We start from the raw sequence: 116,949 nt of genomic DNA on the forward strand, positions 1-116,949 counted from the left end.
CCGTTCGTGCTGTGTCTCTCTCTGTCTCAAAAATAAACAAGCGTTAAAAAAAAAAAAAATCCAGGGATTCCTGTGGGCCACTCTCAGGCTGTGGGCCCCAAGGGCAGAGCTGGACGGGTGGGTGGAAGTCACAGAAAGGCAGGTTTTCGCTCGCTCTGTGGAGGAATTGGTAGGAAACATTCAAACCCTGAGGGCCCACCAGCAGATGAACGGATAAACAAAATGTGGTCCACACGTACAAAGGAATATTACTCAGCCTTGAAAAGGAAGGGAATTCTGACACACGCCACAACACGGGTAAACCTTGAAGACATTACGGTAAGTGAAATAAGCCAGTCACAAAGGACAGAAGGATTCCCCCCATTCGAGATATCTCCGGTAGTCAAAAACCACACAGACCGGAAGAACAGGGCTCAAGGGGACAGGAGCCAGAGGAGTTATCGTCTAAGGAGCACAGAATTTCCGTTTGGGATGATGAGAAATTCTGGAGCCAGTGGGCAGGCTGCACAACACAGTGAATATACTTACTGCACTTAAGTGTACTTAATGGTTACTTTGATGTTCTATAAATTTCACCACAACAAAAACAATTAAATTAAAAAACAAACAAGGAGACAACGAGACATTGAGCCTCCACCACTGGCAGTGAATAAGCAGCGGCTAGCTATTGAAATGTATTGTCAAATTGGTTTCCATACAACACCCAGTGCTCATCCCAAAAGATGCCCTCTTCAATGCCCATCACCTCCCCTCCCTTCCCTCCCACCCCCCATCAACCCTCAGTTTGTTCTCAGTTAAATGTTGATTTATTTTTGGGAGAGAGAGAGAGAGAGAGCGCACATGCGTGGGGGAGGAGCAGAAAGAGAGGGAGACAGAGGATCCAAAGCAGGCTCTGCACTGAAGCCCGATGCGGGCCTTGAACTCATTAACCATGAGATCATGACCTGAGCCGAAGCTGGACACTCAACCAACAGAGCCGACCAGGCACCCCAAGGGGCTTTCTTGAGTTTGGGTGGGAGTTGGGCTGGAGAGCCCTTACAATCCCTCGGTCCTTCAGTTCTTGTCTGTTTGCTCTAACATTTATGGGGCACTTGCTGTGCATGGATTAGCTTATGGATGCTACACCACTCCATAAGGCATGACTACCGTAGTCTGCACCTTACAAGTGAGGAAACTGAGGCCAAGAGACCTCCAGTCACTTGCTCAAGGCTTCCCATGTGCTAAGCATAAGGAAGAAGGGCAGGAATTCCAGAGCCGGCACGTGCTACGGCACATTGACTGCACCACACGTAGGAGGAAACCTAGAGGGTTTCATGACTTCTCATGCTATCTCAGGCTCTTCCAGTAACTCCATGCTGCCTCGCGCTCTTTCCTGCTCTGCCCTGGACCTCAAATGTCCGACGTGGGCATCCCCAGTCAGTCACAGAGGGCACGAAGCTGCCCGCAGGAAGGCACAACCTCGAACGGATTCTGAGGGTGTTGCTATGGCCAGGATGTCTTATGACAGACAGAAAGCTTGGCCCGGCATTGGCTGTACCATTATTGCCCTTGAAGGGTCACTTTTCCTGGGAAATGAGCAAGTGACCTTCTTATTTCCCTCCCAATTTCTCATGCCACAACTTCCACCTTCCCTTACTTGAAAGCTGATTGTAAATGAGGGTTTGAGAACAAAAGCTCTTGCATAGACTCAAAGCCCATTTTAGTTTTATGAGCGTTGTGCTTTATACTTGCTACAGTCTTTAAATGCTTTGAAGCAGTGTCTAGACCAGCAGGGCCCAATAAAAATGCAACGCATGCCGCATATGTAATTTCAAATTTTCTGGTAGCCACATTAAGAATGTAAAAAGAGGAGGGACGCCTGGGTGGCTCAGTCGGTTAAGCGTCCAACTTCGGATCCGGTCATGATCTGGTGGCTCACGAGTTCAAGCGCTGCGTCTGTGCCGACAGCTCAGAGCCTGGAGCCTGTTTCAGAAACTGTGTCTCCTTCTCTCTCTGCCCCTCTCCTGCTCACACTCTGACGGTCTCTCAAAAAACAAATAAACATTAAAAAAATTTTAAAAAGAGGGTCGCCTGGGTGGCTCAGTCGGTTAAGCGTCTGACTCTTTGATTTCGGCTCAGGTCATGATCTCACAGTTGTGAGATCGAGCCCCGCTGGGTGTGGAGCCTGCTGAAGAGTCTCTTCCACTCTGCCCCTGCCCGCAAAAATTTAAAAAATCTAATCTTGAAAAAAAAATTAAAAAGAGAATGTAAAAAGAAACAGTTGAAACTAATGTTCATAATATGTTTTATTCATCTCAATTTATCCAAAATCATTATTGATGAGATATTTGACATTCTTTCTCATATTGTCTTTGAAATCGCTGTATGTTTTGTACTCCAAGCACATCTCGATTCAGGCTAGGCACCTTTCAAGTGCTTAACAGTTACATGGAGCTGGTGATGACCATTGAGCAGTACAGGTCTAGGCTCTGCTTTTCAAGGGGTTTGATGGTGAAGAGGAAAGAAGGCGTGTTTTAAGGGGAGCTGGACCTAGTGAGAGTGTTACTTATTACAGAATTCGTGATCACGTATGTTGATTGTGGGGGAGAGAGAAAGAAACTTAACATGGAAGCAAAACATCATGGTGCCTCATCCAGGAAAATGCTGCGTGAAACTGGGAATGGAGGAGAGAGCTCAAGGGGCGGTGGGATCAAGGCCCGAAGACAGGGGCAAGCTTTGAGGTTGTTGCTGGTTGGGTTCTTCTGTGATTACTTAAAACCGTTTTAGGGGTCCCTGCGTGGCTCAGTCGGTTAAGCGTCCAACTCTTGATTTCCATTCAGGTCTTGATCTCAGTTCGTGGGATTGAGGCCTGCCTCGGCTCTGCACTGAGAGCACGGAGCCTGCTTGGGATTCATTCTCTCTCCCTCTCTCTCTCCGTCTCTCCCTCTGCCCTACTCTCGCTCTCTCCTCTCTCTCAAAATAAACATTAAAATCATTTTACTCTTTTTATGGTCCCTAAGTGTCACCCTTATTCCCTTCCCACCACCCCCTGCTGCTGTTGATTTATCCAGTTGCCACTGTTGTGATATCACAAATGCAGAGCTGAGACTCAAACCCCTACTCTGCCCCAGGTGCCAGGGCTCTGCTGTGGCACTTGGAACCAATCAGCATTTCCTGCCCCCTTCAGTTTCCTCCTTTCTAAAAGGAGCTGGCTGGACTACTCAAGAATTCATTCAGCCAGTCAGTCAACAAATATCCAATAAGTCAACAAGTACCCAATAAGTGCTGATCACTGATCACTGTTCTAGGTGCTTTCTGATCATTGCTTCCTTTTTTTTTTTTTTAATGCTTATTTATTTTTAAGAGAGAAAGCACAAGCAGGGGAGGGGCAGAGAGAGAGAGGGAGACACAGAATCCGAAGCAGGCTCCAGGCTCTGGGCTGTCAGCACAGAGCCCCACATGGGGCTCGAACTCACGAACTGTGAGATCGTGACCTGAGCCAAAGTCGGACGCTTAACCGACTGAGCCACCCAGGCGCCCCCAGCTTCCTTCTGACTCTAGTTTTTTGTGCCCCGTGATTTTTGGGTGCTGCTTTGTCTGTCACCATGAGGTAGATTTCACAGCCCGAAAATGTCCATTCCCAAGTGACAGCGGAGACTCCTCAGGCTGGTCAGAGAGTCCCCAGAGAAAGGGAGAGAAAGTGGCAGGGGGGTGGTGGGGAATGTTCACTAACAGGGTGGGTCAAATCTGTGCCCACTACACTCTTCCACTCTGAGCCCCTACTGAGAGGGATTTCCTCAGCATCAGTGGCCTCCTTAGCTGACATTGGAGGTTCTCACCAACATCTACCTAAGCCCTTGGTACTATACAGCACAGCACTGAGAGGGTCAGGGAGAAGGTAAAACAAAACTCCCTAACCTGATCTATCTAGAAGCCTGATTTACGGCGGCCGTCAGTACCTGGGAGCTTGGTGATCCTCAAGGCTTTGGCAACGAGGGACAGTTCGCTTTCTTCTGAGTGCTAAACTTGAAAATCTACACACAATACGCAGGAGGTGTGCAGTCATTTGAAAGAGAGAAGAGGTTGCTCGGGTCTATACAATCTGACTGATCATTGGTTGAAAATAGCAATATTTCAATTAAAGAAAAAAAGGGGGCGCCTGGGTGGCTCAGTCGGTTAAACATCAGACTCTCAATTTTTGGCTCAGTGCTGAGTGTGGACCCTGCTTGGAATCCCCACCCCCACCCCCGCACCCAAAACGCTCTCTCTCTTTCTCTGTCTCTCTGCCCCTCCCCAACTCAGGCTCGTGCTTTCTCCCTCTCTCAAAAATAAATAAATAAAGTTGAAAAAAAAAAAAAAAAAAGAAAAAGGAATGGACCTTGAGGCCATTATGCTCAGTGAAGTGAGTCAGACACAGGAAGACAAATCCTGTGTGATCTCACTTATAAGCAGAATTCACAGAAAAAGAGATTCGATTTGTGGTTCCCAGAGGCCAGGGTAGGGGGTGGGGAGATTGGAGGAAGATGGTCTCAAGGTACAGGCTTGCAGTTATGAGAGAAATAGGTACTCAGGCTGTCGTCCGCAACGCGATGGCCATAATAACCGCCGCGTGGTCTATTTGAAAGTTGCTAGTAGAGGGGCGCCTGGGTGGCGCAGTCGGTTAAGCGTCCGACTTCAGCCAGGTCACGATCTCGCGGTCCCTGAGTTCGAGCCCCGCGTCAGGCTCTGGGCTGATGGCTCAGAGCCTGGAGCCTGTTTCCGATTCTGTGTCTCCCTCTCTCTCTGCCCCTCCCCCGTTCATGCTCTGTCTCTCTCTGTCCCAAAAATAAATAAACGTTGAAAAAAAAAAATTAAAAAAAAAAAGAAAGTTGCTAGTAGAGTAAATCCCAAATGGAAGACACACATTATTTGTAACTATGTGAAATGATGGCTGTTAACTTCTTGTGGTAAACGTTTCATAATATATGTTTGCCAGTCGCTATCTGTATGCCCTAAACTTATACAAGGCCGCGTATCAGTGATAACTCAATAAAGCTAAGGGGGAAAGGAATGGGTTAATCAGAAAGGGTTGTTAAAGTCTAGAAGTAAAAGCAGACTCACAGATGGAAACGTCAGCGGCACTTGTCTGGACAGAGATGAAGACAAGAAAGAGGGAACAACCTTCAGTGTCCCATCCTTTGCCAGCCTCTCTGATGCCAGGACCTGCAGGGCCGTGAACGCCGACGGCACACCGGTATTTCTGCCTTTGGTGGGATGGTTCTGTAAAGGCCTGAAACCTATTATGAGGTCAAAAAATGTCTGATTCATCTAAATGCCCTGGTTCTGGCTCTGTGCTCAGCAGGTCACCATCCGGGTCATCTTTGGGTTTCCACAGGGATTGCCTACGGAGTTGGAACGTGCAAGGCCCCCGCGCATTTATTTCTCAGTGTGTAAATTCACGGGTAACCTGGCATCCTCATTCCACACATTAATCTCGAGTGTTTGATAAATATAGAAACGCCTGAGGAGTCAGAGTACCCTTGGGGCACCAACAAAAGCGGGTTTCTGAGCCTGGGATTCTGTGTCCCACACCCTGGACTGTGCGGTCAGTCACCACCACCTTAGTGAGTATCACCCAGCAGGAAGTGGCCGTTGGCTTATGCATTTGACACATCATCTTTGGACACCTTCTTAGTGCTAGGCATGAACGGAGTGTTGGGGACACCGGACCCCTGCGCTCTTGGAGCCGCTGGCATATTTTCTACTGCAGCTTTCGGAGAAGTTAAAACCAACAGCCCTTCCTACCTTTTCTCAAGCCAAAACGCTAACTTTCAAAAAATATAATATAAATGCAGACTGCAGGAAACTTCTGCAGGCCTGTCCTGTCCTGCCACACCCTTAGGTACTGCTGACATGAGGTTTGTCTTTTAATGAGTGGTTTCCCCTCATGGGCCCCTTCTTGAAACCTGGCTCTGTCTTTGCTGCGTGCTACCTGGACGGGCAAGCAGGAGAGAGCAGCCAAGGCTGTCTGGAGTCGGGGGGTGGGGTGGGGAAGGGTGGGGAGAGACCTGCTGGGAGACAGACAAGGAGCAGTCAGGTGTATGGGCACCCAAGGAAAATCTTCCCTAAGGTTCAAGCCATTACAGAGTACCCAGGGATCCAGCTGGGTCCCACAGCCTTTCTGCGTGATTATGTCTGGAAGTGTAAAAACAGCAGGGAAGTTGTACACGGTGCCCTTGGTGGGCCCTCAGTGGAAGCTGCTGGCCTGCCCATCACTTCTTCGCATTCCATTTTCAACCTCCCAAGGGGCTCCTACAGGGGAGATCTCAGCTGTATTTATCGCCCGTGGACCTGCCAGGTCCTTTTTGGTTGATTAGGAGAGGGATGGGTTCAGCCCATCAGAAACCATCTGCTGTCAGGCCAGAGACACATGTGTGAAGCCAGATGTCTCCGAGAGGTGGTGGGTATGCTAAGATAAGCCGGGAGGACCTGCCAAGGCGGGCACACCCGTCCCAGGACCCGGGAGAAGAAAGGCTCTTAAATGCGCCACATGAGGTCTGTGTGTTTCCCGAGTTGCTTTGATTGTTCAGAACATTCCACTGTGTGATTGTGGCTTAAAGGACACAAAGCTAACTGTCACACACGGTGGCTAATTGAGGGCACGGCTTTGTCCAGTGACCCCTAGCAGTACGTGTCCTTTTTGTGTTCTCTCGGAGGCCATTTATAAATGGTAGCTACTCTACATAGATCATTTAGAAGCAACACTTCAAGGTGTTGTTGAAACAAAGCAGGACTGCCTAGGAATCGCTTGGTGCTACCATGCAGATTCCCAGGTCCCACTCTCGGAGATTCTGAATTCAGTGGGTCTCAGGTAGGACCCAGGAATCTCTCAGCAACTCTCCTCTCTACACCCACCATCTCTCCTGTGCCCTCATTTATACACGGGGTGATTTGGACAAGAAATCTCAGAGGACTCCACTTTGAGAAAGTCTGCGAAAAAGACACCGGGCTCATAAAGTGAAGGCCTGGATGTAGGAGTAGCTGTGTAACCTTGCAGAAGTCCCTTCACCTCTCTGTGCCTCCACTGCTGTCTGTAGAATGAGGGAACTGATCTTTCGGGTCCTTTCCAGGGCCAGTATTCCACAAATTTAAGCATGCTCACCGTGGCCTCCCAAGGCTGTGGGTGTTCCAAAGCTAGAATGGGCAACCCTCAGGCTGAGCTTTACCCTGAAGAGGACCGGTGAGCAAACCACAGAGCTTTGTCCCGACTTCCCACTCGGGATTAGACCTTTGAGGATACTCCCCTGAACACAATACTCCCCCCAAACACCATCCCCTTCCTCCTCGCGTAATTCTGAGCATGTCCACAGGCGTGATTTATTTGCACCTTTCGGGAAGCTAGACTTGAGGCAGGGCAACAGGTGAAGCTCCACTTTGATTGAAGGAAGATTGAGGCACAGAGAGAGGAAGAAGCCGGGAGACCCTGGCGGCCCGTCTGTCCCAGGCTCCCATGCCTTGTCCCGGGGCCACCATCCTCAGCGTACACGCAGTGCAACCACACTGGCAAACGGCAAGGGCCAGAGATGAACATCGCAGCGCCCGGATGTGACTTGGGAACAGGCCGTCTCCTTGTGGTAGGATTTCTGTGAGTTTCCGTGGGACGGACACATCGCAGGGGCAACGTGCACAGCCCTGCGCTCTTCTGAGTGACAGCGCTCCTGAAAGGCACCGGGCACTTTCTCTTACGTGGTTTTATTAGATCTGCTCACCACCAGTGCAGTTAACATCTAACGAGCCATAACTGCCTGCACTCAGAGGGTCGGGATCTAGTGATCCCGGGATCTAGTGATCCAGCCCTCTGGGTCACAGCAGCATAAAGAAGAAAGAGCAAAGCGCAGAGACCCACACGTTAAGAAAGGTCTCGATCTGTGACACTTGAGCGTGGCGGCCCTGCTTTATGTTCTCTCACCTTCCCCCTGCCAATTTTGCCCAAAGGAGGCCTGAGATTATAGTTCTGCCTCAGCACCACCTCCCAGCTCCCAGTTTTCTCGGCTGCTTCAGGTTGTTTCTGACAAAGACGTCATTAATGATCACTTGCTGTATCTTGGGAAATTCTTGCACCAACCACAGACTCTTACAGCAGATGCTGTGTGACTCCGGTTTCGGTCTCAGTGTAGGGCTTTTTAGACATTTCATCTTTTGGCCTCTCATTTCTGTGGCAAGAACCCTGTGCCAATAGCAAAACCTTTGCCCTTGATGGAGATCACCCTGGCAATGAGTGACGCTGTTCTTTTCTCTCCACCTGTCCCACCTTCGAGACTTAAGCCATCACTTGAGAACACCACTGAAAACCAGAAGGAAGTAAAAAACAAAATAAGATAAAATAAAATAAAACTAAAATTAATTTCAGTTAAAAAGATGGCATAAAGTTGGTGCATTCTTTTATTTTAGGGAATCCTCTTAGCGTGAGCCTCTTAGGCTGATTATTTTACAAAGAACTCCAAGAAGTTAACTTCTAAATTCACGGCGGATGAGAAGGAAAGAGGGTGCTATAGACAGAAGACTGACGGGCTAACTCGCAGCAGTCTTGGGAAATGGCAACACTGGGAAAGCTATAACTAGATGTTCTGTGTTCTATTTAAAAAGGCAGAGAGGTAGATAAAATATTCTAGAAACAGTTCTACTCCAACTCATTACAATACGAAAAAAATGTAAAAGACATTAAAAGGATATGCCCTCAGCCATCTGAGAAAACTCACTCCCAGAAAGTAGCTACGTTTAACTGTAGTTAAATATTTATTGCCAGTAAGTTGTAAGTCAAGTCAAGTCCTTGCAGTGTGCTGGGTAACAGAACATTGGTGAGTAGAATGCAAGAGCCATTTGCCTAGAATCTCTTGAACCAGGCTTGGCTAAATGAATCCTAGAACCTTTTGCTATACTTCCAAACTTTGGGATTTTTCTAATTTTGTGATAAAACCTGCCATCCTTCCCAAACACAGTGCTGTGTGTCTAAGTCCGGGGGAGGAGGTTTATATTTAAAGGTAACCTGGGGCGCCTGGGTGGCTCAGTCAGTTAAGCGTCCGACTTCGGTTCAGGTCATGATCTCACAGTCCATGAGTTCGAGCCCCGAGTCGGGCTCTGTGCTGACCGCTCAGAGCCTGGAGCCTGCTTCGGATTCTGTGTCTCCCTCTCTCTCTGCCCCTCCCCCGCTCACACTCTGTCTGTCTCTTTCACAAATAAACATTAAAAAATTTAAAAAAAAATACAGGTAACCTAAAACTAACTTTTTAAGAATTTTTGAAACTTTCATCAATCTTTGAAAAAAGTTACTGTATTTGGGGTGCCTGGCTGGCTCAGTTGGTAGAGCATGTGACTCTTGACCTTGGGGTTGTGAGTTTGAGCCCCACGTTGGATATAGAGATTACTTAATTTTTTTTTTTGTAAAAATAAAAAAGGACTGTATTCTTATCACAAATGTGATACATCAACATTGTGGAAATTTTAGAAAATACAGATAAGAAAAAAAAAGAAGTAAAAATCACTTATAGCTTCATTCTAAGAGTTAGGACTGCAACATGAATCCTTCCAATCTTTTAATTTAATTTAATTTAATCTTTATTTTTTTTTGAGAGAGAGAGAGAGGGGGAAGGCACAGAGGGAAAGGGAGAGAGAGGGGATCATAAGAAGTCTTCATGCCCAGCTAGGAGCCCGAAGCATGGCTCGATCTCACAACTGTGAGATCATGACCTGAGCTGAAATCAGGAGTCTGTCATCTAACTGACTGAGCCACCCAGGCAACCCCCCCCCCAATCTTTTATTTTTAATTGAACAAGAGATACATAAATACAGGCATCTTTTAAAGAGATACATAAATACAGGCATCTTTTAAAGAAAACCAGAATATCATATATTAAACCAAATCATCCATTGACCACATCTCATAATCCCAGGCCCTTCTCTCTATCTAAGTGACCAGCCACTTTTGCGAGTTTGGTGTGTTTCCTTCCAGAGTTTTATAATTGTATATAACATATTTTGTGGATTATTTTTACATAAGAGGCATCATACTGTGCAACTTAGCAATCATCTATTGCAACTTATCAATGTTTTGGAAATCTAACCGCGTTAATTTATGAACCAAACTAATTTCTTTCAACTGCTGAGTGGTATTCCATTGTATGGATATACCATATTTAATCATCCTCTCCGCTTTTAGTGGACCCTTAGGATTGTTAACAACTTTTCACTACCTCAAACAATGTTGCAATAAATGTCTTATATATTTTTTCCCACGTCTCTCTATTTTAAATTTCTACAAGGGGAAATTCTGGATCTGAGACTATGCCCACGTTGCCTCCAAAGTGGCTGTGGGTCATATGAAGTGTCTCAGCAGTCTCAGTGACCCTTTGCCCTCCAGACCTGTCAATGTGGCCAGTTGTAGTAGGCATAAACCACTGTCTCTCCACTGTTTTAATTAGTATTTGCCTGACAAAAACTGTTTGAGTGTCGTATAGGTTTGTAGCTATTCATATTTCCTCTTATGTGAATTGTGTATTCATATCCTTTGCTTATCTTTCTAAAGGTTGGGGTTTTTTTTTATATATCTGTTATACTCATTCTTTGTTGCATGTATTGCAAATTTTCTCAGTCTCTGGCTTGCCTTTAATATTGTTTGGGGTATCTTTTGTTATAGTGGAGCTTTGAACAACTCAGGGCTTAGGAGTGAGGACTTCCTCCATCCCCAGTGGAAAATCTGCATATAATCGGAATCCCCCAAAACTTAACTACTGATAAATAGCCTGTGGGTGACCAGAAGTCTTGCTGATAATGTAAACAGCTAATTAACACATATTTTACGTTTTATTGTTACTACATTCTTACAATAAAGTAAGCTAGGGAGAAGAGAGAAAATGTTAGGAAAAATCACAAGAATAAGAAAATACAGGGCCACCTGGGTGGCTCAGTCAGTAAAGCATCCAACTCTTGATTTCAGCTCAGGTCATGATCTCAAGCGTGGCATTGGGCTCTGTGCTGACAGCACAAAGCTTGCTTGGGGCTCTCTCTCTCTCTCAGCTCCTTCCCCTCGCTCATGCTGTCTCTCTCTCTCTCTCTCAAAATAAATAAACATTAAAAAAAAAAAGAAAAAGAAAATACACATATAGTGCTGTACTGTAAGACATCATGTATGAGGGGACCCATGCCGTTCAAATCTGTGTTGTTTAGGGGCCAAGTGCACAGTTCTTTTTCTCATTTACAAGTTAGGTAACATTTACTCAAGAACTTAAGTTGTTTAGCGTTTTACTGTTTGAGTTTTGCTTTCCATGGCCTCTTCAAGGTCTCCCTTTTCCTTGGAGTATAATGATATTTCCCCTTACTTGTTTCCCCTACTACTTTAAAACTTTCATTTCGAGGGTTTAGGTTTTTAATTCATCTAGAGTATAATTTTGTGCATCATCTAAGGTAGAGACTTGCCTTCATTTATTTTGTCTACATATAAATACTGATTTGATACCATTCATTAAATAGTTTACTTTTCCCCACCGACTTGGAGTGTTGTATCATACACCAACTTGCTGCATTGTTCCTAGATTCTTTTCTAAATCATGTTTTATTGACCTAGTTCTATTCGAGTCTTACCGAAAAATGATACTGATTTACTTACTCTGCCGCGTGTATGTTTGTTTTACGCCCTGCCTTTTTTTTTTTTACAACCTACTTTTGTTGTACAGCCTGCTTTTTTTACAAAAAAAATTGCAGCAGGAGAATGGATAAGTTCTGATAATCATACCATGGAATAGTATATAGCAATTTATAGAAACTAAAGCTACACATATCAACATGGATACATTTCCCAAACATGTTGAATTAAAAAAAAAAAAACAAGTAAAAAACAGGTTTCCACACAAATACCATAGAGAATATCATTTATAGATAGCTCAAAAATGTGTAAAAGGAAACTTGATATCGTTTAGGAGTACATATGTAACAAAAACAGGAAACTCATGGAAATGATGGAAACCGAAATCAAGATTAAAGGTGCATCTACCACAAAGCTTGTGAAGGTTAAGCCCCTCACTTACATGGACTCCTTTTGAAGTCCCATAGTGAAATTTTATTTCATAATTTTGTGCTTTTTTTTTTTCTTAAAGAGGCTGGCCTTTCCCAAATCGTGTTAGCTTCAAGCCTATCCTCGGAGTGGGGGAGGGAAGGGGAAGGAGGTAGGAAGGGAAGGGGAGGGAGGAGGAAACAGAGTCTCTCCCAAAAGCCTGCTGGCTCCTGGGCGCCTGCCGTTCTGCCACCACCGGCTGGCTTTGGGGCCCCTGGGCCTGGAGGCGTATTTACTGTAAACCAGGTGGTAATTGGATGGGATCTGATGTGCTGTTCAGTGCCTTGCGCAGGGCTCCAGGCCTGGAGACACCTAGCAGCAGCCAGCTGACAGCCAACAGTTCCCAGGAGTCCTGCCCGCTGCCACACCTCACGGATGGGTCCATTTCTTCCAGAGAGAAGCTCTCCAGGCCAGAGGCTGTGTGCTTGAGGCTGTGTCCCGGAGGACGATTTGAGACCCCAAAGCACCCTCGAGCTGCAATTCTGCGCCAGGGCTTGAAGCTTCCAGACTAAGTCTTGCTTCTTGTTCAATTAAAAAAAACAAACCGGGGCGCCTGGGTGGCTCAGTCGGTTAAGTGTCCGACTTCAGCCCGGGTCATGATCTCGCGGCGAGTTCGAGCCCCATGTCGGGCTCTGTGCTGACAGCTCGGAGCCTGGACCCTGCTTCGGATTCTGTGTCTCCCTCTCTTTCTGCCCCTCCCCTACTCATGCTCTGTCTGTCTCTGTCTCAGAAATAAATAAACATTAAAAAAAGTTTTTTTTTTAAAAACCGACTAGAACAAAATAAATTTACGGCAGTTATTTCAACAACAGCAACAGAAATACACACTCTGGACATCTTTCCACATGGTGAAATACTCTTCAACAACATCTTTCATGGCTACACAGGACATGTCGTTTATTATTAGATCACTTATTGTTAGATGTTTAGATCATTTCCAGTTTCTGCTCAGGGTTGGAACAAATGTTCCTACAGCTCACCCCTGGTGTACAGCCTTAATTATGTCTTCAGAAAAAACTCCCATAACTACACTCCCTTGGCCAAGAGTCTGATTATTTTCAAGGCTTTTGAGATATAGTGCCAACTAGACTTCCAAAAATGTTGCATCAATTCACCCACACGTCAGGATAGGACAGTTTCCTTGGCAGATTGAAACCAATGCTAATTATTTACCTTAAAAAAATTGTTCAGGGCACCTGGGTGGCTCAGTTGGCTGAGTGTCAGACTTTGGCTCAGGTCACGATCTCACAGTTGGGTTCGTGAGTTCAAGCCCCACTTCGGCTCGCTGTGTCAGCATAGAGGCCATTCCAGATCTTCTGTCTCCCTCTCTCTGCCCTTCCCTCTCTTGCACTCTCTCTCAAAAAAAAAAAAAAAAAATTGTTGTTCATTGGACAGACAAAAAATGGAACCTCATAGCTTTAATTCGCCATCAGTTACTAGGCTCAGTTGCCTTATGACCATTAGATACTGTTTCTTCTGGGTTGATTGACTACTCATGTGCTTTGTTCTGTCTTCTATTAGGGCACTCCCCTTTTTCTTACTGATTACAGAGAGCTTCTTATTTATTATGATATTGACTCTTTTTCATGTGTGTTTTTAACTCTTTTCTGTTCCGTCATTTGCCTTTATATTTTCTTATTGTAAGTTTTCTGACATGGGTATTTTTAATTAAATATATTAATTTTCTACTTCAGATTCTATCTTTAGTTTTGTTGTGTTTTTTTTTTTTGTAAGAAAGTCTTTCCCCCCAAATTATGTAAATGTTCACCTATATTTTCCCCCAGTGCTTCCCTAGCTTTATTTGGGGAATTTTTCCTAGTCTGAAGGATGAGATGGGACTCTCTTCCCCCCGCAAAGAGTTAATCATTTCATTAATAAGTCCTCTTTTTCTTACTGATTTTCAATGGGACTTTAATTATATAAAGAATTGAGTCTGTTTCTGGACTGTCTTCTGTTTTAATTGATAGGTATGTTTCTGGGGCGCCTGAGTGGCTCAGTCGGCTGAGCGTCTGGCTCTGGCTCAGGTCATGATCTCACAGTTTGTGGGTTCGAGCCCCGCATTAGGCTCTGTGCTGACAGCTCGGAGCCTGGAGCCAGCTTGGGATTCTGTGTCTCCTTCTCTCTCTGCCCCTCCCCCGCTCATGGTCTGTCTCTGTCTCTCTCTCTCTTTCTCTCAAAAACAAATGAACATTAAAAAAATTAAAAAATTGATATGTATGCTTTTGCCAGCACTTATGTGAATTATTGTAATTATTGGATATGTCATTTCTAGTATTATGGAAACTCTTCATTTCTTTCTTTTCTTTGTTTCAACATTAGTGTGGTTGTACGTGCCTGTGTATTCCTCCAGAATTAGGGCAGTTCTGCTTCTTTTCCCTTTTCTTATAATATTAAGAGTATTAATGCTTTTTCTTAAACTCAGTCAAGGTTATGACCAGAAGATGTGGTTGGAAAAGAGAGGGAAGTTTAAAGAGACACTTACCAGTCCAGATGAGACATTATAGATTTTTTGCTCTAATCATTTCACAAATAACCAGACCTCAAACTCTTCCAGAATGTTCCAGAGCCCTGCCACTTATGGCATAAATGAAAACCTTCTGGGTAAAAGGGAGCCATAGAGAAAATAAAATGACGTATGGGTAGAAGTAAAAGAAAGAAAACAGGACCTGAAATTGAGAGGAACATAAAGGCACGTGACATCAAAATGCTGGATGTAACCAAAAACATTATCCATGGTTTCCATTTGTTCCTCTTCATTCATTTTTCATTTCTGGAAAAGGAAAAAAAAAAGTCTAGAAGTTTCTAAGCAGCTACTGAAAATTTTTCATATTATCTCCATCTCTAATTCATGAAGTATTGAACTTGCATTTCGGACAGTTACAGAAGAACAGAATCTTTGAGTTAATCTGCCCAATGCAGGAATCCCCCTGCAGCACTTCTAGGAGGAGTGGCTGTTCAGCCTCTGCTTGGCTACTGCCTGACCAGGTCCTGACTCACTGCCTCATTGAGCTCTTTCCATGTTTAAAAAGCCTAATTCTTTGAAGGCTCTTGCTGTTATAAACTCAAAGCCTGTCTCCCGGTATTCCCTCTTCCTTCACCTCGGTTCTGCCTTTTCAAGCCAACAGAGGCCTCGCTGCTTTGAAGGTGCCTCTCCTTCAGTTTATCTTTCACAGCCTTGTCATTCCTGATTCCTCAAACTAGTCCTTTTAGGACATGGTTCTAGATCTCTCAACATCTTGGTCTCTCCTCTGGAAATGTTGTAAAATAGCCAGCATTTCTTTTACAGGTAAAACACAGGAGTTAACATAATTCTCCAGATTCCATCTGGCCTGTGCAGCAAATTGGGAGCAGCTCATTCTTGACTTGACCTTTTTCTTTTTTCTTTTCTTTTCTTTTCTTTTTTTTTTTTTTTAATGAATGCACCTAAGTTACATTCAGGCCTGAGATCACAGACTCAGGCTGGAGCTATTTGGCCTTGTCATCATGAAAATAGCTTAGGCCCTTTGCACATAAGCAAGTGAGCAAATCTCACAGGCAAAACTGACCCCCTAACAGACTTTGGTGAAATTTGGGAGAGCCAAGAGAAAGGAAAGGCATTGCCATGGAAAAACGGAAGAGTCCAGGTGGTGGAATTGTGGGTTCTGTGCCCAGGGAAGATGGGTGCCTGCTGGCCCATGAAGAAGCCCCTGGATGAGTCCCTGTTCCAGGCACAGACCTGTGTGCTGTCAGACGAGCACTGCATGACTGAGGTTTTGCACTTTTCAGTCTTGCTCCCTGCTGCTCAAGATTGGTTGGGAGCAGGGCGGGCTTACCTTTCCATCTTGTCCGTGGCAGTGCGTGCACTGGGCCTGACCATGCAAAGTGGAAATTAATACTCAGGACCCCAGTTACCCTGTGTCTAGTCCCCTCCGGATCCAGGAGGGCTTCAGTCAGGCTTCCCAGCAGCTTCTCTCTAACCCAAGGAGCACCTAACTCCAGGGATGCCCCTCCTCCCACTGGCCTTTCCGTCCCCAAGAAGACAAGGCCATCAGCGCCCCAGGAGGGCTGGCAGGCATGGGCAGGAGGGTGCGGTGACTCCACCATTGAGCTGTGACCCTGGGGTATGCCACATCTGGGGGGGCGGGGGGCAGATCAAGGAACTGGGGGCCTATCTAGCTGCGCAGATTGGCCCTCTGTTGTTGCCTCCAGATCGGAAAAATCAGGCATATTCACAGATGGGCCCTGCCTGAAATCCAGGAGCGGTCTAATTACAGAGCTACGGCTCTCGGTTTTCTCTGTTACCCTAAATCCTGGCATAAACCATAGTGAGTAAGTCAGGAACTAAATAAACACTAGCTTTCAAGCGAGGGAGGCGGCGGTGGAGGACGAGGAGGGTGGGGGAGGGTGGAAGCTCACCGAGCTTCTATTGGTAGAGGAGGATCACGTGATCTGAGGTGCACTAGGATCTTTCTGAGCACACAGAAGTTTCTTCCACTCGCTCATTGTCGGTGGGACCAGCCTCCCTCACCTTTTTGGGTCTTTGTTTCCTATTAACCTGCCTCTTATCATGTCAAATCCATTCGGGAGTAGGTTGCATATATCGTCTTACACTACTATTCTTCCTGGCCAATTAAGTCACCAAGGAAATACAAAGCAGCCTGGTTTGTCTTCACTTTTGCCACCCGATGAGGCACCCTATGAGGCCCTGGGCTCACCCTATGTTATTCGGAGGTGTTGATGTACAGGTGCTTTCTGTCTCTTTGGTTCAGCCAGCTGGAAAGTACGTCTCCCTTTGCAAAGTGGAGCCCAGGGCCAGTGGTTATAAAATAGAGGGGAGTAGAAAAGCTGACAGCATCCCACATGCGCCCTCTGCCCCAGGCTCGGCCATGAGCCCCAGGCTCGGCCATGAGCCCCAGGCCCCTTGGACGTGAAGAGAGTGACTGGGGACAAAGAGACGCCCTCTTGGGCTCCCCAGTCCGTGCACCCTTCCTCCCCACCTGCAAACTCTAAGCCCTGGGCGGAGGCATACCACACATGGCCGCCTCTCTGACCCACTGAGCTTCCTGTAAGGTTTGGGGCGTTTGCTGAACTGTTACCTTGTGTCAACTTTTTTATTTGTATATCACATCTCTGAAACTCAGCTATACCCCTCACGGCTCATCTCTGGGCTCGAGATGAAAAATAACACCTCCTGAATGAATGAATAAACCCGTAATGGTCACTCCCCTGGTCCACAAGGAGGAGCTGGGCCCTTAGGGGATGTTTCCATGGACTGATCAACACTGGGGAAGCTTTTCAGAAAGCTGCAGTCAAGAGGTGAGTTTATCTTTATGTTCGACTCTGAATCTTTACACTCTGGGTTGGAATATCCCGCAAAGGTCATTTGTGAACAGTCCAATGATTTGAGATTTATTTTTATTTTTATTTTTTTTATGAAATTTGTTGTCAAGATGGTTTCCATTAATTTGAGATTTAAAAAAAAAAAATGTTTTCCTATGACAACTTTCAAGCCAATGCAAGAGTAGAGACAGTTCCCGTGTATCTACCGCTTAGCTTTAACAAAGTCAACTCTTGGCTGATTTTGTATCACTTATCCCCTGTCTGGTCTGTTCCTTACGCCCCCTCCTCAACCAGGATGATAAACAAAACACCCCAAACCAACAAAACACATCATGTCATTTTGTTCCTAACTATGCAGTGCATATGTCTAGAAGATAACTTTTGTTTGAAATAATCACTTCTGTGCTATCATCAAAGTGCTCTGACCTTTGAGGCAGAGCCTAAAGGCTGATGAGCCCCTTCCCATAAGCCCCTGTGAAGCCCCTATTTACTAGCACATGGGACATCATGAGTGCACCAAAATCTTACATGTTTCTGTCCACCCTGCCACTCCTCCTCTTTTCCCAATCACCCGCTGTCAGGAGGACTGGCTTCTTACAAGAGGTTTACATGTATGGATTTGGGAGCAAGTCTGGCTTAGAATCCCAGCTCCACCATTTCCTTGCTCTGTGACCTTTGACAAAATACTTAACCTTTCTGTGCCTCAATTTCCTCATCTGAAGGCGAAGCCAGTTCATTGTATGTGCATACTTGGTAGAGTTGTAAGGATGAAATATACTAAAGCTAACGTGAAGCTCTTAGAACAGCACCTGGTGCATAGAAAGTACCATGTGTTTGCTTTTATTATTATCCTTCGCTTAGTACATGCATCGTCTCCACCAACACCGCCTACATCCTGAATTAACTGACAAAAGCAATAACGCGTCGTATTTATTTCTCAAGGTATTTTCGTACGTTTCGTCAGGTGCCGTCCTGCCATAATCTAGGATGGTTCAGGGAATTCGGAGATGTTATTGCAGAACAGGGGAGGGCAAAGATTCAGCCACAATTGGCCCTGTTCATGATGAGGAGAAATTAGAACCAAACAAAGGGCTAACAAAGAGAAAGCTCGTTAAAAAAAAATAAAGCATATTTGTTATAGTCTATCATCATACATGAAAAAGAACATTTAATGACATAAAAATTATTCATGCCGTGTAAAGCAAAAAAGGAGGGGCACCTGGGTGGCTCAGTCAGTTAGGCTTCTGACTCTTGTTTTCGGCTCAGTCATGATCTCACAGCTCGTGAAATTGAGCCCCGCGTCAGGCTCTGCACTAACAGAATGGAGCCTGCTTGGGATTCTCTCTCTCCTTCTCTCTCTGCCTGTCCCCTGTGCTCACTCGCGCGCGCTCTCTCTCTCCCTCTCTCAAAATAAATAAACTTTTTTTTTTTAAAAAAGGAAAAAACTAAAGTGAAAAAGAAAAGCTACAAAACGGCATGTAAACTATGAATCCACTATGCTTTTTTTCCCTTCAGGTATATTAGGCTTGTTTAAAAGACTGGAAAAATATACATCAACATAAATGTTATTTCTCAGTGGAGTAACAAAAAGTCATTTCTCTTTTCTTGGGTTTGAAATTTCTTTTTTTAAATAAACAGATAACCTTTTTTATTATATTGGTAGCATTTACATTTCTTCATGGCATCTAATAATAATAATAATAATAGATTGTGTTTGAAATTTCTGAATGCTACATAACGAATATGTATTACATTTACAATAAAGAAAGGTTACCATTTAAAAACAGGATAAGTAATTGTACCTGCAACATGGTTCAGTTACGTAGAAGATCTATGAGAACAGCAATGTTAATGGGAGAATTGTGGATAATTTTTTCTTTATATTTTTCAGGTTTCTCCAAAAATTTTATTCTGAGAGCACGATGTTGCTTTTAAGTAGATGGTTCATATAGGGAAACTGAGGCACAGTAGGTGGGCAGGAAGTCTCTCTGGCTTCATACCAGAGCAGGTGTTCAGTCATTCCCAGAGATGCTCCCTTTTGGGTCTATTCCTGACCTGTGACTTAAGGTCAAGGCTATGACTGTCACATAATAATGGTCTTTAAGCCTCTCCTCTCAGAAGAAATGGACTGCAGGGCCCTGTGTGTTTGGGGTGAGGGTGGGGAGGCTCAGCACCCCTGAAGCATCACCCTGGCCATCTGTAGGGGCAGGAAGCCAGCCCTTAGCTGGGCCACATGGCAGCTGTGTGTCTCCAGATTCTGAGGCCGCAGCCATCTCCCCGCTCCAGATGCCAGCTGTTAGGGAGGAGTAAGCCTCGCAGGCACATGTGTCCATATGTGATAGCAGCCCACCCAGTCCAAATATTTGGGGGCCTCCCTGATCTACCTCCCCGACAAGTGTGTCTAAACCAACACAAAATAGGAATAAAAACAAATAGAGGTGGGGAAAGAAGAAAAAAATGGGAAAATGAGAGAGAAGTATTTTTCAGATAAAGCAGTTGGATCTGATAACAACCCAGGAAACAGGCAGAAGGGAGGGTGGTGTGACCCAAAGGGCAAAGGTGTGGGCTAGAAGTCACTGACCAAGAGTGTCTTTCACCCTCTGCCTACCTGTATGGCCCAAGGCATGTCCCCTACCTGGCGGAGTGCCTCTTCTGCAAGAGGCAGATGTCACTAAAGGGTAAGAAGGGTTCCTTGCTCCTGGAAGGGGCACCCCAAGTGCACGTTTGGCCAAATACCCAGAGGAAGAGTGGTTGGTTCACGGTCTTCCCACACATGCCTGTTAGGATTTAGTTGTCATTGCCGGACTCACTGCTTCCAGATGCATAGGTGAGGAATCAGCCGATGGCACCCTGGGGAGGCTCCCGCTGGGCTAGCAGGCAGCCCCTGGCCCCTATGTCACAGACAGCAGCAGGTCTGGACCATCTTCAGGGCAGTCGACTCGAAGTGGCTCAGTGGCCCATGGCTGTCCTCCAGCAGGCCCACGCTGCCCAGGAGGACATTCACACACCTGTCCGTTGGCCTCAGAGTAAAGTAGTCTTTTGGGCTCCCCACCCCGCCCCAGCCAAGTGGAATGGAAGGGGGAAAAAAAAGTAGCAATGGTCTATTGCCATTAAGATGTTATTTACAGTTCTGGCCGTTCTAAAGATGCCCCTGGGTCACTTACCTGTCTTTGGACAAGAAGAGACTCCAGCAGTGATTTCAAGGCAAGGAAATATGGAAAGAGAGCAACGTTGAAAATGTGGGTAGTAGGAAAGAATCATTCCTCCTTACTCCCTAGCTTCCTAAATTTTCCTTTAAAATCCCGCCCCCCCCCCAACCCTCCCACTGGCATCCATTTGGCTTTGCAGACTGATTCAGGTTCTAGGACTGGGCATGAGTTGAAGGAGGCTACAACGAAAGAAGACTTGATCCCAGTGATGTCATTCCAGAGGGGGTGACAAAAGCCACTTGGCAGGGTCTTCACTAGAATAGGTCAGACAACAGGTTCTGAACTGAAATATGTTGATATAGTCTATGAGCACGCTCATTCTGAATGAACACCAACCCCCAACAAAACATATAGACAGAATCCTAAAATGGACCCCTGTGGGTAGCAGCCTGTGCCGTTAATGAAGGTGCTGTAGGGGTGGTCCTGTGCCTTAGGATACAGAAGCTATAGGATGACCACTCAGCGTCATGTCTGGACATTAAGGTTTGTTAATGTCCATCTCCAAGCAACAGCAGCTAGGCTGTTTCAAAATAAAAGTATCTGGCAGTGTTTGTATATGTCCTACCCTGAGGATAACACAGAGGGAGAGAAGATAGTTACTGGGACCCCAAATTCACTTCAATAGCGTGCAAGCTGCTTCTGGCAGGGTGCACCTGCAAGTCTCAGATAAACCCCCCGGGTCCACCCCGCATCTGCTGGGTGTATCCTTTTGATTGACTTAAGACTTCTTTCTCTCTTTTAAAGGTCCAGTTTGAGCCTCATATCTCCCCCTCCTTCTCGGTGACGTCTCCAATTGCTCTTACAATTCCAAGTCAGTATCATTCGGGTCAAACTAGTTCATGATTGATTAATATTTTGTGTTTCGTATTTATGTTTCTGTTGCAGTTCCAGAGAGTGTAGCCGATGACACTTCTGTCAGCCCCCCCCACCCCCCGTGGGGCCTACCCGGAGCTGTCACCAGGAAAATAGTGGCAGACACCGCTCTAAGTATCTAGAGTTTGTCTGTGTTCTGCTGTTTAACTCACTGTAAGTGAGCCCCCGTGCACATCCGCTTAGCTGCTTCGGAAAGCGGGTGGGTCACACCTAATGATAACCATGACTCTCACCGTAGCCTACGCCAATTCGATGTTTGAATCACATCGTTCAAGTTCATGTTCATCAGCCAAAGGGTTACAATGAAAACCATCATTATTACAAATAGTCATTTGTGCAGTCAGTGGTAACTGCACAAGATACGTGTGACAAACAACATCTCTGTGAATAACAATTACACAAGAACACAAACACATCCACAAACATGAGGCTGAAATCCACATGCTAGCTCCTTCTGGGAGAAGGAGACGCAAACTGTGACTTTTCTTTATATTTACACACTGGTTCCAAAGCTAATGGTTAATATGTTTGCCTCGTATCATGCATAGGAAATTGATAAATTACATTATGTGCCAAAAAGCTACATATTTCTATGTAGACACCTCTGTTTCAAACGGAAATGTATAACTGAACAAATAATTCTTCACCAGAATGGAAGTTAACGCATAGGCAAGAGCAGTTAACTTGCTAAGTCTTTCCTCCGTGCTAAGAGTATTAGTCTTTGTTTCTTGCGTCCTTAGTATACTTCCTTCCTAGGTACATTGAGGGGAGGTCAGTGTGAATTAGAAGTCTGATACAGAGCTTTTAAAACTTTCCTTCAAATACATAAACAAAAGTCCCATACCGCCAATATTAAATTAGGCCTTGTTGAGCCCAGGCCAGTACAGTTTTGCCTTTTACTACTAACTTAAAATGATTTTTAATTCAGGGGCGCCTGGGTGGCTCAGTCAGTTAAGCATCTGACTTCAGTTCAGGTCATGATCTCGCGGTTTGTGAGTTCGAGCCCCGGATCGGGCTCTGTGCTGACAGCTCAGAGCCCGGAGCCTGCTTCAGATTCTGTGTCTCCCTCTCTCTGCCCCCACCCCTCCCTCCACCCCTCCACCCCCACCCCACTCCCTCATGCTCTGTCTGTCTCTTTTTGTCTCTCAAAAATAAACATTAAAAAAAAATGTTTTTTAATGATTTTTAATTCAAATATCCAAGAGCCAGTCTTGGCTTTGGCATACAATGAATTGCTGTAGATCATTTACATATAAAAGGACACTTTTTAAAGGCTTTAGGTATTCTCGTAAGTTGGGTAAGTAGTACTAGTATCAGTTTCCTCTGGATGCTCTAACAAAGGACCACAAAATGGAAGCTTAAAAGAACAAACCGTGTCTTACTGGAGTTCTGGAGGCCAGAAGTCTGAAGTCAGTTTCACTGGACAAGGTGTCAACCTGGAGGGGTCCTTCTGGAGGCTTTCGGGGTGAATGTTTCCTTGCCTTTTCTAGCTTCTGCAGGTGACCCGTGTTCCTTTGTCTCCTAGCCCCTTCCCCCTCACTTCACCCTCTTGCTTCCCCCCTCACCTCTCCTCCTTCCTCGTCTACCTTCTCACCTCCCCCTGGAAGGACCTTGGGATTACAAGGGTCCACCTGGATAAGTCAGACTGATCTCCCCACCTCAGGGCCCTTTATCCATCACTCTTGCAATTCCCTGTTACCATATAAAGTCCCAGAGATTGGGACACGGACAGCTTTTGGGGTGGCCTTGTTCTCAGGGCATTTACAGTGAGATGGACCAAGGATACACTTCAAACTGTGGAGCCATATGACATCTGAGCCCCACGTCCTGGAATCAGAGGTGGTGCTGGATTGGCAGTGGGGAGATCTGCCACGGCCACAGAAGGGTAGCTGGGGAACAGATGGGTCTGCTTTGAAATCCTGGGTCTGACTTACGAACCGGGTGACCTTGGGCAAGTTGCTTAACCAATCTGAAGAGTAACCACAGCTCCCGGGCAGGGCTGTCCCGGAAAAGAAATGAGTTACTGTACGTGAAGTACCTGGCAGAGGAGGTGTTTGGGAAATAGCTGCCCTCCCTTTTAAACCCTGTTTGGCCTTCCTACCATATCCTCAGTGATGAAATTACGCCTGTGATTTTTTTTTTTTTAATTTCTAAAAATTAAAAGCACCTCGCAAATATAGATTCATATGATTATAATAGACAAAGCAAGGTAAGCCTACCCTCTGATCGTCTCTCTCCTAAACTGAGAGCCCAGTGAGGGCATAGAAAGCAATGGCTTTCCATGTCATTAGTTGGAGGGGTGAGTGAAGTCCATGTATAGAAGAGCTCTGGGTATAAAGGGGGCAAAGGGATGAATGAGAAGAGAAAAGAAATATGAGAGAGTGTGGGTTCGCAGGCTCTGAGAAGATAGAAAAGACCATTTGAGCCCACCTTGCCGTGGATATCACACTGGATGATTTAAGCACATCGGTTCCTTGAATTTCAGTGTCCCCACCTGTAAAGCGAGCATTATGAAGAGTATCCCACCTCGCTCTAATTATATACCAATAATAATTCACATACAGATTGAGAAAATGTGTGCACGGTGTCATATAAATGGCGTTTTGGCCCACAAATCTAAAGTGGCCTCATACCCCATTGTTACAAGATATGGTCAGGAGGGGCAAAAACTGTCACCCAGGTTCAAAATGTGCCTTCCATGTCAGCATGGGAAAAACAGGCAACACAACTAAGAAAGAAACTTTGCAACAAAATCTGTCAACAAGCCACTTATCCCCTTCCTCCATAACCAATGCCAACACCTCCTTCTCTAGGACACACCGTGAGCCGTGGACGTTTATACCCAGATGCCTCGCAAGGAAGGCAGCCTGCCAACTGGGCCCCTCCCTTCTAAGGAAAATGGCTTCTAAATGACAGATCTAGAGGCTGACTGCTCTCAGGACACCCTGTAGTACAGGTAGAAGCAAAAGGATTAGAAGCAAGCAGCTTACTTTCCCGTCAGTGCCCAAGAACTAAGGGGAAACCCACATCAGCATGAAGCTCTCTGGTCTTTGTCAGCTACAGAAGCACCCGGAAGCAGTGAGCCTCCTCCCTATACAGGGCCTCCACTGGGTTCATTCTTGGGTGTTAGTCCTATTCTTAGTAACCAGGCAGTTTTCTTCTAAGGATCAAATCTCATGGTTTTCTTTTCTGGCTTTGCTCTAGCTATTTTCCTGGGGACAGTCCTAATCCCTGGGCCCCACTATCCCCACCTTCTCATTAGGTGGGCTGTGCTTAGTTGATCACAGATAAGTAGGATTTTGTACTTGCGATCTCCTAGTACAACCAGGTCATTTTGCAGAGAAGAAAAGTGAGGCCCCGAGAGAGGAAGTGACTTGGCAAAGGTGGCAAAGAGGTTGGATGTGAATTTCTGGTCTTTGCCTTGTCTCCTTAGCCAGCCCCTCTGGAACACAGGGGCAGGGGCTATGGCTTCCTGCTTTTTGAGTCCCTCCAGGTGCCCAGGCCCATAGGTGGGTTGGGGGTAGGGGCGGTTGGAATCTGTAGACACGTATCGGTTGGTGGACCTAATTGATGGAACACAGGACTGGTGTATTGAGTTGGGGAGAAATTGCCAAGAGTGATCCAGACTGTGAAGCAAGTCCACATGGTTCTGAACAGCCACTTACCAGCTAGGTGACCTTGGTCAAGTTTCTTGACTTCTCTACATCTCCATATCTTCAACTATAAGATGGCGGTGACCATACCTACTCTGCATGGTTTGAAGATTTACTAAGGCTGATATGCTCAGTAGATAGGAGTTGATTTTTGTTGTGGTTCTTATTATTGTGTGATTACAGTAGGGGCAAGCACAGGGTCACTATGGGAGGTGGGGAAATAGCAAAAATGTCAGGGAGAGATGTCGGGAAAGCACAAGAAAACCAGTCCCTTGCCACCGCTCCCGAAGTCAGGGAGCACTGCCGGCCTACAGGAAATTCCGCTGATTCTGGTGGACGGAGAATGCGAGGCAGGGGGGAAACGAAGTGACTCCCATTCCTAGTGCACAGAAGACCTTCGGCTCATCCACCCACAGGGATCCTGGGAGCCCCACCACATCACCAGAATGGGTGGGGCGTCCCCTCCGTGTTTCCACTCACGGCCTGAGCGGTAGGTGACCCTTTATAGACAGTTGCCGTCCACCTGGCTTCCCCTGTGACCGGAGGGGCATAATCCAGGCCAGGGCCCACACTCGATGTGACTTCTCCTCCTAGAAATGGCTCCTCCAGCAAAGCGCTCGGGAGGATGGCAGGCACGCGGAGCTCCAGCTGGGCGGGCCACTCAGCTACACGGAAACGGACAGGATGCAGACACAGCTGTGGGGGCAGAATTCCGCTGTCACCCTGGAAGGAAATGGTGGCAGAGAGATGGCTTCCTAAGGAATTGAGGAAATCTCACCTCGGGGGGCAACACAAAGGTACTAATGCCTGGGTTGGCTCATTTCTGGCAGAATGGCCCTGGCTGACAGGTGTGGTTTGGCATGTATGCGTGGCTCTTCCAGCCCCTGGAGTGAGGCCCTCCCCCAGAGGTCAGTCCTGTGGGCGGTCACAACGTGATCATGTTCTCAGTAAACCTCTGCTTGTCATTGCAAAAGTGTTACTGACAATTAAGCAGCAAGATAATGACCAAACCGGAGGGATCTGCCATTTTTTGTTTTAAGTTTTTATTGATTTTGAGATAGGGTAGATCAGGGGAGGTGCAGAGAAAGAGGAAGAGAGAGAATCCCAAGCAGGCTCCACACTGTCCTTGCAGAGCCCAACGTGGGGCTCGAACTCACGAACTGCGGGATCATGACCTGAGCGGAAACCAAGAGTCAGACGCTTAACCAACTGAGCCACCCAGGCGCCCCGGGGTCTGCCATTTTAATGGGGGCAGAGCAAAGAGGGAAACCAGTAAGATGAAGGAAAGTGGCTCTGGAATCCAGAAGACTTGGGTGTGAGCTCCACCTGCACCACTGCCTTACACAAGCTGTGCTGCTTTGCCGGAACTCAGTTTTCTCATCTGTGACATGGGAATCATAATCTTTCTCATCTGCTGTGGTTGTGGTGAGGTCCGAGTGAGATATTTCTCTGTAAAGGTACTTGGTTAACGGTAAATGCTATACTCTTGTAGTAGGACGTTATTGCTAGCTGTCCCTCTCGAAGTTTATCTCAAGGAGTTTTAAAGTTGGGAAGGGAATTCTCAGCTGTACCTCAGATGACAGAGCTTGGGACAGCCCCGCACCCACCGTGTCGCTTTGGGAGAGTAGGTGCGTCCTCCAGTCTCGGGCCAGGGTAGCCCTTCGGAACTGAACAGCTGTGTGCTTGCTTGAAACCTGAAACCTTCCAACCTGATGGAAATAAAGCCTTTCCATTGAATCAGAGCAAGCCTGCTAAAAACTGCCCCTTTCAGAAGGCAAGGAAGTAACACCTCTGATGGTTGGGTCCTGGGCTGGCCACTGAGCCACTGAGTCATTCCAAAGGTTTCGAGCGGACCCTTTTCCCCCCTGGGTGGCCCGGAGCCTTCAGGACTTCCTGAGTGTGGGAGCAAAATAAGATAATGACTCTACTAGCTTCTTGAGGCTGCCGTGTTGGCATGGCGGTGAGTGTGGCTGAAGGGGAAATGTGTGTGCACGTGCACGCATGTGTGCAGGTGGGGGAGAGAGGGCAGGCAAGAGAAGGGAGGAGGGGGATGAGGCTCATTCGGTCTTCCATTTAAAAGTGCTGTTTGGCAGTTGACCGTACATAGGTTCTGTGGCGGATAAGGAAGATGGGGCGAGAGAGAGGGGACATGAGTGGGGGTGGGGGGGGAGGGGGAGGAAAAAGAGCTCAAAAAGGAGGTTATTTGATAGAATATTCTGAGCCGTAGACTCCTGGGCAAGCGGGCAGGCAGGAGGGCCTTCCCCCAGAGAAATCCTGTCAGGGTCTGTGTGGGAAACCTCTCCTGTCAGGTCATTTTACCCTCCTGGGTTTCTTCAACCAAAGATGAACGTACAAGGCAATTAAAAGAGCTCTTGCCTGAAAAGTAGCAGCAGCCCATTCTGATTCCTGACCCTTCGCAGGTGCTCAGCAAACAGAAATGGAAGGCCAGGCATCAGTCCTCCAGGGGAAGCTGAGTCTGGCTTGGAGCCAGTTTCAGAATCCTGAAGCCCAACTCAGAGGCCTGGGACTAACTCTCAAGCGGGAACCCCTTCTACAGATTCAGGAAGGCACTTTGCACACGGACTCTGCAGTGAGGAGGCAGATAGCACGATCCATTTCAGTAATTTCACAGCAAAATGTCCTTCTCTGAGACGTGTGCAGGGCGTGCATTAGGCCTTGCTTCACCCATTCTCAGACCCCTACTAGGAGCCTGGGGGGATTCAGCTCCACCCAAATGACCTTTATTGACAGTACATCCTGTCTACGGGTAATGCAGTGAGGGCTAGACATACACAAGGAATACAGTCCGTTCCCTGCCCTTCAAGAACAGCTCTCAACTCAAAGGAGAGGGGAAACCCTACCTATTGACAGATGACGAAACTGAAGCTACATGTGATACCATTAAAACGTTCATTAGTTACTTCCTTCATTCATTTATTCAAACAACTTCTGTGGAGTCCACTTGAGGTGCCAGGCCCTGTCCTGGATGCTGGAGGCTGACACAGAGAACAGTCAGGCACATCCTGCCCCGTTGTGGGGCAGACCCCCATTGTCACAGACCATGACAAATAAGTGGAATGCTTCGGAATTTAGATTCTGGTGGTGCCCTGGACCCCTGTGACTTGTATCTGTGTGGCTTCAGTTTCATCATATGTACATGCCATTCAGAAATGGCATGTAATGGGAAGGTGCCGGGTGCGTGTGTGTGTCTGTGTGTGTGTGCACAAAACCTCCTGAAATTGCTGCCTCAGATCTCAGGGAGTTCGGGGGAGAAGGATGACTGGAGAATGGTGTGAGAAAAGGCAGCCCCGGCCAGTTTAAGTGATGAAGTGGTACCTGCAAGGAAGAGGTTGGCGGGCGGGGGGGACGGTATAGCTGAGAGCATGAGCTGGACATTCAACCTGCATCAAGACAGTGGTCAAGAGCATGGACCAGGGACAGTCAATTAGATCTGGCACTTACTAGCTGTGCAATCTTGAGGAAATGGCCTAATCCCTTTAAATCTCAGCTTTCTGACCTATAAAATGAAGATAACTATGCATATCTCTCAAGGGTGTACAGGCATCATTGTGGGGATTCACTGAAATACTCTCTGATATCAGTGGCGCCTTCTAGGAATTCAGTGAGCTATTGTCATTCGTCAGCATCATCATCGTTATCAAAAGTGTCCCACTGGGAAGGAGTAGCATAAGGTGACAATGAGTGTACAAGGGGACTTTCCTGGTCAGGGCAGGCCTGAGTGGATCGAAGGCCCCCTCCCTATCTCTCTGGGGATTTCAAGCACCCGTGGGAGAAAACGATATCGTGGACTAGACCTTCAGGGCCCAGGCTGCATCAGACTGGGAGGGAGTATGCTGCACCTGACAGTGAGTGGCTGGGGCCCCAGAGCCCCTGCTCTGGGTGGGGTGGGGCTCTGGGGCCTTTGAAGAAGGACAGTTTATCGGTCTTGTCTCCCCACAACCCCACAAGTAGGTTCCTCAGAAAGAGATAAGCTCAACCCACCAGTCTCCTTCCCAGAGAGCAGGTACTTTTGAGTTTTAAATAACCACATTTTTTTTTTCCTATTTACACAAATGCTTATATTTGCAAAGTGTAGAAACGTTAAATAACATTTTATAATGATCCTGAGCCTCACCACCCAAAACAATCACTCTTCTGTAATCCAGATATTTTTAGTGCTTTATTTTTTGGTTTTTTTTAAAGGTAAAGTTATAATCAGAATACAATTCTATTCTACTTTCTCACTTAACATTACTTTGTAAGATTTTGCTATGACAGACTTTACCTACAAAATTTTAAGTCTGCCTTTGGTTTTAAATAGATGATGTGTTTTTATCTAGTCATTCCTGCACTTTTAGACTGTTTCCAATTTTATACTTTTTAAATAACATCACATTAACATCTTTGGATGCAGCATATTCTGTAACTTGAATTATTTACTTAGATTAAGTCCTCAGAATAGAGTTCATACAGTTAAAGGGCATAAACATTTATAAAGCTTTTAATGTTTTAGGCATCTCAAAATGTCTTCCAGGTTTTTTTTAATGTTTATTTATTTTTGAGAGAGAGAGAGAGACAGACAGACAGACAGAATATGAGTGGGGGAGGGGCAGAGAGAGGGAGAGACACAGAATCCGAAGCAGGCTGCAGGCTCCAGGCTCCAAGCTATCAGCACAGAGCTGGACAAGGGGCTCAAACTCACAAACCATGAGATCATGACCTGAGCCAAAGTCAGATGCTGAACCAACTGAGCCAACCAGGCATCCCATGTTTTCCAGTTTTTTAATGGTATATGTAACATTAAAATGTTAAAACATAAAGATAAATAAAGTGAATGGAAAAAATGGGATGGTACCTGGGTGGTTCCAGTTGGTCGGGCATGTTTAGTCTTGATTTCAGCTCAGGTCATGATCTTGTGGTTCCTGAGATAGAACCCCATGTCGCTGACAGCGCGGAGCCTGCTTGGGATTCTCTTTCTCCCTCTCTCTCTGCCCCTCCCCCGCTTGCACACGCTCTCTCTCAAAATAAATAAATAAACAAATAAATAAACTAAAAAAAAATAAAATGAATGGAAAAATGATGCATAATCCTACCACCCCAAAATAACCACTGTTCACACTTTCATATACTTCCTTCCACATTGCTCAGGGGTCATTTTTTATATAAAGTCATTATTTTCCCCCCAAAAATCATTATTTTCACTTATTTCTCCACATCTTTAAGATTCTGTCTACCACATAATTACTGCACAATGGCCCTTTATGTGTGCATGTCATAATTTATATCTTATTGGTGGTTAACGGGATTTTACCCTAATGACTACCTATTGTAAACAACACTAATGCAGATGAAAAAGACCACAGCATTCATGAGGAGGACCCTATCTGGAGGGAGTCATGGAATTATAACCTCAAGCACTCATACATCTCAAGAGATTCACTCATTCAGCACTCTGCAACTAGATTCAAAACCATTTCGATACTGGTTTCACAGATGGGAGTATACTGCACTATAGAGCATTGGAGTGACCCGTGCAAGTTCATAGATCTAGTAAGTCTCAGAGATGAGAATTGAAACCTAACGTGTTGGGTCCAATGCTCCTTCCATACACGATTCAATTTGGTCATTTTTGTTCCGAAACATTTTTGTGTTTTGAGCAATTTGAGAGCAAGGTGTGCATAAGGTGGCAATGTGCTAAGGGGGAGCCTGAGGGAAGCTCTCTATTGGTGTGTCACATATCTCTGTCCTTGACTTTATGCTGTTCAGCATTTTAATGAAGATGGATAAAGGAGGCTTACCCAAATTTCAAGTAACATATCACCAAGGTGCTGAGAGACAAGAGCAAGATACAAACTCAGTGGACCTGAAGGGAGGACCCAAACTCTTCCTATTAGAAAGAAGTATATGGGGCGCCTGGGTGGCTCAGTCGGTTAAGCGTCTGACTTCGGCTCAGGTCACGATCTCACTGTCTGTGAGTTCGAGCCCCGCGTCGGGCTCTGTGCTGACTGCTCAGAGCCTGGAGCCTGTTTCAGATTCTGTGTCTCCCTCTCTCTCTGACCCTCCCCTGTTCATGCTTTGTCTCCCTCTGTCTCAAAAATAAATAAACGTTAAAAAAAATTTAAAAAAAAGAAAGAAGTATAAATATTTATTTTCTTTCCAAAAAGTGGGGAGTAGGGGTGGAGGAGAGGAGACTATATACAGCAAGGGGGAAAACTGACCTTATAGCATGTCTATTAAAAATATTTGAACCTGGGGGCTCCCGGGTGGCTCAGTCAGTTAAGTGTCCAACTTTGGCTCAGGTCATGATCTCACAGTTTGTGGGTTTGAGCCCCGCGTTGGGCTCTGTGCTGTCAGCTCAGAGCCTGGAGCCTGTTTGGGATTCTGTGTCTCCCTCTCTCTTTGCCCTTCCCCTGTCCATACTCTGTCTCTGTGTGTGTGTGTGTGTGTGTGTGTGTGTGTGTCTCAAAAATGAATAAACATTAAAAAAACATTTTTTTAATGTTTGAAAATATATTTAACTCCCCCTGCTTAGTGCAGTGTAATGTGGGAGCCACCAAGTTGCATAATCCAGGGGGCCCCATTTACATGTACGTCAATGAGACAGCCTTGGATATGGTTGCCAAAAAGCTGCAGTGAATTTAGGCTGCCTTAATAGAACTGCTGGGTCATTAAAGAAATCTTCATGATACTTGTTAAAGACTATAAGGTCAGACTTATTCAGTAGGGACTTCTACAATGGCGTTTTGTAGTAGGGGAGAGAGCTTGGGCTCAACTCCAAATACAACAAGGACAAGTGAAGATTTATAGCCAAGGAGCAGAGGCAGTGGATGGAAAGTTACTAAGATGAAACATGGCGGGTAGAGGGGATTCTGGCTAAACAAACTTGACAGGATTATTGCTGAAGGCAAGCTGGAGTGGTAAGATACTGGTGGTTGGGGGGTGGGGGGGTGGGGATAAGGAATTTGCCCAGAAATCAAGGGTAGCGAGTTTTCCCTCAACTGATCCAGCAGAATTCTTGCTAAAAAAAGAAGCAGAGGTGAACACAGAAGCCCAAGTCAGGGCCTCATGAGAAGAGAGTTCAAAGGTGATGATAAAAGGTCTGAGAAACATGTCATGTTTATCTTTCAGAAGACATTGATTGAATACCTACTATGCACCAGTTAAATAGTACAGGCAACAAAACTAAATTCCTGGCCCAAAGAACTTTATGTTCTGCTGTCAGTATAGGGAGAGACTAAAAATAAGCTGGTATATGAAAATAAACAAGATAATTACAGTATGGTAAATACTATGAAGGAAATAAAGGAAGGAAAATTGTATAGAGTGGGATATCATCTCTAGAGCAATTAGTGAGGCAGAGGAAAATGAAGTTTGGGGTGTCAGAGACACAGAGGCAACTCAGAAAATGAGGGAGAGGCTGATTGTGTTGAGTGCCGCGGGGAGCACACAGAGCAGAACAGAGGAGTACCCAAAGAATTTGGCAACATGGAAGTCATCTGTGGCATAACCCAAGAGCAGCTTTGGCTGGGATACGGAAAATGGAGGCCCAGTTGGGTGGGTTGAAGAAAGAATGGGAGGTGAGGAAGTAAAAACAATCTTTTCTAGAAGTTTTGCTCTGAGTGAGGAAAACAGAATGGGGTGTGGCTAGTGGAGGCTATAGAGTCAAGGAAGGATATAGAGTCAAGGAAGGATGTACTTTAAAAGATGGAAGGTATTAGCCCACAATTGTGTACAGATGGGAAGGCTCTAGTAGAGGAAGGGAAAGTGACGATCAGTAGAGAGGGAGGAGAGACACATAATCTTTGAGATGGCAAGTGGAGATGGGTCCAGCATGTAGGCGGAGGACTCGGCCTTTAATAGAGGCAGGGAGACAGAATGCTTACTACAGAGGAAGCGTTGTAACTGGAAAGAAAATGGAAAATATGAGGTCAGCTGCCAGTAGGCTTGTAGGCTTGGTGGTAGGAAGGTGTTAACCACTTCCATTTTCTGAATGAAAAATGAGCCTGATATTGAGTGGAGCAGAATGCAGGTTTGAGAAATAGGGAAAGCTATGAAGTGAGTGCCTTGGGAAGTGAGAGTCCATACTGATGGGAAACTTAGCAGGACTGCTGGGTGGAATGGAGCATCCATCTGAGGTTCACGCAAGCCTCAGATATTGACTCTGGCTAGCTTGAGCAACAAATCTGTTGGAAGAATGGAGACAGTTCACGTGGTCATAGGAAAATCTGAAGGACCAGGGACTCATGGACAGCAGCTGTTGGGATGAGTGGATTCCATCCCTTCACATTCAGATTCCAAGGAGAGAGCAATGGCCAGATTGAGGCGAAGAACGATGATTTTATTGTAAATCTCACCAAGACTGTGCTTAGTGGGAGGGGGAGGGATACTTCATCCAGCAAAACTGTGGTCTTATTACCTAAGGAAGAGGGAAAGGATTCTGGATAGACAAAACCAGATGACTTTACTATGTAGTCATGAATTAAAAATAACTAGTTAGGGGTGCCTGGGCGGTTCAGTCAATTAAACCTCTGACTCTTGATTTTGGCTCAGGTCATGATCTCAAAATTTGTGAGTTCCAGCCCCAAATCAGGCTCTGCGCTGACAGTGCGGGGCCTGTTTGGGATTCTCTCTCTCTCTCTCCTTCTCTCTCTGCACCTCCCTTGCTCTTGCTCTCTCCCTCCCTCTCAAAAAAATAAACTTAAAAAAAAAAAAAATGTAAGTAGTTAGTAGGATTGTGTGTTTTCCCCAGCAGTACTTTTCTCTGGGGCAAGCTCAAAGAAAGTGTGTCATTGGGATTGAACTAAGTAAGCTTTCTGGAATAAGGAGCTTATTATAGTAATTAGACCTTACACAATCGTGGGAGGAGCTGGGCAAGTAAAAGTCCAAATTTGGAGCTGAAGAATCAGAAAAAAGCCACGATCCAGCCCTGGCACTGGAGAATGAGTAGGCACGTGTAGGAATTCTGGAAGCTAGCCATATCCAGCTGCTGCAGTAGGACCACAAAGGGGGCTGGTGTGGAAGTCCAGGGATGGTTGTTGGTTCGCCACTGTTACTGCATCTGTGAGTTCACACCCAAGTGTCTGGGCTGGGTCTGGTGTCACTGTTGGCCAGCACTGCCAGAAAGTGGGAAGAGAGATCCCGAAAGGGAAAAGTAAGTACAACCCTCAGCGTGTAATGGCTGCTATTTCACTCTGCTTCCCAAATCTTGTACAACCTCATTTTTGACCAACTCTAACCTTGAACCATTCGGCAAAAGGGATTCTGGGAAGCAGATCCCAGTGTAAATAAGTCATCAATTAAAAAAAATACAACACGGGGGGCGCCTGGGTGGCTCAGTTGGCTAAGCGACCGACTTTGGCTCAGGTCATGATCTCGCAGTTTGTGAGTTTGAACCCCACGTTGGGCTCTGTGCTGACAGCTCAGAGCCTGGAGCCTACTTCAGATTCTAGGTCTCCCCCTCTCTCTACCCCTCCCCTGCTCATGCTCTGTCTCTCTCTCTCAATAATAAATAAACATTAAAAAAAAAAACCATGGTGGGGTGACTCAGTCGGTTGAGCATCTGACTCTTGATTTCAGCTCAGGTCATGATCTCAGAGTTCGTGGGTTCAAGCCCCATGTGGGGCTCTGTGCTGACCGTGCGGAACCTGCTTGGGATTCTCCCTCTCCCTGTCCCTCTGCCCCTCCCCTGCTTTCATGCTCTCTCTCAAAAATGAGTAAATTAAAAACAAACAAACAAACACGGTGAATGTTAACAGAAGAAAAGACAGGGGCACTTGGGTGGCTTAGTCGGTTAAGCGGCCGACTTCGGCTCAGGTCACGATCTCATGGTTTGTGGGTTGGAGCCCCGTGTTTGGCTCTGTGCTAACAGCTCAGAGTCTGGAACCTGCTTCGGATTCTGTGTCTCCCTCTTTCTGCCCCTCCCCCACTCATGCTCTATCTCTCTGTGTCTCTCAAAAACTGAATAAATGTTTTTAAAAAATTTTTTAATAAAAAGAAAGAAGAAAAGACAGACCAGGATTTAGGTTTTCTTCTGGGGAATGATTGTAATGATGGACTGTAGGGTCCAGAACACGGGGTTCGTGTAAATTGGCAGTCTGAAGGTCAAAGGGTATGCTAGTTAGGTGAGCTGTAAGGATGAAAGATGATAGGAAGCGGGATATGAATTTGAGGCTTTGGACGTGTTATAGTTGCTGGTGATGAGGAGGTCAAGGGCGACCAAGGTGATGAAGACCCGTGTGTTGGAAGAATCATTCACGAGTCTGTTGAAGTGGCTGAGAATGGAGCCTGGAAGGGCCAGAGGGAAAGAAAGTCAAGGAGACAAGGGCCGAAGTCATCAGCAAGCAGTTAGGACAGGTGGACACTGAGGTTGAGAGAAGCTGGAGAATTTGAAGTAGAAGGAAGAGAAGTGGTTTTTAAATGGCGATAGAGAACAAGAAGGGCTCCTACCCACTTCCTGGCCTTGAGGCACATGAAGTGTAGGGGAAAAAAATCAACCTGTCTTCTGAGAGAGCTGCAGGGGAAGCAGTGTCCTGAAGGGAGCGCCAGATTTCACTTAATGAAAGGAGGTGGGAAGGGCATTCACAGGAGAGGGGAGAACATACGAGGGAACAGGGCAAGCTCTCACCGTGTCATCCAAGAGGCGCAATGCAATGTCCCCCAGGAGGGGAGGGGTGGGACGGTGAGTCAGATTAGAAATTATATTAGGACTTGTCAGTTTGAAATGTCAGAAATCCAGCTCAAACTTAATTAAGCAAAAGAAAAGAGAATTTATTTTGCTCACATGCCTGAAGGCCAGTGGGACTGCTGGCTTTCGTCTCAGAGGCATCGGGGACCCAAACATGTCCCCAGGGTGCTCTCCTCTGCGTTGGCTCTGTTCTCAGGCAGCTTCTCCCCACAGAGCAGTGGATGGCTGTCCAACGGGTAGACTCAGTCTTCAGCCACCGCCTCTTCCCTTATCACACCAGTGAAATCCCGACCCTAACCGTCCGCTGTAGCTAGTGTGGAGGCATCTCTGATTGGCCAGGCCTGGGTCCGCTGCCCACTTACGGTGGACAGAACTCACCAGAACCGCATGTTGGCAAGTAAGGGAATGGTTCTTCAAAGGAAAACTGCAATGCAGTCATCGAGAGAAGGAGGGCAGGGTACTGGACAGGCAAAACGTGAGATGTCCATATCAGATACGTAAAGAGCAGGAGGGGGACGATGTGTCAGGGTGATAGTGAATCACTGCAGAGGCTGGGATTTGGACTTCTGGTGGTCACTGAGGAAAACGGATATGAGGCAAGATGGGGTCAGCACCGATAACTTCTTAGGGGAAGAAGGCAAACTTTACATTAGTCCTAGAGCTCCAGAATGGGGCCTTGGGCATAGCACCATCTAGCTGTGCGTCATGGCACAGCCAGGAAGCCAGGGCACAAGAGGGTCTCCGGATGATGGATTGTTCACTGGCTCAGCTCCAGATAGTTTGTGGTCTAGGAGAGGCGAGGAGTCCTTTGAAAACGTCTGAAGGTAGTGGAGAGGTTGGGGGAGAAAAAGTTGAGAAAGTAGTGATTGTGACAGCAGCTCTTGTCAATTTGAAGAACCGACCTGTGAAAGAGGGAGGAAACTTAAGTGGCTCCAGAGTAGAATCAGAACCAATGTGTAGAAGTGAGGCAATAGTCTCGATCTAATAATTACAATTAGAACTGTCTAAAAAGAAGGGGACCTTCTTCTGAGGTGGCGAATTCCTTGTCCCTAAATGTGTTTAAGCAGTGATTTGAATGCCTCTAGTCAGCGATATTATATAAAGGCTCCTGTTGTTGGTATGAGATCAAACCAGAACACTTTTGGGGTGCGTGGGTGGCTCAGTTGGTTAGGTGTCTGGCTCTTGATTTCAACTCAGGCCATGATCTCATGGTTCGTGAGTTCGAGCCCCATGTCGCTGACAACGTGGGGCCTGCTTGGGATTCTCTGTCTCTGTCTCTCTCTCTCTCTGCCCTCCCCCATGCTCGCTGTCTCGCAAAATAAATAAATAAACATTTTTAAAAAATCAGAGCACTTTTTAGAAAAATTTTTAATGTTTATTTATTTTTGAGAGAGAGAGGGACAGAGTGTGAGTGGGGCACGGGCAGAGAGAGACACACACATAGAATCCGAAGCAGGCTCCAGGCTCTGAGGTCCCTCTCTCTCTCTGCCCCTTCCCCGCTCACGCTCTGCCTCCATCTCTCTTAAAAATAAATAAACATTAAAAATTAAAAAAAGAAATTAAGTTGAGTAAGCTCTATTCGTGAGCTAGTTTGTTCATTCGCTCAAAATCCATGCAGAGGACTACCCGCATGCCAGGCACCATGGGAGCTGAGAGGGTACACAGGTGAGTGGGTCAGAGCTCCTGCTCCGTCTGGGGAAGAAGTGAGACAGAAGATCACCTCCCAAGCGCCAGGCACGGGGCTGGACACGTTGCATCATTTTTATGTCTTCCTCTTTGACAATGCCATCAGGCAAGGATGATTCGTTTTTAGAAGAAAACTGAGGCGCAGAAAGGACTGTCCAGAAGATGAGAGCCAAAGCTCAAACCCAAGTCTGTCCGGCCCCATGTTGCCTATGAACAAGTAAGCAAAATACAATCACAAAACAAAACTGTTTTCATAGGTTTTTCACATTTTCTTTCAGGAGCCCCAGGAACAAAAGGATCATTTTTTTTTTTTTTTTAAGCCTATGATCAGATGCAGAGAATGAAGCAAAAACCGCCTTGTTTGGTCCTAGTTTAGTCCTGGTGGATACCCAAATGGAAGTCAGCAAAACCAGGTACAGGAGTGGCCGAGGAGCGACCCCGTCCAGCCCTGTGAGGGGGTCAGTCCCACAGCCCGGGACAAGTTTCTGGCCGCCTTGCCGTGCTGCGGGAGAGAGCCACGGCACAGGTGCCATCTAGTGGTGAGTCCAAAGCCTCGTTGCAAGGCTGGAGAAAAGTTCTGCATCCAACATGCTTTCAGGATAGGCAAGGACCTAAGACTCAGTCCGCTGTAACGGGTGAGTCCTGAATCCCAGGCTCAGAGCCCATCGTCGCATCCCCAAAGAAATCAATCTTATAAAGAAATCAATGCCCATGTTGTCATCAGATCCATATCTCTGAACTCAGTGGCCTCTGTCAGCCCATTCCTTCACCTTCCAGGCTTTCCAGAAAGAAATACGAATGCCCTTCTATACTCTCCTTTGTACTTACAGTCAAGTTAGTCACAAGTAAAAAAAAAAAACAGGACTCAGTTAATCTACTCTTGCAGCTCCAAACACACACGTGTGCGTGCGCGCGTGTACACACACACACACACACACACACACACCCAGGGTCATTCATCAGAGAGCCTCTCCAAGAGAGCCTAAACACAAGATCCAGGTGGGAAAAAAAAAAAAAACAAAACAGCAGCACGAGAAGGCCAAGGCACAAAGACCACCAAGGAAGAAAATGCTGTTCTTGCAAAAGGAACGCCCATAAACAGAACCTAGCAAACAGCAGCTCTCTATTGAGGTACCAGGCTACCTTCAGGGCCTCCCTCCTGCTCTCCTGTCCCCTCACTTTGCCTGATATGCCACATTTCAGCTCTGGCCCCACCTTCCACAAGGCAGGCAGTTGTGCAGAGCCTGGGCCCAGACAGGAGGGGAGACTGGCAGTTTCAATGGTCCAGACATGTGGGCTTGGCTTTGGTATAAGAGGTGCTGAAGAATCTACATGACATTCTGGAGGATTTTCTCTGAATACAACTGGGTGATGTAGCGTTCTCTACTCTCATACTGACTTTCGTACCTGATTCACCCAATTTAGTCATTCGTTATAGAAATGGATCATATTATATGTTCCGGTGAATGCATATATTTTAATTAAAAAACATATTTCCATTTTAGGTCTTCTGGTAGGCAAAATAATCCCTCCCTCCAAAAATGTTCACATCTTCATCCCCAGGGCCTATGAATACATTACTTCGCATGGCCAAAGAGACTTTGCATATGCGATTAAGGTTAAGGACCTTGAGATGGGGAGATTATCTTGGATTATCTAGGTGGACCCAATCTAATCACATTAGCCCTTTAAAAGCAGAAAACCTTTCCAGGATATGGTCAGGGAGGGAGGGAGGGGGAGAGAGAGAGAGAGAGAGAGAGAACTGCAGATGAGTCTGAAAGATTTGATATTGCAGGCTTTGAACACAGAGAAAGAGGGCCACGTATGAACCAGAGATTGTGGGCAGCCTCTAGAACCTGGAACAGACAAGGACACGGATCCTTCCCGGAGTCTCTGGAAAGGAATGCAGCCCTGTGGATGTCTTGCTTTTAGCCCAGCAAGAGCGTGCCAGACTTCTGCAGACCTGTCAGATAATTTCCATCGTCGTTAGCCGCTAAGTTGTGGCAACTTGTTAGAGGAGCCATACAAGCTAACACAGGTCTCCTTGGGATTTGAGATCTCAGAGTCTCATTCAGCATCAAAGGCAGAACTGCCTGAAGCCATGCTAGTCTCAGAGACTTTGCTCTGATGGGGGCCATGGTTTTTGGATTTTATTTTAGGACCTGAGGGAAAGGCATCATTTCTGTTAATAATCTATTTTGTTATTCAGAAACCAAAAGCTCTGCTTAGCCCCATGTAGTAAGCTTCCAATAAATGTTTTCAGACTCTTCAAAGAGTTCTGAATTAGGGGGCTCTTGGGGATGGCGTCTATGGCCCTCATTATTGACTTGGACACCCTCGAGAAATAGACATGTGAATACGTAGCAGAGCACAGGCATAAAAGGACTGTCCCCACCAGGAACTATTGGCTCCTTAAGAAATCTTTATTGAATCATAAAGCTGTCCAAACCCCCTTTACACAGTAATTCCATTCTTGGGGATTATTTTTATTTGAAACAGATTCCAAAAAAGCTAAATAAAATGGGCATAAAAATTGTATGACAAGATTATCTATAACAGTAAAAGCAACAACAACAAAGCAAACAGAATTCCAACATAAGGAAACCTTTAATAAATTGCTGTTTGGTGCTATTGGGGAACCATGAAAGGTTGCAATTAGTCATGCTATAGAAACAGGGGAATGTTCTTATGACCTTAAATGGAAGCAGCATAATATAAAATAGTAGTCGTTCAATAATCCCTTATTGACCACATGCTATATATCAGGGATTCTACCAAGAGCCGAACAATTAAGTGGGGCCAAAGGAGATAATACTCGTGGCCCTTATCGACTCAGATATGCCATGATTGCAAATGTGTAAAATGATCGATACACGGGGAAGGAGATGTGCCAGAAAATGAAGCAAGGTGTTATGTTAGGGCATGGTAAATATTCTACTTAAATTCTCAAATGATCTTTCAGTCATAATCATTCGATTAAAGGACAGGACAGGAAGAAACGTAAACCACTGGACCTAAGTCCCAATGCAGAGCACCTTGCTGAGGAAGTGGGGTCTGAATACAACCCTTTAAAAAATACAAGAAACAGCAAGCTGGCAGGACAGGAGGCCAGGCTCCTTCCTACCTGGGGGAGCAGGAATCCAGATGAACACACAGGTGCTTCCCAATGGGGTCAGCTCTGGGAGGCTACATTTGAGCCTGTCTGTTCTGTGTACTTGGGAAACTTACGCCGCACCAGGAGGCCCTGAGGGACAGCAGCACCTGTCTCTACCTGTCCCCCCCGGCAGCCGAGAGGTTAACTGTAAAAGCAGATGCTGCATTACCAGTGTCTGTATCTGGCAAGCCACATGCACTGGGCCTACCTCAGTTTCCCAGGGTGAACAAGGAAGGTCAGGGCTTTTTAATTTCTTTAAAAAAAATTTTTTTTTAATGTTTATTTTTGAGAGAGAGACAGGTTGTGAGCGGGAGAGGGGCAGAGAGAGGAGGAGACACAGAATCTGAAGCAGGATCCAGGCTCTGAATTATCAGCATGGAGCCCCACGCGGGGCTCTAACACACCAACTGCAAGATCATGACCTGGGTCCAAGTCAGATGCCTAACCAATGGAGCCACTCAGGTACTCCGTTCATTTTCAAACCGCCTTCTAGGGATGCCTGGGTGGCTCAGTCAGTGAAGTGTCCGACTCCTGATTTTGGCTCAGGCCATGATCTCACGGTTCGTGAGATCAAGCCCGACAGCAGGCTCTTTGCTGACAGCTCGGAACCTACTTGCAATTCTCTCTCTCCTTCTCTCTCTCTCTGCCCCTCCCTCCACTCCCATTCTCTCTCTCCACCTCCCCCTCAAAATACATAAATAAAAATAAATAAATAAAGTGCTTTCTAAGGCTGTGGCTGTGGGAGCTCTGCCAGGCTCTAGGGCAAGTGAGATGGGCCCTAAGTAGGCACAGCCCTGACCATTAGCTTATAATCCGAAGTCACTGTTATGACGGTACAGATATGAAGAGCATTTAGGTGACTGAATGACTACAGAGCTCACGACAAAAGGGGAAAGAGACTTGTCAGCAATGAACATTAATTGCACAACATGGATGTGTAAGGTAGGGTGTGGTTAGGAAAGGTATTTATAGAGACCTCATCTTCTGACTTACCTTCCCCTGTCAAGCCCCAAGTTGCTTTTAAATAAAATTCACGGCAGAGTTTTATCAACTCATCCTACAGCCAGGCACTGTGCTTAGTGCTTCCCTTGGATTATTTCATTAACTCCTCATAGCAACCCAAATAGGTGGTAATATGATCTCCATGTTACCTTTGAGAAAATAGGAGTTTAAACAAATAACTTGCCCAAGGTCGCATAACTAATCGATGTTCTGGGGCTTGGACCAGTCTTGAGGAGACGCACCCATGCCTCGCCACCGCGACTGGAACTCTCTGTCTGTTTAATTCGACCCCTTCTTCCAAATCTAGTAAATAAGACAGGCTTCCCTGCCCTCCCCACTGTCCTACCTCCGACCAGTTGCCCAACCTCCTGTGTTTTGTGTCTCTCTGGGCCGCAATTGCTGTCCAGCTGACATCCCCGACCCCTGTTTCCTTCCATCAGGATCTCATTTCAAACACATTTCTGTTCTAGTCCTTCTCTGCTTCATGTTAGTCATCTGCTGGCCCTTTATACTGTTCCTTGGGGTACAGCATGCAAACTTGAGCCTGCATCCAAGTCACCTGGAGAGGGCTTGTTATAAAATAGCCATTCATGGGCAGAGTTTCTGATGCAGTGGGTATGGGTTGGGGCAGTGAATACCAGGATTCCAGATGAGCCGGGTGCCCTCACTTCTGCTGTCATCCTTTGAGAACTCCTGTTCTGGGGAGCCTGCATCCTGCCGCACTTTCCTGTATTGCTGATCTCCTTAAACAAAGATTTCCCAGCGCCCTATATAAGGAACCCTGGTTTTCCTTGGAAGGCACTTCACCCAGGGTACTTTTTTTCCTAGATCCCTAATCACAAGATGAGAAGGAGTGGTTCCCATGGGCACTTGCAACACCTTCTCGATTCTCCCAACTCCGATAATCGTTTCCACCCCAGCTGCTCCTGGCAGGCAGGGCGCCGTCACAAACAGGAAAAGATTTCCAGTCACCCATCTAGATAACCCCACGAGTCTTTTTTGCTCCTTCCTGACTCCTTGGCTGCTGGAGACACCAGGATCAGGTTCATCAGGTATTCAAGCCTCCTGACCTCAGATGGAGCCTCACCACTGCTCAGTTGTTTTTGTAATCACCCCTGATTGATTCACTTGTTACCTCCCTGCTGGCTCCTGTTTGAACCTCTGCCAGTCCCCTCCAGCCCCTCCCCGCTCCATACCTTCCTCTCTGGGCTTATGACTCTGCCATCAAGGCAGCTGACAAAATGGAGATTGGCTAGGAGTGTCTTTCTTAATCACTTCAAAATAGCTCTGCCTCTCACTCACCTTCCCGTCCTCCCCTCTGTTTCGAAAGGAGTCTTTATTATTTTTTTTTAATTTTTTTTTCAACGTTTATTTATTTTTGGGACAGAGAGAGACAGAGCATGAACGGGGGAGGGGCAGAGAGAGAGGGAGACACAGAATCGGAAACAGGCTCCAGGCTCTGAGCCATCAGCCCAGAGTCCGACGCGGGGCTCGAACTCACGGACCGCGAGATCGTGACCTGGCTGAAGTCAGACGCTTAACCGACTGCGCCACCCAGGCGCCCCTCGAAAGGAGTCTTTAAAACCACAGGGAGATACCACCTCATCAAGATGGCTACCCTCAAAGCTCTTTTCTCAAAGGAAAAGAAACAAACAGCAAATAACAAGTGTTGGTGAGGATGCGGAGAAACCGGGACGCTTGTGCGCTGTAGGTGGGAATGCAAATTGGTGCAGCCCTTATGGAAAACAGTACGGAGGTTCCTTAAAAAATGAAAGATAGAATTACCGTATGATCTGGCAATCCGGCTTCTGAGACTATATACAAAAGGAACGAAAGCAGTCTCAAAGAGATATCTGTACCCTCATGTTCACTGAAGCATTATTCACAATAGCTAAAATGTGGAAGCAACTCAGGTGTCCTGTCAATAGATGAACGGAGAAACTAACTGTGTATATCCACAAGGAATGTTATTCAGCCTTAAGCAACGAAGGAAATTCTGACACATGCCACAACAAGGCTGAACGTGGAGGACATCATGCTAAGTGAAATAAACCAATCACAAAAGAAAAATTAGGTACGATTCCACTTCTATGAGGCATCTAGTGTAGTTAAATTCACAGAAACAGAACGTAGAATGGTGGTTTCCAGGGCTGAGGGGAGGTGGGACTAGGGGGTTGTTTTTGAAGGGGTATAGAGTTTCAGTTTTGCAAGACAAAAATGTCCTGGAGATCGGTTACACAACAATGCAAAGATATTTAACCCTACTGAAAAGGGGTTAAGATGGCCAATTTTATGTCGTGTGTATTTTACCGGTGGTAATTTTTAAAAAGAAGTCTTTCCTCTCCACGGTAATTGTTCCCTTTGTGTCCTCAACCCTATCTCATGCCACTTTTTCCAGGAGGCTATTTCTTCTGTTTTCTCACTTCTAGAATGGACACAAACATTTGTAGGACTGGCAGTAGGAGTACGTGCATATATTCCGAGATGCGTAAGATTATATATCCAGAGTGAATAGAGTTTGTTCACAGAGTGAACAAAGAGCCCGGTATTTTCAGTTTGCATTAAGTCTGCATATTACGCAGCCAGTCCTAGGTAGCCACACTCCTGGGAGAATTCCAAACCTCAGCCTTAGGATGCGGACAGTAGGGTGTGTGTGTTGGGGGGGGGGGGAGACATTCCCCGAGTCCTCAGTTCCTTCCTGTCCACTCCTCCCACCAAGCCTAGAGGTAGTAGATGCTTTTGGCTGCATTTTCTTCTTCTGGACCATTTTATGGAAATCTCTCTCTCTCTTTTTTTAAACTTCTTTTAGTAGTTAAGCATGTCCTACTAGGTAACAATTCTTTATATTGAAGTGTTCCTGTTGAAATAACATATGTGGTTTCTGGTATGCCTGGGTGGCTCAGATGGTGAATCGTCTGACTCTAGATTTCAGCTCAGGTCGTGATCTCACGGTTTGTGGGATCAAGCCCCCTATCAGGCCCTGTGTTGACAGCGAGGAGCCTGCTTGAGAGTCTCTTTCTCTCCTTCTGCCCCTCCCCTACTCATGTGTGTGCATGCACGTGCTCTGTCTCTCTCTCTCTCTCTCACACACACAACATAAATAAACATGAAAAAAAAAACATATGATTTCTGCTGCCTGACTGATAGGGGAAGACAAACAGGAAACTAACAAAAGAAGAAAATATATGGTATTTCAGACAGTGATATGAGCTACAGAGAAAGAGAAAAGCATGGATGGGCATAGAGTGTGCTGTCGAAGGGCGACAGCTTGCGATTTCACACAGAAGGCAGAGAAGGCATCACAGAGAAAGATGCTGTACTGAGAATACACAACTGACTCTTCGTCCCCACTTCCCACTGAAACGATGAGATGATGTAAAAATAGAGTTCGACCTGCATCGTTGAAGTGGAAAATTCTCCATCCAACTACAAAAACTCTAAAGAATTTCCTGTTAGGCACCACAAGGCAGGTACATTCGGAATATAGTGTAGAAAGATAAAGCTTATCTCTGGATCACCCACTGCTTTCTCTCCCTTTTCTGTCCCCTCACTTCAGTGACTTTGAAGGGTGGTGAGCGGAGAAGTGACTTATCTCGCCGAGCTCTGTCTGTAAGGAAAGTAATATCATTCCTTCCTTCATTCATTCACTAGTCACTTAGCAAACATGTTTGGAGCACCTCCTACGTATCTAGCACTGTCCTAAACACTCTGGAAGGTATGAATTAGAAGACACGATACCCGACTCCAAAGGGATTACAGTCTAGCAGGGGAGGATATGGGAACTAAGACATGTATGCAAATAGGTATGATTCAAGCTAAGAAGGGTAATGAGAAAGTTGGTTAATAAAATATGAATTCCAAAGATTCTGACAGATGGAACTATTAGCCTGACTTGAACAAGATGAAACATCCAATTCCGTTCAAGTCAACATTACCTGACATTACAGCTACTCTAAAAAATACAGCATGCATTTGAAATGGGGATGAATTTGGAGACCAGGCAAAGTAGAATCATGGCAGCAGAAGACGGGTGAAATCTATTTCTGGTGTGGAAGGCAAGGTAGCCAGAGCCTTAGTTCTGCAGGGCATGGGAGGAGCACAGCCCGACCACCCAAAATGTACTTGCTGAATTGGACTCATACACGCTCCAGTCTAAGGATACTCAGAGGAATAAGCTAGTAGCAAGGACCAACAGCAGTTATAGCAAGTGATGGTGCTGACGGATAAAGGAGAGAGACTTTCTTGCCTGGAGGTCAGGAACAACTTGACAATAACACAGCTTCAGAGGGGCAAACTGAAGGGTGAATAGATTTTTTTTTTCCTAGGCAGTCAGGAAAGAGGAAATCATTCCGGTCATAGGAAATGTGTGTAAAGACACAGAGGCATGAAAATAAAGAACGCGCTGGGAACAAGCAAGCAGTTAAGCATGTGAGAACCAGGGGATATGTGAAGTGTTAGGACTTGGGGCTTAAAACCCTGGAGGGGCCTCAGTCGTGACCTTGGGGCGTGAGGCCAACCTACCAATAACATCTAATCACCTGTTGATTCCCAGAGCTGATCCGCTATGAATTTCAACTCTAACCTTGAGGTGATAAAGACTGAATGAAGGATGCTTGGGATAATGGTATGTTAGCTCAAGTGAGGGAGGAACACAGAAGTGGCAAGATTCAAGGGGCCTGATAAATAACCTACTGCTCCCTGTCCAAGGCTGAAAGGTTTGCGAAATGGAACAAAATCTGTATGGAAACCAGAATATCATCCTTTCTGCAGATGAAGTTGATATTGAAGAATGTGGCTTATATTGATCAGAATAGAATGATTCATGTGCCAATCACAGTGGTCAGGGAACGAAATTACTCTGCCGAACTAGGCCAGGGTCATGTTCTGACCTCAATGGACTGAGTGTGAGACAGGTATATTCTTTTAGAAATCTGAGATACTGTTACCAAAAACAGAAGAATGGGTCCTAAGCAGCAATCATGTCCACTCCGTACGTGTGTGTGTGCCTGTGTGTGTGCATGCGTGTGTGTATGTCTGTGTGATGACCCATATCCCACATGATCCCTTTCGGGTACAGTTGATCATGCTGCTGTGATGAGAAAAAGTCGAAGCAAACTCTGAATTCTGATACTGCTTTAAACAAGTCACTGGCTCTTTCTGGATCTCAAGCGCTTCCTCTCCATTAAAGAATACCATAAAATAAGAATTCTCTCGGCCCATTCCCTGCCTTAGGAATGCTGGGCTTATAAATGAGGTCATGTCTGTCAAGTGTTACGATCTCCTTGAAGACAAATTCTGTACAAGTATATAGGATTATTAGCCAAGTTGCTCAACAACCAGTCTGTGCATGAATGACTTAGGGAGGCAAACAGCACCAGGGGAGAACAATAGGACCCACCATGTCCAAGGGCCACTTGATTCCTGTGTTTCTGTGACATCCACAGCACCTCACAGGTACCTGCTCTGAACATCCACAGTGCTGGGAGGGACAGTTTAGCCAGTTTGGTTAACACATCTAGAGAGCAAAGCCAGCAGGATGTCAAGCAATTGCCATGTGAGAGGATTTTTTCAAGAAGAGAATTTAAGAGAAATCCTGTTTGGGTTTTAAAGACTGATGGTTAAATACTGAGCCATTCATCAGGGTTCCCATAAGCACAATTGGAAAGCAATCCAGAGTTCAATGAGAAAAGGAAAGGGCTCTTTTATGTTTGACTCCATAAGGAGGAGGATGAGGAGGAGGACCTTGTTTCTAGTCTTCTCTTTTGCCTCTTAGAAATTATGGATTTGGGACCTGAAAAGGACCTTAGACACCTCCCATCTACCTTTTTAAAAAAACGTACAGATGGTGAGGACCAGTGAGGTAAACTAAATTTTCTGAGCTTACACAGTCAATTGGCAGCATAGCAGGGACTAGGGCTCAAGTGCCTACCTCCCAGTTTGGTATTCTTCACATTCAAGTCTCTTGTTTCCCAGTCTTAGGAGCTTGTGGGAGCCGCTTTGCCTCTGGGAGCCTAGCTATCTCATCTGTAAAATGTAAATAGACTTTAAACTGACAAAGTAAGGCAGCTGGGAGATAGGACCTCTTGAGGGCCCTCCTAGTTTTCAATCAACCAGTCCACAAATCTTTTTAAAGACCTAACAGTAGGTAATGGGGTATCCAGCCCGAACGAATTTAAACAAATAGGGGCTTTAGTTTCCTCTCCTTACAGGAAATCAGGAGGTAGATCCTGTGGCTGGTGTTAGTTCGGTGGTTTCAGGATGCCATGACAATCCCAAGCAACTCTTCCTATCTGTTTCATCATATTTAGTATGGCCTTCTCATCCACATTACTGTTGCCTCGTGGTTGCAAGATGGCTTCTGCAGTCCAGATGTCACGCTCTTTTTCAAACTTTCACTTAATACTTTTAAAATACCAAGCAGGTAATGAGATACTTTGTTTTCATGGCCATGTTAGCTATAGTTCTTTTATAGATACCCTATCAAACTGAGGAAAGATCATTCCCTTTACAGATGATGAGAGCTTTTTGGTTTAAATCATGAATGAGTGTTCAATGTTGTTAAATATTTTTTCTACATTGATTAAGATCATGTGAATCATATGCAGTCTCCTTTACACTGTTTATGTAGTGGATTGCATTGACTGATTTTAAAATGTTGAACCAACCTTGCATTTCTTGAAGAAATTCCACTTGGTTGAACTATTTGACTCTTTCCAGATATTACTGGATTTAATTTGCCAATGTTCTGTTAGAGTGATTGCATCTGTGTTCATAAAGGATATTGATGTGTAACTTTCTTTCCTTTTTATTTCTTGGCATCAAGATCATTTTGACCCTCCTCCTCTATTTCTCTGACTTTATGTAAGATTGGTATAATTGCTTTTTCTTTCTTTCTTTTTTCTTTCAAGTAGACTTCAGGCCCAGTGCAAAGCCCAATGTGGGACCTGAATTCACGACCCTGAGATCAAGACGTGAGCTGAGATCAAGAGTCAGACACTCAACTGACTGAGCCACCGAGGCACCCTGGTATAATTCCTTTCTTAAAAGGTTGATAAAATTTGCTTTTCTTGCCCTAACTCCTTTTCTTTTTTAAGATTTATTTTTGAGAGACAGAGAACACAAGTGGGGAAGGGGCACAGAGAGGGGGGACAGATCAGAAGCTGGCTCTGCGCTGACAGCAGTGAGCTCAACGCGGGGCTCAAAATCACACGCCGCGATATCATGATCTGAGCCAAAGTCGGACCCTCGACCAACTGAACCACCCAGGTGCCCCTTCTTACCCTAACTTCTTAAGGTGGAGCCTTAGATAATGGATGTCAAGTTTTTTCATTACTAAAACAAGCATTTCAAGGAATAAATTTCTCGGAGGGTGCTACTTCAGCTGCATTCCATGAATTTTGATGTAGTTTCAGTATCATTCTATTTCAAGTGTTTTCTAATGAACTAGAACCGTGCCTAGAATAAAGTACTCAGTGTTATCTCCAATTAGCTTAGTTTTTTGTTTCTTTTGTTAATAAGTGAGAATAGATTGATGGATCACTCCGACAGTTGTGTTCCTTCCTCCTTCAGAGCCTCTTTGCTGGTTCCACTGTACGACCTCTTCATGTAGACCCAGATTTCACCCGTCTTCTTGTTAATACCAATTCATCTTGCAGGTGTGACCTCAGACGCCACTTCCTTGAAGAGGCCTTCCTTGACAACCTAGACTGGGATGGTCCTCTCATATACTGGCTAAACAGTGTCTCCCAAAAGTTCACGTCCACCCAGAATCTGTGAATGTGACCTTCTTCGGAAATAGAGTCTCTACAGATATAATTACGTTAAGAAGACATCATATTGGGTTACGTTGGGCCCTAAATCCATTATGACTGGTGTCCTTTAAAGCAGAGGGATATTTGGACACAGACACATGGGAGAACACCATGTGATGACAGAGACAGAAATCTGAGTGATGCATCTACTAATTGAGAAATGCCAAAGATTGCTGGCAAGTATCAGAAGCTAAAAAGAGGCAAGGAAAGATCCTCCCCTAGAGTCTTTGGAGACAGCATGGCTCTCCCAACACCTTGATTTCAGAACTTTAGCCTCTAGAACTGTGAGAAAATAAATTTCTGTCATTTTTTTAAAGTTTATTTATTTGAGAGAGAGCACACGTGCCCACACACGGCCAGAGGAGGGGCAGAGAGAGAGGGAGAGCAAGAGAATCCCAAGCAGGCCCCACACCTCCTGTTCAGAGCCCGACATAGGGCTCAAACCCACAAACTGTGAGAACATGACCTGAGCTGAAGTCAAGAGCTGGACGCTTAACTGACTGAGCCACCCGGGCACCCCATAAATTTCTGTCATTTGAAGCACCCAGTGTGAGGTAATTTGTTAGGGCAGTTCTAGGAAATGAATACCCCATGTTCCATGTTTTCATACCTTCTTTATACTTGTCTTTCCTAGCTTTTATCAGATAATTATCACATATAAATTATCAAGAAATGCTAATGGTGTAGTAATACTAGTCTGGCATTTTAGTGGGGGCTATAAGGGAGACTACCATAATCCAAACCAATCTCTCTGATGGTGAGGGCTTTGAAGGGCACATAATTTTGAGGGAGAATGGCCATAAAATCACAGCATGTCAGTGGCCAACTACTTAAGCTTCTAAAAGCAACCTTAAGTACATGTTACAGAAGTTTTTAATGTGTAAGCTAGCCAAGCTGGTCATTTTTAAAATAGAAACAGATTGCCATAAAAAAAGTAGATTGCCATAAAAGGGCACTGAAGTAGGAATCAGAACCATCGGTACAGCTTCCCCCTTTGTGTCCAGATCTTGGGTGAGTCACTCAACCTCTCTGGGTCCAGGTTCCTCAGCAGCCCAAGGAGGTAGTTTGAAAGAATGTCTACGGTCTCTTGGGCTGGAACATTCTATGGCTGTATGATTCTAATGTGGAGCAGTCGTAAAAAAGACAGCATTTACTTCTAAAGCACAAGGCTCCCTGGTCACTGCTAGCTTTCTTTCATGAACAGTATCAGAATCCAGGGATGAAACATTACCCCAAAGGATGATCCAGGCTGGTGCTAGACCAAGAAGGATTCTGCTTGAAATATGTAACTACTAGTTCTTTCCAAGTTTGTTTTACTTGAAAAGGGAATAGTGTAGATTTTTCCAGGGCTCTCATTTAAAAAAAAAACATTTTAAAGTGTCTAGGCTGGCTGGTCACTTCCAATCCTTGGATAGCAGTGTATTCACCTGTTTAAAAAAAAAAAAAAAAAAAGAGGAAAAGGGGAACAGGACCTGTGATTCTCAATGACTCTTCCAGGTCTGTGACTTCAAAGTAGTTTTTTGTCAAGCTAGAGAGAGTGGCCTTGAGCTAAGTGCAAGGCCATGGGTCAATCTCAGGAACTGGTGTTCACCCTACTATTTCTTCTCAGAACCATTGTGTATGGGTGAGATCCGTCTCCCGAGAACAGGCTCTACCACCTAACTTTTGGCAAGGATGAAATCCTGGACCTTGAGAGAATCACTGGATGAGTTTGAGCCTTAGTTTCCCCATCTGTAAAACAGGGATAGCTACTTATTTCACTTAGCATCACACGCTCTAGCTCCATCCACTCTGTTGCAAGTGGCAACATTTCATTCTTCTTTTGTGGCCGAGTAATATTCCATTGTATATATACCACATCCTCCTTATCCATTTATCAGTCAACAGACACTTGGGCTGTTTCCAGAGTTTGGCTAGTGTCGATAATGCTGCTATAGCAGTGTTAAAAACACTGGGGTGCATGTATCCCTTTGAATTAGAATTTTGTATTCTTTGGGCAAATACCTAGTAGTGCAATTGTCAGATCAGGGTGGTTCTATTTTTAACTTTTTGAGAAACCTCCACACTGTTTTCTTTTCTTTTTTTTTTTTTTAATTTTTTTTTTCAACGTTTATTTATTTTTGGGACAGAGAGAGACAGAGCATGAACGGGGGAGGGGCAGAGAGAGAGGGAGACACAGAATCGGAAACAGGCTCCAGGCTCTGAGCCATCAGCCCAGAGCCCGACGCGGGGCTTGAACTCACGGACCGGGAGATCGTGACCTGGCTGAAGTCGGACGCTTAACCGACTGCGCCACCCAGGCGCCCCAAGAAACCTCCACACTGTTTTCCAGAGTGGCTGCACAGTTTACATTCCCACCAACAGTGCACAAGGGTTCCTTTTCCTCCACATCCTCACCAACACCTGTTGTTTCTTGTGTTGTTGATTTTAGCCATTCTGACAGGGGTGAGGTGGTCTCCCACGGTGGTTTTGATTTGTATTCCCCTGATGGTGAGTGATGTTGAACATCTTTTCATGTGTCTGTTGGCCATCTGGATGTCTTCTTTAGAAAAATGTCTGGGGCACCTGGGTGACTCAGTCGGTTAAGCGTCCGACTTCGGCTCAGGTCATGATCTCATGGTATGGGAGTTCAAACCCCGCATCAGGCTCTGTGCTGACAGCTCAGAGCCTGGAACCTGCTTCCGAGTCTGTGTTTCCCTCTCTCTCTCTCTCTCTCTCTGCCCCTCCCCTCCTCATTCTCTCTGTTTGTCTCTCTCTCTCTCTCTCAAAAATAAACATTAAAAAATTTTAAAAAGAAAAGAAAAATGTCTATTCATGTCTTATGCCCATTTTAATTGGATTATTCATTTGGGGGGTATCATATTTTACAAGTTCTTGATAGATTTTGGATACTAACCCTTTATCAGATATGCATTTTCAAATATCTTCTCCCATTCCATAGGTTGCTTTTTGGTTTTGTTTATTATGTCCTTAGCTGTGCAGAAATTTTTATTTTGATAAAGTGCCAAAAGTTTACTTTTGCTTTTATTTCCCTTGCCACAGGAGACATATCTAGTAAGAAGTTGCTATGGCTTATGTCAAAGAGGTTAGGTCCTGTCTTCTCTCCTGGGATTTTAATAGTTGTAGCACTAAATGGTACACCAGAAACTAATATTACACTGTATGTTAACCAACTGGAGTTTATATAAAAACTTAAAAATAAAAACAGGTATAGCTACTGAAAGAATTGTAAACATATCAAGAGTTGAGCGAAAATGCCTAGACTTTGTCAGATTTTCAAGTGTTATTTTCCTTAATCCTTGGGGCACCAAGGAAAGATCACCTGGTTATCACAAGCACATTGCAGCTTGCTGACTACCAGACTGGCTACGACCGACAGGCGGTAGCCAAGCCAGACTTACCTTTACTTCTGTGACACCGCTGTCACCTTCGGCACTCTCAGAGGCGAGCTGCCCGCCGGTCATTACCCTGGGAAGAGCTCTGCACTCCACGCCAATCATCGGGGCACAGGCCCCGCCCCTGGCGCAGCCCCACCCCCCGCGCCGCGCTTCTCTCCCCTCCGCCCCCACGGCGTGCGCGCCCCGGGAGCGGGCGGTGACGCGCACGGGCTAGAGCCGGGTGGCGGTGCGGCTCCCGGAAAGGAACGGATCCTCCAGGAAGCCGGGTCCGTGTGGCTGCCGCTGCCGCTGCCGCTGCCGCCGCGCTGCGGTGGCCGTGATGCGTTCCGCTTGCAGCTTCCCGCTGCCAGGAGCCCCGGCCGCCAAGTCGGGCGCTGCGAGCAGGTGAGGCGGCCTTCCCGGCGCTGACGAGGGAAGGGCGAGGAAGCGGCCGGCGGGGCTGGGACGGTTGGAGCGTGGGACGCGGCGGAGCGGCGAGGGCCGCGGACGAGCTCTTGTGCCCCGAGAGCCCTCCCCGCGCCTGCTGGCGGTCTTCACGTCCGCGCCGCCCCCGCCGCCTTGGCCGCGCGGCCACATCCGGGCTCCCCGGCCGTCAGCCCCCGTGACCCCGGGCGGCAGGTGCTCTCCCCCAGCCCCTGGCAAGAGAAAGCTGGCAGCCGTGCTGTCGCGCCGGCTTCGGTGACCACGCTGGATTTTCCCTCTCGCACACGTAGTGTGGGCGGATCTGGCCCCCACTGGCGGGGGACCTGGCCAGGGAGAGAGGATGCTGCACGACTGGTTTTTGCTTGTCGCCTTTCCTAACATTGGTACTTTTCAGCCTCGGTTTTGCCTTGCTCTGTTTTTACTTTTATGCTTTAGATTGCTCCTTGGAAAAATGGAACTAATCGGGCAATAAAGTGACAGTGAGAGCAGTGTTTCTCAAACTTGAGTAATGCGTGGACGCCTTTTAAAGGGACAGTTCTCATTCTCTAGAATATGTCCCAGAACTCACAGGGAAACCCAGACCCCAGTTAGGTGAACAGCGGTGCTCTCAGAGAACATTGATCACTATTGGGAAAGAGAAGAAATGCGTTACAGTTCGGGAACTTCCGTGCTAGAAGATAAACTAGAAGTTACTGAAGAATTCTAAATTAGAGACTCAAATCCCTGGTTTAATTTTACATTGCAGCGTTTACTGTGCCCTTCTTTGTGTAATGAACATTTTCCAACCTTGGAGAGGCCTTCAAAGAATCCTGTTTTTTGTGTTATCTTGTATTTGATGTTATTTTGTCTTTGTACCAGGTTTTTTCAGTTTGACACAGTAGCAGAATTACAGGACGTAGTACTAATTTGTATTAGTGGTTGAATTATTTCTCTCTGTGTTTATGTTAACATTGACTAATCACTTGTGTTTGTTACATATTGAATCCATGGCCTACATTCTTCCACATCCAATGGCAATGCCTGATCTCAACCTTTGTGCCTATAGTCTACAGAGAAGAAACAAGAATAAAAGTGGATCTAAGGATGTATATTCTGTACATATTTGTTCAACATGTTTACTTAAACTACACTTGGGTGCCTGGCTAGCTCATTCGGTAGAGCTTGTGACTCTTGATCTTGGGGTCGTGAGTTCAAGCCCTCTGTTGGGTGTGAAGCCTACTAAAAAATAAATAAAAATAAACCAGCCTACGCTTGAATAAAAAGATTTCAGAGTGTGGGAAAATGTGAGAAAGTAAAACAGGTTAGATCTTGGCAAAGAACAATACTGACTTGTGCTTTGAAAGAAGTGTAGTATTGAAAGCAGGACATACTAGAAGAAGGGATATTAGTAAAGGCCAGAGGCAAGAATGAGAAGAGTGTGTGTGGGCAATAAGAGACCCACCTTTCTAGAACAGAGAGATGTTCTCTGGGGCCGAGGAGAGAACAAGTTGATAAAATAAGATGGGCCTAGTCGATGGTTGTTACGGTTTCAGATGCCACCCAAGCAAGTTGGTGTTGACCCGTAGGCTCCAGAAGTTTCTTGAGCTGATCATATTTTGAATGTAGCATTTTACACAGAGGTGTTTCTGAAGTGCGGTGTTCATAGTAAAGCCGAAGGTAGGGGACCTGCCTAGAATCTGTCTTGTGGTAGTAATGTCTGCTGTGGTCATTTTAGATGTGTGGACTAAATGTGATGTTTGAAAAAGAATTGACAGGCCCCAATAAATGGTGTAATAGGTAGACCCACAGATAAGTAGGCTTCAGAGTTAAGAACCAGGTAGCTCCAGTCACAGTGATCCCCCTCTTAGGCCTGGAGAATTTGGAAGGTGGTATTAGTTTCTGCCAAGAGATCGTGACCCCAGCCTTGGACTGAGTGAGTTGCAGTAGCAGGGTGGCAGTAAGCTCAGGATGTGGAATTGGAACTTGAGGAAAATCAGAGTTGCAGATTTCAGAAACTGCAGAAGTAATGCCGGAAGAGTGTGACTAGAAAAAAAGTCATTTAAAATAGGGACCAGGGGCACCTGGGTGGCTCAGTTAAGCATCTGACTCTTGGTTTTGGCTCAGGTCACGATCTCATGGTTCCTGGGTGTGAGTTCCACCCGGTCAGCTGCTGTCATCGAGGAGCGTGCCTGGGATTCTCTCTCTCCTTCTCTCTCTGCTCCTCCTCCCCCCGACTTCTCTCTCTCTCTCTCTCTCTCTCTCAAAATAAATCAATAAACATTAAAAACAAATAGTTTGGGGTCCCTGGGTGGCTCAGTTGGTTAAGCATCCAACTTCAGCTCAGGTCATGATCTCACACTTTGTGGATTCGAGCCCAGCATTGGGCTCTGTGCTGACAGCTTAGAGCCTGGGACCTGCTTCAGATTCTGTGTCTCCCTCTCTCTGCCCCTCCCCTACTCAGGCTCTCTCTCTCTCCCTCTCTCTCAAAAATAAACAAACATTGAAAAAATTTTTTAAAAAGAAAAATTTTTTAAAATAGATGTTGAATAAAATGTAGATCATAAATGCAACTATGCATTCTTAAAACAAAAAAAAAATGAATTAAGTTATTTTGCTGTCTTTTTCCCCACAAATGAGTGAGGCACAGAGTGCTTCACTTTGGCTGCTCACTCTCCCAAGACCGTTGTTTCCTACAAGTTCTGCATAAGTGTTTGTGGGCCCCTTTGATTGTTCAAGGTCCTCTTGTAATCCTGTGATATTCATATATTCTTTCCATCATGTCTTCTTACCTTTTCTTACTCACAGGCCTAGCTCTTCCAGAGTCTCATTTGCCTGTGATTTTGTTTGCCTGTGATTTGAGAATTTGCTAATGTCTGTTATGTTGCATGCTGCATTTTTCACCAGGGAGCCATTTCACTCTGCAATTGATTAATATTGTTTTCACTGTTTTCCTTAGGACTGACAGTGAGAAACTGACATTGAACCATGACCCCATGAGCTTCACTCCACTAAAGAATGTTCAACTAAGGAGGGCCCCACTAACTGAAATCATGAGTTAATGGATCTCTCTGGTGGTAGGTCTAACACAATTTGGGCCTTTTAAAAACGCGGCAGTTTTATGTAATATTAGAGTTTGCCTTGCTAAACTCAGGTGCCAAGGTTCTTAGCTACAAATACAATTGGAGTTTACATTTTGAGATCAAATTACCATATTGCTGACTGCTGGATAGTATTTGGCCATACTTTTGTCCTAAATAAAAGTAATTACTTCAGCAGTTTATAAGCTGTTCTATTTTCTTCTGTCTTTAAGCACAGTTTTGTCAGTTACAGAAATATCTGTTTATCCTTTTTGTCAAAATCCTCACATATCTCAAGACAAAGTTCCAAGGCAAACATCAGATTAAATAACGTTTACTAAGTTTGCTATAATCATTCTACTTTTTTTTTAATGTTTATTTTTTGAGAGAGAGAGACAGAGAGTGCAAGTAGGGGAGGAACAGAGAGAGAGAGAGAGAGAGGGAGACAGAATCTGAAGCAGTCTCCACGCTCTGAGCTGTCAGCACAGAGCCCAGCGCGGGGCTCGAACTCACAAGCAGTGAGATCATGACCCGAGCCGAAGTTGGATGCTTAACCAACTGAGCCATCCAGGCGCCCCAGATGTGCTATGATCATTCTAAACAGTGCACCTTCTGCTTTGAAATGTGTTCTCTTTTCTCATCTCCCATCGAAAGTATACCTCTCACCTCCAGGTATCTTTTCTGGTTCCCTAGCCTCCAGTGTGCTCTTCTCTGAACTATTACAGGAAGAGTCGGGATAATTTAACATTGCCTTCTGTTACTCTCTTGATTATTTTCTGGGTATTAGAATTTTCTCTGTAACCAGTGTGCAAACTCCTCGAAATCTGGAGCCAGGTTTGTTACTTCTCTGTGCCCTTTGTATGCCCTCCTAGTTCTCATCATTGAATCATTAAAGCTCTTTCTTCCCCCTAGGACCTTGACTTTAAGCTATTAACTAGAATATTCTTTTCTTTTGTTCTTAGTTCAGCTATCACATAATTATCGATTTCAAAAAATGTCCAGATTGGAATTCCTATGTCACGGTTTTTAAGGTAGGCTTTCTTGATAATGTACAGAAGAGGATTTGATGCTGAAAACTGGAGAGATCAGTGGAAGGTAGCTTGGTAGAAATAGTTCCGTTGTCTTTTCTGATGGTACAATTAATATATGCCCTTTAAGAAATAAAGGCAAGCCTAGGGAAGAATAGGCTAGAAATAGATGATCTATTATCTCACTACTTAGCAATAACCAACCACTGTTAACATTTTGGTTTCTGTTCTATCCCCGTCTTCCTGGGCATGCGTGATGCGGTTTTTTTTTCCTTAATATATCATGGGGATCTTTCCATGTCAATAAATACAGATCTGCATCATCACTTTTATAATAGTCTCATCATGTTCCACTGCCTAAATGGACCACGTGTAATGTAACCCACCCACTGCAATGCACATTAGTAGCAGTGTTTTGCTGTTGCACACAATACTGTCACGAACTTCTTTACACATATTTCAGTGAATTTACCCTATAATTTCCTAAGGTTGAATTTCTGTAAGTGTGATAGAGCAGAGGGTAAGTCTGTTTAAAATTTTCATATGTGTTACCCATATGCCCCCAGAAGGTTAGACCTATTCAGATTCTCCCCAACAGTGTTCTCCTTTGTTAGCAAAGTATTGTCAGACTTTAGTCTCCACTAATCTGATAATTGTGAAGTCTTGTTTTTATTTATGTTTCTTTAAATACTAACGAAGTTACATTATATCAGCCATTTGTATTTCTTATTTGGTTAATTTCCAATTATCCTTCTTTTTCTAATGCATTATCTCTCTTATTTAGAAGAACCTTTTATATATAAGGGATATTTACCTTTTTCATGTATGTCACAAGTAATTTTCCCAAGCTTTGTCTATTTGGGAAGGGATTTTTTTTTAAGCACTCATAAGTCTTAAACTCATATGATGTATTTTCTTACATTTATGGTTTAAGACATTGATGTCAATTGTAGAAAAGCTTTACACATTCTGAGATTGGGTACATTTCCATCTTAACATTTTAATGCATATTTTTAACATTTAAATTTTTGATGGAGTGCCTGGGTGGCTCAGTTGGTTGAGCCTCCAGCTCTTGGTTTCTGCTCAGTTCATGATCTCATGGTTCATGAGTTCGAGCCCCATGTTGGGCTCCACACTGGCAGCAGGGATCCTGCTTGGGATCCTGCTTGGGATCCTCTCCCTCCTTCTCTCTGTGCCCTTCCCCTGCTCACTTGCTCTCTCTCTCTCTCTCAAAATAGAGAGATAAACTTTAAATTTTTGAACCATTGGAATTCTCTTAAATGTTGTGATGCAGTTATCTTACCATATTCAAATGCTAAAAGGCAGCTACTTTATAAAAACGCATCAGAATTCATTTAAACATGTCAGTAACTGGGGCGCCTGGGTGGCGCAGTCGGTTAAGCGTCCGACTTCAGCCAGGTCACGATCTCGCAGTCTGTGAGTTCGAGCCCCGCGTCGGGCTCTGGGCTGATGGCTCAGAGCCTGGAGCCTGTTTCTGATTCTGTGTCTCCCTCTCTCTGCCCCTCCCCCGTTCATGCTCTGTCTCTCTCTGTCCCAAAAATAAATAAACGTTGAAAAAAAAAAAAATTTAAACATGTCAGTAATTGATATATTTTTTCTTTTTTGTGTAAACTGTTAAGTCAAATATTGTTTGTCTCAAACTTGGGGTACATGGTACAATATGGATGCCATATTGAAACCTGAACTAGTTAAAGTGATTCTCCCCCTTTGTCAAGTAGGCATTATTACTACTTATCACCCTATAATACCTTTGTGTGTGTGCGGGTGGGTGTGTGTGTGTATGTGTGTGCACGCGCACGCACGTGCATGCACGCAGTAACCCCTCTACTGTGTTATAAATCCTTTCAGGGCTGGGTCCATATCTGATTCATCTTCATATCTCCCATCCCAGCCAGCCATGAAGCAGACAGTGCTTGCTCATCACTTGTGTGACAGGCACTGGTCACTGGGGAAACAGAAGAATAAGAGGCTGTCCCTGCCAATGAGAGGCCTGCCGTGTAATGAGAAAGTCAACCACAAGTGTAATACTGTAGCTCACTACTGTCAGGAGCAAATGCTCTGGAGATAGGAGGAGGGCTAGGGAAGTTCTCACAGGGAACTCACGCCCGACTCGTGCAGCAAGCAGTATTTAGGAATACCAACAGATGAACCTGTGGAGAGAGGCATTCCAAAAAGAGGAATGGGCATTTCAGTGACCCGCTGTTTGTGTTTAGCATGGCTAAAGCATAGGGTATGTATCTGTCTAGCCTGTCGGGATAAGACTAGAAAGACAGGGACGAGATCAGTGCAGTCTAATGCAGAAGCTCCGTGTGGCTGTTGAGCACTTGAAATGTGGCCAGTGCAACTGAGAAGCTGCATGTTTCATTCTAATTACTTCAGCCACACATGGCAATGGCTACTGTGTTGAACAGCACGGGGCTAGATCATGAGAGCCCTCCTTTACCATCCTAAGGAGTTAGGACTTCTTCCTGAGTGGGAGAGAAAAGTCGGGAGGTGGGAAGGTGTCAAGATTCCTGGTTGTTTTGGAAAGATCACTCAAGTGTGTCAGTTCTCAACCTCTTTGGCCTCCAGAACTCAGAAACTTGACTTTTTGCCAGACACTTTCCTAGGGTCTGTGATGTTGGGAACGCAGCAGTCAACCAAGCAGACAGAAATCTGGCCCCCCGTGGAGCTTGACACCCGAGCACGAGAAAAATGCAATCACACAGTACGTTGGGGGATGAGGATAAGAGCATGGGTTCTCCTGCTGGAACCTCAGCCGTTTTGCATATGATCATCTTTTGTTGGCAGTGTGACCTTAGGCAAGTTACTTAGCCCCTCTGCCTCAGCTGTAAAATGGTATACAAATAGTGGCTACCTGTGGGTCATTAAGAAGAGTAATTTGATATTTGTAAATAAGCAGGGCCCAGCACATAATAAGTTCTGTATAACTAATAAATAAGTAAACGCTAAGGAGAAAAACTAAGTCAAAGGAAAGAGATGGGGGGAGGGGACAGCTTGCAATGATGGTTTGGGTGGCCAGGGAAGGCCTCCTTGAGAAGGTGACATTGAGTAAAAAGTGAGAAAGTGAGTTGCATGGATGGTTTCTAAGCAGAGGGAGTAGCACGTTCAGAGGCCTAGAGACAAGGAACATAGTACCTTGCATGGTACTTTGTGCATAAGAGGGATCTAACGGTCATTTATCAAGTGAATGGGTATTTCAGGTTCCCGTTCAGTTTAATCATTTTGCCTATCGCCTACCTCCAACCCCCACCCCTAATCTTCCTTAATTCAGTACCTGTTTGGTGACCTGGTATTTTGGGTCACTGATTGGCTTTTAGGTAGAGAGTGACGAACTAGTGCTAGACTATTCCCATCTCTTTTTTGATTTTTTTTAAATTTAAATTCAAGTTAGTTAACATATAGTGTAGTCTTGGCTTCAGAAGTAGAACCCAGTGATTCATCTCTCTGTCAGTCAGAGAAAGACAGATTTCATATGATTTCACTCATATGTGGAATTTGAGAAACTCAACAGATGAAAATAGGAGAAAGGAAGGAAAAATAAGATAAAAACAGAGAGGGAGGCAAACCATAAGAGACTCTTAAATAGAACAAACTGAGGGCTGCTGGGGTGGGGGGAGATGGCTCATATTACCATCTCTTTTGATTTAGGCTTGTATCTCTGACAGCATGAAATTGACTAAGAAGTGTGTTGCTCTCAGTGAGCTCTTCTAACGGCTTCAGTGCAAGGATCACGTACCAGATCGCGTGTGGTTGGATTCAAACACGTACTTGGTAAAACAGCATTCATGTCTTCTTGGATTGTGCCGTCTTTGTGATTTTTCTCGCTTTCTGGAACAGGAATGCTCTAACTCCAGGAGGACCCCATCGTTTCTGTAGTGGTGTGTGAGGACTGACTCCTAGAACATTGCCCGGTCTCTGACCCATCAGCATGGGGAGGTAAGTGACGGTGTCTAATCACTGACACTCTAAAACCCGAGATTTTCGTGCCACAGAGACAGGTCTCGAGAGGGGAAAAAAAAAAAAAATCTAAATTCCAAGTGCAAAGTGTTCAAAGTTACGCTACACTTGTGTTTTAACACCTTTGTCCTTCCAGGCCTTGTTGGGGTGCTTGTCACAGGAAGAAAGTGGTCTTGCCAGGTGGATTTTCTAGGGGTTAATGTAGCTTACTGTAAAGGGCATGCGTGTTGGAATCTGTGAGGAGTGCATTAAGCACAGGGTAACTGTAAGCCTTGAGGTGTGGGCAGGGACGACAAACTCCATGGAGTGGCCCAGGGACCCACAGGGAGACTAGAAACTGTAAGTGGAAAACTCCATTGGGTTAGCAGGCTATCCCCCCTCTGTGAGATATTTTAGTCCAAGAAGCACTCTTTACAGGGAAGAGTGTAGAAATTAACCACAGAACAGTAACATTTATTCTAAAGGTTGCAAGGTTTTTTAAAATTTTTTTAATGTTCATTTAATTTTGAGAGAGAGCAAAAGACAGAGCAGGAGTTGGGCGGTGGGGGGTTGCCGAGAGAGAGGGAGACACAGAATCTGAAGCAGGCTCCAGGCTCTGAGCTGTCAGCACAGAGCCCAGTGTGGGGCTCAAACCCACGAACTGTGAGATCATGACCTGAGCTGAAGTCGGCTGCTTAACCAACTGAGCCACCCTGGTGCCCCGAGGTAGCAAGTTTATTTTAAGTCCAATAATAATCTCTCATTCCTGACATAAACTAAGAAGAAAAGTAGGGTTTTTTGTTTTGTTTTGTTTTGCAAAAATGTCTCAGAAATATTTCTAAAAACACAGGACATACAAAACTCATTTACTTTGTTATGAACATGTCGTTAAAGATGCTATTTTTGTCCCATTTTCTCACGCAATCATCAGGGAGAAATTTGCCTTGGAATTCAGTGTTAAGAAAAGCTTACTTCTCCTGAGCTGTTTGTATGTTTCTAATTTAATGGGCAAGGTTTTGGCCACTACGATGCTGAGCCACCTTTGCAGGCCTGTCTTATTACATGTATTTCTTTGTACTAGATTGTTTTTTGGCTTCATCATCCTTCAACCTGACTTTGTTATACATTTGTATGTTTATCGTGTTGAACATATTCTTGTAAATTGTTTCTAGTTCTTTTTTTGGAACAAAGCAGAATAGAAATAATAATCTACATAATGTCAAGGGGGAAAAACACCATCAGGACGTAATTCTCATTCGTGTAGTTTTATAATAATGAGTTACATAGCAAAGTAGCAGTATGGAAGATACTGGCATACAGACCAGTATACTGGCTTACTACCAGCAAGGAAATAGAGGTGGCTGAAGCCAGAGGCCTCCTTCCTTTGGCATCAGTTTAGGTGAGGAGAAGCCACTTTGGAGCAGATTGCTTAAAAATCTGTGTTTTGGAATTTTAGGATCGGCATCTCCTGTCTTTTTCCTGCTTCCTGGCATTTTAGCATCTCTCCAGTGGGGTGTCCTCGAATTCTGAATACCAATTTACGCCAGATTATTGTTATTAGTGTTCTGGCTGCTGCTGCTTCACTTTTATACTTTTCTGTTGTCATAATCCGAAATAAGTATGGGCGGCTATCCAGAGACAAGAAGTTTCAAAGGTAAGAGAAAAAAACATTTCTTTTCTAGATGGGGTACCATACGTCCATTTTACAGCTTCGAGACTTTTGGGATTAGGTTGGAATTTAAGAAGCATGTGGCTGTAGGAAACAGAATCTGTACTGAATACAGCATGGCGTGAAAAATAAAACTGTTTGAAATGGTTTAATCATTAACTACCAAACCCACATCATATGAGGATTTAAACATAAGCTTTTCCTGTGATATCTTTTAAGCTGATTTTTCAGTTAATGTCCATGGCTTGGGAATAGTTTTGCTTCTCAGTGCTTGTTTGAACTTCTTACAAGGAATAATGACTGTGTATCTGATTCAGATCATCTTTATCGCTGTCACTTGTTTTGTTTTGAGTCTTCAATCGTTTGGCAGTTGTAAAAACGCTATTGTGGATCAGCTTAGAATCTGCTGCCTCGACATTATGTATTGCATTTGCTTGGTTAAGGTTTAAGATGATCATCTTTGCCTCACTAAGAATGTTCATTTTTGTAAACAAGGTACTTGGCACGAGTTACTGACATTGAAGCCACAGACACCAATAACCCCAACGTGAACTACGGTGTCGTGGTGGACTGTGGTAGCAGTGGGTCTCGGATATTTGTCTATTGCTGGCCGAGGCATAACGGCAATCCTCACGATCTGCTGGATATCCGCCAAATGAGGGATAAAAACCGAAAGCCAGTGGTTATGAAAATAAAACCCGGTATGTAAAAGATAGATATCTGACTGGTAACCTGCTTCTGTCCTTTCTTCTCCGTGAGGTTTTTCATGTCCTTCCCTTCCTTTCCCCAGAGTCATCGCTCTAATTCAGAACTCACCCCAGGACCTGTTTCCCTTTCTTCCATTTTCTGCCCATCCTGCATGAGGTGACTTAACTCTTTAATAAAATACCCCAAACCATGTCTTTCTTTTGGTCTCCTGCAGCGTTTACCACGGTGCCTTACTCATGTGTGTCCTGAGATGTTCGCTAGTTGACATTAATTATGGAGGGATGTGTTTTTCCTATTTGGTAACCATTTGACTCTATCCCTAATGACAGAGTAATTTCAGATAACTCATGGATATCTGTACCCTAATACATTGGTGTATATTTCTTTTTTCCCCCATTTTTAAAAAGTGCCCCAGTATATTTCTAACTGGATTATTTAACTAGAGTGACTTATTACTGATGAGCTGGTGTTATTATGTCCAATTTTTAATGATACCACAGTTTCTAAGTCAGTGTGTTATGCAAAAATTGGGATTTGCTGTCTCCATTAAAGAATTTAAATCAGTGGTTCTCAACCTTTTTATGTATGTACACCATTTCCATGGGCAGTCCTGTTCTGTCAGAAGTTTTAGGAATGGAGGGTGTCCATTGGAGTGCCTTGAAATAGGCATTTTATGTCTTGATAGTTGATAATCACTGATTTAAAACAGTGTACTACAGATCTTAATAGAGATTCAACACTTTTATTTCATCTTACTAGTGTATTATATAGTAAGATATAAAATCCAAACAATCCAAGGAATTTATCTTGTAAAATATTAGAGAATGCTGATTAAAAAAAAATTATCATACCTTATTATCTCCTATTTCAAATATGTAAATGAAAAGGGGGCTTAGTATTAATACGATAAAATACCTGTCCTCTCACATAGTTCCTAATAACATAGACTGTTGGCCCTCTGAATCCTTCCCTTTCTTCATTGAATAATTTAGGCCCCACTTCCTTCTTCAGTCAATCTTCAAGTTGATTGTTCTTTGATGTTTGGGCATATTGCTCAGAAAATGCAAAATCTCTACCTCATGCATGTCAGGATAAAGAGAAGGAATTGAATCTGAGTCTCTTGTATAAGCATTATTTTGATATCAGAGTACATTTCCATGAACAAAGATCATTTTTTTCTATAAGTCTTAGTGAATGACTTTTAATTTCTAGTTTTCTGTTATCATGTCCCTTAAATTTTTATGCATTCCTAATCTAGAAACATTTTCAGAGTTAAAGTGATACTGATCAAAAAAAAAAAAAAATTCACGAGAAGATTGAAATATAAAGCTCTATAAAGCACATTGCATTTCATCCAGCTTCACATACCAAGTTCTGTCAGTGATTAAACTGCTCACGTGGAATAAGGTAAAATCTTTCATGCCTTGGAGTGTCCTTTGGGACATCATCCCAGGGTGTATAGCAGAATCTCCTTAAAATCAGGTTTAACATGGTTCTCTCTCATGCTACAGAAAATGTTTGAAGTAGAAATTCAAGTACCTTTTTATAGCAGTTCTCAGTGCTGAAGCAGGGCCTTTCATATATAGCATTTCAGCAAAGCTCTAGATATTTCCTTACTTAGTGGATTCTGGGTAGTTTAGGGCTTGGTGTCTGTTGGAAGAGTATGTGGAGTAAAAAAAAAAAAAAAAAAAAAAAAAATCTGGCTTTTGGTCTGTTTTCTGCTGATTGCTCCTACAAATCATTACATCTTTCTGGATCCACAGTTTCCTAATTTGTGAAACGAGAAATTTGGGGACTTCTAAAATTCAAAGCCAGGAAGACTCCCTTTGCCTGAGGGCATGGTCGAGGGATCACCAAGACTGGAGGGTAGGATGTGTTGCGTCAGGCTGCCAGAAGAGATGAGGAGAAATGAAATAATGTGAGAGGAACCAGGGAGAGGCAATCAGTGAGACCCAGAATGCATATTAGGGGAGGCAGAGGGATTTTATCCGGGATCCCAGTTTGGGCCGCTGGATGGCCAATGATGGTGGTCACTGGGGTAGGTAACTACAAAGCAGGAGTTGAGTTCAGATTTGTCTTATGTGTATATGTTGAGTTTGAGGCGTGTCCAGTAGACCGTTACCGCCTACTGATGTGGAGAAGGGGATCGAGGTCTGGTGGCTACTGGTGACACTTGGAGATCCGAGACATATAGATGGTGTGGCAGCCATGGGAGTGAGTGTGCTTGCCCGAGCAAAGCGGGAGCATGTTCTCGAGGGCAGGCATGAGCTTGTGTGCAGGTGATCCCAGTGTCTGACACACAGTAGGTGCTCAGCTGGATCTCAGTTTTTTGGAGACTGAGAAGAAAGCGTAGGACTGAAATTTAATACCACCATCATTTAAGGAAGAGAGCTTGTTGCTAGAAAGATAGGGGAAAACCAGGAGAGGGTGGTATGTAGCTTGAATTTCTCTTAAATTAGCCACATCGAAGAAATGTAACTTATTAGTTAACCATCTCCTTGTTAATGGAAGTGTCCTTTTTCTGTAGGCATTTCAGAATTTGCTACCTCTCCGGAGAAAGTCAGTGATTACATTTCTCCACTCTTGAACTTTGCTGCAGAGCATGTACCACGGGCAAAACACAAAGAGACGCCTCTCTACATTCTCTGCACAGCTGGAATGAGAATCCTTCCCGAAAGGTGATCCTCCATGTGAGGCCAGGGCCGGGTGGGTGGTGGTGGTAGTTTATTTTTCTCCCCTTCGTCCCTCCTGTCTCTTTTCCTTCTCCTCTTCTACCATTATCATCACATGGTATCATCACATACCATTATTTTTTTTTTTTAATTTTTTTTTTTAATGTTTATTTATTTTTGAGACAGAGAGAGACAGAGCATGAACAGGGGAGGGGCAGAGAGAGAGGGAGACACAGAATCTGAAACAGGCTCCAGGCTCTGAGCTGTCAGCACAGAGCCCGACGCGGGGCTCAAACTCACAGACTGTGAGATCGTGACCTGAGCCGAAGTCAGACATTAACCAACCAAGCCACCCAGGCGCCCCTCATCACATACCATTATTATCCAAAAGGAAAACATTAAAAATCCCTTTTTCACATTTGGAATATTACCAGAACTATTCCCTTAGCCGGAACTCCCCAGAAATCTTTTAATGTACTTGTGTATTTCTATAAACTATAAACTATAAGGTGGTCATTAAAAAACCAGATTTTCTATGTTGTAAGTGTAAGGGTTGCGGTTGTACTTTTATGTCTAGGAATCACAGAATCCACACAGCTCATGAAATTCCTTCCTAAAATAAACGGGTTTTTTTAATGAATTGCTTTGGTTTTAAAATTTACTGTTTTCCTATAGGATGTACCAGAGCCACAGTTTTTGTTTGGTTTGGTTTGTTTTTTTTTTAAACAAAAAACGTAGGATGCATCTTGATCTGTAAATTTGGGGCTTGTCTTACAGCCAGCAGAAAGCCATCTTGGAAGACCTTCTGACCGACATCCCCGTGCACTTTGACTTTCTGTTTTCTGACTCTCATGCAGAAGTAATTTCAGGGAAACAAGAAGGTTGGTATCTTGGTCTTCAACTTGAAATTTGGGAAGTTACTCCTTTAAATCTTCCCCGCGTTTCCCAGTGTACGCTTTATTAAATTACTTTTAATGTCTTAAAATTTGGGAAATCATAGCCTGGAAATAGTATCTTTAAATGGCAAAATTAATTTCTTATACGACAGTCTTTATTATCCAAACAGTAAGCCATTAAAAGAATAACTTAGTTTGTGTTCACTGCATTTAGGACACATATTTTGGACTCATTTTGATAGGAAAGGTTTGTGTTCCTTGCCTAAGTCATACAGTTTTATGGAGTTACGATAATTACTGAGTTACTGGAGCCTTGTATTGATTTACTTGCTACAAAGGGAAATTAGTCTTGACTTTGATATACCAAGAAAATATTAGTTCTGTTTTCAAAGAAATGCTTCAACTTGAAAATGAAATGACAAGTCAATGAAATTATTTGGGGAACAGCTTGCTAGAAATGGAGACCAAAAGCATTTATTTCAAAATCATCTATCATTTCAGCAAATACCTCCTCTGTGAAAGGCACTGTAGAAAATACAAACTGGGTGAAATTCAGACACTGCCACTGAGCTATTTACAGACAAGTGAGGTACACAGTTGGCCGCCATATGAGGTAGAGTCTTAGGTGCCATGAGGAGAGTGGTGAAGAAGTATAATGGGAGTTTGAAAGAGGGAGGCGTTTTTTTTTTTGTAACCAGGGACCTCATGGAGCAAATGACATTTGAATTGTGCCCCAACGGATGGTTAGAAGCATGCCGGAGCACGGTAAGGGTGGGGGTCTGAGAGAGGAAGCACATTCCAGGCTGAAGAAATGATTTGAGTCAACACAGGTTAGAAAAGCTGCATGATGGATGGGGAAAGAAAAGTATTTTAGTTTGAATGGCTTACGGCCCTTTGGAAAAGTGGTAGTCATTCGAAAAGTTGGGACTGGTCTTGGCGGCCCCATCATCATGGCAGCATGAGTTGTTCCTTTTTTCTCTCCCATTTGATTTACAACTACTCAGACATCCATAACCCAGAAAACGCAGCTAAAGGCCACCCAAGAGACCCATCCATCTGAAAGTGGGTGGCTTGAACCTCAGAGGAAGCCCTGGGGCCAGGCAAGTGGCGACAGGGGCAGCAGTGGACCAACACGAATTTTCTAGCAGGGGAGGTGGAGGGTGAAGGCGGTGAGTGTGGGGGTTACCTAACAGCACACGGCAGGACCTGTTGCTCTTTCTGGGAGGAGGGAAAGGAAAAGGAAGGCTCAGAGAACGGAAGGAATGTGTTTGCCACTGTCTGCCCCAGGATTCTGGCAAGAGGATTGCCCATGGATCTCTGGAACACCCCACCCCCAACCTTTTGAGGATCCGCTAGCAGGCTGTGGGCACATTCAAAACCCCAAGTACTAAGCACACGCCTCCACCAACTCTGCAGTCATCCTTTTTTAAATTACCAACCTGTGGAACTGTTAGACTCAAAGTGAAAAAAGCCATACGCAAATAAGAAAGGTGTTCACTACTTGAACATTTTTTATCAAACGTTGAAAAGTCACGTTAATATGGTATCACAAAAGAACGTGGCCATTTTCTAGTAACTGAACCCAAAGGCACAGAATATTCAAATCTAACTGGTAAAGAATTCTAAATAGCAATTATAAAGAAATCCAGTGAGCTACAAGAAAACTGAAGCAGTACAGTGATCTCAGGAATAAAATTAATCAACGGAGGGCTACTTTACCAAAGAGATTAAAATTCTAAAGAACCAAACAGAAGGAGTGGAGCTGAAGAATTCAACACGTGAGATGAGGAAGGCACTAAAAAACATTGGAAATAGAGCAGATGGAGGAGAGAATAAGCAACTTGAGGACAGGGAGATAGAACTGTTTCCTGTAGAAGAGGATCAAGAACCCTATAAGAACTATCAGACCCCCATTAGGAGAACCAACAAAGTTGAAGGGGATCCCAGAAGGAGAAGAGCGGGAGAAGGGAGCAGAGCGCGTATTTAAAGAGGTGTCCTAGAGAACTTCCCAAGCCCAGAGAAAGAACTGGATACGCAAGTCTAAGAAGCTAATAGACCAGCTTCTCTAGCAGTGCAGAAAGACCCGCTCTGAGACATCACATTAAAACTGTCAAGAGTCAGTGATAAATTATTTTGAAGGAAGCCGGGGGAAAAAGACCGCCTACAAAGGTAGTCTCATTAGGTTATCAGATTTGTCAGCAGAAACTCTGTAGCCCAGGAGAGCATGGAATGACATTTTAAAGTATTGAAAAACACAAATTGCCAGCCAAGAATACTGTCTCTGGCAAAGTCATCCTTCATATAGAAGGCGAAATAAAGGCTTTCCCAGACAAACAGAAGCTAAAGGAGTTCACCCCCTCCAGACCACCTTCTAAGACATGTTGAAAGGAGCTTCTCAAGCTGAAATGAAAAGATGAAAGCACACAGAAGCCTAACTAAGGTGATAAATAGAATTAGAAAGCTGACTTTTTTAGAATAGTACATAAAACAAGTATAAAGCTTAAAGGGAGAAGAGCATTAAAAATGACTATAGCTACTACAGCTTGGTAACAACATCACAACATAAAAAAATTTGTGACATCAAAGCTATAAAAGGGGAAGGGTAAAGGATGGAAACTTTTAGGTGAACAAAGAGAAGTTGCTATCAGAAAAAAGACTGTTCTGTTTGTGGGATGCTTTATGTAAACCTCATGGTAACCACAAAGCAAACATCAAAGCAGAGACACACAAAACATAGAGGGGGAGCCTGAGCAAATCATGGAAACCATGGAAAACCACAAATTTACAAAGATAAACAGAAGGGGGAAAAAAAGGGAGAGACAAAATAACCAGAAGGCAAGGGGTGCCTGGGTGGCTCAGTCAGTTAAGGGTCCAACTCTGGATTTTGGCTCAGGTCGTGATCTCACGGTTCATGAGTTTGAGCCCTGCATCAGGCTCCACACTGACAGTGTGGGGCCTGCTTGAGATTCTCTCTCATTCTCCCTATGCCCCTCTCCTGCTTGCTCTCTTTCTCTCTTTCTCAAAAAAAATAAAAAATAAAAAATAACAATAACCAGGGGTGCCTGAATGGCTCAGTGAGTTAAGCGTTGCACTTCAGCTCAGGTCATGATCTCATGGTTTGTGAGTTCGAGCCCTGCATCGGGCTCTGTGCTGACATCTCAGAGCCTGGAGCCTGCTTCAGATTCTGTATCTTCTCTCTCTCTGCCTCTCCCCACTTACGCTCTGTCTGTCTGTGTCTCTGTCTCTCAAAAATAAACATTTAAAAAAATATTTTAAATAAAAAATGAACAGAAGTCAAAACATAAAATGGCAGTCGTAAAACTTTACACATCAACAGCTACCCTAAATGTAAACAGATTGAACTCACCAATCAAAAGTCATAGAATGGCTGGATTAAAAAAGAAACAAGACCCAACTTTATGCCACCTACAGGAGACTCACTTTAGCTTTGAAGACACACATGGGCTCAAAGTGAAAGGATAGAAGACAATATTCCAAGCAAATGGAAACCGAAAGAAGGCAGGCATAGCCAAACTTATATCAGACAAAATAGACTTGAAGGCCAAAGGGTAACAAGAAACAAAGAAGGTCGTTTTGTAATGATAAATGGGCCAATACATTAAGAAGATACGACATTAGTGTATATGCTCCCCACACCCAAGCATCAAGATATATTAAACAAATAGAGAAATAGGGAACAAAACAATAATGGATGGGACTGCAGAATCCTACTATCTGCAATGGATGAATCATCCAGACAGGATCAACAAGGAAACATTGGAATTGAACCACGTTAGCACAAATGGACTTAATAGACCTGTACAGAACATTCCATCCTAAAGCAGCAAAATACACATCTTTCCAAGTGCACATGGAACATTCTCCAGGGTATATCATATTGTAGGATGCAGAGAAAATCTTAGCAAGTTTAAGTAGATTGAAGTCATGCCAACTGTCTTTTTGACCACAGTGGTATGAAACTAGAAATCAAGAGGATGGTGAGGAAACCTACAAATATGTGGAAATTAAACATCACACTTCTAAACCAGTGGATCAAAGAAGAAGATTATTAAAGTAGGAAATTATAAGTATCTCAAAAGGAAGTATCTCAGAAGGAAATTAAAAAGTATCTCAAAACAAATGGAAATAGAACATTGCAAATATTGTGGGGTGTAGCAAAAGCAGTTCTGAAAGTTTGTAGCAATAAAAGCATGTATCAAGAAATTAGATCTCAAACAAACAATATAACATTATACTTCAAGGAACTAAAAAAAACAAATGAGGCCCACAGCTAGCAGAAGGAAGGAAATAAAAATCAGAGTGGAAATAAATAAAATAGAAAACAGAAAATCAGTAGAAAGGATCAGTGAAGCTAAGGGCTGGTTCTACGTAACAAACCTTTAGCTAGACTAAAAAAAAACAAAAGACAAGTTAAAAATGAAAGAAGACATTACACCTGACACCACAGGATCATGAGACTGCAGCTGACCGTTGAACAATGTGGGTTTGAGCTGCACAAGGCCACTTGTGGACTTTTTTCCATAAATACAGTACAATACTATACATATATTCTCCTTATGATCTTCTTAACACTTATCAGTATGCTTCTGATCAACAGCTGTTAGTAGTCAAGTTTTTAGGGAATCAAAAGTTAACAAGGATTTTTTACTATTGGGGGGGGTCAGTGCCCCTGACACGCACATTGTTCAAGGCTCAACTGTACTATGTACTGTTCAAGGCTCAATTGTACTATGAACAATTCTATACCAATAAAGTATGTAACATAGAAGAAAGGGATGCATTTTTAAACATACAACCTGCCAAGACTGAATCAGGAAGAAATAGAAAATCTAAGTAGACCAATAACGAGTAAAGAGATTGAATCCATAATCAAAAAACTCCCAACACAGAAAACTCCAAGACCAGATGGCTTCACTGGAGAATACCATTTAAAGAATTAATACCAATTCCCATCAAATTTTTCCAAAATATCAAGAAGGAGGGAAAACTTCTAAACTCATTCTGTGAGGCCAGCATTATGTTAATACCAAAACCAGATAAAAATACCACAAGAAAACTGTAGGCCAATATCCCTGATGAATATAGATGTAAAAATTCTCAACAAAATACTAGCAAACTGAACTCAAAAACACATTAAAAGGATTATATGCCATAACCAAATAGAATTTATCACTGAGATGGAAGCATGCTTCAGCATGCGCAAATCAATAAATTATATCACATCAATAAAATAAAAAATAAAAATCATGGCATCATCTCAAAACATCACAGATAAATACTTGACAAATATAACATCCTTTCATGAAAATCCTTAACAGATTGGGTGTAGGAGAAATACAGCTCAACATAACAAACGTCATATATGACAGACAGCTAACCTTAGACTCTGTGGAGAGAAATTGAAAGCATTTCCTTTAAGATTGAGACCAACACAAGGATGCCTACTCTCACCACTCCTATTCAATGAGTACTGGAAGTCTTAGCTAGAGCAATTAGGCAAGACAATGAAAGAAAATGCATCCAGATCAGGAAAAACTAAAATTGTCACTATCTGCCGATGATATGATCTTATGTATAGAAAATCCTAAAGAGTCAGGAAATGTCATTGACTTGATCAACAATTACAATAAAGTGGCAAGATACAAAACCAACATACAGAAGTCAATTGCATTCCTTTACACTAATGATGAAGCATCTGAAAAAGAAAGAAAACTGTCCTGTTCACAGTGGCATCAAAAACAATAAAATAGAAATAAATTTAACCAAGGAAATGGAAGATCTTTACAATGAAGACTACAAGACTTAGCTGGAAGAAATGGAAGAAGGCAAATTGAAACACAACCCATGTTCATGGGTCGCAAGAATTAATCTTGTTATAATTGACATACTACTCAAAGCAATCTATAGATTTAGTGCAATTCCCATCAAATGCTAAAAGCATTTTTCACAGAAATAGACGAAGCAATCCTAAAATTTCATATCAGAAAAGACCCCTAATAGCGAGGACAATCCTGAGAAAAAAGAACAAAGCTGGAAGTATCGTGCTTCCAATTTCAAACTATTGTACAAAGCAATGTTAATGAAAACAGTTTCGTACTGGCACAAAAAGAGACACGTTGACCAATGGAACGGAATAGAGAGCCCAGAATTAAATCCCAGCATATACAGCCAATATCCAGTAGTGGAAAGGATGGTGTCTTCAACAAACAGTGCTGGGAAGACTGGGGAAACACGTGCCAAACGATGAAATTGGACCCCTGTCTCACACCACTCACAAAGATGAATTCAAAAAGAATCAAAGAAAATCCCTAAGACTTGATACCATAAACTCCTAGAAGAAAATGTAGGCAAGAGGCTCATCAGTATTGGTCATGGCAGTGATTTCTTGGACATGATGGCAAAAGCAAAAACCAGCAAATGAGACTATATCAAACTCAGAAGCTTCTGCACAGTAAAAGAAACAATTAACAAAATGAAAAACAACCTACAGAATGGGAAAAAAAAAATGTGCATATACTGGACAAGGGGTTAATATCCCAAACATATATAAAGATCTCATACAACTTAACCAAAAAATTAAGAAAATTTTTTGATTAAAAAACTAAACAGACACTTTCCAGAGAGGACATTAAAATGGCCAAACGGCACATGAAAAGATGCTCAGTATCCCTAATCATCAGGGAAATGCAAATCAAAACCACGAAGAAATTTCATCTCATACCTGTTAGGATGTCTGCAGGTGCTGGCAAGAATGTGGTGAAAAGGTAACCCTTATACTTTGTAGGTAGGAATGTAAATTAGTCCAAGAAATACGGAAAACAATATGGAGGTTCCTCAAAAAATTAGAACTAGTTGATACAATCCAGTAAATCCATTTCCGGGTAGACACCCAAAGGAAACAAAAACAGGATTTCAACAAGATGTCTGCACTCCCATGTTTACCGCAGCATTGATTAAAGGAGCCAAGATACAGAAACAACCCAAGTGCCCATCAACAGATGAATGGTTAAAAAAGATGTAGTACATATACATAATGGAATATTATTCAGCCGTAAGAAAGGAGGAAATCCCGCCATTTGTGACAGGATGGATGGAGCTTGGGCACAGTATGCTAAGTGAGTTAAGTCAGACAGAGAAAGGTAGGAGTTGTTGATATCACTTGCTCGTGGAATCTGAAAAAGTCAAATCTGGGGCGCCTGGGTGGCTCAGTCAGTTAAGCGTCCACCTCTTGGTTTCAGCTCAGGTCATGATCTCACAGTTCATGGGTTCGAGCCCTGCGTTGGGCTCTGTGCTGACAGTGTGGAGCCTGCTGACAATTCTCTCTCTCCCTCTCTCTCTGCCCCTCCCCCCCACTCTCTCCCTGTCTCTCTCAAAATAAATAAACTTTTTTTAAGGCTTTTTAAAAAAGCCCATAAAAAAACAGTAAAATGGTGGTTACCAGGGCAAGGGGAGGGATAAGATTGATGGTATTTAAGGATGCAAACTTATTATAACAAGTAATAAATAAGCCATAGAGTTCTAAGGTACAGTATAAGGAGTATAGACAGTAATGCTGTACTATAATTAATGTGAAAGTATCATTACAAGGGCAGTCATAGGACAGCATATAAATGTATCAAAGTAACACACTGTACACCTCAGACTTACACAATGTTACGTGTCATTTCTCGTCAGTAAAAACAAAAAGCTGGACGGGTCTCGGATTGTCAGGCCATGGGGCAGTGGAGTTCGGCCTTTGTTCTGGGGGTCAGACCAATAGCAGAGAATAGAGTTGGCTGGAGTGGAGGAGGAGGGCAGGCGGAATGACTAGGTCTCTGTGACGCCTTAAATCCAGGTGGAAATGAAAATGGGTAAAGACTGGACAGGGAATGTTGTAGAAAGAGAATCAGGTGCGGCAACTGAGTGGAAATGAGAGACAAAGGAACGGGAAGAGTCAAAGTTACTTTGTTTTTAGAACCTTGCGATTGATAGGTTTAACTTGATAAAGTGAAAACTCCGCTATTTCAAAACAGTTTCAAAAGAAAACTAGCACTGAGGGAATTACATCTTTACCTGTGTAATTAATATGAAACCGTAAATTTTAAAGTTGAGAGGTATCAGAAAAACACCAGGAAAACATAAAATACATCAATAGGCATGCATTATTTCAGATGATGTTTTCCCAGGTTGTCAGGGAGTAAAGTACATGAGTTGTTTGCACGGACTGCATCGAAAAGAGTTGTACCAAGTATCTTAAAACTTTATTCTTCTTCTCTTCACCCTGTGAAATGTCTGTAGGTGTGTATGCTTGGATTGGCATTAATTTTGTCCTTGGACGATTCGAGCATATTGAAGATGGTAAGTATCATGTTTCCAACTAATGTGTCTGACTGGAAATTATGGCTGTTCCATCTAATCCAAAGGATAGAAAAGGAGCGAAGGTTTGTGACACAACTGAGTGTGTAGGAGCAGAGAGGGGGGCTAACGTTTCACACCATTACCTTGACTTCAGGTGGGAGGAGTGGATTGCATTTGCCTAGTCAGGCTTGAAAGTACCATGAAAACAAGGGAACTCTTCACGGGGTCTCAGTGCTCTGGATTTGTTCTGTTCCGATGGCTGTTTTTGTTCTTTGCAGATGAGGAGGCAGTTGTGGAGGTTAACATTCCTGGCAGTGAAAGCAGGGAAGCCATTCTCCGTAAAAGGACAGCCGGTATTCTCGACATGGGAGGCGTGTCGACCCAGATAGCGTACGAAGTTCCCAAAACTGTAAGCTTTGCCTCCTCACAGCAGGTTATTATCTGTCAAATTTTCTTCTGTTTGCTTTGGTTTTCCTTTAACATGTCTCCATCCATTTTTGTTTTGTTTCCTGAGTCTGAACACACCCTTACTATGCTTGCTGAGGTCCCACCTTCCCGACCCAGGAGAAAGGAGTCAGGAGGAAGCCAAGCAAACCTCCATTTGTGTTTGTTCATTGAAGTCGGCTGGTTTGTTTTCTGAACTTCACAGTTTTTGTTTGGTATAAATGTCAGTTGCATGCTTGAATTTTTGTTTGTATTTTCTCTTCAATCACTTCTTTTCTCAACAGATATTGTAAAACTTAATGTAATGGCATCATATTTCTTAAGTTATAGTTGGGGAACGTGCTGCTTTTCTTTTTTTTCTTTTTTTTTTTTTTTTTTTTTTAATAAGGCTCAGACAGCTTTTGACTTTTCTGGAAAGGACTGAGGTTTGAATGCACTACTTGCACATTTCTGAACAGGGTTCCTCTGTTTCTCTCCATGCCCTTCGTGGCTCTCAGTCACTGCCTGTAGTTCCCCAGTAGGCTGGGCAGCCTTGTATAGTGAGCACCAGAAAGGTTTCTACATGTGTTCTTGAATTGCTACATGTCTTTGCGATTCTGTTTCCACCCAGCTATAAATTTCCACCAAAGCCTGGTTTCCTGCACTTTCCCATCCTATAGTGTGGTGGTTTAAAAAGGCTGCAGCTGGACAAGTCTAGGCTCCCTCGTCAGGCTGGCCTCACTAGTTGTGTGACCTGATGCACGTCACTTAAGTTCTTTGAACTTGGTTCTTCATCTGTAAATGTGAATGCAAGTACCTCTCACGTGGGCTTTTGCTAAAGCTGAAATGCTCTAGTGCAGATAGTATATCTAACGTACTGCCAGGCACCCAGTGTTCTCTCACTAGATGTTAGTGCTATATTTATTAAGCTCTTAAGAAAAATGCTTTGTAAATTCAAGTATTACAATTTGTGTTTCCTACTTCTCATCCAGGCATGCCTCTAGAAACTATTGCACTCTGTTAAAAGTCATGTTTTCCTCCTCAAGATAAAGCAAAAACAAAACAAAAACAAATAACATAGCAGGTTTGGAAAAAATACTGAAAACTCAGAGCTAAAAGTTTTCTGTGTATGCATCACCCAAAAAAACCCATTGTTATCATTTTATATTTCTTTTTATTCATTTTTTTCCTCTTTATATAAAATACGGTTGTTGTAATATTACTGTTTATACAATTTTGCATCGCTTATTGAATAGGGCGTGTGCATGTTCCTCCATAAAATATTACCATAATTGATGAAACCCCCTTGAGGTTGTAGATTTAGATGACACCCAGTTTTTTTCTCTCACAGAATCGCTGAGGTCATATTTGTGTCTAGAGACATTTCAACAGTTAGAATTATTCCTAAAGCATAGGCTTCCATAAGTAGGTTTTCTAGATTGGGGGATGTGAACTACATCGCTCACATCCCTTTACAGAAAGTAATGGTATCACAGATGTGCAGCACACCTGGAATTTCCTAAGTCAGAATTGTCATATTGAATTCAGAGGGATGCTTAGAAGAGTCCTTGGGAAACGCAGAAGCAGAAGCTTTTGCTGCTTTTCGATGACAATCTTTATAGATCTTTTTCACAGGAGGTAATTGTTATGGTATTGCCTAAAATATTAAATTTTTTTATCCTTGCATCTGCAGGAAGAAGTCGCTAAGAACTTGTTGGCTGAATTTAACTTGGGATGTGATGTTCACCAAACTGAGCATGTGTACCGGGTCTACGTGGCCACATTTCTTGGGTTTGGTGGCAATGCTGCTCGACAGAGATACGAAGACCGAATATTTGCCAACACAGTTCAAAAGAACAGGTAAAGCACCTTCTGCTTCTCAGCGTTCACTTTCAGATCTCTGTCTCTGCTTGTAGAGCACCTCTCCAGGCAAAGCAGGGAGACCTCAAGCAGCAGAAGTGTGTCCATGCCATCAGCTTTTGACTCCCCTGCTAGCTGAGAAATAATTGAAGGGGCACCGGGGTCCTGCCTTCAGCCCCGAATCCACACCCCGCTGGATTAGAAATTACACTATTAACATAGTAGGAGTTTTGAGCCCTGGGTAGTGTATTTCACACTGCAGAGTCCCTGGGAAACTCAGTACCTGGGCTACTGCAGATGTCCTGGGGGCCAGCGGTACGTGACGATAAAATTGTCATTGATGATGGAAGGGAATTATGTGTTGTTCTGGTGGTGTTCTGGAAAACCAGCCTGTGCAGTTATTTAGTGGATAAAACCATAGGGCAGGAAGGTATTCAAGAGAAAGAAATGATCCAGAAGTCTAAGTTAGTGGTTTTAAACATTTTTAGCAGGGAAACTTTTAAAAATGAGTTTATGAAGAGTTCTGGTATCGAAGAAATATAAAACAAAAGCAATGCTTTATCAGTTTAAATTTATTTTATCAGTTTAAGTATATAGCAGTTATTTATTTGAAATCAGTTCATAAGAAGAGCAAAGCTGTGTGGATGAATAAAAATATCTGAAATCTGGGGTTATATAAAATATCCTATTAATTACTGTTTTGTTTTCTTTGTTTTGATGAGCAATTTTGAGGGGAAAAAATCCTAGTTCATACAGATAAATGGTAGTGTATAGTTCCTTGATCAGTTTAATCTTAATAAGCCTGGGGAGGCCTGAACTTGAAGAATGACCAAGTCAGAGCCATTCAGTACCACACTTTCCAGAAATTCACATGTGTGAATAGGAAGAACAATAAAAACTTCTTCTTCTGCTCCAGACATTAATTGAGTGGTGTTAGTTAAGAGATGGGTAGTCCCAGGGTACCTGGTGGCTCAGTCAGTTAAGTGCCTGACTCTTTGTTTCGGCTCAGGTCATGATCTCACGGCTTTGTGGGCTCCAGCCCCACATCGGGCCCTGTGATGACCGTGCAGAGCCTGCTTGGGATTCTCTCTCCCCCTCTCTCTCTGCCCCCTCCCCGACTCACTGTCTCTGTCTCAAAAATAAACTTTAAAAAAAAGAGAGAGAGAGAGGTAGTCACATAATTTCTTTTTAAGCGTGGTATATTATATGGTACATTGTGGCATAATTATTTTCTATAATAAATAGTCCTAAAATAGAAATATTTTATAAGTGATGTTTGAATTAGAACTTTGGAATTTTTTTTAATGTTCGTTTATTTTTGAGAGAGAGAGCATGACCGGAGAAGGCCAGAAAGAGGGAAATAGAGGATCCGAAGCAGGCTCTGTGCAGCGAACACAGAGCCTGAATGCAGGGCTTGAACTCACGAACCATGAGATCATGACCTGAGCGGAAATCAAGAGTTGGCCGCTTCACTGAGGCCACCCAGGCGCCGTATGAATTAGAACTTTGGAGAAACACCTTCTGCAATGTTAATTTTTGCTAATTGATTTTAATGTCACGAAACTTGTATAATGGACAATTCAGTGGTACTTCTTAATTTAGATGTAGGGCAACTAAAAACAGTAATTTGACTAGTCTTGGACTTTGATAATAATTATAAACGTTAGTCATCGCTTTTTACATATGAATTGAGCCTTGAAACGCATCGCTATTTCTCTGCTATTAGTAGCAATTGAGTTTTAAAAACTAAACACTTTTATTTAATGGCGAAGACCTTAACTTACTACATTCAAGTCCATCTTGAGTTGCCCTGAGTTTAGGAATAACCAACCTGTCAGTGGAGTGGCAGTCTCCGAAGACGTAAACAGCCTTTTCGGCCCATGTGACATCACAGCATCAAACACTAACAGGTCCAGTTGTTGTAAGCTGTTTTCTGCTCCTCGCTTGCTTAATGGTGACGAGCAGTGAGTACACATAATGGGATGACAGATGCAGGGAAATTTCACCAGGAAGTCGTGAGCACAGCGCATTCCAGTAGACAGTTAAGATTTCTTTTCCATGGGAATTCTCAGAGCCTGTAGTACAGTGGGCACTCTCTTATCTACAGCAATTGGGATCAACAGTTGATTTTTAAAAATCAGTTAAAACCTGGGCTCCTGGGTGGCTCATTCAGTCAAGCGTCGGACTTTGGCTCAGGTCATGGTCTCGCAGTTAGTGAGTTTAAGCTCCTCGTCGGGCTGTGTGCTGACAGCCTGGAGCCTGCTTTGGATTCTGTGTCTCCCTCTCTCTCTGGCCCTCCCCTGAGTGTGCGCGCACTCTCTCTCTCTCTCTCAAAAATGAATAAACTTAAAAAAAAAATCAGTTAAAACAGAGGATCAAAAATCGAATCAAACCACAAGCATCTTAATTTATGTGTTTGTTTGCCAGTCTTTTGCTCTGGACTAAGGTCTTTTCTTAGTCTACACCCGTCATCTCTCTGGCATGCACCACACCTCATCTCAGTGTCATTTTGGCTTTTTTAAAGATTACCGGGGGCTTAACAGACATTTGTAAAGGAATTTGATTTTTAAAGTTCTAGATTTTTCCCACATTTTCCCAATGTTTTTAAACCATGCTAATACTGAACTTGACAGCAGTTTTCAAGCAACTTGCCTTTATTGTGTTTTTCTAAGGCATCTAATGTCGCTTGCACGGGGCCAGTTACTTCTGTCTGTAGTCACTTTTCATCTCTGTATGATTACACCGGCAAGCTCTAGTGGCAGAACAGGGTTGGAAGCGACACAGTTGGTGGGCATTCAGCTGCAGTGAACTTTACACCGAGAGGAGCTCCGGAACCGCAGGCACACGGGCCGAGAGTGCAGGCCGTGTGCCAGGGTACAGAAAGCTCTGGTAATCTGACCAGGGAGCTGTTTCACAGGACCCTGTTACAGTGTCTGCGTAGGTGTCTGCTGTGTGCACGTGTGGATGGGTGGTGAACCAACCTCCTCCAAGAGGGAGCTCGAGAACCTGTTTCCCTGACCTCGTTATCCCGGAACCCTTTCGTGTTCCCCCAGGACACCCTGCAGGGCTCACGTTCCACACAGCAGGTCTTGAGAAACGCTGGCTTGCAGCCGCTGCTTGAAAACACGGTTTTCTGCCAGTCTCAAATCAAGTTTCTCTTTGTCCCGTAGGCTCCTGGGGAAGCAGACTGGTCTGGCTCCTGACACCCCATACCTGGACCCTTGCTTACCCCTGGACATTAAGGATGAAATCCAGCAAAATGGGCAGACCATGTACCTCCGGGGAACAGGAGACTTTGACCTGTGCCGAGAGACCATCCAGCCTTTCATGAATAAAACAAACGAGACGCAGACCTCCCTCAACGGGGTCTACCAGCCCCCCATTCACTTCCAGAACAGCGAATTCTATGGCTTTTCGGAGTTCTACTACTGCACTGAGGATGTGTTACGAATGGGGGGGGACTACAACGCTGCTACTTTTACTAAAGCCGCAAAGGTAACCTTCAAAGAAACCCTCTTCTGCATGCTTTTGAGAGATGGTGTAGACACTGGCAGCCTGTGTCCCCCCTTCACATTTGGAGGCCCAGCCCAAGAGCAGGGGAAGGTGGAGGATGGAAGGCTGTAGTGCAACCTGTTGGGGATCCTGTTCCTTAGCTGAGCAAAAGAGGTAGCCCCGGCAGGAGTCACAGATCTGCGGGGAGCCACCTGCTGCCCACCGCTCCGGGCACTGCTCTGATGGCCAGTGGCTTCCGGGTGACAGACTTGTATATTACTCTGTAGTAATGCCACTGGTATCAGGCCATACTCCTGCAGCCTTCCTGTCGCTTAGCTGCCGGGACCCCTGTTCTCTTGTTGGCCGCTGCCTTTCTGATGCTTTCCTAGGCTCTTTCCAGGGTTCCCTACCTTCATACCCCCTAAACCTTGGTGATCCTGGACTTCCACCCTTGGAAGGGTGTGGACCCTCAGGCTCTTAGCTGGTCTCTTCCATGCTCATGGTTCGCATCTACTGCCCACCAAGAAGAGGCTCCAGTCTCCATGCCCGGTGCCTCTTAGATTTCGTGACCCAAAGCAAACCCACCATTTTCTCCCCGTGCCCTTCATCCTGTGATGTTGTCTCAGTTAATGGCATCCCTGACCATCTGGTCACCTCTCAAAACTCAGGAGTTCCAGACTTCTCCCTACCATTCATTCCTCCCTCGCTACACATCCCCCATAATCAGTCATCAAGCATGTTATTTTACCTGTATTCATTTCTCAAAGCCCTCCCTGCTTTCTGTCCTGCTCTCTCCGCCCTAGCGGGGCCTGCGTCTGTCACCCGCCCTACTACAGGAGCCTCCCCGCTGGCCTTCCTGCATGTGGTCTCCCTCTGTCATTCATCAGTCACGCTGCTCCCAGAGACAGACCTGTCTAAAGCACAAGTCTCCTCTCTATTTATTGTCTTCAGTGGCTTCCTTTTATACCAGGATAAATCACAAATGCCTTAGCGTGCCTTCTTCCCGGGGCCTCCTCTCCCGACCTCTCATGACCTACTCCAATCATAGCTACTCGTTGCCCTTGCGTCCAAGCTACTTCCCATCTTGTCTTCATTCACGGTGTTTCCTCTGCCCTAAATGTCTGTCCTTACCTCTCACCCCAGACTGAGTGTTGTTCTGTGTTCCCTGGGGCAGTTTCACCATCTCTCAGAGCCTCAGTTTCTTCCTCCTTGAAATAGATGTTGGAATCATAGCCATGCCAAGGAGTGGTCTTAAGTATTACACTCAGAAAAGGCCCTTAGTGCTCAGTAGATCTTAGTTATTAATATTATTACAGGGGCACCTGGCCGGCTCGGTTGGTTAAGTGTCCGACTTTGGGTTTCGCCTCAAATCATGATCTCACTGTTTGTGAGTTCGAGCTCTGAGTCGGGCCCCTCGCTGACAGTGCAGAGCCTGCCTGGGATTCTCCCTCCCTCTGTCCCCGCTCCTCCTGTGGCCACATGCCCGTGTGCTCTCTCTCTCTCTCTCTCTCAAAGCAAAAATCTTTAAAAATACATAATATTACAAATAACTTAAGGAAAAGATGGCACCTCTCTCCCTTCACCTAAAGACAAAACCTTCTGTAATCAGCTTGGTGTTCCCCAAGCCTTGCACTGTGTCGCTTCAGACACAGGCGGCCACTCTGAACCAGCTCAGGTACCACTTCACTCTTCCAGAAGCTTACGCCCGTCGCAGGCAGTCACAGAGGAGGAAACTAAGCAGTTTCGAAGAGGCTGGTTGTGGGCAGGGAAGTTTTCTGTAACAATAACTTTGGCAGAATTTTAAGACAGAACAACCATGGTCTTTGCTGATCAGTGAGCATTTGCTGGGTTCATGGTACACATAGAGGTGAAGCTTGTGTTGCCTAATTGGAAGGATATGGTTGTTATGAATATGAATTTGGTAAACCCTTTTTAAAATGAAGAACCTGTTCACTTACCGGTGATTTATTTGGGGTGGAATTTCTTCCAGGATTATTGTGCAACAAAGTGGTCGATCCTGCGGGAACGCTTTGACCGAGGACTGTATGCCTCACACGCCGACCTCCACAGGCTAAAGTAAGCAGTGGGTGGCCGTCCCCAGGCGGTTTCAAGAAGCTGTGCACGAGTGTTGGCCCCTGGCTTGCCACACCCAGGCCCCAGTCTACTTTTGCATCCTCATCGGTCACTGTTTCCCCTCACCTACCCTGGGCTCCTTTCAGACAGGACAACAGCTACTTGTGTCCAAACATGTCTTACGGTGTTTTGTTCACTTTTGCTGTTCCTTCCACCTAGAGTTCCCCTGTCCGTCCCTTGCTTGTTGAAGTCCTGCCCAGACCTCAGAGTCAGGTCAGCACTGTCTCGCGTCTTCCTCTGCCCCTTCAAGCAGACGCCACCCACCTCAGTCTCCAGAGCGTGCATTATGTCTCCCCAGTGGCATTTATCAAATTCTGCCTTATTTCTTAGTAACTTGGTGCTTTTCAAAAATCCTGTCATTACAAGTCATTTAAGTGCATTGGCTGTCGTATTACTAACTTAGCCCAGCACTTTGCAAAAAGTAAGTCTCTGATAAGGATTTCAAATCACAAAATAACAGAGCTGAAAAGGACCCTGTGCCTTCTCGTTTTATAATAAACTGAGGTCCAAAGAAGTTGGCACTTTATCAGTGTAAATGATCGCCTGAGGTAAAAATATGTCATGGCCATGTATTAAATCCTACCGAGACCAAGTTTCATGAGCTCATTGATTTTGACAGGTGAATTATTTTGGGTTGTGGACAAGGGGACAAACCAAGTAAGTCAACCGGAAAGGCGCACATGGGTGGTCCGGCTGCTCAATGCAGGCCTAGGGAAGCCTTTGCACCCGTGTTGGTCACAGGGGAAGGCCGTTTCGGCATCCGGTTCATTTTGACAAGCAAATGAATTCCACTTACGTTTGTGCTTGGTGTTCGTAGGTATCAGTGCTTCAAGTCTGCCTGGATGTTTGAGGTGTTCCATAGGGGCTTTTCGTTTCCTGTCAACTACAAAAACTTAAAGACAGCCTTACAAGTTTACGATAAGGAGGTTCAGTGGACCCTCGGAGCAATCCTTTACAGGACCCGGTTTTTACCGTTAAGGTACGGCTCTGAATTTGGTGATGAGAATCAAACAAAAGATGCTTTTCTGTAGTTATGATCAGCCCGGCAGCTGTGGTTTGTGGGCGTTTGGGGCAAGCGCTGGCCATGGGCAGGACTGTGGTCAGTGAACTTTGACTTTGGTCTTCCCCGCAGTGCATCCTTCCCACCCCACCCATCCTGTCAGATGCAGCACAAAAGTGTTTGATTTTTCCCAAGTGTCTTTCCCTGACCCCTGCACAGAAGGGTTAGTTCTGGGGTTCTTCACCTTTATGGCTTTGGACTCCTTCTCAAAATACTGTTTTTAATGTATGAAGTCAATAACAGGTTACAGAGGAAACCACAGTATTGAAATATAGACATCAAACATATTTCTCAAATTTACCAAATATTTACAGAAAACGTATTGGCGATATAGTGATACGTGTTCTTTTTTGTTAAAACGTGAAATAACAAATCCGGGAGCAGAACTAGTGCTTCCTGTAATTTCAGTACAGTGATGTCAGTGATGTGTGTCGATGTCTGGAGGCACTGCCAGCCCCCACCACGCCATGTGACAGCGACCTGTGAGCTGCCCCACGGTCAAAGCCACAACAAGCAGTGCCGACGCTCCGTAGCTTGTGGTCTGCGCTCGTGGTTAGTGGAAATGCCGGTCGGAATCGGGAAAATAAAGGTGGACGTTTTCCCCGTTCTCGTTCGCAGACCTGGCTGTCAGCTGGCCCCACATAACAACCCTGGTGCACTCACAAATGAGGAGTTCGTTTTCGGGGGATTTTTTTTTGTCCCCTTCACTTAATTGAGCATGTCCCAGCAATCCGTTTAGCTGGGCTAACCGCAAAAAAGTGTGAGTCGTGGCTGTTACTGCTCCCAGACAGGTGGTCTGATTCCACATTGGCGTCCAGCTCGTAGTGAGACCCTCGCAGTTCTTTTAAAGTTCTCTGATTTTTGACCCAAGTTACAGTGATGGTAGCTGAACGCACGTTCACGTGGTATCCTGTTAATATTTACAGCCACCCTCTGTTAGGCCAGGCGGCCTCCATTACAGAGGTAAAGAAACTGAGCCCCGGAGACCGGGATGGCAGTTTTTGTCTCCGAGCGGAGCCCTAAATCCGGTTCCTCCGATAGGGCACGTGCCCCGTGCGCTGTCACATCGCGTTCCTGGCCTGATTCGCCCTCTTTGTTCTGTGTCCCGGTGCCCAGGGATATCCAGCAGGAGACCTTCCGGGCCAGTCACGCTCACTGGAGGGGCTTCTCCTTTGTCTACAATCACTACCTGTTCTCGGGCTGCTTCCTGGTGGTCCTGCTCTCCATCCTCCTCTACCTGCTGCGGCTGCGGCGCATTCACAGGCGGACGCTGCGTGGCGCTTCGACCACCACCCTCTGGCTGGAGGAAGGCCTGCCGTCCCAGAAGATGGCCGCGTGAACTTAGGGACGGGAGTTCGAGAGCCCAGGAAGACTTTCTGAAGGAAAAGCCATTTTTGCCTCAGGGTTTCTCCTGCTTATTCTCTTTCGGCTTTGTTTTTGCTTTCCCTTTTTTGTTCCTTGCAACAAAAACAAACTCTGCTGTCGGAAGCTCTGCCTGTCCAGAAAGTGTTGCGGTTAGCCGTTCTGGATACAGGTTTAAGTGGAGGAAAAAGGGAAAATGACTTTGTTTTTGCTGCATAGGATACCGACTAAGATTTTTGGCTTTTCTCTGAGGGATGTTAAATTTTAAACCGCTGCACTTTGCCTTTGGAGGGAATGGCAAAGCCGTTTCCCATCAGTGGTGGTGGCACTGACGAGTGTCGCGTTTTCAGAACCAGAACCCGCCCGGCGGAAATCTCAGTCCTCCTTTTGTCCGTCTCAAAAGCTCTAAGCTGAAGAGGGTGGTGTGTAGTTTTCACTTACTGTTCAGGTCTGTCACTCATGTTTTCTTTGTGGGTTGAAAAACTCAAAGCCATTTATACCCAAGACGGAGAAAGGCAGGCACCAGGAGGTAACTGTTTTTAAAACTGATAGTCCTGGAAGATGTGAAATAACGACTAGAGCAGTGCACATGTGTGTGTGAGAGTGTTTTGTGTGTGTGTGTGTGTGTGTGTGTGTGTGAGAGAGAGAAAGAGAATACATGTGTGAGAGAAAGTATGAGAGAATGTGTGTGTGTGTGTGTGTGTGTGAGAAAGAATGTGAGGGAATGTGTGAGAAAGTGTGTGTGTGAGAAAGTGTGGGAGGGAATGTGTGTGTGAGAAAGTGTGAGAAGCGTGTGTGTGTAGGAGGAAGAGAGAGAGAGAGAGGGAATGTGTGTGCATGAGAGAACAATGCTAAGGGTAGAGGATGAGAGAATGCAGTGCTCTTTCTTTTAAAAGCACACACACTTCAAAATTTATTGTTTCATTTCTTTTTATGTAGAAAAATCCCCATTACCATTCATGCATTGTCTTTCCTCACCACGGGTAATGACTTTCTCAGTCGCACCTTTCAGCAGCCTTAGAACATTATGTCTTTGAGTTGGAAAATCCCTCAAGTTTCACCGCTTTCGACATCGTTAGAACTGGAGCTCGTGCCTACTGACAGGCACGTCCACATTTCTTAGTGGTACGTTTTTCTGGGCTTAATTGTGCTCTAGTTTCCTCCACCTTCGAGTTGGTGTTCCCCTCCTTAATTAAAAATGGTCTCAGTGGTTTTATTTTGGAGACCCCCATGCTTACAGGTTCTCTTTATTACGGCCATGATTGAGGCCATGGTTGTTAATACCACTGTAAATCCGGACGAAGAGAAGGGTCTGACTTCAACAAGAAATAAACTCACATTTTGAGAAAACAGGTTCGACATTTTAAACAAAGACCTAAAGAGGACAGCTGGATTGGTGTATGTGAGATCGGTGGTTTTACACCTATTCATTTTGTTTAGAAGCTTTGGGAATTCTCATACCTAGTTTTTTTAGGTGAAGTTCTTTTTATGAGTGTGTGTGTATGTGTGTGTGTGTGTCTGCGTGCTGTTTCTTAGAACAGTGAAATTCGGTTGGTAGCAAATGTTTATTTTGAGAACCATCAGCTGCTTTTTCAGACTTCGTTGATTAGAGAAAGGATTCAGATCCTGGAGCCCTTATTTAAGTTAGATTTTTATCTTGTTTATTATTTAAAACATGGCATACTGTATCTTGATGACTTGAAAAGATTACAAATGTATAAAAGAAACACAAATTCTCTTACTCTGCTCTTCACAGTGAATATTCTAACAGTGAAAAAGTTATTGGTAGAATACTTGTCTCTGAGATCTACGGAAGGTTGGAGGAGCGGCGTCCTGGTACAGCCTCTAAGGTGTGAGGGGTCTTGTTTCAGAGAGGACGGAGGTAAATGGCCCTGTGAAAGGTCCAGCTTCAGAAACGCGGGTCTCCAGCTATTCAAGTGCTCGGTCCCTGGTAAACGCTGTCCCTTATCAAGACCCAGCCACCGATGAGCAGTGTTTTAGATACCCCAGGAGCAGAGTGAGCTGGCATGCTCGTCCTTGAATCCTCTGACGGGGTTTGTTCTGTAGACTGTGGGTGGCATTAGTGGTGAAGAGGGAGTGTGTTTACGCGTTAGCTTTTCTGCTGCCAACCATCGGGAGTAGTAAGTGACCTGAGAATGAAACTTTTCAAATGCCTGGAGTATGTGATTTTTGCCTTTAAGATCAAGGCAAGGATTAGCCAGCATAGGCCCAGATTTAAATGGGCCTTAGTTCAGACTTACTACCATAGATTGCCACTTTTTACAAAAAAAGGGTGCCAGTGTGGCCCAGCTCGGTACCGTTTGGGGGGCAGAATCAAGACAACCAGTTCTGCTTTGCACCTAGCCTAGGGATCCCTCCGCAAGGACCTACCTCAGTCTTCAAAAGAAATCCCAAATCAGGGTTCCAAGGCCCAAACAACCTTATACTTTACATAGTTAAGTGCCCATGTTCCCCTGCCAAAGAACTCCCAGGAGGAGGGCTTGGCCAACTATTGGCCACAGGGAAAATCTAGAAGACCCTTGAGCTGAGAATGGTTTTTCAATTTTTAAAAGGTTGTTAAAAAAAAAGGGGAGGAGGGGCGCCTGGGTGGCGCAGTCGGTTAGGCGTCCGACTTCAGCCAGGTCACGATCTCGCGGTCCGTGAGTTCGAGCCCCGCATCAGGCTCTGGGCTGATGGCTCAGAGCCTGGAGCCTGTTTCCGATTCTGTGTCTCCCTCTCTCTCTGCCCCTCCCCCGTTCATGCTCTGTCTCTCTCTGTCCCAAAAATGAATAAACGTTGAAAAAAAAAATTTAAAAAAAAAAAAAAAAAAAAAGGGGAGGGGGGGAAGAATATGTGATAGTGTATGTGACCTGTTGAGCCTAAAATACTTACTAAATGTCCCTTTATGGACAGATGTCCCTTAAAGATGTTCACTGACCCCTGCGCGAACGACCCCATTCAAGAAAGCACACGCACCGCATTCTCTTAGTTCAGGAGGCTAGTTACCGTGTATGGGCACAAAAAGAGCTGGGCAAGAGCTGACCAGTTTTCAATCCTGAAATATTTGTGTGTGTACCAGAATTCCACTTCTTACCTTTCCCTCTAGGTTATTTTCAAGATCAGTTTTCCAGTAAGCCAGCAAACATGCGTCCCCCCACGGGTTGAAAAGGTGCTGTTCAGGAAGGAGGGCTTGCTGAGTTACGTTGAGAGGCCTGCATTCTCCAGAGGATCTCACGTGGGTCTTTCTGATGCAGGGGGGGCCGGGCTGAGAGGCAAGCACGGGAGGAGCTTATTAATTCAGGAGAGGAGTTCATAGCAATTAAGGGCTGGCCAAGAAGGCAGGGAACTCAGAATACTTGGAATAGAAAGCAAAAGAAATGGCACCCGTGGGATTTTCCGGCAGCCTCGTGGAAGAAAACGCCGTGTCGAGCCCTGCTGGGAGTGGCGCTACAGGAGACGCTCTCCTGTCGTCACACTGTGCGCTGCTGCTTTCCAGACCTCCAAGGACGCTCACAGAGATCTGGCAGTCCATTGAAGGACATCACAGTAACAGTACAAACATACACCTTTGTAACCCGTGCTGCTTGCATATTTTCACCCTCAACTGCTGGCCTTGGCGCTCCCCAGCCTGGGGGGGGGGGGGGGGCGGGTAAGCTGGAGAGGCTGCGTGTGGCTGTGCCTGGCCCCCCTGGACGGCTGGGAGGGTCACTCGTTCACACCTTCGCACTCAGGTTGGCAACCTCTTAGATGGACAGATATTTAAAGTTTAAACATCAGGCCTGCATAGGATAGTTTTCCTTAGAAGAAGCATGCATCAAGAAGCTTGGAAAGGCAAATGTGTTTTCTAAGCTTTGAAAAAAAAACACATCAGCTTTGGGGTTTTGTGTGATTATGTGCAATGCAGCAAAACTACCGACACGTAAATTATTTAGCTATTTACTTCTACTTGAGTGTTTTCTTTTTTATGGTACTGCTTTTCCGGTTCAGTAATGAATGATGTGCCCCACCAAGGAAAGTTCTTTGTTCTGCCACTGAGGTGATATTTTACAGTTAGGAGTTACAAAAACTAAGGGAGATCTTTAAATGTTTTTTGTTTTTTTGTTTTTTTTTTAATTTCAATGATGCATTCCATTCAGGATAAGGATAATGGCCTTTGGGGTGCTGCGGGCTCCGATGAGTTTCCATATTTGGCAGCCTCGTGTTGCCACACTCGCACACAGAAGGGTGTGGAGAGCCAGTAAAATGAAAGCTCGTCCGCTGGCCCACAGACCCTCTGTGAGCTTGCTTTCTTACGACCGAAGTAGGTTTTCCTCTGGTGTTTGAATCTTGTCACCTGTTAGAATGCTTAGTTGAAATGGAGTCTCAATTCGATACAATAAATTGTCTGAGTCTCACTGCACACCCTGCATTTGCTGTATTTACGTGCATACAGTGAAGCACGCTCAGTCTGTGTTCTGGAGGGAGGGGGTCTGCATGTCCAGCAGCTCACAAGCCAAATATTTCACAAGGAGAAATATTTACCAAGGTGTAATATCAACCCGTGCGTCAATAGCAAAGGCCTTTCGGTGCCAACTGTTAATAAGGTTACCATTTTAAGATATTAACTATAGGGGCGCCTGGGTGGCTCCCTTGGTTAGGTGTCCCAACTCTTGATCTTAGCTCAGGTCTTGATCTCCGGGTTGTGAGTTCAAGCCCCACATTGGGTGTGAAGCCTACTTTAAAATAAATAAATAATAAAATATTAACTCTGAATATAGATCAGAAAACTAGAATTAATGAACTTTTATGTATTTTTTCTTATAAGTAGTGAAATCAAATGCTAACCTTACATTACATGGTTCTGCAATTAGATCTAACCTTAAAAGCATGGGCTCATTTCCAGAGAAATGTGAATCTCCGTGTTTATGTTACTGACAACTATTAGAAACTACAATTCTTTCAGCTGCTTGAGACTGTATAGAGGTGTACCCTGGGGTGGGAGGAGGTGAGCCCAAGCCATAACCCAAAAACTGATGATGGAGACAGGTGGAGTGGGAAGGGGCCAGCTGTTAACAAAAAGAAGAGCCTAAGACATAATGTATGGAAGGGTGTGAGGGAATAGCAGAGCACAGTGGGAGTTCAGCGTGAGCACAGAAGCACGGTACTTGGAAGGCGGAAAGAATGGGATGATGAAGTTGAAAGAGAACTTGCTTAAATAATTTCTGAGGTAGGACAATAAATATAGGTCTTTGGGCCTGAGGGCAAATAAAATATTTAAGGCATCTAAAGATGTCGAAATTTTACTCCACTTGATTGACGAGAAGTAAGTACCTGTTTCCAACAGCTGCCCATGTCAACAGGGCTGAAAGGCCGTGGTTTGGGATTTTTGTTTACTGTCTGTTTCCATTTGCCCCACGAATGTGGAATGCACGGGAGGCTTTTTTTTCCACCCTGAAATGCTAATGGTTTGCACAGAGGGGTTCTGGCGCTCACACTGGTCTGGGAGCAGAGACTCCCAACGTCATCTGTATCGCAGTCAGACTGTCTTCTTATGGAAAGGTCATCAGAGGACAAAGCAGTGCCCCTTCACCCCAGTGGCCCGCGTGGCAGATTCTGCGATTTGCCTGAAGCATCAGCATCTGCGTGAAACCCAACACCTCGAGGTGTCCTCCCAGCCCCACCTTGTGTGAGCGCCTGATGGCCTCAGCCTGCCATCCCCCTCTTCTCAACAAAAAAGAAGTGACCGGTTGAGGCATTTCCATTTGTTCTTAAGAAGGTGTTAGTTCCCCCAGCAGTGTTGCCTCTTCCTATCAATATATCCATTAAGGTTGACTAAGCCCTGCCTCAGCCAAGACAGCGGCTTTGGCCTCCTATCTTTGCCCTTCACCCTTGATCCTGTTTGGCAGGTGAATTAGCTCTGGGCTCCAGACTTCACGGCCGCTTAAACGTTTCTGTCAACAGCCTGTTGTGTGTAAGAGACCCAAATAAGAAAACCCAGCCTGCAGAAGGATTTCTGCCCTGAGAAAAATGCTGAAAGCCCCTCACAGAACATAATGGGGGTAGTCGCAAAAGACAGGTGGCTTGTCTAAATGCATAAACTCAACGAAATGGAGGGAAAAGGAGACACTTTTTTCTTCCTGAAAAAAGGAGAAGGGGGAAGGAAGAGTTGGTCTGTGGCCAGGTCATGAGTGCCCTCCTCATTCCCCGTGTGGGACTTACTCTGTCACTGTATTATGATTTCTAGGAAGTACCCAGGTCTGTTCTCACAGGTTTATGATTGGTAGGGGTTTTTTTTAATTAAAAACTTTTTAATGTTTATTTACTTTTAAAAGAGAGAAACGGAGTGCAAGCAGGGGAGGGGCAGAGAGAGAGGGAGACACAGAGTCTGAAGCAGGCTCCAGGCTCTGAGCTGTCAGCAAAGAGCCCGACACGGGGCTCAAACTCCCGAACCATGAAATCATGACCTGAGCCAAAGTCAAACGCTTAACTGACTGAGCCACCCAGGTACCCCTGAAGCGGGCAATTTTGGAAAGATGAATCATACTCGTCCTGCCTGTGATTTCACGGCCTCAACTCCAAGAACCACACCCCACACTTTCTCCTAAAATTCCATCTTTTCCACCCGGCACAAGCTTTATCTATTACTTAGATTTGAGATTAAGACTGAGACACTTAAATGTTTTTGTCTTTTTTTAAGTTTATTTATTTTGAGACAGAGACAGTGTGAGTGAGGGAGGTGCAGAGAGAGAAGGAGAGAGCGAGAATCCCAAGCAGGTTTTGCACTGTCTGCAGAGCCCGATGTGGGGGCTTGATCCCACGAACTGGGAGATCATGACCTGAGCTGAAATCAAGAGTCAGGACACGTAACCTACTGAGCCACCCAGGTGCCTCAAGACACTTAAATAGGTTCTACTTAGCCTTGTTATTTTATTTTGGTCATGGCGGCCCAAGAAGATTTTCTGGAACTTCCCAGCCATTCTCCATTCTGTTCAAATAAACATGTTTAAATTACCTTCCACCTTTTGTGGCCCTGTGGTCCATCAGTGAGTGTGTCTGTTCCACCCTGACGACCCTCCTTGCACATGGATCGTGATGCGTTTACTTCACGTATTTGCATATTTAGAACTGATCCAACGAAGAACTACTTTGTGGCGTATAGTTCTTCCTCAATATTTGTTCTAATCAAAATCTAGTTTCTTGGTCACATGACCACTTCTGGGTGTCTACGGCTTGTGAAGCAGCTCTTTTTACAAAGCTTTTATTCTCCGTCTGCTTTCTTCTTTCAGGATGGCCGAGCTCCGCTCAGTTTCAGCACCACATGCAGCGTGATGTGCCAGGTGAAATGGGGTCCCAGGCCTCTCTGGAATCTGTCCACTTCCTCCCTCCCACCATGAAGTTTGCTAAGGGAGTGTTGCATTTTATGGCTATGTTTAGCAAAACTTAGGAAAAACAAATTTACTTCAAGTGCCTTCCTTTCTTCTCAACCCAATCACTCCTTGAAGAAAAGGAAAAAGAAACCCCAGAATCGGGTAGAAATGAATAGGGGCCAACTTAGATGGATGTTTCCCAAAACCCAGCATAGAGGAAGGTAGTTTCTGTGTATTGATCTTGTTCTAAGCATAACTTCAGAATTTTTTTTTTACTCTAAATTATCCTTACAAGTCGTCACCTTTTTACCCCTCCGCTCCCCCGCGGAGCACCCAATGTAAGAAAGAATGGATTTAGAAACATCAGAAGTAAAGATTTCTGTTCAGCAGCCATCACAATCAAAGCTAACAGATGGCAGACTAAGAAGGCATTTGCAGTGACTCAAATTGACAAGGGATTAATATATATTTACAAGATTTCTTGCAAACCGGGAGCCTGGGTGGCTCTGTCAGTCGAGCGTCCGACTTCAGCTCAGGTCATGATCTCCCAGTTCATGAGTTCGAGCTCCCCGTCGAGCTCTGTGCCGACGGCTCAGAGCCTGGAGCCTGCTTCAGATTCCGTGTCTCCCTCTCTCTGCCCCTTCCCCACTCATGCTTTGTCTCTCTCTGTCTCTCAAAGATGAATAAGCATTAAAAAAAAAAAAAATTTCTTGCAAATCAACAAGAAAAAAGGAAGAAGAAAATGGGCTGTGGGTCTTAGTAGATGGTTCACAGAAGGGCAGACCCAAATGGTTAACAAGAGATCAACGAAAGAGCCAGAGAAAATCAAATGAAAACAGAGAGCCCCTCAAATGCCAAACTAAGTGTCGGCAGTGATGTGGGGACTGTGACTTAGGTATAAACCACTGCAGGCGCTCTAGAAAGTGCTTTACAGTTGGTGGTGCTTATGTCCAAGTGCCAGTGCTCCCCAGGGAAATGTCCGCCTGGAGCCACGAGGGAGGTACAAATGGATGCTTTCAGCAGTGTTACACAAGTGTCTGTTGTTGGAGGCAAGCAAGGTTTTGGATAAGTGAAAGGGGCAGGTGCCTACTGTGGAATACTGGGCAGCTGTTAAAATCAATGAACCAGGGGCACCTGGGTGACTCAGTCGATTAACACTTCTGACTCTTGATTTCGGATCAGGTCATGATCTCAGGGTTGTGGGATCGAGCCCCGCATTGAATCAAGAGTCAGATGCTCAGCACGGAGCCTGCTTGGGATTCTCTCTCTCCCTCTCCCTCTCCCCCTCCCCTGCTCTTGTGCTCTCTTAAAAAATAAACAATGAACTGGAGGTAAGTACGTCAACATGGATGGATCATAGAAATAGTGTTGAGCACTTGACAAAGAAATGAAATGTGTAGTCTAATGCCGTTTATGTAACTGGCACAAAATACTGTGTCACGAGGGAACACCTCTTGTGACTGTGCAACATTAACATGCATGTTGTGAGGACACAGATTGGTTATGGAAGGAGGACAAAGAATTGGTTATGGTTTTAGGCTGACCAACCACACCTATTTGCCCAGGTCGTTCCTGGTTTTCATACTGAGAGCCACACGTCCCAGTAAAGCCTCAGATCAGGGCCAACACGGATGTGCACTCCCACGCTGTCCTTCAACATGGCAGCCTTAAAAAAAAAAACTTCCACAGAATCCAACCAGTTGGCTCTCCATTTCACTCAAGGGAAGAACCAAAATTTTTCTAATGGCCTATAAGCTGCCTGATATGCTTGCCCCAACTCCGCACCTCTCTGACCACTGTTAAGTTCTCTCTCTGACTCTCTCCGCTCCCACCCCACTCTCCCCAGGACCTTCAGTGACAGCTGTCCCGTGAAGGGCCACCTGGCCACCTACTTAAAGCTGACTTCATCCCTCCCCAGCACTTTCCAGCCTCCTTACCCTGCTTGCGTTTTCCCCCCATGGTACCACCTTCTAGCCTACTCTACATTCATTATATGCATTGTGAATCTCTCCACTAGAGTGCAATCCACAGGGACAGAAGGTTTTCATGTTCATTTTGGTGTTCTATCCCTGGTGCCTGACACCGGGTCTGATACACAGTAAAGGCTCAATAAACATTTGTGGAACGAAAGAAAAAAAGATCCTTGCAGGAAGGGGTAGCTGTGGGCTGAGAACTGAGGAATATGCTGAACACCTTCTGCCCCAGCAGGGCTCAGACTCCTTCCTTTACTGGAGGGAAAGAATGTGCTTCCTGTACAGAATCATCCAAAAAGCCTAATAATGGTCTGCGATGTGCCCAGCAGGCTGTTTAAACACTTTATTAGTGTGCGTAATCCTCAAGACAACGTCATGAGGAGGTGCGTTTATTATTCTCATTTTATAGGTGGAGAAACAGACATGGAGAGGTTACATAACTTGCCCACGGCTACACAGCTCATAAGTGTGGGGCTGGGATTTGAAATCTGGCAGCCTATTCTAGAGTTCCACTAGCCAATAAGCCAACGTGGCCAGGCCTAATTGAGAGGGGCTGTAAGTGCAAAATATACGCCAGATTTCAAAGACTTAGCACAAAAAAATTAAGTAAAAGGTCTCAATTTGTTTATATTGGTTACCTAAGACAGGGTAATATTTTGGCTATGTTGAGTTAAATAAAAGATTAATGCCACCTATTTTTACCTGTTTAATAGGGACGCTAGAAACTTCAGTTAGACCAGCAGCACCAGTATCTCAGAGGCCTGATAGACGTGCCAAGTCTCAGGGCTGGACCGAGACCTCTGGAACCGGATTCTTCATTTGACAGGGTCTCCAGGTCATTGGACAACGCGCACTGAAGGTTGAGAGTGCTGCTCTAGACCAGGAGTCAGCACAATTTCTCACCAAAAGGCCAGATAGTAAATACTTGAGCTTCACAGACCATAGGACTTCTGTCCAAAACTTACTTCACTCTGCTTTTGTAGTGGGAAATGTGTCACAGACCATATGTAAATAAATAGGTGTGGATTTGCTCCAAAAGAATTTTTTTTCTTTACAAAAAGGCAGTGGTAGGCCAGTTCTTCCCATAGGCTGAAATTTTCCAGCTCCTACTCTAGACCCTACGCTGTGCTGGGGCTAATATTAAGAAAACACATCCTGCCTCCAAGATCCCATTCTCTGCCTTTCGTTTCCTTCCAGACTCTGCTTGAGAGTTATAGCCCCTGATTTCTGCTTCCTACCAGGTGTTACTTAAGTGTCCCCAGGATCCTAAAACTCCTGTCTGAGTATGAACCCCTCGTTCCCCATACTTCCTCTCTCTATGCACCACCTTAGTAACTCAGACCAGAAACCTGGAAACATTCTACATGATTTCTTCCTACGCTCTCTCTCCATCTAATCAGTCACAATCAAGTATCAGATCTACCATTTTTCTTGGATAAAAGTTTCCAGGTGCAGCCTCAGTCATCTCATCTGGATAGTTTCCCCCTAGAGCCTGAAGGGGGCATCCCCTGATCAAAGACTCCCGCTGAGCAGCTGCCGAAAGACATGTCGCCACCTGGTGGCTGCTCTAACTCCCATGCTCTCTGTATGAGAACCTGAACTTCCCCACTGAAGAAGCTTTGTATCCTTTGCAGCATAATCACCTAAAAGTACTCATTTTCTCGGTGGAAATCCAGAAATGTGTGAATTGTACAAAGTGATAAAGATAATACATACGAAGTTTTCCAGGCTCTCGCTTTGACTCCACTGTGAGTAGGGAACCAAAAGGATGTGATCATGTGACCAGGTACTTCCCCAGTTCCCCGGGGATAATGCTGGGGGGTTTCTTTTTCTATTTTTTTCTTTCTTCCTCCCTCCCTTTCTTTCTTTCTTTCTTTTTTTTTTTTTTTTTTACTTGAGAAAGAGAGAGCACGAGGAGGGGACAAGGGTTGGGGGGGGGGAGAGAGAGAGAGAGAGAGAGAGAGAGAGAGAGAGAGAGAGAGAGAATCTTAAGCAGGCTCCACGCTCAGTGTGGAGCTGGATGCAGGGCTCGATCCCATGACCCTGGTAGCATAACCTGAGCTGAAATCAAGAGTCGGCCGCCCAACGGACGGAGCCACCCAGGCGCCCCCACACCGCTTGCTCGCCAGAGCAGAGGCTGGCCTGAGAAGATCTGGAGAGCGGAGGCTGAGCACGACAGACTCATCCTTCACTCTCACACAAACGAGTCCTAACCGTGGTGATGAGGTGTGAACGTCAGGCCTGCAAGAAATTCACTTCAGATCAACCCCTTGGAATAGCAGGCACGTTAGATTCCAGCGGCTGCCCTAACAAATTACCACAAACTCAGGTGGCTTAAAACAGAAATTTACTCTCATGGTTCTGAAGGCTGTGTGCAAGGTGCTCACAGGGCCACACTCCCCACCAAGGCTCTGGAGAAGGGTCTTCTCCCTGGCTTCCTGTGGTGGCCCACAATCCTTGGCGCCCTTGGCTGTGGCAGACATCCCTCCAGCCCTGCCTCTGTCTTCACGTGGCCTTCTCCTCTGGGTCTCTTCTGTGTCTTCAGATCTCTCCTTAGAAGGACACTTATCATTGGACTTAGGACCCAATACAGTCACATTTTAGTCCATCCCATCCACCAAGACCTGATTTCCAAACAAGTCATGTTCACATGTCCCCGTGTTAGGACTTCATATCTTTTCAGTGGACAGAACTCAACCCACAACAGCAGATTATTTATTAAGCATCTTCTAGAAAGAAAGGGTTCTTGAAATGACATGGGTAATTGGACCCCTCAGAAATGTAGGGAAACCAGTGTGAGAAATGGGCAAATTTGCTATCACCGTAGATTTTACCACACTTTTCCTAGTTAATAGATCAAGCAGCAAAAGTCAGTTTACTACACTTGAATAACATACTAAGCAAACTTAATAACTGAACATTTATAGAGCACACACTTTTTAAGCACAGGTAGAACATTTAAAAAATTTAAGCCTAACAGGGACACCTGGGTGACTTGGTGGGTCAAGCATCTGACTCTTGGTTTCGCCTCAGGTCATGATTTCATGGTTTGTGAGTTCAAGCCCTGCATCAGGCCCTATGCTGACAGTTTAGAGCCTGCTTGGGATTCTCTGTCTTCCTCTCTCTCTGCCCCGCCCCCACTCATTCTGTCTCTTATCAAATGTTTATTAAAAAATGTTTTTTTAATTTAAGCCTAACAAATTTTGAGCAATTCACTTCACACTGACCGTGTTTTCTGACCATAATATCGTTACATCAAATTAATAACAAAAGATAATTTTTTAAGCTCTTAGTATTTAAAAAATTAAAACACAGGGGCGCCTGGGTGGCTCAGTCCGTTGGGCATCTGACTCTTGATTTCAGCCCAGGTCATGATCTCATGGTTCGTGGGTTTGAATCCCAAGCAGGCTCTGTGCTCTCAGAGCAGAGCCCAGCTTGGGGTTCTCTCTCTCCCTCTCTCTCTGCCCCTCCTCTGCATGCACACTCTCTCTCACTTGCTCACTCTCTCAAAATAAATAAACTTTAAAAAAAAAGAATAATTAGGGGCGCCTGGGTGGCGCAGTTAAGCGCCCGACTTCAGCCAGGTCACGATCTCGCGGTCCGTGAGTTCGAGCCCCGCGTCAGGCTCTGGGCTGATGGCTCAGAGCCTGGAGCCTGCTTCAGATTCTGTGTCTCCCTCTCTCTCTGCCCCTCCCCCATTCATGCTCTGTCTCTCTCTGTCCCAAAAATAAATAAACGTTGAAAAAAAATTAAAAAAATAATAATAAAATAAAATAAAATAAAAAATAAAAAAAAGAAAAATTAAAACACATTTCTAAGCAACTTGTGTGCCAAAGAATAAACCATATTAAGAATTAGAGAATAATTAGAACTGACCATTGATGAAATACTACATCTGAAAACTTGCTGGGTGCAGCTAATGTGCTTAAGAAGAACATTTATAGCTATAAAATGTACATATTAGAAAAGCATAAATGGCAAAATTTAATAAATAAGAAAAAAAGGATAGTAATGAAAAAAAAATAGAATAAGGCAAATAATAAGCATAGAAATAGAGGATCAGAAAAACCAAAAGTTTTTGCTTTGAAAGCACTGATAAAATGGGGACGCCTGGGTAGCTCAGTCAGTTAAGCATCTGGCTTCGGCTCAGATCTTGCAGTCTGTGAGTTCAAGCCTCACGTCAGGCTCTGTGCTGACAGCTCAGACCTGGAGCCTGCTTCAGATTCTGTGTCTCCTTCTCTCTCTGCCCCTCCCCCACTCGCTCTCTGTCTCCCTCTCTCAAAAATAAACATTTTTAAAAATTTTTACAAAAAACACTGATAAAAATGAATGAAACTTTAGCAGAATTGTTCGTGAAAAAAAAGAGAAGGCACAAATAAATTTTACAAATAACATAGAGATATAACTACAAATAAAGCAGATATTAAAAAGATAAGAGAAAATTATAAGAATATTAATGTCACTAAGTTTAAAAAGTTAAGTAAAATAAATCCCATACAATTACAACTTTTCTAAAGCTTATTCAAGAAGAAATAAGGAACTTGAAAAGTCCTACATTCAGAAAAGAATGGGTTAATAATCTAAAATCTTCTCTTTGGGCCAGGTAGTTTTATAGGAAAATTCTACCAGTGTTTGAAGAACAGATAATTCCCATCTTACGCAAACTCTTCCAGATAATGTGAACTAGAGAGAACACTCCCCAACTCCTTCTGTGAGGCTAGTCTAATGCTAAAACTAGAAAAAGACAGCAGGAAAAGGAAAAACTAAGAAATGTATTTCTGTAATTGAACGTCTTAATTAAAGACAAAGACCGGGGCACCTGGGTGGCTCAGTCAGTTAAGAGTCCGACTTCGGCTCAGGTCATGATCTCGTGGTTCATGGGTTCGAGCCCCTCGTCAGGTTCTGTGCTGACAGCTCAGAGCCTGGAGCCTGCTTCAAATTCTGTCTGTCGGTCTGTCTGTCTGTCTGTCTCTCTCTCTGCCCCTCCCCCACTCTCACTCTCTCTCTCTCTCTTTCAAGAATAAACATTAAAAAAAAAAAAAGACCATATGATCACATCCATAGATACAGGAAATGTATGTGACAATATTCAAGATAACTATGATAATAAAAATCTACAGACAAATAAGGAACCGAAGGGGGCTCCCTGACCCTGATAAAGGTTATGTACCATAGCCTGCAGCCAGCCTGATTTGTAATGGTGAAAAGTTACACATTCTCCGTACAGTCAGAAACAAAACTAGGATTCCCACTACAACCACCTCTATTCAGCCTCTCGCCAAATGACCAAGTCTGTGCATGAGGCCGAGGAAAACAAACAAAATTATAAGAACTGGAAAGGAAGAGATAAAAGCATCATTTTTCATAAATAACATGCTTGCCTACATGGATTCTGATAAAAGAATCTTCATTTATTAGAATAAGAAAGCCAGCAAGGCTTTAATATCAAAAGAACAATTGCATTTTTATGCATTGGCAACCGAATTAGAAAAGTAATTTGAAAAATGCCCCTCATAATAGCAATAAAAATATGAAGTGCTTGGAATAAATCTAACAAAAGATGAGCAAGACCTTTATGGAGAAAATTATACAAATTTAATGAGAAACTGTAAGGAAGATCAAAAGTGGAAAAATATGCCATGTTCATTGGCAAAGATGGCTGAGATATCGATTATAAGAAATCAATCCTCCCCAAACTGATCTATGGGTTCCATGTAATTCCAGCCAAAATTCTAAGAGGGTTTTAAATAGAAACGCTGATTCTAAAATTTATATGGAGGAACAAATGGTCAAGCCCTGGGTGGCTCAGTCGGTTGAGCGTCTGACTCTTGATTTCTGCTCAGGGCATGATCCGAGGGTCGTGGGATCAAGCCCCACCCTGAGAATGGAGCCTGCTTAAGATTCTCTCTCTCTTCCTCTGCCCCCACCCCCCACCCCCTGCTTGGGCACTCTCTCTCTCTCTCTCTCTCAAATAAAAATAAATAAAGAAAAAAAAAAAAGAATAGCCAAAATGCTCTAAAAAAAAAAAAAAAAAGACTTTCATTCTAATGTTACCACATGTTATATTCTGCTAACATTTAGGAGAGTGTAGTAGGGATAGTGTGCTCCATCCAGGGCTCATTTTTGCTTTCTCATACCATGGCTATGATCACTTGGCAGGTGGGGATGTCTGCTGGTTCAGTGTCACTTTAAGGAGATCGCTGACCTTGAAGCACAGCTGGTTTACATGCCTGAATTTGAACACAGCCAGCAGGATGTACAAATTAAGACATTTAATTAATTAGGTTAAGTGATAGGGTTTTCTTTTCTCCTCAGATTGCCAAACATTCAAAACTGGGTGCCCTCCAGTTCTGGTGAGGGAATGGCGACATAGGCGGGTGCTCTCATGTGTACGGCTTCCTTGTGGGAATATGAATTGCAGCAATCTTTAGCACGAGTAACCTGATGACATCAACTGAAAATTTGAAATCATCCTCCCTTTTGGCTAGATCAGACCACTCCTAGAAGTCTGTACTACTGAAAGAAAAACATGTGTGCACTTTGCCGGATACATAGCTGACGTTCATGAGCTTTCATACGGTAGCCAGGCATGGTTCTCCACTCCTCCTTATGTGCATAAACTCATTTAATCCCTGTAACAATCCCACAAAGCAAGAGTTATTACTGCCTCCATATTCCACATAAGGAAATGAAACTTAACTCTGGCAGCTTGGTAAAGCACATAGCTAGGGTGAAGCTAGGATTCCAACCTAGGCAATCTGTCTCCATGGCAAACATTCCTAAATACAGAACTGCTTGTAATCACAAAACTGGAATCATCTGAATGCTTATCCACAGTGGAATGAATGGTTGAATAAATTATGAAATCTACATGCTACAAAATATACAGTTATTAAAAGAAGTGAGTTCTAAATAATACATTTAACAGAAATAGTTTGCATTTCTATAAACCAATAATGAAGCAACAGAAAGAGAAATCAAGGCCTCGATCCTATTTACAATTGCATCAAAACCCACAAAATACCTAGGAATAAACCTAACCAAAGAGGTGAAAAACCCATACACTGAAAACTATAGAAAGTTTATGAGAGAAATTGAAGAAGACACACAAAAAAGTGGAAAGACATTCCATGCTCATGGATAGGAAGAACAAATATTGTTAAAATGTCGATACTACCCAAAGCAATCTACACATTCAGTGAAATCCCTATCAAAATAACACCAGCATTCTTCACAGAGCTAGAATAAACAATTCTTTTTTTTTTTTTAATTTTTTAAATGTTCTATTTATTTTTGAGAGAGACAGACAGAGTACAAGCAGGGGAGGGGCAGAGAGAGAGGGAGACACAGAATCCGAAGCAGGCTCCAGGCTCTGAGCTGTCAGCACAGAGTCTAACATGGGGCCTGAACCCACAAACCATGAGATCATGACCTGAGCCAAAGTTGGACATTTAACCAACTGAGCCACCCAAGTGCCCCCAGAACAAATCTAAAATTTGCATAGAACCAGAAAAGATGCCGAATAGCCAAAGTAATATGGAAAAAGAAAACCAACGCTGGAGGCATCACAATTCTGTAATACATCAAAATGTATTACAAAGCTGTAATCATCAAGACATGATGGTACTGGCACAAAAACAGACACATAGATCAAATGGAGCAGAATAGAGAGCCCAGAAATGGACCCACAAATGTATGGCCAACGAATTTTTGACAAAGGAAGAATATCCAATGGAAAAAAGACAGTCTCTTAAGCAAATAGTATTGGGAAAACTGGACACCGACATGCAGAAGAATGAATCTGGACCACTTTCTTACACCATACACACACACAAAAAACACCTCAAAATGGATGAAAGACCTAACTATAAAGTAGGAAGTTATCAAAATCCTAGAGGAGAAAACAGGCAACAACCTCTTTGACCTCAGCCATAGCAATTTCTTATTTGACATGTCTCTGGAGGCAAGGGACACAAAAGCAAAAATGAACTATTGGGACCTCATCAAGATAGAAATCTTCTGCACGGTGAAGGAAACAATCAGCAAAACTAAAAGACAACTGACAGATTGGGAGAAGATATTTGCAAATGGCATATCAGATAAAGGGTTAGTATCCAAAATCTATAAAGAACTTGTCAAACTCAACACCCAAAATACATGAAATGGGCAGAAGACACGAAGAGATATTTTCCAAAGAAGACATCTAGATGGCTAATAGACACATGAAAAAATTCTCAACATCGCCCATCATCAGGGAAATACAAATCAAAACCACAATGAGATACCACCTCACACCTGTCAGAATGGCTAACATTAACAACAACTCAGGCAACAACAGATGTTGGTGAGGATGCAGAGAAAGAGGATCTGTTTTGCACTACTGCTGGGAATGCAAACTGCTGCAGCCACTCTGGAAAACAGTGTGGAGGTTCCTCAAAAACCTGAAAATAGAACTACCCTATGACTCAGCAATTGCACTACTAGGTATTTATCCAACGTATACAGGAGTATTGATTAGAAGGGGCACATGCACCCCAATATTTATATCAGCACTATTGACAATAACCAAAGTATGGAAAGAGCCCAAATGTCCATCAACTGATGAATAGATAAAGAAGATATGGTATAGATATACAATGGAGTATTACTTGGCAATCAAAAAGAATGAAATCTTGCATTTGCAACAACGTGGATGGAACTAGAGGGTATTATGCTAAGCAAAATAAGTCAGTCAGAGAAGGACAAAAGCATATGATTTCACTCATCTGTGGAATTTAAGAAACAAAACAGATGAACATAGGGGAAGGGAAACGAATATAAAAACAGAGAGGGAAACAAACCATAAGAGACTCTTAAATACAGAGAACAAACTGAGGGCTGCTGGAAAGGTGTTGGTTGTGGGGGGTGGGCTAAATGGGTGATGGGTATTAAAAAGGGCACTTGTTGGGATGGGCACTGGGTGTTAGATATAAATGATGAGTCACTAAATTTCATTCTTGAAATCACTATTACACTATATGTTAACTAACTTGGATTTAAATTTTAAAAAAAGATGTGTGATATATACATACAATGGAATATTATTCAGCAATAAAAAAGAATGAAATCTGGTCATTTGCAACAACATGGATGGAGCTAGAGAGTATAATGTTAAGTGAAGTAAAGTCAGTCATCGAAAGACAAATCTCATATAATTTCACTCACATGTGGAATTTAAAAAACAAAACAAATGAGCTAAGGGGAAAAAAGAGAGAGAGAAACCAAGAAATAGACTCTTAACTATAGGGAACAAACTGATGGCTACCAGAGGGGAGGAGGGGAGGAGGATGGGTTAAAGAGGTGATGCAGATTAAGGAGGGCACTTGTCATGAGGAGCACTGGATGATGTACCAAATTGATGAAATCACTATGTTGTACACCTGAAACTAATATGTAACACTGTGTGGTAACTATACTGTAATTTAAAAATACATAAATACATAAACAAAGTTTTCCAAAAAATTAGGACTTTTTATTATAAATAAATAAATAAATAAATAAATAAATAAATAAAACAGACCTTGGAAAGCTGTCTCTGATATACTTTTATGTAGATGAGCAAGTTTCTGGTAATTCACATATTATTAAACCATTTCAAAAAAATATGTGATACACATGCACCCCCATGTTTAGAGCAGCACTATCAACAATAGCCAAAGTATGGAAAGAGCCCAAATGTCCACTGATGGATGAATGGATAAAAAAAATGTGATATATATATATATATATATATATATATATATATATATATATAATGTGTATATATGTATATATATGTGTGTGTGTGTGTGTGTGTATACACACACACACACAATGGAGTATTACTCGGCAATCAAAAAGAATGAAATCTTACCATTTGCAACTACGTGGATGGAACTGGAGGGTATTATGCTAAGTGAAATTAGTCAGAAAAAGACAAAAATCATATGACTTCACTCATATGAGGACTTTAAGAGACAAAACATATGAACATAAGGGAAGGAAAACAAAAATAATATAAAAACAGGGAGGGGGACAAAACAGAAGAGACTCATAAATATGGAGAACAAACTGAGGGTTTCTGGAGGGGTTGTGGGAGGGGGGATGGGCTAAATGGGTAAGGGGCACTAAGGAATCTACTCCTGAAATCATTGTTTCACTATATGCTAACAAATTTGGATGTAAATTTAAAAAAATAAAAAATAAAGTTAAATTACAAAAAAATATGTGATCCATTTTTATATATTTGTATAGTAGATCAAATAATGAAGTTATTAACATTAATATTTGGAGGCTATATTTGTTATAAACATCTTCGAGTTTGTAGCTTGTATTCTCACTTTCTTAAAGCTGTATATTGATGTACAGAAGTTCAACACAATAAAATGTATCAATTTTTTTTGTTTGTTTATGCTTTTGGTTTTTAGTTTAAGATATTCTTCCTCACCCCAAAGTTAGAAGGGTAATCCCCTTTACTGTCTTCTAAAAGTTTTCAATTTTTGACTTTGACATTCATGTTACTAATAATCTGGGATTGATTTTGTGTGCGGTGACAACTGGGAATCTGATTCCATTTCTTCCATATAGATAATTAAATTTTCATCTTCATTTATTCAAAGTCCCCTTTCCCCCAGTAATTTGCCTGAAACTTGTCACAAATAAAAAATCTATACATGAGTGCGATTGTTTGCAGTCTCTCTGTTTTGTTTCATTGTCAATTTGTCTACACCTCTGCCAATACCACATTTTCTTAATTAATATACTTTACATTATAGTACATCTTTAAATCTGGTGAGTCGATTCTTCCCACTTTATTCTTTTTCTTCAGATGCATCTTCACTATTCTTGATATGTTGCTTTTCCCTGTCATATTGTAAAATTTCTGGTAGAATTTTTGCCCACATTGAAATAAACTTACAGAGCAACTTGGGGAAAATCAGCATCTTTATGAGATTGTCTTCTTAATCCATGAACATTGGATGTCTCAAAAATGACAAAGAGTTCAGGGAAAACATGGGCCAACAGCCCCAAGAGAAAAATGAATAGGCACAGGAGAAACACCCATCTGCCAATAAACATATGAAGAAATATCAGCCTCGCTAGCAATCAGGGAAATGCAAATCAAGATCACAATGAGATATCATCCTACACTCATTCAAATGGCAAAATTTAAGAGGCCTGATAGATTTTGGTGAGGAAGTGGATCATTTCTAACTTGTTAAAAAGAGGGAAATTATAAGCATAAGCAAATTATAATCTGACAAATAGACTTCAGAATAGCGGTTGCCTCTGTGGAGGTATAGAACATCACAATATGAGAGGGGTGTGTAGGTAAATGTAATTCATTGATGGTGCTCCAGATCTTTGACTGGATGTTGTACTCAATGAGCGTTCCTTTTATTAATAAATAATGATGTAAAACAAAATAAACCCGGCCATGCACAAGGAACCAAGGATGAGAGTATGTCATGAACCGGGGCTTATGAAGAGTGTGGTTCTGGGCACCTGGAGTCCAAATTAAAACACACACGTGGAAGGACACACACATTTTACACTGTTTACTTCAGGGAAGGATTTGGGCAGGGGAGGGGGGGAAGAAGATTAATCCCTTTACCTCCATAAAGTTCAAATTGTTATATGAGCTCTATGTGCCAATAAAATGCAGCACAGGGGTCCATTAGGGCTCCTCCTGTCCCTTCGGGGGAAACAAAACTACAGTGGTGAGTGTCCCTCACATCCGTCCTTTCTGGAGTGCCTTCCTATGGTCTTTTGTACAACCTCCCGGTCCATTTCACACCATATTCAGATGCCAGGCCATGACCTTCAAAGGTCTTGTTGGGGGTGGGGGGAGGGAAGAGAAAACACAAAAACAAAAACAAAACAAAACAAAATTCTGGTCGAGAAATCCAGTGCCCCTAGCATTTTCATGGATTAGTGCCTCTTCCAAAGATGTTGAGATACCCCCGGGAGACAGCCTACAGCTCTGTGCCATTGCACAAGACCACCTTCTCACACTGCACACCCTCCAAAGTCTGCACTTGAAGCGTGACCCTCCCTGCCTCAGACAGCCCTTGGGGAGCTGTGACCCCATCTCCCTGCCCCACTGCTTCTCTGATGTAGAAGAGCCCACCAGGTAGCTGGGAATTTCCAAACTACACCTCCCTCCACCTGAAAATTGAGTGAATAAAAATTCCTCCATCTCATTACACTTTGTAAAATGGGAAAAATGAGGCCCGTTCTGGGCACCTCACAGGCTTATTGCGAGGATCTAGTGGGCCTCATGAAGAAGAACACTCTGATGGAGGATGAGTTAATTGGCTGTATGTCCCCAAGAAGAAGCAAGACTAAATCTGAGGTTCACTCCTCTCCCATCAAGACCTGGGTGAGTTTGTGTCTTGAGTGGCACACCATTGACAGCTGCCAATTAAAAAAAAAAAAATAGTAAAAGACAGCATATTCCCGAGGAAAATTGGAAAGTTACCACACACGGGCCCAGGGAAATGTGCCTGCCTAGAAAAGACCTGAGAAGACCTTTGGTCTCCACTGTAGGAGGATCCTTGGCACAGAGGCAGCCTATAACGATTAAAAAACAAAACAAAAGAAACAAACAAACAAAAAAACCCCACAGTAAACAAAAACAAAATAAAAACTCCCAGCAAGCCCTGGGGAAAGGTGAAAATCTGGTTCCCAGAGTTTCCTGAGTTCCAGACATTATTAGATCGAAATGTCCAGTTTTCAACAAAAAAAAAATCAGAAGGCACATAAAAAACATGAAAGCATGGCCCATTGAACGGAAAAAAATACATCAACAGAAACTTTCCCTGAAAAGGGCCTGATGGCATACCTACTAGACATAGACTTTAAAACAGCTGTCCTAAGGTGCTCAAAGGACTAAAGGAAGATGTAGAGAAAGGCAAGAAAACAATGTTTGAAGAATATGGAAATATTAATAAAGACAAAGACTAAAAACAAAAACAAAATTCTAGAGCTAAAAATTACAATCACTGAAATAAAGATTCACCATCTTCCCAAGACTCAGAAAGAATTTTTTTTTTTTTTTGCCTTTGTTGAAATGAAACCAACACAGGGGGACCAGGGCTGATAAAGAGAAAAGAGATCTCGGAAAACAGTACCCTGTGTGAATTTCACCCCCCACATCATCAGCCCAAGTTCTAGCTCTCTAACCTTGTGGCTCGGCCAGCCCCCATCCTGACACTACCCAAGGCCCCACCCAGGCTCACCTAGCATGCTCAGGGGTGATCTGGGACCTACCGTAAATAACAAACACACCCCCATCACTGGGGAAATTCCAAAGTTTTAGAGGCTTACTCTCCAGAACCAAAGACGAAGACCACACAAATCCTTTCTTATACAACAACCCCCACCCCCAACACACCCACACTCTGAAGAAGTCCGTGGCTCCTGCAATGCAACCAAGCTCTGAATAGCATGCTTACTCCCTCTGTTCCTCAGTTTTCCTTCAGCCAAATGGACACGACTTTTCTGACTTTGTAGAGAGGGAGTGAATATGTCTGTAAAATTATCATGAAACCTAGAGAGGTGTGAACTTGTGATTTTCTGAGAGATTTCAGGAGGTGAGTATGATCGAGAGTTTTGGCATGAGGTGCCAAGCAGGACAGTATGACCAGCTTGGCTTCTGCTCCTCCAGCTCCCCTGACTTCAGAGAAACCCATCCATTCATTCCACAAATATTCCACTGGAAACAGCAGTGAAAAAAGAAAACAAATTAAGAAAAAGAAAAAGAAAAAAGCAAGCTCCGACCCTATGGAACTTACATGACAGTGGAGAAGAAAATAAATGAATAATGTATATGGTAGGCTAGAAGATTTAAAGGCTAAACAGAAAAATATAAAGCTGAGATGGTAAAGAGGAAATGCCATAGGGGTGGGAGTTGGAAGTTAAAATACTACAGTCAAGAATGGTCTTCCAGAGAACATGGCACTAGAGCAAAATCTTGCAGGAGGCAAGGGAAGAAGCCCAAGGAGATCCTGGGAGAGTTCCAGCATGACGGCACCTGTGCAAAGGCCCTGGGGCGGGAGCAGACCTGGGGCACTTGGGGACCAGTGGACAGGGCAGTGGAACTAGAGCAGAAACATCAAAGGGGAGATGAAGTCAGTGAGGCATGTACTTGCGGGGGGGGGGGGGCAGAGCTTATAGGAGCTCATGGGTTAGTTGTAAGAACTTTGGCTTTACGCTCAGAGTGATGGGAGGTTATCACAAGGTAATGTCAGAGCAGAGATGGAATTTGACTGATACTTTACTTGGTCTATAGGCTTGAAATCAACTGTTGAGGTGAAGATAGAAGCCAAGTGATCAGTTGGGCTGTATCAGTCATCTAAAGGAGAGATGATGAGTACAGGAGGTGAGGAGTGGTTGGATTCTGGAGATCCAGTGAAGGATTTGGAGTGAATATGGGGGCTTAAAAGTGAAAGAGTCAGCAGGAAGGATAGCCTTACCCTTGCTGATGTGGGCAGATTTGGGGGAGAGGATCAGGAGTAAAGTTTGGGACATAGCAGAATTGAGGTGTCACTTAGATACCCAGGGGAGGCGTGAAGCATAGAGTCGGACACAGGAGTCTGAATTTAGAGACGAGCAGGCTAGAGGTACACACTGGGGATTGAGAGCATCCAGAAGTAGTTGAAGATGGGGGCCTGAACTGGATAACCCACTTTGAGCCCTGGAGCCTCCAATAATAAGAGACCAAGGAGAGACAAGCAGGAAAGTCATTACAGAAAAAAAAAAAAAAAAAAAAAAGGAGAGTGTTTACTTTCAGGGCTGGGAGGCAGTTTTGGGAAGGAACATGTGTGTTGTGGGAATGTTTCTGGGATGCCAGTAATATTCTAGTTCTTGACCTGGACAGTAATTATATGAATGTTTCATTATGCTCATTTTATCCACTTTTATCCACTTTTGTGTATGTAGGTTATATTTCATAATTTTAAAAGTTTTGAGATGATAAATAGACAGACAGATAGATAATGGGCTAAAAGGAAAACCAGGAGAATGAAATTGAATGGCCAGAAATTATTTACGTTAAGCCACAGACAGCGGGGGTTTTGTTTGTTTGTTTGTTTGTTTGTTTGTTTTACTTCAGCTCGAGAGCTCCAGGAATCTTTTAAGGAAAAATGATTCCAATTCCTAAAGTAGAAGCTGTTGGAGACACAGGCTGCATTGGCTTGAGCATCCCTGCAATGGTCTCCTAGCAACCAAGGAGGCTGGTAGCTGGGGATGGGCCTCTGACTACATTGATGTTTCTTGGGTTGTTCCACTCTTCATAATCACATCCAATAATTATGGAGTTACTTTCCCTGTTTAGAGCACATGCACATTTAATCTCTTTCGCCTTCTCAATCGCTCTGCGAGGTCAGTGGGGAAGATATAATTGTATCTCAGTCTACAAGAAAGAATACCAAGATTCAAAGAAAATAGAACAACGCTATTTTTATAGCTAGGAGGGGCCTGCATTGTCTAATTCAACCCCTCGTTTCCTGAAGAGAACAACTGAAACTGAAATCCAAGTTGCCCGACATTCCCGGAGCGCTCCAGAACACCGGTTCGTCAATCTGGAGGAAACGGCTCTCGCTGCTCCTGGCAAATTGCCAGCTCCAGAAAATCAGAATAAAAAGGAAAGTAAGATCTTCGTTTTATGAAAATAGTTTGACCTCGTGGACTCCTTGCAAAGGTCACGGTAGCCCCCAGTGGTCCCTGCACCACACTTTGAGAAGTACTGTTGGCCTAGAGCATTAGGGGTCACCCATCGGGGACGGGTGGTGACCTGGATGAGAGTTAGGGCAGTAGCGGAAGGAAGGGGGTTTGGAGAGACCATTGTTCACACATTTGGGACACCTTAATTTATGCTGCCCACGTCGGAGGTAGACAATGGGGGCTCAGCGAGAGACCCTGTGCGTAGCAGAGAAGTATGTGAAGGGGAAGGGTCAGAGAAGCCAAAGCCCCAGGGTCACAGTATTGCCAATGGTCAGCTGTGGTGGAGAGGCCTGGGAAGGAAGCGCCATCCACCATCTGTGCATTCGTCTGAGTCAGCTCAGGCTGCTGAAACAAAATACCACACCCTGAGCAGGTTAAACAGAGGGACTTATCTCTCACAGTTCTGGAAGCTGGAAGCCCAAGATCAAAGTGCCCTCAGTTCCAGATCCTGGCAACCTGTTTCTGGCCTGGCCCACAGGCAGACAGCCTCCTTTTTGCTGTGTCCTCACCTGGTGGGAGGAGAGAGAGGGAGAGCTTTGATCTCTCTGTCTTCAGGAAGCCACAAATCCCATCATGAGGCCCCCCCCTTATGACCTCACCTAACCCCATTACTTCCCAAGTAGCATCGCATGGGGGGTAGGGCTTCAGCATGTGGACATGGGGGGCCACAGTTCAGTTGCAGCAGTTCTCCTGCCATTTTGGTGACAAGACTGTTGGGGTTTGGGGACTTTTTCCTAGAACCATGCCTTCCTCTGAACCTCCCATCCTCCCATCCAGATATTTAAAATATAAGACAGCCGCCCCTGGGGACTGGTCCTGGGTCTTCTCCCCCAGGAGCAAGGGGCCGGTGAGCCAAGCAGGATTCGCGCCTCCTCTCCCTCCCCTAGAGTGCTGAACTGGGTCTGGCATGCAGGAGCTTCCTCAATGCCACTGGCCGGAATGGAACAGAGTCAGTCTGTGTCCTCAGCCAACCCCGAGTGACCTGGCCAGGCCCCTCACATGCTTTCTGGGAGGCGGCAAGGCTTTGCTGGGCTGTGGCCCGGAGCGCGGGCCCTGCCAGATGCCAGCCCATCGCTCTGGAGAAAAACTCCCATTTTTGTCTAGCACTCCCCCTCCCTGTTTTAGCTGCATCTTTGAGCCAAGGTGGTCAGAACTGGCAGAAGCCAGGTGTCTGGGCATGAGATGTGGAACTGTCCCCCAGGCCCCCTCTAAATGACTCTGCTAGGTGAGAGTCCCCCTCTTCCCGCAGCTGGAGACTCCCCAGGTGGAGCGGTCAAGCGGGAAGTGAGGAGAGCAGCAAAACTACAATGTGGGCGGAGCTTGTCTCCAGAACTTGTCACCCCATATTCTGTGCCTTTGCCAAATTTCCAGGGGCCACTCTATGCCCAGCCACGTCCCACCTGCTCCCAGATGTCCCAGGGGCCCCTCCTGAGCAGGGATTAAGCTGCTTTCCCAGGTGTGCCATTCTTCCGGGCCGGGAAGAAACTGTCCCTTTTCACCCCCACCCAGGCACACTCCCCGGACACCACACAGCCCCCTGGACTCTCCAGTCCCTCTGATCTTTATTCACTGTGTGGTGCCAGCCACTGTGTCCTGGACCTCATACTGCCTTATTATTTAATTTCTATGTGATTTGCTCTCAAGCCTCTTGAGGACTGCATCAAGTTGTGTTTATTCCTAGTACCTACCCCCTTCCAAGTCCTATCTACACACACACACGCACATATATGCACATACACATACATATACACACATTCACACACACATACACACATACACACATACATGCACATATACACACATGCACATATACGCACATACACATACATATACACACATTCACACACACATACACATATACACACATACATGCGCATATGTGCACATATACACACATGCACACATATACACAAATACACACATACATGTATACACAATACATATATACAAACATACATACACACATACACATATACACACATACACACACATACACACACATACACATATACACACATATACACGCACATATACGCACATACACACATACACATATACACACACATACACATATACACGCACATATATGTACATACACACACATACACACATACACACATACACACATACACAAATACACGTACATATACACACATACATGCACATATACACATACACACATACACATATACACACATACACACATACACAAATACACACATACACACATACATGCACATATATGCACATACACACATATACACACGCACATATACGCACATTCACACACACATATACACACATACATGCAAATATACGCACATATACACACACATACATGCACATATATGCACATACACACATACACATATACACACATACACACATACACAAATACACACATACACGCACATATACACATACATGCATTATTATGCACATACACATATATACACACATACACACAAATACACACATACACACATACACATACACACACATACACACACATATACATACACATATACACACATACACACACATACACATACACATACACATATACACACACATACACGCACATGTACGCACATACACACACATACACACACATACACACATACACAAATACACGTACATATACACACACACGCACATATACACACATATACACATACACACATATACACAAATACACATACACACACATACACGCACATATACACACATACATGCATATATATGCACATACACATATATACACAACTACACACATACACACATACACACATACACACATACACATACATATACACACATACATGCACATATACGCACATACGCACATATACACCCATACACATATACACACATACACACATACACACACACATATACACACGGAGACAGGAAGGTATGATGGTACTCCAGGTGCCTGGTGAAAACTCCCAGCCACAGACAGAGAAAATCTTTGCAAAACACGTACTTGATGAAGGGCTGTGTCCAAAACATACAAAGAACTCAAAACTCAACAATAAGGAAGCAAACAACCCAATTAAAAAGTGGAGACAATACCTGAAAAGACACCTCACCAAAAAAAGACCAGCAGACAGCAAATAAACACATGAGAAGACGCTCCACATGGTATGTCATCAGGTAAAGGCAAGTTAAAACAAAAGTGATACACCACCACAGACCTTCTGGAGAGGCCGAAGTCCAGTGCTGGTGCCGATGTGGAGCCACAGGAACTGTTTCATTGCTGGTGGACACACAAAATGGGACAACCACTTTGAAAAACAGTTTGACAGTTTCTTGGAAAACAAAACATACTCTTTGCTCTCCACAATGTCTCTGCCTTTTTAAAACAATTTTTTAAGGGAGACACAGACCCTGAAACAGACTCCAGGCTCCGAGCTGTCAACACAGAGCCCGATGCGGGGCTCGAACTCCTGAACAGCGAGATCATGACCTGAGCTGAAGTCGGATGCTTAACCGATGAGCCACCCAGGTGCCCCTCTCTACTTTATGTGGCTTTTTTTCCCCAATGGCTTTTAGTATGGTAAAACACATATAAAATTTACCATCTTTTTTTTTTTTTTTGGTCCTTTCGTGGCTTCTTTTTTTTTTTTAAATATGAAGTTTATTGTCAAATTGGTTTCCATACAACACCCAGTGCTCATCCCAACAGGTGCCCTCCTCAATACCCATCACACACCCTCACCTCCCTCCCTCCTCCCCCCATCAACCCTCAGTTTGTTCTCAGTTTTAAAATTTACCATCTTAACCATTATGTATACAGTTCAGTGGTATTAAATACATTCATAATGTTGTGCAACCACCACACCATCCATCTCCAGAACTCTCTACACCATCTTGTAACTCCTTCTCCTTCACCTTGTAAAACTGAAACTCTGCATCCGTTGAACAACAACTTCCCATTTCCCATCTCCCCAACCCCTGGCAACCACCACTCTACGTTCTTTTTCTATGATTTTGACTACTCTCAAAGTAACCCATGTAAGTGGAATCACACAGTATTTGTCCTTTTGTCTCTGGCTTGTTTCAGTGAGCATAACGTCCCCAAGGTTCATCTACATTTTAGCATGTGTCAGGATTTCCTTCCTTTTTCTGGCGGTATAATATTCCGTTGTATGGCTATACCATTTAAACTAAATATAGTCTTACCGTATGATCCAGCAGCTGCACTGCTGGGTATTTACACCCAAATGAGTTGAAAACTTAGGACCACACAAAAACCTGTCCATGAATGTTTACAACAGCTGTATTCACAACTGTCTAAATTTGGAAGCAATTGGGGCGCCTGGGTGGCGCAGTCGGTTAAGCGTCCGACTTCAGCCAGGTCACGATCTCGCGGTCTGTGAGTTCGAGGCCCGCGTCGGGCTCTGGGCTGATGGCTCAGAGCCTGGAGCCTGTTTCCGATTCTGTGTCTCCCTCTCTCTCTGCCCCTCCCCCGTTCATGCTCTGTCTCTCTCTGTCCCAAAAATAAATAAACGTTGAAAAAAAATTAAAAAATAAATAAATAAATAAATTTGGAAGCAACCAAGATGGCCTTCAGTAGGTGAACAGAAAAACTGGTGCGTCCAGACAACGGAATCGTATTCAGCACTTAAAAGAAATGAGCTATCAAGCCTTTAAAAGAAATAGGGGAAACTTAAATGCACATCACCATGCGAAATAAGCCAATCTGAAAATTTTACGTACTGTATAATTCCAACTATATGACATTCTGAAGAAGACAAAACTTTGGAGACAGTAAAAGGATCAGTGGTTCCTAGGGGTTGAGGGGAGGGAGAGATGAACAGGCAGAGCACAGAGGAATTTTAGGGCAGTGAAACTCTTCTGCATGGTACTGTAATGGTTAATACAAGTCATTATACATTTGTCAAAATCCACAGAATGCACAACACAAAGAATGAACCCTAATGTAAATATGGACCTTGGCTAATAATAATGTATCAGTATTGGCTCATCCATTGTAACAAATGTGCCGCCTTCATGCAAGATGTTAAGAAGAGGGGAAATTCACTGGGTGAAGGTGGATATGTGAGAGCTCTTTATATTTGCGACTCAGCTTTTCTGTAAACCTAACACTACTCTAAAAAAAAAAAGAGAAAAAAACAGTAACTAGAAAAAAGTAGACAACTTGAAGGGCCATTTACACGTTCATCATAAATCGGTTTAAAACTAGCTGGCACTGGCCATGTGCTAGACAATTTACTCCGGGCCCTTCACGTTAATGAACTCATTTCAGCCTTACAAGAATTCTCTGCAGTACGGGGCGCCTGGGTGGCGCAGTCGGTTGAGCGTCCGACTTCAGCCAGGTCACGATCTCGCGGTCCGTGAGTTCGAGCCCCGCGTCAGGCTCTCGCCTGATGGCTCAGAGCCTGGAGCCTGTTTCCGATTCTGTGTCTCCCTCTCTCTCTCTGCCCCTCCCCCGTTCATGCTCTGTCTCTCTCTGTCCCAAAAATAAATAAACGTTGAAAAAAAAAATAAAAAATAAAAGAATTCTCTGCAGTAAAATGCTGAGGCATTTTACACGTAGAAGAAACTAAGGACCAGAGAGATTAAACAACATGCTCATTTCACACGACTGGTAAGTAGTGGAGTTAGGATTCAAACCCACACAGCGTGGCTCCAGCTACTGTGCTCCTATGCACACGTCACCCTGTGTTGCCTTTCTCCAAACTGCTTTCATTTTAAAGGAGGGTACCAGAACTGGGAGCCCCAGAAGGCTTATTAAAGTACGTTTTAAATAACGCTTATTCTGGAATAGTTTATATAAAATAAAATTCGCCCAATAAAATTGGTTTAAGTGCTCAGTTTCATGAATTTCAGAAAAATGCACATACAATGTGAATACCACCACGATCGAGAAATCATTTCCATCACCCCAGAAAGTTTGTTATCGCCTG

At 44.2% G+C, this 116,949-nt stretch overlaps 1 protein-coding gene and 3 long non-coding RNA genes across 12 annotated transcripts; 3 read left to right on the top strand and 1 right to left on the bottom strand.

The window, feature by feature from the left end:
* Positions 1-1,681: 1,681 nt before the first annotated feature.
* On the top strand, positions 1,682-14,159 carry LOC123587339. The gene is made up of 3 exons (XR_006707253.1): positions 1,682-1,933; positions 10,952-10,956; positions 14,129-14,159. It is a non-coding gene; the product is annotated as an uncharacterized LOC123587339 (long non-coding RNA).
* A 2,036-nt stretch (positions 14,160-16,195) lies between these two features.
* Positions 16,196-20,639, top strand: LOC123582743. 2 transcript variants are annotated; one of them, XR_006704531.1, is made up of 3 exons: positions 16,196-16,372; positions 17,185-17,359; positions 20,512-20,639. It is a non-coding gene; the product is annotated as an uncharacterized LOC123582743 (long non-coding RNA). The 2 variants fall into 2 exon arrangements; XR_006704532.1 differs by having other exon boundaries at positions 16,196-16,368.
* A 1,995-nt stretch (positions 20,640-22,634) lies between these two features.
* On the bottom strand, positions 22,635-52,980 carry LOC123587370. 2 transcript variants are annotated; one of them, XR_006707271.1, is made up of 4 exons: positions 52,857-52,976; positions 37,523-37,695; positions 35,899-36,620; positions 22,635-25,841 (listed from the first exon to the last, which is right to left on the bottom strand). It is a non-coding gene; the product is annotated as an uncharacterized LOC123587370 (long non-coding RNA). The 2 variants fall into 2 exon arrangements; XR_006707268.1 differs by lacking the exon at positions 22,635-25,841 and having other exon boundaries at positions 35,865-36,620; positions 52,857-52,980.
* A 30-nt stretch (positions 52,981-53,010) lies between these two features.
* On the top strand, positions 53,011-96,022 carry ENTPD4 (ectonucleoside triphosphate diphosphohydrolase 4). 7 transcript variants are annotated; one of them, XM_045457030.1, is made up of 15 exons: positions 53,050-53,237; positions 56,212-56,329; positions 61,222-61,320; positions 62,777-62,974; positions 63,485-63,690; positions 66,225-66,375; positions 67,147-67,250; positions 75,564-75,623; positions 75,902-76,056; positions 77,740-77,906; positions 81,077-81,401; positions 83,389-83,474; positions 83,691-83,744; positions 84,349-84,510; positions 85,708-87,694. In XM_045457030.1, exons 3-15 carry the CDS (start codon positions 61,313-61,315, stop codon positions 85,928-85,930), a joined length of 1,899 nt encoding a protein of 632 aa, XP_045312986.1. In that variant the 5' UTR covers positions 53,050-53,237; positions 56,212-56,329; positions 61,222-61,312; the 3' UTR covers positions 85,931-87,694. The 7 variants fall into 7 exon arrangements, with proteins under 7 accessions (XP_045313017.1, XP_045313010.1, XP_045313030.1 ...); XM_045457061.1 differs by lacking the exon at positions 83,691-83,744 and having other exon boundaries at positions 53,011-53,237; XM_045457074.1 differs by lacking the exons at positions 56,212-56,329; positions 85,708-87,694 and adding an exon at positions 95,986-96,022 and having other exon boundaries at positions 53,044-53,237.
* The last annotated feature ends 20,927 nt before the right edge of the window (positions 96,023-116,949 follow it).

This window comes from Leopardus geoffroyi, chromosome B1 (assembly GCF_018350155.1).
Source record: "Leopardus geoffroyi isolate Oge1 chromosome B1, O.geoffroyi_Oge1_pat1.0, whole genome shotgun sequence".
NCBI lineage: Eukaryota > Metazoa > Chordata > Mammalia > Carnivora > Felidae > Leopardus > Leopardus geoffroyi.

What these genes read in the sequence shown, in the direction of transcription:
- ENTPD4 (XM_045457038.1), top strand. An exon ending in AGAGACAAGAAGTTTCAAAG is followed by an intron (nt 62,975 to 63,484) that starts GTAAGAGAAAAA and finishes TTTGTAAACAAG; the next exon opens with GTACTTGGCACGAGTTACTG. An exon ending in ACCCGGTTTTTACCGTTAAG is followed by an intron (nt 84,511 to 85,707) that starts GTACGGCTCTGA and finishes CCCGGTGCCCAG; the next exon opens with GGATATCCAGCAGGAGACCT.